Here is a 132,672-nt window from a genome sequence, read left to right as displayed (position 1 = left end):
ACGTACGTTCACAATTTCATGCGGTAATTAAAGTTACGAAATTACAACCCGATCAGATCAGATTGAAACTCACCAGTGTGACGAGCAAAGCGTTCAACGTAGCGATGACGCAAGCTACCGATAGATCGTGAAACAATTGGATTATCAGCACCAGTTCGAAAACCGGCGAACTGTCGATGTCAAAGGGAAATTCCATTTTAATGGGTAACTCGCGAGCTGAAGCCTCTTTGTTCCTCTTGTTGATCATCGATCGCAGTATCGGTCCTCCGATCGTGTAAAAGAACACAGCCAGCGCGTTCGTTGTGATCATTACGTTCGAGCACTGGCGCGAAAAATCGGCGTGTCTCGTCATTGTGATCGCATCCGAACTGATTGCAATTCCGTCGCACCAATCCTTATCCATCATATCCAGAATAACGTACAACTTGCTACAGAGAACGATTTTTTACGTTTACGATCAAATAAACACGAACAGACGCACTTCTCTTTTATCCGCGGGAGTGTCTTACCGACGATTGAACCAGAGATTGATCAGCTTGAGAAACGACAGACTGTAGCCCAACGTGATGCTCAAACCGTCTATGGTGTCGGAGAGATCGCTGATATTGAAGTGCGTCAAAATATACGAATATTGAAAATATTGCATTATCGCCACAGACGCGATGTAAGTCCACCAGTTGACGTTCGCGTATACGCCGCAACGCGGCCATATTCCGATAAAACGTAAACCCATTTCGACCGACTCGCTAATGGTGGTCGTGCGCTCAGCCGTTGCGTCTTTGTTTAACTTCAACATTATTTTCTCTCAAAACGTCGCGGACGTCTATCATTCCCGTTAGATTTCATCGACGTAATATCCGAAGTGCGCAAGACAACAAAGAGCGCAAAGACAGTAGTGAGCCGATCAATGATAATTATACGCGCGTGGAAATTGCGAAAAAAAAACCACTTACTGTGAATTACAGCGTTCAAAGATAATTGAGATGTGTGAAATAAGCGTCGAGTTTTTTTTCCGGATGGGAAAAAAGTGAATTTTTTGCTTATATAATTCGTCGCGAAATTATTTGTGCTTTTAAAAACAAAATACAGTGTAAAGACGAGTAAACGCATTCGTAGAAGAGCGAACAATGAGATGTAAAAAGTGAATCCTCGAGAAGTAAAAAATGAACGGAACACTGCAAATGGACGATATGCCGCACGATAGATCTTCAAAATCCGTAAACTTATATTTGAGATATTTTTATTATGTAAATATACTTAACTAAATATGTTTGTAAATATGTTTACTTGAGAAAGAAAGAGAAAGAAAAATTTTAGATAAGAGATTTAAAAGTAGATGTTAAATTACTTTTTTTTATCAAAATACACGCATGCAAATATATCGATCGTGAAAATCTAAAATTGTTTATTATGACTGCGGAAAGTAACTTCTTACATCGTCTACATCTAGCTATATGATTTGCGTAATCGTCGATTATAGATCTTGAATCGATAGATAGATCCTAACGAATCAATATATGCGTATAAATAAACTGGACACGAAGATTCGTCTCTAATACATCGCATGCAGTACCGATATATACGAAACAGATGCTTTTACGATCTAAAACAATATTAAATAATGCGATAAAATAAAATAAAAAAATTAGAAAGTGAATATATAAATTATATCGCTCGCGGATGTCAAAGTTCAATTAAATATTCGCATAAATAGTTTTCTGTTCTATTTCTATTATGTAACTTGTCGTAAAGATAATCTTAAAAAATGTATTGTATAACAAATTAAATCGATAAGTCTAGTAAATAATTTCCTTAGTAACAAAAACAAACTCTCAACAGTTAAATCTTACGCTCGTAAATCTTTCTAGCGACAGATCCATGATTTTTCCAGCTGTGATAGTGAGCCGCCTTTGTGATCTCAATATTATAAACAGGATGAGCTTGCTCTCGCTCGGTGTGAAGTTGTACCAGATGGACTCGTACGCCGTGTCGCCGATCTCTTTGCTCTGGAGAAGTTGTATTGTCAACGTGAGACAAACAAGAACAACTGGAGTCATTAAACTTTTGTACTTGATGAAAGCGGCAATAGTTTGAATGTATAGTTTAACATTGAAATATATATTATATATACAGAAGACAGCATACAAAAAGAGAGAATGAAATTTTCCTGTTTTTTTTTTTGTTTTTTTTTTTTCATTTTGAAATAAAAACGCTTTCTAACACACACATATAATTCTCGTTAAAGATGTATTGCAATATATTCACATACATAAAAAAAGGATTTCTCTTTTTTCAAAAAAGAGAGAAGATAACTTTTTATTTTAGACAGGTGTGCGTTTTCCATGATGAAAAAGTGATTGCCGTTATCTAAAATTATCGAATAAAATATAACCGAATAAATAATATATAACCGAATTCCGTGAAAAGAATTCGTAGATTACGTTTCTACACAATATCAATCAAGCTTAAGAATTAAATTTAATTAATTTCAAAAATTTCTTTTTAATTGTGCGTTCCGACCTTGGCACTGAGATATTCCCCGCAAAAGCAAGGGATAAAGGCTTCCGCCAATGCGTTCACGTAAAACACCACAGCCTTCATCAACATCGAGCTATCGATCGCATCGACATCTTGCGTCGCGCTAATCGACTGCAATATCGAACAAAGATATAGATCGTGTCTTCGAGTTTTTTGTTTTACTGTTTGTTTGTTTGTTTTGTTTTTTTTTCTAGAGAATATAATTATACTCACTGTCACGATCATGTATCCTAAACAACAAGTTACCAGCGTGCTAGTTACAAATTGGATCAAAGCGATGTAACAAAAAATGTTTTCAATTTTGCTCGAGAATATGATGATCTTCTGATGTTTGCCGATCATATGCTTTATGATGATCAGATGTCGATTATGCTCGTTCGAACAAATTTCCTTCAGTGTGTCGCACAAAATGTCTATCTGACCGCTCGTATGAAGAACCTGAAAACAACATACAAGTTTATCTTCTAGAAAAAAAAAAATGTAACGACACATGCAATAACTTGATAATTTTTTTGTATAAAAAATAATTAGAGATGAAACAAAGAAGGCTCTTGTCTTTTTTTTACCGCTGAAAAAAAAGAGAAAAAGCACTCGAAGTTTATCTTCGATAACGAATCTCCAGTGTGTTCTCAATCCCAATTGTGTGCGCGCAAAGTATATTGTTGACACAAATAAAACCAATCTGTTTCAATGCGTCACACAACAACTTCGCACTACAAAATTTCACTTGAGATTATGTACAAGAGACGGCCTAAAAAAAAAACACTAATAGAATATCTTTGCAGATTTTGCCACTTACTAACGTGATAATGAGCGAGTTTAATATCCCAGTTACGACGGAAGCTGTCAGCAAATGAAAAAATTCCAGACACGTGACGAGCTCGTACAGCGGCGACTCGTTGCACTCGAACGGAAGTTGCATCTTCAACACGAACTCGCGAGTGGACGTCTCGCTCACGTCGACATTGTGATCGTCGACGTGAAAAGTCACGCCAATGCCGTAAAGAATTACCGCCACCGAATGAAATCCGATCATCACGTTGAGAAAACGCCGTGACAAATTGGCTTTGCTCGTTATGATGCGCACGTTGCTGATCGCAGTTTCTTTCCAATCGCTAGCCATCGCAGCTAGGACATCGTAAAATATACTACGGCAGTTTATTTTCATGTGCAAGCGTACGTGTACTTACGCGAGATCACTGCCAGTTGGAAGATGGAAACAGATGTGTCAAAATTATCATTTCTTTTTATAAGAAAGAAAGATTGATCTTTTTATTGCATATTCGGGAATAAGTTCCACTTATATCAATTTTTTATAGAGTTATTTTTACACAGAGAGTTATATAATTTTTTTTAGAGTTATATAATTTTATTTACGTACACAAACGTGTTATCATTGCGATAACATATAATCTCAGTTTCCAACTTCGCGACTAAATTACACTGATTACATATGCGCTATCTTACCGACTATTTAACCATAAAATAATCAATTTTATTAACATCATAGTGTACTCGATGGTGACACTCAAAGCGTCCAGCAAATACGACAGATCGTCATTTTCGAAGTGAAGAACGATCCACCAGTACTGGAAAGTTTGTACGATGCCTATGGTCACTATCCAGGTACTTCGAAACAACACCGCGTACGACGCGTCCGGCCAAATACCGGCAATTCGAAGACCAATTTGCATCGGAAGAGCCAAACCTCTCGAAAAAGTCATTTTAGAACATATTAGCGACGCGCGATTCGCGATTTATGAGAAAAAAACAAAAAAACAAGTAAAAATTGCGCGAAAATTTAACCGAAAATTTGACGGTTCAATTGTCGCATTTGGCGAAACTTGTTACGACTTTGTTAACGTAGCGAAGCTAGAAATTACAGCGTCGATAGATTGCGCACAATTCTAAAACAACTCTATAGCAGCGAGTTGATCATGCGAGGGTCGACTACTACTTAAAAACGCGACCCTAGCAAGATAATCACCGATCAATTGACGGCGACCGTAAGAACAAAACTTTTGTTCTACACAATATAATCAAAGTTGTCAGCAACGGAGAGATAATTGCACGAACGATTACAGAGGTATACAATTACGTTATTTTAATGTAAAAACTGTTGACGATAGGATAGATTAGTCGCTTGAAAAAAAATGTAAACGTTAGCTCTCTTCTATAGAATAACTTGAAAAAACTTGGAATTATGAGGTGAAATATGAGACAGAGAAAAAGAATCATGCGCTTCTACGTACGTACGTACAGTGCAATTGTAACACGCGCAACGTATACTATCGGTAAAATAATATCGTGAAAAAAGTAAGAGTTCCATACACATAAAAAATATGTATAAATGGAGATACAAGAATCAAATACAATATTACATTAAAATAAAGCGATACAGTTTACAGTGATATACAATATGTACTCAAGAGAGTACTCGGAGCGAGAGGCAAACTCCGCGTTGGACTTCTAGCTGTTACGCTGGCCGGAAAGTGGCGCCCTCTAGTCGTCTCAGAAAGAGAAAGACAAACGTATACACATAATATAACACAAAATAATCACAATATAACACAATTTAATGAATATATAATGAGGTTATAGAAAGAAATTGTATAAGTAAAAAAAAATTCATGCTTATTTTTGACAATCAAAAGAGTAAGTAGCGAGAAATCTTAGCACAATTTATTTATTTTTGTAAAAGCATTTTCGACTTGGTGCAGTAAATACGAGACTAGAGCAAACCTATGAAACGTCGGTTTACGGGTCTCTATAATCGGTATCCAGTATCCTTCTTAACTTTATCAATAAGATATTAATACATCGTGTGCAAAACAGATACATATGACGCGGAGGCTTTTAAAATCTGAAAAACAATTGTGTAATTATGTTACAGCATAAACGTGGAAGAATGAAAAATACTGTACAGTGAACCCTTGTTTATCCGGATCTCTTTTATCCGGAACAATTTGAGGCCCAACCTCTATTATACAGACCGATAGTTCGTATTGTAGGAATCGACAGTCCGTATAATAGAGGTTGGGCCTCGGTTATCCGAACTATCTTGTCCCCCGATCGGTTCCGGATAAACGATCCGGTTTCACTCTATAGAGTGAACGTGTACGAGAGAGAGTGACCGCTTATACGTGTCAGTGAATACATCCCCATCACGTAACAAAAAGTCGGGCCCAACCCTCTTTTATGATGTCGACCGGCCTGATTTTTTAATAGAGAGTCTCTATCCGGCTTTGTCTTTTTTAATGCGTACTTTCCTTCAAGCGATTAGAGGATTACATATTGAAAGGAAAATAAATTTGCTGTTTTTTTTTCGCGTATGTTGGTATTGCGACAACTCCCGAATCATCGACACGTAAGCGGCACTGTGATTTCCAAAACGTTTCCACAAAATCTTATCGTTGATAAAAATCTTACATTCGTGAATTCTTCCAATGACAAGTTTATGAACTTCCCCGCGGTAATCGTCAGCTGTTTTTGCGATCTCATTATCAGAAACAACAGAAATCGGCAATCTCGAGGTTTGAGGACGTACCAAACCGATTCGTATGCCGCGTCACCGATTGTTTTACTCTGAAAATATAATACAAATAAAAGCATTAAAAGCACAAAGAAAAACGTCGCGACTTACTAATTCACTCAAGTATATATCAGCTTAATTTTCTAATATCAGCAATCTCTAATAAGTTTTTAACAGTTTCAGCACGGAAGAGGAACACGTTTCTGATGAATTATTTTTCGGATGCTTACTTTATTGCTAAGATATTCGCCAACAAAACAGAAGATAAACGCCTCCAGGATAATAGAAATGTAGAAAAAAGTTGTCCTTATTAACATCTTGACGCTTTCATCTGTACCTAACGACTGTAAATCGAAAAATCAGTTATAGAAAAACTGTCGACGCGACTATATTTATGGAGGTGAAAGTCTCAGTTTGCAAAGAGAAAACCCCATCGTTCTAACTTCACACAGCTGACCAATCTCCCCGCTACACATTTAACAAGGCCCAACAGTAAGTACTTCTATAGCATAAGGGTGGGAGTAACAAAACGCAGAGAAAATATTTCTTTGTTTTTTAATTGCAGAACGTACTCACAGTTACTATGAGGAAACCGATGCAGCATATGATCATCGTGTTCGACAGAAATTGCATCAGCGCGATGTGGGTGAATAGACGCTCGATGTTGTTCGAAAAAGCAATAATTTTATGATGCTTGGTAATTAAAGATTTTACAACGGCAGCGGATAAATCATTGTCAGGATCCTTGAGACAGATTTCTCGCAATTGTTGATGTATAATATCTATTTGCCCGCCGATATGTAATATCTAAAAGTTACACAACTTCCACAAGTCGAACTTTACTACAAGTCGAAACTTCACTAAAGCGAAATCTCCGGGACCGCGAATGTAACCGATAATTTGAAATTCTTCTTTCGATATACACTTTTCGGTTCAGCGCATTTGAAACATATCATTGTCTATTTGCGCATGTGTGATCGAACGGTGAGTGTTCAGTAACGAGAAGTCGAAATGAGAGAAGAGAAAGAATTCACCTTAGTGAGGGAAAATTTATTTCACTTTAGTGAAGTTCGATTGTAACTTGTTTGCGATATTTATTTTCCGATCTCGCCTACTCTCGGTTTACTATTCGTGCAAGTGTTCACACAGGATTATATTATTGCCAAAGAGTAGAGGAAGGAGAGAGAGAGTAAGATCAGCGGTCACAACGCGGTCCCGACTCATTAACCCTTTCGCTCCGGCGCGCCTGTGACAAAATGTGAACGGAACGCGTCGATGACAAATTGACACACGGAGTATCCACAACAATTGCGTTTTTGGTTTTAAACTTGTGAAATAAAAAATACAGTTTTTACACAATTATGAGCATATTGTTCATAATTTGAAGACGTTGAGAGATGAATACAATTGGAGCGAAAGGATCAAAGCGTTTGACTTATAAATATAACATAAATATCTTTAAAAACTATAAAACGATATATCTGTGCATATATATATATACCATATATATACTATATTTTACGTAACGCATGTGTGCTGCTGAAAAAGAAGAGAATAGATGGCTAGATTTTACTGTCACGTCACATGAGGCTCTTGCGCGAAACGACCGGAAAAGAAATTGCTTCACAAAATATAGTGACGATATTGTGAAGCATTAAAAATTATATTGACGTATAAATCATAGGAAAGTAACATGAAAAAAACGGAAGTGCACTTCTTCTCTTATAAAAGAGAGAATAAATATTCGAGCGATAATTTTCTAAATAAAGAACGATTGATTTTCAGTTTCTGAATAAAATTAAAAAATATATATATATATATGCGATTTGAGAGAGAGATTACACACAACAAAGCAATATGTAAAATTCACAAACTTACCAAAGTCACAATTAACGCGTCGAGCATACCTATGGTCGAGGCGGCCGCCATTAAGTGAACGAATTGCGCGAAAACCACGGTTTCGTAAATCGGCGAGTTGCAAAATACAAACGGGAATTCCATTTTGATGAGCAATTCTCGGCAATCGTCGCCGATCTGCTTTCGAAAATCGATCGTCACGGTAGTGTAAAGTAACACCGCCGTCGAGTAAACACCGATAATGAATTTTGAGCAACGATGCGAGAGAATCGCTTTGTCGATCATGGCGGGCATGTCGGAATATTCGCGCCAGTCTTCAGACATCGCCGTCAGAATATCGTTGAATATTCTGGAATACGGAACACACTTTGCAACGCTTCGCAAAACCGATTTGCGTTTCTATACGCGTTAAATTGCGCGCACACATAACAATATAACAATGGTATCAATTCGTAAGCAAATTCGATATAAGCAAATACGGTTGTGAGAGATAGATTTTAAAATTATAATTAAAAAAATTACAGAAAATGTATATACACATACCGATTATTGAGCCACAGAATAATCAGCTTGAAGAAGAGTAAGTTGTACGGCAATGTGCAGCTCAAACCGTCTATCAGATTCTGCAGCTCGTTGACGCTCAAGTGAATCAAAATATAGTGATACTGGAAGATCAAGCCTGTTCCCATCACTATCGTCCACATCAGTCTGAAGAAAACAGACGAATTTGGCCATATCCCCGTGAAACGAAGACCGATTTCGATCGGTCGACAGACGGTACTCGACGTTATCATATAAGTGAGTTGATTCGGTCGACGAGTCGAAGCAGGAAGTTGGACGAGAAGAAGCTTCCTATAACCGCGAAGGGTAAGCCTCGAGATGTTAGCGCGGAAATCGGAGATGCAGCCCCACTTTGACGATCGTCGACCAATCGCGAATGTCAGACGTGTGTTTTCGTCATGTGCTTAGAAATGCACGAAGTAAGTTGCGAACGATCGAAGAATGATTGCAGGCTTTTCGAGCCCAAGAATCGACAAGAATGGTATTTACTGTTTTCCGCAACAAGAAAAGTGCTTGTCGTCGATGATACCGAGAGTGATTTACTTTAAAAATGCAAGAAAATAGGGAAAAGTTATACAGTTAGGCGATGCAAGGGAAGAGCGAAAAAATGTCGGAGTAATGATCGAAGAAAGGATGATGACCGTCGTTGAAAGAAAGTTTTTCGAACAAGAATAGTGGTGAGGCTTCACGAAAGATTGGTAATGCAAGAAAGAGCTCTCGAGCTTCACGGAAAATACATAAGTGCGTGTAATAGTATTATAATAATATTTCAGTTACACAGAAATATGGTAATGTATTTGTAATTGCATACTGTGTTTATGTGTACATACAATATGCAGTTTCTCTCTTTCTCTTTCTCTCTTGAAGCGAGAAAATTTTAATAAATAAATTATGTAGTGCAAAAACTACACAATAGAGTATAGAATATGTTTTGTTAACAAACATGGGGTCTCCAACGCGTTGTTAATCCTCTAAACAATGTCCAAGTTAAAGGTTGAAAAGCGCCTAGATGTAGGCAACTTACCGCACACAAGGGCACAGTGGACTGCTTACTTTCGAGGCGTTTTTATCCTTTTAACTAGGTTTATTGAGAAAAAAATTTATATTTGAAAGATTTTGACAGAAAAAAAAACGCGCGAGTTTCACTGTGGTAGTCATCGATCGAAATTATTCATTGTGCAGAAGTGGTATGTTAGAAGAGAAAGAAACTACACGATGGCGCGCACACTATGATTTCAGGTTTGCCGAAGAAAAAGATATCGAAATACACAAGTTTTACGTGGTCTTTCACGTCAAGCGTCTCATTGGGGATACAATTGACAGTTATTTGCCTTAAAAATGCAGAATACAATGTGTTTGAGCTCACGTATCAAACGCAAGACGAGAGAATATGTTGAGTGTTCTCGATGTAACCAGTGCGCAAGACAATATGACGTAGCGTTTCGCGTATGACACGCGACTTACCAAACAGTGCAAAATATATTCTTGACGTGGTTTGATATCCAGTGTTGTACGTGATGTGTGTTTAAAGAAACAAATCCTGTGCATTAATATTAATTAATTAATAATAATGTTAATGTATATATTAATTAGTGTCATATTAATAGTAGTGTGTCTGGTTATAATTACATTTCTGTGTTATATAGTGTTATATAGTGTAAATAAATATTAGTTCTATATTAGTTATATTTCTATATTAATATAAGACAGTGTTCTTTGTTGAGGCATTTACTTCGTAAAACAAATAATAATAATTAAACAATATGTTTATAACAGTTTTACGGTATCACTCGTTTCAATACATAGCATGCAGCACCGACATGTAAGACGCAGAAGTCTTGAGAATCTACGAAAAAAAAGGAAAATATATAAATTATTTTGTTACTTAGTTCCCAAAATAAAATCACTTTGTGATAAATAAATAAAAGTCACGAATATATCTCTCTTTCTCTCTCTCTCTTACGCCTGTAAAACTTTCTAAGGATAAATCCATGAATTTTCCAATTGTGATCGACAACTGCCTCTGAGATTTTACTAGTAACAATAACAAAAGTCTACTCTCGGTAGGTTCCAATTCATACCAAAGTGAATCGTACGCTGCCTGAGTTATGGACTTGCTCTGAAATAAAAGTTTTTACATAAAAATCTTCTTCTCGTTCTCTCTCTCTCTCTCTCTCTCTCTTACCTTTGAATTTAAATATTCTCCGGTGAAACAAATTACAAATGCTTCCAGGTTCACAACGGCGTAATAAGGGATGACTTTCACCAGCACGACATTCCCTTCGTCGGTACCAAGTAACTACGATTTAAGAGAGTTCTTTGAATAAACTGCGAAATGTCGCGATCGAGGATGTGGATGCGCATCGTATTACTCACAGTTACAATCACGAATCCGAGGAAGCAAATAACAGCTGTGTTTGAAAAAAATTGCACCAGAGCCATGTAGCAAAATACATCTTCGACACTGTCGGCGAAAGCGATGATCCTCTGATGTCTGTTGACAACAGCTCTCAGCGCGACTATGCGCGACAAGTCGCGTTTGTCCGCGACCGCTGGAATTTCCATTAACTCGTAACACATTATGTCGATTTGGCCGGCAATGTGGAGTATCTAAAAGTGACGATCCAGAATTGTCCTGAAGGCAACGTTATAAGCGGCTGCAAAAATGGTTAAGATGCTATCTATAACGTGAGAATATATATGTAGAAAAGAAGTGAAACGGTGTAGTGTTAATATTTTTTTTTTGTTTTTTTGTTTGCTCTCCGAGTTAGGAAAACCAACTTACTAACGTTACAATGAGAGCGTTTAACATTCCCGCCAAGAGCGCGCACGTGAATTGCAGAAGAAATTGCACGATCTGAACAATTTCGAAAAGCGGCGACGCGTTGTACTCGAACGGCAGTTCCATTCTGACAATAAGTTGCCTTCCCGTCTCGACAGACAGTTCCGCACTTCTCTGGGACAAGATACCGCTCGTCCAGAAAAAAACTAAACATCCTGTGTACACACCGATGGTATATTTTGAAAACCGACGAGACAAAACCGCTTTGTTCGTCATCATCCGCGTCTTCAAAGCGGTCGTGCATTCGTCCCAATCCTCGACCATTGTTGTCAACATGTTGTAAAAAATACTGAACAATAATGTATGTATGTAGATTATTATTAATATACGTCTATAATTTTTTTACAAATTATGTACAACACGTGTTGGAAATTAAAAAGAATTTTCAAACAAGTTTGTTCAATCGAAATTTTATCAGCCGTTAAATGTGTGTGAACGTTGGAGGTACGAAGTACGAAGCTATTCATAATGTTAAGATAATCTGTCCGCGTTTATCCAAAGTGTTTACACTGATCTTACCGGCCGTTTATCCAAAGAATACTCATTTTCAGAAACAACAGACTGTTCGACAAGCACAGACTCATCGAATTCATGAGATCTTCCAGAGTGTCGGAACCAATATGAGTGAAGAGGTACCAGTATTGAAACAGTTGCGAGGTAACCATCGTCATCGTCCAAGCGACGCGTTGCAGAAATTTACACGAGGAATCTGGCCAAACGCCTATTAGCCGCAAAGTGAGCACCATCGGACCGCCGATGGTGCTCGCGAGTATCATTCTCATCTCTCTGAGTTTTTTTTTCGATTGATTTCGACAATTGTTACAATCACGTAAAACAGAATCTCCGATGTGATTTGCAGTTCCGTCACGTTTTTCTCGGAAAAGAAGAAGTTCGGACGTTTTCTGATTAAAAACGATCGGCCATAAGTGCACGCGTACACTTCGGATACTGATGTGTTGGCGCTTAGAATCCTTACGGTTCAGCTGTGAACGCCATGATGCTATAGATTACCATAAAAAAAAAAAAGCTTCCACGAGAGCCAGTTGATCTCGAAGTGAATAAAGCGTTGCGAAACGACTACCGTCCGACTGCAATTACCGTCTGAAGAGTATTATACAAAATGCGCACGTAAATGTGTAATGACCACTTGAATCTATCGGAAAAAGGGATTGTGAGAGGGAAAAAAGGTAGACTGATTGCGCGTAATTCGACGAATTTTACGTTGTTCGCCATACGATCTACCGATATACCGACGAGACGTTTGTTTTAAAAATGCACAGCTACCTACAATCTATCAAATCGCTCGCTGTGAACTCCGATAATTATTTTTAAAAAAAAATTGAAGATATCGTTTAAAGATAATGGAACATAATAGCGAGTTTATTTTTAATTAGAACGTGCACGGGGATACCAGCTGCGTATGATGAAAGATTCGCGTAGAAAAGAGAGAAATATCAAAATATTCGAGTGGTATAATACATATATTCACTTTATATTACGCTGTAACTCAATATTACGTTTAATTCAAATATTATATTTACTGAGTATGCATTTCTCGTCGGGATTATTTAAACAAAATATGAATATTTCATTCATTTTCTTCCTAAATAGATGTAAGTGTATTCTCGTCCGTGTTTACCAGTAATATACACGTAACTGCGAATAAATCATTTTTGGGAAGAATCTTTTTCGTTCTCATTTTAAACTTGCTACGGTAAAAACAAATATTGCCGCGTTTATATGAATTTACGCGAGAGAGAGAGAGAGAGAGAAGTTCAGATTGGCTTTCACCGTGAAGTACAGGAGAACACGCAACAATTTTACAACGTACATGTGGCAATAGCAGCAGTTGAGTATTTTTTTTTTTATTTATATGACAAAGAAACGTATCTACTTATATAATAATTGTACACACGTGTACGGATATACGTCTCATATAAATTTGCTTTTAAAGAAGTGTAAAAATATTTACTTTCACAAGTAAATTGCAAACTGTAAATGTTATTCAATCATCATTCGCGAACGGTCTCATAGGAAATCTTGGTAACTGCAGACGCAAAGTTGCGAACAAACAAATACAAAATAATGCGGGCCGTAAAAATTTATGTACGCTTTGGGATGTGGATTTCAGTAGAAAAACAGAGAGTTCTGAAATGAAATGTAAAAATTACAGTTTCAAAGTTGGGATATATTAAACCAGAAATTTTCAACCTTTTTGACATATTCGCATGAAAACTTTATAAAAAAATTTTATAATAACTCTTCATATATATTTCAGTCACAGAATTAATGTTAAATAATTTATGTTATATATTCATCCGATCAAAAGAGAGATTCATGTGATACAAAAAAGCTGCTGTCTCTAATTAACAAGGTTTCTGAAAAACAATTTTTATAACAAACAAAACTTGAAAAATTATTTCTTTATCATATCAAGGAAGGCTAAAAGTTTAATTAGCATAGAAAAAGGGATAATATGAAAAAAAAGATAGTCGCTGCAATAAATCGTGTACATATGTGTATGTAATGTGTACATATATATACTTTAATTTTCTCACATACAAAAATATATATATATATATAAATTGATATATAATATAATAATATACATATTTTTATAAATTTTATTAAAAAGTATCAACAAATGGTAATGTTGTATAAACATTTTAAAATTATTTTTCTTTGCGCGGCTGTAAGAAAATGTTTTACATGAGATATGTATATATACATATGTATGTATATACATATATATATGCATACGTATATGTACGCATTGCGCAAAGAAACAGATAGTAAACAAGTTTTGAGCGATGAATAATATTACACATTCGAACATTTTCAATTCGAATTAGATGATCTACTTTACATGCCGTCATAAGCAGGTCCGCCGCCACCCTCGGGCACGACCCAATTAATATTTTGACTCGGATCTTTAATATCACATGTTTTACAGTGAATGCAATTCTGCGCGTTGATTTGTAATCTTTCACCGTCTCCGCTTTCCAGTGGCACGAATTCGTAAACACCTGTAAGTTTATTTTACGTACACGTTATGTAAGATTAGGATTGATTAATTCCGTAAATGCGATATTTTGGTAAAGATTTTAGACGCGCGAACATCCTCATCAGAAGGGAGCAGAAGGAAAATTATAAGTCCGGAGAAATATAAAAAGGAAAATATGAAAAACATAAGAACGAAAACAATACACTAAAATAAAGATTTCCAAACAATAGTGGAAAAATTAATGTATACGTAGTTATTTACTTAAAAACACTTTCATTTCGAGACACACAAGCTTCTAATTTGATTTTTTAACTCTCGTACTCATTATCCGAGAAAAAAATGTATCACTTATACATTACTAATGTGTACGTAATTACTTCAAAAAACATTTTTATATAACAGTTTCCTCAAAAAAAGTATATAATTAAAAGTTCAAAAATAATTACAGTTACCGTGCGTGCACACACAAATGTAAAAAGGTTAATTTTTCGCAAACTGAAAACTTCGGAACAAAGGTTAACAAAGGATAAATGGCAGCGAGGTTGTTGGCCGGAGCTAGGTGTAGAGCTCTGTTCGATTTCGGGGATTGAGCTTGGTCCGGGGTTGTCTAGCCAAGCGGGGGTTGTCCGGGTGGCTCAGGTTCAAGGACACAACGGTCGATAAACCCCCGACAGAAGACTGGAAAAGAGGAGAGGGAGGAGATACAGCTCGAGAGAGGGCGGAAGAGGAAGAAGTCGAATTGCTAGCAGACTGCGGAAATTTATCCCGAACGAAATAGATTGCTTCGTGAAAATATTCTTAATAAGCATTCCGAACAATCCCGCGTTAAATTTTCATCAAAAAATAATTGCAGTAAATATACGAATAGTCAAAAAAAAGTTTATAAAACGTAAATATTAAAATGTAAATAAATAATTTGATGTAAAACATATGCAAGATATATCTCAAACATTGCAATGCATATATGTGATATCCATTCGCTGTTTACAGAGAAATTTATATTTAAGCTAATTGATTGTAATGTTAATGTTTTATTATTATAAAATTAAATTCATAATTGTACTTCAATTCTCGTTCATAGAAAACAATTTGATAAACTTTTATAATTTAACTTTGGTAACATATAAGAGTTACACAGTAGAAATTTCTTAAAAATTATTATAGAAAAAAAAATTAAACTTTAGAAAGAAAATCTAACGTTTTGTAATAAAAAGATTCATGAAAACTTACCAAACGATGTTGACAGACTATAAATTACTAAAATGTGTAATCATGCAATAAACATAAACTGACTCACCAGCAGGACAGAATCGTCCTTCAGGACCAGCAAATTCAGCTAAATTTTTCTTTACTGGAACGGTATCGTCCGTCAAAGTTAAATGGGGTGGTTGATCAGCTTCATGATTTGTACCAGTTAAAGCCACTGATGACAAAAGATCGAAAGATACTTCATTGTCCGGTTTGGGGTAGTCTATAGGTGTTGACTCAGATGCGAGTTTCAGTTTCTTATAATCGGGACCTGTGAACACAGGATATAAGGTTTTCTATTATGTTTAAAATATTTTTCAGAAAATCCTTTTAAGATGTTCTTTCAGAAATACGTCCTCTTACCTCCGTGGGAGAGAGTCCATGGTTCTTTGCCTTTCAGTAACATTGAGAATCCGGAATAAATCAAACCACCATAGAGTCCCAGAGAAGTATGAAAACTGGGCCTTATATTTCGTACAGCCTTCAGTTCTTTGTAAACCCAGCTATTTTTTATTTTATCTGTGTACGACTTTGGTTCTAAACCTTTTGTCGGTGAAGTGTTATTTTCGGCATCTACAATCGCTTCAATAACGCTTTCTGCAGCCAGCATGCCACTTTTCATAGCGTTGTGAGTACCTTTAATTTTAGGTACATTTAAAAAGCCTGCGGTGCATCCAACAAGGCAACCTCCAGGAAATTGCAGTTTGGGAATACATTGAAATCCACCTTCTACTAATGCTCTAGCGCCATAGGCTATTCTACGATTACAGACGTAACAAATATCAAGAGCATGAAAGTTTCAAGCAAGACAATAGCAATATGTAGTCTTGGTAATTATTTACAATCTATTGTCTTTGCAATATGCTCTTGACAACATATATTTAAGTCAAAATAATTGGCGCTGTATTCGTTAATGTAAATTAATGTAATTTATAAATAAATATTTGTGTATGCTTGGCTTACATTAAAAATAAATATATAAAGATCCCCAACATCCTTACAATTAGATATAAATTTTATTTTAATATAAATTTATAATTCGTATATTTAAAATTACTAACCGTTTCCCTCCTTCAAAAGTTTGTCTAATACTGGGATGTTGTTTAAATCTCTGAAATTCTTTGAACGGAGATAAATATGGATTGCTATAATCTAATCCAATAACAAACCCTACAGCAACCGAAGGTGTTTCTTCGTTCAAATGATATAAAAATGAACCTCCATAGGTATTTCTATTAAGAGGCCAACCAACTGTATGTTCAACTGCTCCAGGTCTATGTTTACTTGGCTCTATCTCCCAAACCTTTAGAATATGTTTCATATACATACACATTTTTTAATGTTTGTGCAAATTCAGTGGTAATTACCTCTTTTAATCCAATCGCATATGTTTGGGGCTCACAATCTTTTCTAAGATTTAATTTCTTTGATAACTGTTTTGTTAAATGTCCGTGGCAGCCTTCTGCAAATATAGTACATTTTGCATGAAGTTCCATGCCTCGTTCAAACATATCTTTTGGCGAGCCATCTTTAGCAATACCAACATCATTTGTGGCCACTCCTTTCACAGATCCATCCTCATGATAGAGGACTTCTGCTGCTGCATAACCAGGATATATCTCAACACCAGCAGCTTCTGCTTGTAGGCCCAGCCAGGCCACAACGTGTCCCAATCTATACAGAAATGTACACAAATAAATAAATTGTTATAATTACTTGACATTTATTTATAATCTTCAAACTTAATTTTAGATTTACCTCACTATAAAATTTCCATGGTTATACATTGGCATTCCTTTAAAGATAGGTATATTTATTCTTTCCTGTTTTGTCAAAAATGCAAATTTGTCTTCTGTAACTGGAGTATTTAGTGGTGCACCTAGTTCCTTCCAATTTGGAAACAGTTCATTTAAGGCAATCGGATCCAAGCAAGCACCACTAAGAATATGTCCACCAATTGTAGATGCCTTTTCAACAACAGTCACTCTGAGTTCTTTGCCATGTTTCTCTGCCAATCTACGAGCTTGAATAGCTGCGGATAATCCAGCTGGACCACCTCCCACAATAAGAATATCGGTTTCGTCGACGAACCTTTCCATATTTATATCTAATGCATAAAAAAAATACATATATGTATGTAATAAAAATATATATATGTTGTAAATATTATTAACTCTTGTACTTTGATATCTATTTGTATAAATAAGAGAAGAAAAAATTACCTTTCCATCGTGGATCTGTCTCCCTTGGAATTACTGTATAGTGAGTTGTGATTTGAGGGTATTTGGCATCTGAATAAGCTCTTTGAAAAATTCTCTGTAGCTTTTGCACTGTTAAGAAGTAAAATCTTAAAGTTAGTTTTAAAAAAATATTTTATTGTACGTACTTATTATTTTTATATTTTTTGCACTTAAAAATATACCAACATTCTCTCTTGTATAAATCATTTCAATAGAAATAAGTACAGAAGATCAAAGGAGATATATGTCACAGGGGGCAAAGTACAACAGAGTTTATATTATTAACCTATCACATAAAGCTTAATTTTGTGCTCAAAGTCTATTTATTGGCTGCTAAACACATTAAATATATATATATATTATTAAAAAAAATAAGTTTATATTCTTGCAATTATATAATTATTGATATTTATCAAAAACAAAATACAATCTCACAACTACACAATAAATGAAATAAAAAATTTATATATATTGTCTTTTTTAACATTGTTATTTACTTATATTTAAAGCTGTTACTTTGATAATATATATCATCACTTTTTATTAAAAAACAATATGATGTCACATAAAGCTAATTCCAATACACTGTTTAATTAACTTTATAAAAAAAAAATGTGACAGAAGATTAAAAAAAAAAAAGAGAAAAGAAGAAAAATGCACAGGCAAGAGAAAAATATTAATAAAAAGTTGACACTTACATTTTGTACCAGACGCACCAAACACAACAGAAGCCATAATTGCACACAGGCAACACACAACTGCTGATTAGTGTTTGTGTGACAGCATGTGACGGTAAACATTCACTTATGAGCAGATTCAGTAAATGCCCAGGCTAATTTGCGAGCTGCTGGAAAGAGACAGAACACAAAAACACAAGTTATCTCTCTCTCATCTCGTGTCATTCTTCAGTCACTAGCAGCTGCCGGCGACTGATCAGTCCACTTTACCGACACACGATCATCGATCACCGATCTAGAACAAAATTTATTGTTTGCAAAATGACCGTATGGTGCGAGTATATGTTGCGCAGCGTTGAGGTCTTTGTTGTGTCACATTCAGATGCAGCAGCACCTGACGAACACTGCGATGGTACATCATGTTTAACGTGCTATGTGAACATTATCGTGCCAATGCTGTGTAAGTAGGTGTGCCCTGCTCGCAGGGTGCCAACAAATAAATTTTTTTTTTCGACTCTATGTCACAACCGTAAGTACGCCGTGATAACGACAATTTGTTGGCGTAAAAGAGTTTGGCAGCTTCGGACATAACGCTCAACATATGACAAGCGTTTCACGGCGTGCTCGTGTGATTGCTTACTTATATCTGATAGTAGCACATTACATAGTATATTCACCTATATGGGTGTATTAGTTGCATCAGCGATGACAGATATATACACATATACGTTGTTTATAGTCTCGGAGGATAAGTTTATTAATACGGAAGACTCATGAAGTGTGAAACTCTCTCGGAGGAGCGAGAAATTCAGATCGTCCAGGTGAGGAATCACATACAGAGGATCACGAGGAGAAGATCTCGCGATCCAGAAGCTGTCTAGAGCACCGCTAGGGTAAGGGAGCAAGGAACCTCTTGGGGCGGCCAGGTCTGATGCGATCACGTGATCCATGTGTTTACCAAGATGGTGAATGTCCGCCGTGCGCCACACACCGCTCTGACGTTATCTGTCTGTGCTACGAGCGAGTGGCCGCGCGGCGCTTAAATGTCTGAATAGTCGCGCCATCAGCTGTGCTCCTTCAAGTGCATGGTACGCGGCTCAACGACGACGTAATTTCTCCAATACGCCGCGGAACGTGCCGTAGAATCGCGTCCCGGACGAGTCGATCCCGTCGTTCGTGCGTCGTCCCCGTTTGTTTCTGGCGTCTCCTCACCTAGCGTTTTCTTCGTTGTGCGGAACACACAGAGGACGAGCGAAAGTTGGAAAGTGGACGGCGCCACGCATTGCGCTACTGTGCACGGCGTGTCGTCGCGTTTTTAGTGTCGCGTAACGGGAGAATATTTTTTTGGTTCTGGAATATATTTTTGTGGACGCGTGTGATATCACCAGGAGATGCCACGACTCGACACGACGACGGCGACGACGACGACGACGGCGGCGGCGACGGCGGTGGTCACGGTACGATGATCATCTCGTCGCGCGCGAATCCATTGCAGTCTCCGCGCAACGGTATTCTTGCAAGTCTCCGTATCTCACGATGTCGTTCATACGTCTCGTTACATCGAGTTTATCTCTCGATTGCTTATTGTCTACACTGTAAAATTACTGCAGGATCTCTGTTTTCTTATATTGCACTGCTCAGGAAATATCCCAAAACTCTCAAAGGCCTAATTCCATTTGCCGATAATGTTGAGTTTCAAGACTACAAGGTATATCACTCTCTTTACAATGATTGTTTTGATTGTGCAAGATAATGTTAATCATGTAGATAATTTAACTCTGTTCGCTCTCTTTGTTTCTTTGTCTGTTTTATTTGTCTCTTTACTCTTTAATAGCAGATGATTTCCACTTATAGATTAGTGCAAATAAAAAGCACTTTATCAAGGAACATCTAAATGTCAAGAGGTATCCTTGCATAGCACACAGTGCTACGGCCAGGTGTTCTTAAACATGGCCACGTATCAAGTTGACTACCAGTGGTTAGTGCATGTTTTCTTCTTTTTTAATTATGATGTTTTATCAATTGTTATTGTTTGTCACACTTTATTGCAGGGCTTATTCCATCATGGATTCGTCAAGAATATCCACTTTTTTAATATCAATTCTACTGATAGTTTATGGTAGTTTTCGATCTTTAAATATGGAGCAAGAAGCAAGGGAAAGGGAAAAAGAAAAGGAACGTAGTAATTTATTGACTGGGATTACAAGTAACAGTATCGCTGGCACTGCGGACGGCGCTAACGGAGGAAGAATTCAAACATTAGATACGATGCATGCTCTCTGTCTACCTCTTGGTGCTTCCATTTCTCTACTTATCATGTTTTTCTTTTTTGACAGTATGCAGATGCTTCTTGCAATCTGTACAGCCAGTAAGTTTAATGCGAATAAGTTCAGATGAAATATTTTACACTTCTGGTGTAAGATATATCGTAATTTTTTTTTTTTTTTTTTTTGGTGATGTAAAGAATATATTTTATTAACTAACAAAACTTTGTTTGCAGTTATAGCTACAGTTGCATTGGCGTTTCTTTTATTGCCTATGTGTCAGTATATCATTAGACCATGCTCTGATGGTAATAAAATATCTTTTGGCGTTTGCGGGAGATTTACGGGTGCGGAATTGCTCTCATTTTCGCTCAGTGTGAGTATAGTATGCATCTGGGTCTTGACTGGACATTGGCTGCTGATGGATGCGATGGGTATGGGTTTGTGTGTGGCATTTATCGCATTTGTTCGACTACCTAGTCTCAAGGTATCCACGTTATTATTAACTGGACTGCTGATTTACGATGTCTTCTGGGTTTTCTTTTCATCTTATATATTCAGCACAAACGTAATGGTTAAGGTGAGTGTTACCAATTTCTTGTGTCTAAATAAGATATAAGTTAAGGTGGTATATATATTCACTTTTCGGTGGTGTCGCCTCGAAAGCGACAAAAGTAATCCAATTTTCAAAGTTAAAAATATTCTTTAACGACATATATCTCCTTAATAAGAAATATATTATGAGTGTATGTGTGTGAGAGATTAATATTTATATGTGATATCTTTTTTAAATAAATTTACGATGTTCTTATATGTCATATCTTTCTTGCAATAGATATGCGTTAAAGATAAAAGTAAATCAAATTGCACTATGTATCTGTATATTTATAATAAGTTGATACACATATAACAATTGCATTTTATGACCTGGTTTTGTTATTTCTCACACAGGTAGCAACTAGGCCTGCAGATAATCCAGTAAGTCTCGTGGCTAGGAGATTACACTTAGGTGGTGTGGCGAGAGCTGCGCCAAAATTACCTTTACCAGGTAAACTGGTTTTCCCATCGATGCATCAAGCGGGACACTTCTCGATGCTGGGCCTCGGCGACGTTGTTATGCCGGGCCTCTTACTCTGTTTCGTCCTACGATACGATGCATACAAAAAGACTCAGCTGTTGCCTGGCGGCTGCGAAACTGGAGTACCACCGCCACGTCACTTTAGCCGACTTAGTTATTTTCATTGCTCTCTGATTGGTTATTTTCTTGGTCTACTTACCGCCACTGTAAGCTCTGAGGTGTTCAAAGCTGCGCAGCCTGCCTTATTGTACCTTGTGCCCTTCACTTTGTTGCCATTGCTTACGATGGCATATTTAAAGGTATCTTTATTTTTATTTTCTTTCTTCTTCTCTTTCTCTTCTATTTTTTCTTATATTTTACTAGACATTTCTTCAATTAGATTTTTCTCCTTTCATGTAAAATAACAGATAGTTGAAATATTTATGTGTGTAGCTAAATAGTTGTGTGAGCTAAGTGTATTCAATTATTTTCAGGGAGATTTACGTAGAATGTGGAGTGAACCATTCATATCTCATCAACCTTCTAAACATATGGACGTTTGACAAGAATCATGGATACTCGTACATCATGCTTGTGTTAAAGGCAAAATTCTTGTCTGTGCATGAAATTCATTATGTAACTTTGTATTCTTATGTTCATTGACTGTCATTTATAATGTAAGTAACGTTTTCTATATACATACTCTACATATGTGAAACGCGCGCAATATATCCGCATTCTTTTTATTAAAAGTCAATAACGACCATATAGAAGACAATTCCCATCTATAAGGAGCAATGCAATTATTTGAAGTGTAAGTGTAAAAACTGAGAATTAAAACTGCATAAATAATTTAAATGTAATATAATGTCACGAATGTAATGTTAGCGCTGCAATCAACTTTTTACCGAGATTATAGAAAAAAAAAAAAAACAATGAATTCTTAAAGAAATATTCTAGGAATGCCAAACGACACGTATATTATTGGCATTCTTTCTGTGTCTTAACTTGATGTTGAATATATGAATAAACATTACGCACAGTAGATAATTTAATCGATATATATATATATATGTACATGCATACGTACATGTATATATGTTATATATACAGTTTATACATTTATGTGTGTGTGTGTATATATATATAATGTGTACGGTACTACCTGGATATTAGCAAAAATTGTATTTCGAAAAAATTAATGTCTTGACAAAAGCAATAAATTATCCCGATCGGGAGAAAGGATAAAAGAAGAACAATTAGAGCGCGATCTGTCAATTTTTATAGCTGACTCTTTTGTAGCAGGCATAAACTTTTGTTATGAACTTTTGTTGTTATGAACAAAATTCAAGCGAATATGAAGCGCAAGTGTGCATTCGTGAAATAGCATTTGCGCTTCGTGGCGTTCTATGTTTGTTTTTCTTATCAGATCCGAAACAAAGATAATATAATGCTTCGACATATCTAGTGCATACGTTGTTGACCGCAGCCTATATTCAGGAACAATTTACTTGCTAATATCCAGATAATATTGTATAAATATGTACATATATATTTCGCGCTACCAAGTATAATATAGCTAACGACTATGCAACCTGGTGGTTTTAATTTAACGAAAAATAGTCTTTCATTTTTAACATAAAAATTATCATAACTAATCGTTACGGATATATAATTTACCTCTTTTTATCAGTTATATAAAAAAACAAAATATAATAAACTCTAAATATTATTCCTGTGAAATTTAGTTATAAACGCCTTGTTAAAAAAATGTTACTTTTTTTTTTTCACTCATCCGATCGGAATCGAATTATGACTATGTAGCTACGAGTAGGACAATATGTACACTATTCAAACATTTGGATAAGAACATTGCAGTATTACACAAATTCAGTGCATGTAGGTTGCGATTTCGTTTTTCAAGATTTCACTTTCAGTATTAAAAATCTATGATACAGATAACGTGAATTATAGATTTTCAGCAAATACTGACAGTGGATTTTGAGATACAGCTTCAATATCGAATAAAATAGTAGGACTGAACGTTGTACACTGAACGATACACTAAGATTCCTCGATAATCCCACAGCCATTTTGGATTTTAACGTCTTCTAACGTCAAAATCCACGATGAGAAAATGATCAAGGACTTAGTGTCTCTTCAGGGAAGAAGACTTTCCTCTTTACTGCGTGAAGAGAAAAGTTTTAACTTCTCTTACGAGAGACGTTAATGTATAATATCACAACTTATATATTAAAAATTTTATATACTTGAGAGCACGCAAATTTTCGAGTTACAGTAACCGATGGCACGCTTTCTAATATTGTGGTTTTTTGCTGCTTGTTAAAACAAATCTTTTATAGAAAAATAGTTTATTTATTTTCGACATATTAGTAGAACGTTAAAACTGTATTGTTAAAAATAATTACAAAGGGGTTGTTCATATAGATAAAAATGCTTTTTAAATAAACTCTTGCTATGGATAGGCTGTAAAGACTTTATATGTTTATTTAAGAACAAGACTGAAAATAATATGTATAAAAGCCAATTTATTAAAACCAGTGTTATATGAAAGATAAACAATTTGTTTTATCATTTTCTTGAATCAACTTATAACAGTGTATTGCATATTAAAATAACATGTATTCTAAAATATATATACATATATACATAAAATGTAGCGAGAGAGAGAGAGAGAGAGAGAGAGAGAGAGAGAGAAAAGAGAGAAAGTATTGTTGTCTCTAAGAAAAATAAAACAATAATATTTCGTATTTTATAAAATTGTGTAAAATATTAATTTAGTAATTATGATTGTATAAAACATTTATACAAATTTTTGAAAGTAATCGTATCTTTTAAACTAATTTAATCTGTACAGAATTCTTATTTTAATTAATTCTTACTCTTTAAACAATTTTAATTCCATCACAAAAAGAGATTCTCTACGAAGAAAAAGCGTTATTAACTAACATATATACCGTCATCTTTAATGCTTTAACTTTTTTTTTTTTTTCATTTATCTACCTGTCCATAGCGTCAGCAATCTGTTCTTCGTCATTATCATTATGTATTTGAAAAAATCAGTTTTTTTACATATTTTATATAGATAATATTTTTATGTAATAAAACAAAGAGAAAAAAGGAGAATTAGAAAATACATCTCGATTACTTCCATTATTCAGTCACAAAAAAATTTCGGAGAGATGTGTTTGTGAAATTTTTATTTATTTTAAATACATATTTATCTATAATTTATATATTGTTAGAAAATGTTTATAGTAGTTCGGATTAGCGAGTTTGCACTTTGTGATTTTTTTAACAATTTAAATGACTTTTTAATATTATATAAACGTTTTTATACTTCTGTTATACATAGTTTGAAGATGTTTCCAATGCACTATGTACGTGTACATATATGAATACTTGAAATAAGAGAGGGAGAAAATTTATTATGGAATTTTCGTTATATATCTCTCTATAAAGAGATTCTGATTATCGAGTGAATAACCGAATGAAATGTACCTATGTATTTAGAATATGATATGTAGAACGTATCTCAAAGAATATTGTTTATGATTTTTATAATAGGTGTGTGCGTGCGCGTGCGTGCACGCTCGTGGAGTGTGTGTGCGCACTACATACTTTATAAGACGTACTTGTTATTAAAAAGTAGTTTACATTTTTTACTTTTCTTTACGCTTTAATTGATGTTTTCGTACGACAAAAAAAAAGAGTTAAGAAACATTTATATTGAAATAATTATGTATTATAAAATAACTTAGTTTATGGTAAAAATGGGAGATACATTTATTAGTATGGTTTCATTTTATTTTATTTTTTTTTTTTTTATCATATAAGTAACGAAATGATTTATTGATCACATCTTGAAGTCTGAAAAATGAATTGTTTTTTATGAATTATTATTTATTACAGTAGAATATTACAAAAGCACTGAATATGCTCCGTATATAAATTTCAAGAAATGTATATAAAATGGGTGCTCCCTTTGGTTTTTCCACAAACTAAGTGACAAAAGAAAACTAGTACTATATATATATATATATACATATATATATATATATATTAGTGATATGACGTATATGTATGATAAAATGATCAAGGAACAGGTATAAATAAAAACACTGAATATATTACATAGATAATACATTAAGAGCACTTGCTTATACTGTTGCAATTCTTGACTTGCATGTGTACACACACAGTTATGTACATTTTTATATATATAATAAAAACCCAATCATTTCGATTTGGTTTGGTTGGAATAGTAAAATTATTGATAACAAATTTATGCGTTCTTTTTTTAAACCATTTTTATCAACAATATACTGTTGCTTGCGAAATATTTCAACATTACTACTAAAGCTCTTTAAACCTGAGTATTAACTTGTACTTTTTACATTCGCTTTTGATAGAAAATACATAGGTATTATAGTTTCTTATGTGTTTATATATTCTAAGAGTTTAAACACACTTATACACTTGTATGTGTGTGTATATATATATATATATATATGTATTCTTTTATTTAGATTAATTAGATTAATTATTTATTGTTACACAAAAGTTGTAAGACAAATTTAAACGCTGGTTTGTCCTATCGTCACATTATCCAAGTTCCTCTTTATACTCTCCAAATCCTTCATATCTGAAACCGCACTCTCACATTTGTAAACTACCAAAGAGTGATAAAAGTGAACGGCAAAAGCGACAAATACTATGAGCACGGGAATGACTATCACAGTGCTGGCAGTGGCGGCAGTAAAGGAGTAATCCCAGAATTTTACCCAGCAAAGAATGGCCACTTCTACCAGAAAAAGAAACAGTCCTAATATTGTGGAAAACGCCCAAGCCAGCTCGATAAAACCGCGCATTCTCTCGTGCGGCGATTCCGTTATAAGTCGCGAGACCTGAAGCTTACTTATGGCTTCGATATTGGGTAAGAGATACGTGCTTATCATAAGCGCGAAGATATGCACTGATACCAAGAAAGTAGTGCAGACTGCGAACATTACGAAGAGCCACTCCGGTACCGCTGTCGGTTCATTGATTTGCAATTCCACCATTGCTACCTAGAAAAAACGATGAGAGATAAAAAATAATTGATTTGGAATTTTTAAATTAGTAAAATTATCATAAACATAATTTAATAAAAAATATAAACGTTATTTATAACAAAAAATATTATAAACGATTTTATGCGTGCGCGCGCGCGCGTGCAGCGTGCACATCTACGTGTGTATAAAGTTATATCTGTCGGATATTTACAAAGGTATTATTAATAAGAAGTACATAAAACGAATTGAAGAAAGTGATATCTCTCTCTCTCTTTCTCTTCGTTTCTTTTCCTCTCTCTTTCTCTCTCTCTCTTTATATCTTCTACTTTATATAACTATAGATGTGCGCACAGATTACATAGAATTGTCGTCGACGTCAATTTAACTATTTTCAGGAAACGTTGTGTAATCATATACACAACCCGCTCTGAGTTCGATTTCCAGGAAAATAAATCCATTTAAATGATTTTCAAGAAATTATAAATCATGAATATAAATGAATGAAGAAATGTGTATAAATTATAAGCAAATATAATCACGTTCTCGCGCACAAGTGGTAACACGTTACTTTTCGTATTGTACAACAAGTAAGAGGCTGTTTACTAGTTTTTCTAGTCCAAGCTGTTAAATTAGTGTATTTTGACAAAATCAATTTGAAAAATCTAACGTTGACGAAATACACGTAAAAAGTTATGTAAATATTTACCATTGCAAATCCACTAAGAAGCTCGGATGTGGTCGCGGTTGCTTTCAACTTGGCCCTGCTCATGTGAAGTCTTCTCCACGAGAGACTTTCCGGTCCGTCTTGTCGGTCAACGTGTGAGGACGGCGTCGGTGGCGGATTTTGTGAACTCGGACATGTGCAGCAACACGTGTACGACATCCCATTGCCTAGGATGTGGCTGTTCGAATTGGAATACGGGAGTATATTTGGCGGTCTCATGTCCAGAGACATGTATCGGTTATTGTTGTATCTATTTCTCGGCGACAGGATCAATTCGCTCTGAATCGGATACAACGTGTTTCTGGAACTGTGCGTGGACAGACTTGACTCGCTCATTTGATAAAACGGTTTCGTTGGCGAATACGCGAGGGACATCGGTCTGGGCCTTTGCGTACCGTGAGAGAACTTCCACGACAATTGCGAGAAGTCGCTTTGCGTTGATTTGTTGAATTTGACGCATCCTTTTGAATCGTCTCTCATGTCGCTGAGCATGGTGTTGGCGTTCAATTTTCCTTGCGCTACGGCAGCTTGATTATTTTCATGTTGCAGGTCATCAACGAGAGCGCTCATCTTGAACCAAGTTCGGTCGGTGTGCGACTATACTGTTTGCGCAGAAGATTTCACGTTTATTCGCACAAAAATTCGTGCATCTCATTCATCGTTAGACATGTCGTGAATCTCATCACGAGAGAGAGTGTTCATCACAAGCGTAGTTTAATTCATCAAAAAATATTCAAAATGTGCAGGTATGTCAAGGTGCATTACATCATGTATACAATTAACTCGTTCTGCTGTAAGATTTCCGCGTGTGGCGGTCGTGTAATCATTCGTTTTATATAAATTAATTGCAGCTAGATACACACACACACACACACACATACACAACACACGCGCGCGTAACACAATTGTTAAACAAGATTTATTATAGGTACCTCGGAATTATATGTGCGTATGTGTGTGTCATATAACTGAGAATGTTATAAGACAGACGACGTGGCACAATAAGATGCACACAACGCAGTGCATTATTTTTCCTCGGAACGGTGCTTAAATAAGTGTCGGCAAACGCGGCATATGATAAAACGTGCGTTTTCTACGTATACGTGCACGCGCTCTTAAAAAAAAAAAGACTCCACGCAAATATATACGTATGTAAACCGCAAGTGTTCGATGCGCGTTTGAGCTCCGACTGAAGACTGGACTGAAGGATTGTGTCTAGTCAAGGTACCATCGTGACGTTATCGTCTGAATCATAACAATAGTATGATATTAATTACCTTCAAGTCATACCTGCTACATAATAACCGATTATGTGGACTCTCGCGTATACTTATAGAACACAAATGTATAACGACCCAACCTGCACATTACAGTGTCTCACTTAGAGACACCAAACAGTAGACGTGATTAGATGTTGCGATGATAATTATTTTCTTTTTTTTTTTTTTTTTTACTAACGATATTTATTTTTACTTGATGCAATCAACAGCGAAAAGAATGTTTTCGACGAACAAACAATGCTTTTCAACGTGAAACTGATAAATGTCAATCGCCGCGTATTGTTTACGGTAAAAGATAAAATATATCTTCACAAGATTCTTATCTCGAATTTTTTTCTAACTTAACTCGATGCTGGAATTTTTTTGTTCTTTTGTTTTTACAGCACCCACAATATCGTAGCGATCGCTAAATTGCTTTACGAGCACGTTGAAATATTGACGAAGAAAATCCTCTCCTAAGAATCTTCTTCGTAAACATACGGTGCGATACGTATAATGGTATTATTATTTATGAACTCTGGTCTGCGTTCTGACAGAGCCGGAATTAATTGCTTTTGTGCGCCACGTACATTTCGTTGTATACCGTGTGTTCACCGTGCGTAATCGTTAGCTGCGAATGCGCGGGATTAGGCATATAAACGTTCGTGTGACTATACATATAAGACATTTCATCTTACTTGGATTTTTTTTTTTGCGAGACAGGGAAATACCGGGCTCTTGAAGCTGAATGTAACTGGCCGCTATAACCTTTGGTCTCGGTTAATTTTACATTCAAGCAACGTCAAACAATTCCATTGATACGTTCGCGCCTTTATTTGTAAACGCAAGGATATTTCGATGGCTCATCACGTTCAACAGGTTTGCATAGCAATGTGATTTAGAGGAAGATAAAAGCACGTGTCTTTAAATTAATTTTAAAATATACAAGAGATTTGCGTTCGCCTGATAAGATATTTGCTAACTACAAGTTTTAATTTTATTTTTTACAAAGTTTTTTTTTCAATAAGACAGCGATAAAGAGAGATTTTTCGATTCTTCGTCTCGCACGCATTTTTTTAATAACCGAAATATTTTTGCACGTAACTTTAGCATTCCTTATAAACAACATGTGTGTGTGTGTGTGTGCTTTTTTTTTATAAACCATCGCCATTACTCATCACGTTCCGTGTTTTAATTAAAATTCACGCAAAATTGATACGACCACATTTGATAAATATCATGGCGTGATATATCACTTAAATACTTTGTGTTTTAAATACTGACAATCAGTTATCATCAGTATTTTAAATACTTTTTGCCTACTGACAGTCTGCATACTATGTGTTGTGTGCGTACATACATGTATACATAAAAATTTAAAAGTTAAAATACCTTTTTACAACCTTTATATTAGCAAAGAAAGATATATAGATAAATAGACTTTCACTATATTTCTTTATATTAGCAGTAGATTTATCTATGTTATGTAATAACAGTCTTTTATATAGAATAATTTTTTATGTATACATGTATGTACGCACACAACACATAATATGCAGAATATTTCAATAAATCGGTGAATAAAACTGTTGAAAAAATCGAAGAATAACAACTTATGTAATCTCTGCATGTATGTCCTCACATGTATAGAAAAGTTACGTGGCTTCTTGCGTGACAAAATGCTGACAAAATCTTGCAACAAACACGAGACAAGATTGTATCCGTTGCACGAGAATTATGGAATTAAATTTTCTATATGTATTATATATATATATATATATATATATATATATATAAACTATATAACTACAAGTTTATATAAAATTATATACGTATATTTTGTTTTTTCTTAACAAAATATAATCATCACACTTTAACACATCTCGCATATATACAAATAATTTTTTATTATATAAAAAGAGATTATACACATATATAACAGATGTACAAATATTATTATGTAGAAAGAGAAAGCATTGTTCTTTAATAATCGAGTTGAGAAAACTTAAAACTTATTGATAAAAATTATTTAGTTTTAATAGCGTTTCTCCTATAACGTATAAAAGTTAAAAAAATATTTCTACAAAAATAAAAACTTGCCGTAAAATACAAATAATGCGCGCATAGCGCGCGCACTGTACGTGTCTAGTTTACTGAAAATAAACTGAAAAAAAAATGTGTTTGAATAAGACGAGTCCACAGATCACTCTTTTCAAAGCAAACTGCAATTTTTCATTTTAATAATGTAAAATGCCAATTCACGTCTATCACATTTACAATATGAAAGCACAGGATTTATCTTATCGTATTCGTGGATAAATATTTATTCTATTTGTTCGCTTGGTTCGTTCAGTGATCTCGGTAAATATACAATATTTTCGTTTGTTAGAGAATACAGTATTGAAGATGGTAATTTACAATATGGTGAATAAACAACACACAGAATGCATTTTGTAAGAGATTAAGGTATTAAACTATTTTCTTATTTTAGTTATGTATCTTTTATGTGTACATGTATGTATAGAGGATTACGATTTATATGTAGGAAAGTGTATAATATCGTTATCATGTTACCTTGGTTGCTATCAAATTTCTTACAATATCCCTGAAAAAATTGACATTGCTGCAGGCATGCCAATGACACACGTGATCAGTCCATGATATACTTATATACCAGTTGTCTTGCATTGTAAAGAGAAAAACTGAAGTACGCATATTCATGAGCATTGCGTAAAAAATGTACAAAATTATTAAAATCCTAAATTTGAAATATACAATAACACAGAAGAACATTTTATTTTTACAAATTAATTATAAATCTTCATAGAAATTTCCTTCAGAACGCACTAACGAAGAGATTTCTCATTTCTAGAAACAGTGCTACTGGAAATCCATATTGATCATAACTAAGATTTGTAAAATTGCAATTTTTTTTCTATACAACCAGTCTTATGATTGTTCAAATAATCTACGTAAACTCGCATTAAATTATTGTAAATTTTATACGTGCCACACAATCTGTTCTCTTCTGGAATCTCTTCTGAGGAGAGTAATGTTTAAATCTGATGATAGTAGAAGGGTGATCATTTTATATAGAAGAGAGAAAGAAAGAGACACTTTCTTTACTTTATATAATCAAATATTATAAATTATATATTTTAATATTCTCTAATATCATATTATTGCGAAAAATAAATATTAAGAATTTATATTACAGTCTCATTCAAATGTTATTTCCAAATATTAGAAATACAGTCAACATACTTAACACATAAATATATGTAATGTACAAAAGAATTTTCTTATTTGTTTTAAAAAGAAAATTATATATAATAAATATATATATAGTAGAACGTCTTTATTCTTGTCGAGCGTTCTCTCTATTCTTACGCTCTCCTTACAATTAGTGGCAATAAGGAATGACAAAATTATAGAGAAAATTTTGTCAAGGATATACAGAGAGCAAGAATATGAAGAACAAGAATAGAGAAGTTCGACTGTGTGTGTGTGTGTTTATGTGTATACGTACATGTGGTTGTGTAGAGAGATGTAGAAATTAGATCATTTTTAAAAATATGTTGATTCTTTCTTTCCTCATGATTTTGTTTGAACGCGATCAGAAAATTAAACAAAAAGTTCTCCTATGTTGTATCTTAAAAGTATAATGTACAAAAAATGAAAAAATATTTTATGTGCCGGTTTGACGTTAGTGTTCTTTTTTTGTGCTGTTTAAACTGCCATTTACATTACGTTTCGTTTTCCGGAAGCAAACAATATACTGTACATAGTGGCAAATATTTTTTCCTGCACTTGCTAAATTGCAAAGTATCAAAGACGGCGATTCAAATTCATTAGGAACGATACCATCGACAGACGACTCAAAAAAACTAAATAACGGAAACCAGATTCTAGTTCTGATGGAATCGCGCTGCATCAGAGCTTGATTATTAGCTAATGTGTGATAATAAAGAAATAATCGCGAAGTTATATAAAACGCCACGAAAACGTCGATAGAATAATGTTCGTGCGCTGCCAGGATGAAAAAAATACCAAACATATTAAGCATCCATGTGAATGTATGTAAAAAATATAAATGTCTTGGAGTATCTGTAACAAAGAAAGATATTCCATATTGTGTAAATTAATTTGCCTCCTTGCCAAACAAAATATTAACAAGTATTACTTACATTCTGTAATGAAGAAATTAAGCATTGTTAGTGCTACCGTATGCCCGCTAAACATATAATCTCCGCAAGTTCTGACACCTTGAATGGACATGCCAGCACCTCGCCAGATAACATAAGCCATTGCTATTTTATTATATAGCTCGACATATGCGGAACTATATGAGAAAAATTTACATACGTACAAATGTGTATGCAGTGAAAAAGATGTACTATGTCATATGTTACTAATTAATATGTTACCTTGACCAGTCTTCGTCTGGAACTTTTCGTGGTTGACATTGCAAATGTGCACCTGGTACCGATAATGAAGTAATAAGCATTGTAACACATCTTAGCAGGAAGACCGTACCTGATAGTGCAAAAAATCTCCGTAGCAAAATAAATCTGTCACAATAAATTATTTAATTATCAAACTATTCACACACAGTATAATAAATTGTTAAGTTTATATATATTACCTATATTTGTGAAATATAAGCACAACTATCCATATAGCAAAAAGCAAAGTTCCAGTTACTTCACACATATCAAATGCCCAGGGAATATGAGGTACATTATCTAAAAATATGTCCGGCAATGGAGGATACTTCTTCATATCAGGTACTCTATCGTGAACAATAACCATCACAAAGGCAGTAATCCACGTGACAATAAACAAATATGCGAGGCTAATCAATCCCTTCCAAATTTCAGGTGGTAAATGAGAAGCATGCCCATCTTCTGATATAGAAGCTGAATAAAACTCGTGTTCTATAGATGTTTCATTATTTGTACCAGTACTAGGCATCTAAAAAAATAAAAAAATATTAAATTATTTTGATGTCAACTAAATTACTTGAGATTATTTCAATTGTACCTCATGTTTACTTTGATGACTATAAAAATTTGGCGATGAAAATAAATCCACATATCCCAAGTCAAACAAAACAGCAATGTTATCTCTCTGCAACTGTTTTATGGAAAGATATAATTTTTTTATAGCACCAAGTTTTTTTATGTTTAGAATGTTAGCTTTGAGATCTTCTTCCTTTAACGTTAAAAGCACTTTTCCATCAATTTCATGAAAGAAAAATAAATCTGCATATTCTTCGTGACCATTTTCTATGAGCCATGTTTGCACATCAGAGCATGTCCATTCTAAAATGTTTTTTAAAGGCATGCTGTTATTGAAAGTATAATTTATCCTGTAAACAAAAAAAAGAAATTTAAAATATATCGCTTTTTAACAAAAAGCATATTTTACACGTAATAGCAAACTAGTGCGGTAAATAGATAAACTACTCATATTATAATCAACATTATTTTCCTTTCAAAGAACAACAAAATCATTAAATAAATAAAAATAAGAACAGACTCCACAAATAAAACAAAGTAGAAAGAGATATCTTGTGTGACAATGTCACACAATATAATGTATATACACTTTGTATAAATTTAGATAAAAACTACGAAGAGCGATGCAAATTTAACCTCGATAAGAATAACATATCCAACCTGAAAAATGACCGTGTGCCGAAATCGTCGTAAAACTTCTATGAGACCATCTCCGTGCGTTCGTAATTATTACCATACTACAATTGTTGTTTTTATCAAAGTTAACAATCATACGTCGGCAGTATTTGTGTAAGATGTCATTTGTCAAGGCAGTAGGAGCACAAACATCTGTAGCTGTGTTTCAAAATTAACTGTCATTACTGCAAATTTATAACACATGTGACGTGAACTATAGCTTTTCAGTATTTATACAAACGCAGCGCTACAAATGCTGCGAAGCATCGTTCTATTTTTATTCTTTCGTTGAACGTTGACAAAGACAGAATGTTGCTTCGAAGCGTTTCTAGCGTTACGTTGACCGCAGCCGTAAACCGATCTTTCAATTAGAAAAACAAAGAGATGCCATTCCATCGCATCCACTTCGGTGGGTACACGAGCTACGTACTTTGGTTCGAGTCCATGTTACACAACCACTTTTCAATAACTTCCAATAAGTCGCTATTGATAAGTTTCTTGAGGGAAATGATAACTTTATATTCATTGGTCTTCCTCTTACACGATTTTTGTTTCACGCGTGTGAAACAATGTTAGCAACATAAGCGAGAACACACCTTTAACAACTGACGGTTCTCGGAGCGATACTTATTTTTTTTTTCTGTTGGGTTTTTTCGTTTTACGCAAAAACTCGTCGAATAAGCACAAAGATTTGAGGTGAGGAAACGTTGGAGTAAACAATCATCATTTTTAGTTTTTTTTTTAGAACAATTAATTATTCTCTATTTGCAACATCCAAATTTTTCATATCTCAACGAAGTCTCGCGTTGCAGTCGAATCGAGTCGCGTAAGTCATTCTCGATCTTTGCGCTCAATACTTTCTCCACCAAGTAGCGCATTGCCGCATCTGAAAAAATTTTTTGTACAGTGTCAAAATACTCAATTATCGTAAAATTATCTGTTTCAAAATTTGCGGACAAACAATTTTAATATAAAATTTTACAAACGGATGCGTTTGCTCACCGACATTGGTATTGTTCTTCGCTGAAGTCGCGTACCAAGCGTCTATCTTATTTTCCTTGCAAAACTTGAAGATCTGTTCGTTTATTACGGCGACCGATATATCGCATTTGTTTGCCAGCAGCACGACCGGAATATTCGAACCGTCCGGAAGCGTAACCTTCTCTCGGAGGTCGTTCAACCACTTCTTCATCGACTGGAAGGTCGCCGTGCGTGAAATATCGAACACGAGAGCTGCCGCTACCCTAATGCGAATTACATCAAGAAACCAGTCGATGGATCGATGAATAAAAAAATATTTAATTATTTAAAACAATGTATTGTATGTATAAAACGTCATATTTACGCATATTTATAATAAACTCTTGTCATGTATCCGAATCTCTCGTGGCCGGCAATATCCCTGAAAGTGTTCAAAGTTCATTAACTCTTTTAATAAAAATCTTCAAACATTTGTGGAGATATATTTGAGGTATATTTAATAATAATAGAAAACTCTTGAGAACATTAAAGTTTTGAGTAAAAAAAATACATATATATTCATATTACCATAGCTGCAAGTTAACTTTAGTGTGCGGATCCCAATCAAGCGTTTTTGTCGCAAAATCGGCGCCTATAGTAATCTTGTAATTCGAGGAGAACTTTCCTAAAAAAGATAAGAATGTTTGCTGACGCCAGGGGATCTTTTTCGGATTAGTGACAGCTGCAGAACTGACGATGTGACGTGTGTAAATACATATTCAAAGCGGACAAATCGGCTTATGTCACACTCCTCCGTTGTAAAATACGTCGTACGCCTTTACGCGATGCGATTGTCATTTGACTTTTTTTTTTGTTTAAATTCTTTTACTTCTTCCACACGGTTGAAATTTATATTAAATACTCACACAAGTGTGAAAACCAGTGACAGAGAATATTTTCGCAAAATAATTTACGATTGTTGTGAGACGGAGAAAAATTCTCTAATTACCTTCTGTGTACCTTCTGACCAACGCAGTTTTACCTGAAAAACAAAAATATTTCATGCGATATGTGTACACACAAAGAGAAGGAGAACAGAAAATATATAAAGCGCTTATAAATGTGAATATTTTTAACACTTTTGCGGTTATAAAAAATTTTCTTCTTTATAAACATTTTTTTGAGAATGATTTTCCGATTTGAACTATATAGTGTCATTTTATACCGACGTGAACATTTCAATCTACTTAATTCGTTTTCAAAAAGAGCGATTTGACGTTCTTGTCAATCATTTTGCAAATTTAATATTTTGAATCGGTTGTTTTTTTGTCATTTTCCAACAAAAGCTAATCGACCGAATTATGAGGTATTCTCGCGCACAAAACAACGCGTTCACGCGCGTGACTGGAAACAAACGCTGAGAATCGCCAATCGGTAATTTGTTCTCGTAGAAAAGCAAAAAAATGATTGATTGATCGCGTCTGTCTCTGATCGCGCGTTAACGCGTGCTATTATGTTAGGCGAGGTCAGTTTTAAGAATCAATTCAATTAATTAAAACGACGCCGACTGCACGAGACTTACCGACGCCATAATCGCCAATAATGAGAAATTTGAAAAGATGTTCCTTGTGACTGACGTTGGATAAAATGATATCCGAGTCTCTCCTAAATCTTCGCGAACTCATAATCGTCGACGTTCGATTTGCGGTGTTGTGTGGCATCGGCGCGATTTTACTACTCACTTTACAACATGTGCAAATACTTTGCAAACCAGCAAAGTCTCTCTCTCTCGCCGGCGATATAAACGTGATAAACTAAAAAAGACGTTAAGAAGACGGAGTGACCCTAGGTCGATGGCCACTGTTCTTCCCCTACTCTTGACAGCGTGTTTTCTTATCTGTGATTAGCCAATCTCTCTAAGACATATTACATTGTCACTGTAAGCACACACTTTTTTTTTCTTCATGTGTACGTTTTTATTTTAATGTCGCGCTTTTTTCATAACGTATCGCTCTTGTCTTTTTTATATGATAAGCTAAAGTCTCTTCACACATTTTTTTCGGTACGTAATATTTTGCGACCGCTCTTTTGATTTGCTTGTCTACGATAATTAAATATCTCTGATAATTCTGCGTGTATATATATATATATATATATATATATATATACCGGTACGAGTTGAATCGCTCTCGGAGCGACTAACTTCGGTAAATCAAGCAATGTGATTGGTCGATTTGCCAAATTGACCGATCAGGAGATGAGCAATTCAACTCGTATCGGTCGAAAATATTATTAATAAATATTATTAAAGTATTTTTTTTTTTTTTTTTGTAAAATATTTGAAGTGTCTGTACAGCGGAGTTTCTTACTTCTTAAGTTGTCAGAGTTTTATAGTCGCGGGGGCACTTTTCAAGTTTTCCCGCTCTTTGGCAAGGAGGATCTTGCGCGAAAATTACAAGCAACGTACACCTGTGACTACACATGTACTTTTGGATCTGCAACAGATATGAAAACAGGCCAATCGCAAATAGCAAGATACAAAGCGATGGTTCTTTCTTATGCGCACGCAGTCGTTGGACAAGTAGTAGTTTTAGATCGCGGCCGTGTCCACAATGTTGAACCGCGTTGGTCAGTTCTCGGCGAATCAACTTATATCCCTATTTCCTTCTGGAATCTGGATCGCATGGGAGCGTGTCACGGAGATTGGACAATTCTTTGATTTCAAAATCGCGACTGGTCGACGCTCGCGTGCGATCTTCAGCGCGAAAGAAGCACGGGAGCGCCGCGCACAGGCGTTGTCGCGCAAGCAAGCGTTCTTGTCGAAAAATGACCAAGGAATTTTCAGAACCGACCAATTGCGATTCGACAATTCCGGACATTTCGCAAACCAGACGAGCGTTGCGGATCCGACCTTACGCCTCTGTCGTATTCTCTTTTAGATTATGGTAACTTACGGCCGTCCAAAGGCCGTCGTCTCATTTCACTTTGTGTCACCGGTAAGGATGGTCGTGAGTTTTAAGTAACGGACTTGATCGCTTATGTTCCTCGTTAATTTAATTAGCTTTCGTGTCTCAACGAGTTACATTACGCTTATTTCTCGTAACCGACGTTATAATGTTTCAGGCAAATCACCGTTAAACTGGCTACGTAATACACGTTTATTACTTGGCCGGATTTATTTATTACGGTAGAGTAAGTAGCGATTTCTAACTGTCCTGACATCTCTCCTAGGTATCCGTGTCAAAGAAGTGTGCTATCCTTCTCCGGGTCTCTCGTAAACGTTTAATTGTTATTCCGTTTTTCGCTGACCCCGCTATCTTTACTTTACGTGCCTGTGTCGAATTTCAATGAGCGGTCACTCCTTTTTTTTTTTTTTTTTATCTTTTTTCTTTTTTCTCATTGTTTTTTCGATATCACGATGTACAGATGTTACCTCTCGTCGAGTAGAGGTTAGCTCGTGACGTGTCAAGTTAAAACTCCATTCCATATGGTGGACATTATTTTAGCCACTAGTCATTAACATGCTTGTGCACGTAACGCGCATTTGTTCCTTGCGGTTCATTAGTAAATTTTTATTCAACTTTTACAATTCTCAGTTACAAAAGCTCCAAAGCTGATGATTTCCTTTGTGACCAAAAATAAATCGCACAAAAATGACTAAAGTTGTGAAATTGCAAAGATATTAAAAAAAATTCATGTATATATTGTTAAGAAAAAAGAATTTATCTTTTTTGTATTTTGTTAAAATTTATTATTATGATTTTATTACGAACAAAAATTTAGAAAGATGTAATATTTTTTGTAAAGATAAAAACTTTAATAAAATCTAAAGTTAAATGTTTTATAATTTGTGTATAATTTTCAATTTTCGTTTTCTTATATAACATAATTCTTACATGTACAAAGTGTTTTTTAAAAATCATTTTTAATGCTCTAAAATATAGATAAGTGTATGTGTGTGTATGTATGTAAATTATTTTTGTAATATTTTATATTTTGATCATATTTGTGCCGCAAAGTCTTCAAAACTTATAGGATAAATATTATTATTATTTAATAATCCCAAAAATTGCATTTGTTCATGTATTTGCTTTACATACTTTTGTATAGCATTAATATTGTATTGCTATTAGAGAAAGAAAGTGAGAGAAAAAGAAAGAGAAAGAAAGAAAGAGTAGATGTTTTTTATCATTGTTATTAATATAATAACCAGATAAGATACTTCCTTCATTTATATTATAGTGCTACTGTAAAGACTTGGCACGAAACAGGACAATCCCAAAATGCAGCAGCAGTCAGTAATGGAAGAAGGATTGGCCTATGAGCCACCTACTTATGATGAAACATTTCCTGTCCTACCTGAATCATCCAGTTCCAACTCAGGACAGTTAAACATATTTTCTATAAACAACAGTTTACAACTTGGACGCATAACTATTACACAGGTAAAAAAAAGTTCAGAAAAAATTATAAACTTATTATAGAAGTTTTTTAATCAAAGAAACAGAATTAGTTGAGACGGAACTTTTGAGGCTGTCATTTGCCAAAACAATATTTTACTTTTTTATTTTGTATAGATGTTCCGCGTACCAGGAGAGGAGCGAAAATTCGATCACAGTGATAAATTTGGCGAACGTGAATCGATTCGTACTTGTAAAACTATTATGAAAGAAACAAACACTATTATTGAAATTGCATCATCCAAGGACCAGTCTTTAACGTTTCTTATAACTGGAAAGCAAAATCAGGTTTTGGAAGCAAAACGACGTATTTTAACAACATTTCAAACTCAGGTATACATGTAAATTTAAAAAGTTTGTAATTTCACGTATCTTGCTTATTTTTTTCTGATATGGAATATTTTTCGTATGTTATTATTTTTTTTACTTGATTCGCATTCTAAAATATGAATTGGCTTTTATAGGCAAGCAAACAGATTAGCATACCTAAAGATCATCATCGTTGGATTCTTGGAAAGCAGGGACAGAGACTAAAGGATCTAGAGCAGAAAACTGCTACAAAGATTAACGTTCCTGGTATGCAGGACCAGTCAGACATAATAACAATTACTGGGACAAAAGAAGGCATAGAAAAAGCTGAACATGAAATTAGAGTTATCTCTGATGAACAGGTAATTCTTGAGCGAAATTAAGTCAATAAATCTGTATCATTTCTATTTCTATTTGTAATTTGAGATGCCAGTGATGTTTTATCATAAATATTACAGTCTCGAAAAGCGTTTGAGAGGATAAGTGTGCCAAAAATATACCATCCATTCATATATGGTGCACATAACGAAAATCTCAATGCTATGATGGCCGAAACTGGTGCTCGCATTAATATTCCTCCCGCATCGGTACAGCAAGATGAGATAACTATAGCTGGTGAGAAGGAAGGAGTCTTAGCTGCTAAGCAAAAGATCGAGAGTATCTACAAGGACATGGTAGATTAATAAAAATACAGTTTTTACATAATTTTTTCGATTTTATAATATCGGCATATATGATACATAAAATTTTAATCTAGGAAAAAAGATGTACCACGGTGTCCGTTGAGGTTCCCAAGTCCCAACACAAATATGTAATTGGACCTCGTGGTAGTACCATAGCAGAGATATTACAGACAACTGGAGTGAGTGTAGAAATGCCCGCTTCTGATTCGGCAACTGGTACTATAACTCTTAGAGGACCTCAAGAAAAGCTTGGACAGGGTAAAATACAATGTTTAAATATTGTTTAATAAAAAATTAAATATTTGTTTATAGGAAAAGTTAGGTTTATTCTTATATGTATTTATTTACATATATGTGTATGTTTTATACAGCACTTAACAAAGTGTATGAAAAGGCAAACAGTGTTCGTACTGCCGTGGTAGAAGCTCCGGTTTGGATACATAAATACATCATTGGACGCAAGGGTGTAAATATCAAGAAAATTACTCAAGAAATGCCGAAAGTGAACGTAGAATTTACGGGGAAAGAGGACAAGATTAAAATAGAAGGTCCACCTGAGGAAGTAGAGAAAGCGCAGAATGAACTACAAATGATGGCTAACGATCTCATAGCTAAGCTCACTTTTACAGAATTGAATGTTGATCCAAGATTTTACAAGCATATCATTGGAAAAAATGGTTGCAACGGTAAGTTAATGACTTATTTCATATCTTTTAGTATCATTTTGGGTCTCAGACTATAGAAAATCATAAGAATAACTTTTTTTTTTTATTATTCAAGTGAATCGTGTAAAAGAAGGAACTGGAGTCGTGATTAGTATCTCTGAAAATGATGGAAATAACGTTATTCGTATTGAAGGCAACCTTGCTGGTGTACTGAAAGCTCAAACTGTACGTGATTTACATTATTCTTAAACGACAGTAGTCTTTAAATACATAGATAGAAAAATATTAATGTTTACATTTTTTTTATGAACATAATGCAGGAACTTGTAGAAATGGTAAAGAAACTCGAGAACGAAAAGGAAAAGGACGTGATTATAGATCACAGATATTATCGCAACATAATTGGTAATAAAGGAGATAATATCAAAGAAATTAGAGATAAATTCAATCAAGTACAAATTACTATACCTGGACCAGGTAAGCAATATATAAACTTATTTTGTTTATTTTAATGTGTTGCAGTTTTTAGTATGTATTAAATAAATCTTTGTAATTTAAGGTGAAAAAGGAGATATAGTGAAGATAAGAGGACCCAAAGAGGATGTTGATAAGTGCCATAAGCATCTAATGAAACTGGTGAAAGAATTGAACGAAAGCAATTATGTATTGGAAGTACCAATTTTTAAGCAATTTCATAAGTTTGTTATTGGAAAAGGCGGTGTCAATATACGCAAGGTTTGCATCAAGATTTATTTGTGTATACTTCATATGTGTGTTTGCATATATCTATTACATATACATTTTATATGCAATATACATTTGTGTGAATATTATGATGTAGATCAGAGAAGAAACACAAACAAAAATTGATTTGCCTGCTGAAGGTGAAAAAAGCGATGTTATAACCATCACCGGGAAGAAAGAAAATGTAGAAAAAGCTAAAGAAATGATACAGAAGATTCAAAATGAATTGGTAATTGTTGATACATACATATGGCAATAAAAGTTTAGTAGATATGTAAAATATCTATACATATATATAAATACTTTCTCCAGGCTAATATCGTTACCGAGGAGATCACTATTCCACCCAAGTTTTACAACTCTCTCATTGGTACTGGAGGTAAACTAATACATTCTATCATGGAAGATTGCGGAGGTGTTACGATCAAGTTTCCTACAGCTGAAAGTAAAAGTGATAAGGTAAAAATACGAAAAAAAGACATGGAAAGATCTACGATTGCAATCGAACTTTCTATCGATCGGTTATATTGCAATTTATATATATATATATATATATATGTATATAGGTCAGCATCAGAGGTCCAAAAGATGATGTAGAGAAAGCGAAAGCACAACTGTTAGAATTAAGCAATGAAAAGCAATTGTCCAGTTATTCAGCCGAGGTGCGTGCCAAAGTTCAACATCACAAATTCCTCATTGGGAAAAATGGTGCCAACATCAAGAAGGTAGTGAATCCACGATATATTGTGAATGTTAATCATCAGATATTTACAAGTATATGATGTCTATCTATTTTTTTGTTTGTTATAGATAAGAGAATCAACAGGTGCACGTATTGTATTTCCGACAGAAGACGATCAAGACAAAGAAGTGATTACGATTATGGGCAAGAAGGAAGCGGTTGAGAAAGCTAAAGCTGAATTGGAGGCCACGATTAAGGAAATTGTACAAAGATGGATCTTTTTATATGCAATGTAGATAATTGAATGTGTAGTAGTTAGTTAATGAACGAAATTTCCTCTTGATGTGCTTTTAGGATAACATAATTGAAGGCGAAATTCGCATTGATTCAAAGCATCATCGACATTTTGTGGCGCGAAGAGGTGGTGTGCTACATAAAATCGCTGACGAATGTGGAGGTGTGCAAATTTCGTTCCCTCGAGCGGGTAATGACAGCGATCGCGTTATCCTGAAGGGCTCGCACGAATGCATAGAAGCTGCGAAACAACGAATGCGAGAAATTGTTCAAGAACTGGTAAGTGCGAATAATGAATGAAATGCGAAAAAAACCAAACACGTATAATATTGTTACGACGTTAAAAACTTTATCGCTATCTTTCCGATTCTAGGAATCTATGGTGACGATAGAATGCGTGATACCTCAAAAACACCATCGCACCGTAATGGGTGCGAAAGGTCGCAAAGTGCAAAGTATAACAGCCGAATATGATGTGCAAATCAAATTTCCTGATCGCGACGTATACGGTTAGTACATCGATTTTTGTTCTCGATTTCTCTTTTGCGTACCCTCAATTCAATACAAGGATGTTGATGTCATTGTTTTGTGACATTGTTGACAGATGAACAAAAAATGCAAGTGAACGGCGAAAATGGAGAAGCTGTGGAGACTGTTTCAGCTTGCGATATAATTCGCATTACCGGACAACCAGACAACGTTCTTGCCGCTAAGCAAGCTTTACTCGATCTCGTGCCTATTACAATTCAAGTTAGTTCATATTTTTATGCCAAACATTTTATATAAAATTTATAAAATCAAAAATCTTTGAGATAAAAGTATTGTTTTTCTTATTCTCACGTTAGGTAGACGTACCATTTGATTTCCATCGTTCCATTATTGGACAGAAAGGTAAAGATGTACGGGAATTAATGAATACATATGATGTACACATCATGCTCTCACCTGCCGAGGAAAAACTAGATTATATCAAAGTACGTAAATCAGGAAAAGGATTATTTGTGGCTCTTATATGTATATATTTTTTGGTTGTTTGTTTTATGCAGTTTTTGGCTTGACTTTCAGATTTCTGGAACGCCGTCGTGTGTTCAAAGTGCCAAGGAAGCTATCCTTGAAAAATGTGAAACGTTGAAGGCTGAACGGGAGGACCGAGCGTTAAAATCCTTTGAGCTGAAGGTAAATTTATCATATAATTAATATTCCAAGTTAAATATAGTTATAACGAGAGAAAAGAGCGATTGTGTTTTGTATTGTTATATGAAATAAAATTGTTAAATTCATAAAATAGTTTATGTAAAACAAAATATATTGAACGTGTGTTTGATAGCTTGAAGTTGATCCTGAGTATCATCCGAAAATAATTGGGCGAAAAGGAGCTGTAATTAGTAAAATACGTAGCGATCACGATGTACAAATTAATTTTCCGCGTAAGGGCGATCCCGAGGAACATATTATCACAATTACAGGATATGAACAGAATGCGTATAGCGCACGGGACGATATTATGAAAATTGTTAACGAATTAGTAAGTAAAAACTTTACATGACGTACAAAAGTATTCTATAAATGTGTGGTATTATTACATTTATTAGAATATTTTTTATTACTTTCTCCTGTACATATATGTGTTTTTTCTTTTTTTTCTACTTTAGAACGGTTTGACGAAAGAGGAAGTGCATATAAACGCTGCTGTACATTCGCGTTTAATCGGCGCGAAAGGTAGAAACATCCGCAAAATAATGGACGAATTTAAAGTCGACATCAAGTTCCCGAGGAAAACTGACGCTGATCCGAATATCGTAACGATTATCGGAGCAGAGGATAACGTAGCTGATGCAAAGGATCGCTTGTTGAATCTAGAAGAGGAATATGTAAGTATAATGTGTCAAAATATTTGTATAAGTAGAAGCAATGGTTTTAACATGAACAGCACAAACATGATATTTATATGACGTTGCAGATGCAAGATGTAATAGAGAACGAATATCGCGATAGTTTGCGTTCACCTCAACGCGATGACAGTAACAGTGCCGGTGGCAATGAGAACGATACTGGCTTTATCGTGAAGGGAGGACCGTGGGAACAACAACAGCAGCAGCCTCAAACCGCACCGAACACAGCCAGCGTGGAAGAATTTCCTCAGTTCGCTGGCTATTCCCACGTACCCGTTACTAATCCGGATGGTCCTTGGGGAATTAAGCGTTAAACCTATAAATTTTCTTCGGGAAAAAGTGATGGAACATGTAAAAATGATTAGGTAACTCTTATCTCTACAAACAATTATATAAACCGGTATCAAACGACGCTACATACAATACACACGCGCGCGCGCATGTACACACAGACACACGCACACGCACGCACTGGTGTGGATGGGTCCTTATTCCATTACTGACGTTGCTGCATATGAGAGACCTGGCCATTCTATTGGATTCTGACAATGGTTTAATACACACACACATCTCGTTCGCAATGTTATTATTATAATTCACGATATGGATGTTCTATGTATCTGTAACTGTAATGCATATTGCTCTTGAGTCACGTCGTTCAGTTTACGTAGACAATGCGCACACAGCGCACCGTTTAACTATCCGTTAATCTCGTTTCTAAAGAGATGCTTTTCAGATACAGATATATTGTACTTAAGACTGTAGTAGCTTTGTGGGAAATAATCGGATCAGCATTCTGCAGAAAAAAAAAAAAAAACTTCCGAGTTCCGCGAGGATTGTTTGTGTAAAACACATTAATTGTGTCTCTGTATTGTAAAAGAAATTCTCTATGGCAAAAACAAAATCTATCCGTAAATATTAAATTAAATTTCTTTCTGCAGAATCTGACCAATTTGTACATTGTATCATATTACTTTTCACAAGTAATGCTACATACTGCGCATAAACTGCAACTGATCATTTGCAGTTTTTATTGGTCTTAGCATAATAATTTGTTAATTTATTTATAGGTTTTTTTGTACATATCGCATTTTCTCGTTGCGTTGTGTCACTTGAGAGGGAAGTAATAATCTAATTGTACATCATGACACACACATTGTTGAAACTTTTATTATAAAGTCTTCATCAAAATCAAAAACAGAAGAAAAACAAACGTGAACAAAACGTAGTTTTCTAAAGAAAATTTTGTCCCTTGAAAATTCACACTCTTTATTCTTTTTGTTATATTAATTAGTTACTACGTACACTAATTCACACTTCTGGTCTCTGACATTTCAATTGATATGTACGACGTATACGAGAAATCGATTCATGAAAACGCAAATTTATCAATGACAGATATTATCTTAACCACAGGTGTGCAATCGAGATTTACACTATTTTTAGTCTTTACAAACATTATTGTGCATCTTCAAGGAATTATTTAGAAAACCTTGATCGCGTAAGCCATTAAAGACTCATAGAGATGTACGTAAAAAAAAATCATCATTGCTGCAGACAGTGTCTGAATCTAATCTCGATGTTCTAAAAAGTAAGAACGCGACATACAAATTCCTTTCAATAGCCGGTTTTATTTATTAATTCTACTTTACTATTTCGTGCATCGTTTGATGTCCAAATCATTGTATTCTACTATTTATGAAGTCAACTAGCTAAGAAAAGATATTCAGTTCAAGTGCCTTGTCTATTTTCTTCAAGACAGCTCATTTCAATTGTTGAAAGAATGTGTGAAAAAATATAGTAGATTATACATATAGAAATATAAATACTCTCTCTGTGTGCGTGTGTTGTATTTATACGAAATGTCTAAAAAAAAAAGAAAAAATCAAATTTTCTTTCGTTAATTAAACAAATTATATTTTAAACTGGTCGAAGAATCTATATCTATCGAGATTTATCTGATAATTCTAAAACATTGTGAATGAAAAATAAGAGAAAATCGAACATAAATCTTAGGTGTGCAAAAAAAGAAAATTATATTCTGAACATTCAAAGTTTATTTATTCGTATAAAAACGTGAAATATATTTAGTTATTACGAATAAATTTCTTTTCACAATTTTTAATTGGAATAAACTCCAAATCTTTAACGAAGAATACTTTTATGTATTTGATCCAGTCGAGATGATGCACGTATAAAACAAGAGATAAATAAATTGTGAACAACATAATTTGTGATTGCTCTACAGAGTAAAATACCGGAGATCTCTTTATTTTTTACGCGCGTTATATTTTGAACTATCTATTTGACCATTTGCACTTTTTTCTCCTTAAGTAAATTGTATTAATATTAATTTTTTTGCGCATTATTAAGATCTGTGTTTGGTTCTCTTTGGCCTTATTGTTCACTTACAAAAAATCTGTATATATGTATACATGTGTGTATGTGATGCGCGTGTATACATGTAAACATTTATATATGAATACTGATTCTATACATGTATGTTATGTGTGTGTGAGAGAGAATGAGTAGATGTGTGTGTGTGTGTGTGATAGAGAAAGAGAGAGGGAGGGAGGAAGGAAAAAGAAATGAATAAGAAATACTACGAGTATAATGAGATACACTCTATCTTATGAATGAAAAATAATAGAATTATCATGTATACAAATATTCACTTATATATTTTTTAGATTTACAGTAATTTTTATAAACCTACTTAGCGACCTATATGTCATCTCCAATACATGGTAAATATAAGAAAGCCAGGAGTAGTAAATTTTAATATACTTGGTTTTGGCTAAGAATTTGATATAGATGCTATGCATGAATATACTTTTTTAATGAGTTATTATATATATATATAAAATATATATGTGCATATATATGTATATATATATACATATACATATATATATATACATATATGCATGTATATGAAACAAAATATTCTCTGTATACATAAGTAAATAATGTTATAACACATGGATTCTATTGTAACAACAATATATTACATTCATAGATCTATTTATTAATTTCTCATGTATGTATTATTTTTTCCTATCCTTCTCAATGTTAAACAAAACTTTCAGACCTTTCTCGCTGGACATTCAGTTTTTACTGAATTTATATTATAGTGCTCGCCAAGCTTGGGAAAATGAGAACTAGCTTCAGACCGACATTAAACATAATAGAAGGTTGCTCTTTTTTTAACAATAATTATTTATATACATTAGAGACACACATACAAAAGATAAGTTAAAAATACATTTTTAGTGATATTACGGTTTCTATAAGAGAGTGTATGTATGTACACACTATTATCATATTTAAGAAAGAGAGCGTATTTTTTTTTTTAAACTTGAGTATAATGTACTAAAATGTTACGAGGTTTTTACAACAGAGTTCAACATACTGCAATCTCTTGATCCAACTTGGTTTTTTTTTTTTTGAATAAACGACATTGCTTTCAGTGAGTCAAATTGATGTGACTTAAGTTATGTGGAACTCTGCTGTATCAATAAAAGTTGTATTCTCAATACTGCGCAACTGTTTCACGAATCCATCATTAGGTCTAATACAACTTCTTGCCGCCTTTACTTTATCATAAGCCTCGTCGTACGACAATTTTGTAACAATCATCAAATAAGCGATCACGATTGCAGGAGACCGAGAAACGCCAGCATTGCAATGCACAAGAATATTTTCTTTACGATTCGCGTGTATAATCATAATGCAATTCTTTAATGACGCGAGTAAATTCGATTCTGGTAGGTCCAACAAGTCGCAGGTGTGATATTGAATATTGTCAAATTTTTCAGACACGTTAACACCTATGCTTAAAATATGCTTTATTTCGTATTTCTTTAATATGTCATTGCAAACCACTGGATCCTGAGAACTGAGATACAATCCCGGTGCTACATTAGCAACCTGCAAATCAGGATTTTCGTCTACTACGAATGGCAAGGTTTTTCCCAGGTTTCTTATTTGACCACATTCGATTTCGCACTTATTGCCAAGTGTATCCGTTATCACTGTTTTGCATGATTTTAATAACGCCTTCTTTTTCACAATAAAATCTTGCAAATTCATTGTGCAAAGTTTAATAATTAGTTTTCGAATATGTTTAAAGTATATCAAATAGGTACGAGATTTTCTGTAGAAGGAACATATTTATATTATATTTTATGCTATTATATATAATATATGTGATAAAATAAAATATCACTTTTTAACTATTTTTGCACACAACGTAACAATTTTGTATAAAACAAAATCTTTCTCTTAAAAAATTTATTGTAATAAAAAGTCTGGTGTTTATTCAATCAAACTGTATTTAGTGTTTCTGCTTTATTGAATACGGTTCTTGCTCATGCTCTTCCACTATGGTACAACGTTTTAACTCATCTGGATCATATTCCACATTCAATAGATGTAAGCCATTAGATGGTACAGGTACAACACGGGGATTCCAGTTATAATGTGAAGGAACTTGTAGCATTACAGTGATATCTTTCTCTGTTATTTTTCCTAATCCTAATGTAATCAGAGCACCAACCATTCGTCTGACCTGTAACGTGTGAGTAGCATTTACAGCATTTTTACATAAAAACGCATTGTGTTTCATCAAATACTAATAATCAGACATTTATACCTGATTATACAAAAATCCTCTTGCCTTGCATGCAAAATGCCAATATGTAAACCTTTCAGACAACGGATCAAAGGGCATTAGAGGCTGTGCTTCTTCTAAAGTAAAAGTATTTAAACAACGAACATAAGTAATTTTATAATCGGGTTTTGAAAGTTTTGAAAACGTAGTAAAATCTTTCGTTCCCAGAAACAATTGTGTGCCACGTTTTGCCCTGTCTATATCAAAATCACTCGTTCTTAAAAAACAAAAAAAAGCAACATACGCATTATATATTACATAATAAAGAAAAATATTATTATATCATTAGATCTAGTTTTCTGTATACCTTAACTGGTAAGTGTGTGTTGTTTCTGCAAGTGGTCTTCGTTGTTCTCCAGATACTTTAGGTATCATAAATCTATAAATATATGTTCGAGACTTACAGGAAAATCTTGCATGAAAATTTTCTGTGACAGGTATGCAATCTAGCAACCTATACAAAACAAGAGTTTATTGAACGCATCTCATACATTACGTATCACAGCTTATTATTAAAAAGTGTATAGACACATTTTAGAATTATCAATTACCTAATAGTATGGTTACATTTAGCAAAGTAACGATTAACATATTGTTTTATGCTTGATATATTGTAAATACTATCATATTTATTGTTAAGTTCTACGTGACCGGTGTTGCACAAAGCATGAACCCCAGCATCTGTTCTGCAATAGATATTTTTTTAATTATACATACGTACACATATAATTTAGTTGTATCTCGAGTTTTTAATAAAATTATGCGACGTATTTATGCGAAATAAAAATTCTGAGAAAAAATTAATAGCGTTGCTAATCAGGCAACACAATCGATTTGCCAAATTGACGTCATTAATCGCTCATGAAGTGATTTGATCCACTCAAAAACGCTATAAAATTGCAACTTGGATAGTTTTATATCATCTTTAGCGTGAATCTTATTCTATCCCTACTCCGGACTTATTAACATACAGTTTTTTATGGCACATTTAATATGCCACTCAACTCCGAGTTGTTATTTCAGCACAAAACTTACAAGTTTTTTTTTTTTTTTTGAAGACTCCGAGCCATCAAAGATGAAGCGATGAAGTGCGAAGTACCTTTCTTTGTATTTCTATTGCATTAATACATCAATCCTGACCCAGGCTAATGATTCTATGATCAATCTTAGTACAAGATTCACGGTCCGAGTTCTAATTCGCGTGAATTGTTTCGACAATTTGGAACGGTCGGTTTATTAGGAATAATAATGGTCAGCTGAATACAAACCGTTTAAATATTACCGTCAGGTAAAAGAAACTACCTGCTGGAAAGAACCACAGCTGGCTCGTTCAAACTCTTTGGGACAATAGTTGATAAAGCAGTTTCTAAAGCACCTTGGATAGAATCTGTATCATGTACAAAATATGCACCAACTTGCTTCTGCAAACCCCTTTACAAAAAATCAATAATGTTAATTTTATACAACAAAAGAGAAACAAAACTTAAGTCATAAAAATGTAATTGCAAGCGACTGAAAAGATACGTATGGTTATGTTATAATAAAAAAATGTTTTCATGTTATACCTGTACTGCGTACCAATGTACGAAAATCTGAGAAAATATCGTACCATAATTGTATTCTATATTTAGAAACAAATTTGACCGTTTTCAGTTATTAATTACAGCAACTATAAACCAGCAGTCGCACACTCAGTGATGGGAGATGCCAGAAAAAAATCATCTGTTCGCGGTAACTGTGGTAGTGTGTGCGCGCACGCGAGAAGTGAATCATTTAAAGTCGGAGGAACACAAGAAAAAAAACTTGAGTAGCCAGTAAGCAAATTGACCAATCGCAGGCGAGTATTCTCGTTCTTTCTTCTAGGACTGTAGAAGTTTGTGATGGACACTTTGCAAAAAACCGTTTCTTTTCAGATTTGATTATCTTGATAACGTAAGGAGGTTGATAAAGATCAAATAATGATCAAATGCACTGTCATATTATATAAACAAATGTATTATAAACAATTCAAATATATTCGTGGATATAAATCTTGATTATTAATAATAATTTAAATATCACTTATAATATTTCACCTAAAAACTAAAAGAGATAAACAATTACAATGTAAAGAATATAATAAAACGATAAAATATAATTACATATACAGTATATGAATGATACACACATTATACGTGTACAAGCGGGCAACGAGAGTGTCTTTGAAACCTATTCCATCTCTTTTTCAAAACAAAATAATCTTTTTTCTCTAACAAGATACACATACACTTTTTAATAATCATTAATTTTAATCACAAATATATTTTATTACGATCAACTTATATTCTATAATAGGCAAAATAACTTATGTTATTACACTGTCAAAGCTTTGTCTCATACAAAGTATAAAACAGTACGATTTTATTATATCGGATGCTTTTTTTTTTTTTTATTAATATGAGTTTTTTTTGTATTATGAATTTTATTACGTCGAGAATATTAGCATTGATTTTATATAAATGTTCGTCATGGCATAACATAAATGTAAGCGCGCGCGTTATATCTACACAGTTTGTTAGCAACTTTCGAAAATGTCTGTTCTTCGATTTTTTCCAAATTTTATTCATAGGACTTCTATTCTATACATTCGTACCTTCTGGCAACTGTTTGTTCGATACGTATCCAATCGTAGCGCAGCTTTTTGTAGCATAAAATATTCTAAGACGACACAATAGCTTTTGAGTTGCCAAAATCCTTTTAAAATTGCTATTCAGCAGAAAGCTCTCTTTTATATATAAATTAGGAAAAATCGGAACACGAACATTTTTGGAAGAACAGCTTATACATACATACATATATATATATATATATGTGTGTGTGTATATATGTATGTATGTGTATGTGTGTATGTTTGTGTGTGTATTGCACAAAGTAGAATGAATTTCACATTTATAGTCGAATTTAACAAAGAAAAACATAAAAATCGAAGACATTGCGCTATTTCTCTCTCATATACCAACTTTCTTTTCGCATTAATTTATTTAAATTATTTCAAAGCGTACAGTAATAATCATACTTCCTTTTCCTTAATAAAACACCGAAGACCCGTAAGTAGTTTACAGAAAGACGCTGCTATTATAAACAAAAAAAAATAAAATGTCATAAAATATACTTGTTACATATATTTGTTACATATTACAAAATGTTATTAAATAATAAGCACAAACAAAATCTACATCATCTCTTTTTTCGATACTTGTTATTTATATCACACAGAATTTTACATAATTTAATATTTTAATATATATTTATTTAGTTTTTTTGTAAATATATTTTTATATTTATGAATATTAAGTTTTAGAAGATAAATTACATGTACACATTCATACATACATACACGCACACGCACACACACACGCACGCATGCACACACGCGCGCGCGCATGCATGTCCGTAATTACTATCACACTTTTGTCAAGTTTGCGTCTTTAACACTGTGTGTGTTATATTACTTGAGCGACCAAATTAAGTGATTATTACTGTTTCGACATTATGGTATGTATTAGAACATCTTCACTTCAAAATGATCTTAGAAATCTACTGTTAAGAGATGTAACAGGAGTTGCGAAACATCATGAAAAATTAAACATAGCGTAATGAAGTTTTTTGATATTAGTGAATACAACGCCAAATAAATTAAATTATGCGAGAAAGTTATTAAAATTGATAAGTGTTAATGCAAATAATACAGTTCAACAATTGAGTTAATGTATAAGTAAAATAGAAAAATTCTCTCTTGTTGATTAAACTTATTAAATTTTGATTACAATATATGTATGTGTTACTTATATATTAGAATACATGATAATTTTTAATAAACAGACTGCAAAACTTATTTGTGCGATTTTCAATCATACAATAGATATCAAGTCTTTGCGACACTCACTTAATCGCTGTTTTTATATAAACATCAGTGATTCTATTGGAATCTCTGCAGTTTCATGAGAAGAAATCACTTATGGTTAGTATTTATTTACGCTTGTGGTAATATTGGCGCGCTACTCTTTTATATATATATATATATTTACTGTACAAATATTACCTTTTTAAACGAATCTTAATAGTATCATAAAAAGATTACGACGTGATGAAGAAATCTTAAATAAATTAGTGCAGTATGCGGGCGCATAATGACAATGATGAATGAGACCTTATTGGAATAATACTTAACTGTATATTTCCTGCTGAAATGAGTGCATGTTGACGATAATGTAACAGACGCAGTTTCTCTGTAATACTAAGTGAGACCAGTCTCGTTTAGGAAGAGGAATCTTTTCTTCTTTTATGTGTTATTACGTTATCAAGCGTGTCCTCGGTTCTAATTCGTTTATGATGTCTCTGATTCTCAAATTCTAAAAATGTAACAATATATGTAAAAATGTTAGAATGTATTTTGAAACACTTTAAAAAGTATATAAAAGTGTCTACTGCTATTGTCTAAACTTTTAATGATAGAATAAAATTTGTTGGTGGTTCTTGATCAACTTAATCTTTCAGATTAAGTGACTCATCATCCACTTCATAATTCACTAATATATATCAATAATACAAAAAATATCTAAGTTGAACAGTCAATTGATATGTCAATTAAAAGCTCCCAATAGCAATAGATCACTATTATTTTCATGTGTAAAACAGTTTTTACGTTTTAGCTTTGCCATACGTGAACGTGTTAGACGTGGAGTAATCTGAGAAGTTGACAGAGGTGAATTGAGAGATTCATTAATTTTTCTTAACCGTGCGATTTCTTCCATCGCGGGTGTCATCCATTTTGGTTTGAGCTCGTTACTGAGAGACAAACAAAATCATTATGTATTAATACAAATATAATCTGGTATAATACATACACATGTTAACAATGATCATTACGTGTATGTCTGAGTGTAGCATTATAATTAAATAAATATTTATCAAGTTTAAATACTCACTCTGATGATTTTTGTGTTGATTTCTGTTTACAAGAACTTGATTGTCTTTCCCTCATTCTACTTAGCACATTTAACATTGCGTAAGTCGGCAAAGACGGTGATTGTGGAGATTGTGAGGAAGGTGGTGTGAGAGGTGGTGTGAGAGGTGAAAGTGGTGACTGAATACTGATTTTCGCAAGTTTGTCCGGATGCAATGCTAACACTTTTTCCCAATTAAAGTCGTTTTTTTCTGGATCTTTGGGCTGCGTGTTTCGTGTTATTCGTATCTGAAACATATATATAGCATAATAAATAGACAAATCACACGTATGGCTGTGAAACCTTGTCTCCAGCTATTATTAATTCGCTAAAAAGTTAATTAAATGAACTTTACCTCGCCATTTACAGGTCTACAAGGTTTTCTTTCTCTCAGATATGGACGTTCAAAAAATACAGAGTTTGTGAGATTTTCATTAGACTCTTTTATGTCGCAAAAATATTTAGAATTATTATCATTATGATTACCACCATATAGAAACAAATTCCGTAAATAGGAATAATTGGGCTTTGATTCAAATTTCAAGTCAGTAACATATTTCATATATTTCATAATTGCAGCTGCAAAAAAAATATGTATATATAAACATTATATAATATACATATATACACAAAACTACATAAGATCGTCATATTGAACTTTATTAACCTTATTTATTAATCTTATCGTACACTTTTTCTGTGTGACTTTACCTGGTGGTCTTTTTTGGCGAGAAAAACATGTTTCCATAAATAAGGATAAATTTGATAAAAAGAATTCTTTTTGTTGATGAACCTCTTCTGGATTTATGGGTATATTTATTTCATTACTATCCTTTTCCCAAGGTAATTTTCCACACAACCATTGTATAATGTTATATCCTAAAGTTTCTAAATCTCCTCTTCTTGAATGTGCTATAAAATATTTTATTTAATAAAAGTACAATAATAAAAGCATGAGAAAGAGAGTTGATGTGGTTTAATAATAATAATGATTGCTAGAATTTTAATTCCTCGTGTGTGTGTGTGTTACACACACAAATGTATGGTTTTTATTTATTTATAATATCGACATACTTCCATGGTGACCGTCCCGCGAGGTAAATTCTAAAGTGCCTTCATGAGCTCGTCTCTCGTCGTGCATAAATGGTTTGTGTTCACCGGATCTTGTGCGAAAACGATACGCCAGTCCATAATCTACTAAATATGCTTCGAATTTTTCCTTTCCTACCTCATTTCCTTGTGACAATAAGATGTTCGACCCTTTAACATCCGCATGAGCATATCCGTGACTATGAATATATTCTAATGCATCCAACTAAAAAAAAGAAAGATGTATAAGTTTTTAACACTTTTTCAATTCGCTGCGTACTTCATATAGCTTTAATTTATAGTTTCGTAAAATTATACCATCTGTACAGCCAATGAGTTAACAAGTTTTGTTGGTAATGTTTTCCTATTTGACAGAAAAAATTTTCCAATATCTATACCATATCGTGGTATTACAAGAAATCTATATCGTTGACCTTTATAAACATGAGATCCTGATCCTTGATATATAGGAACACCAATTCTTCTTTTTCCCTGAGACACACACCAACTTTCGACTGTAAAATAATATCAAATATATTTACTTGACTTAATAATTTAATAAACCTGTCTTTTTTCCTTTTTTTTCAATATACAAATTAAATTTGTAAAGTAAAATATTAGAAGATTAATATATCAATTATTTATATACTTACTCATATGTTTGCATGCTACTCTTACATAAAAGTTTCTTTCGACAAATAATGGCCCGTTATTGTGAGGTTCAATTTTTATGACATATTTGGCATCTTGCCTAACTGGTGAAGTAATATCATTAGACGCTAAAAAAAAATTTTATTTTTCATTTTATTTAGTACATAAATATTTAAAATAAACATTATATATATTATATTATTTAAAATATATCTTGTCAGATAAATCTCTCTTATCACTTAAAAACTAAGCAAATAAAAAAATCTATTTACCTAAATATATGTCTCCAAAACCACCATATCCAATAGGATTTCCGAGTATCCATTTATTTTGTGTAATATCTGTCAAGATTTCTCCTGCTGGCAGTGGTTCTGGTAACTTGCAACCTGCAGCTGCTACTCTTTTCACAGATACATCTTCCAGTCGTCTTGGTGGCATTCTATTGTGCTCTTAAAATTATCCACACATATAATAATTTTATTATTAGTCTCAACATAAATTAGTTTTGTAATTTTTGTGATATCGAAGAAGGATCATTGTTCATTATTTATTATACAGAATCTGAGGATATTATTAAAATTGTCAGAAAGGAAAATGTAAATCTTTGATTTGAAGGACAATATATCAACATGTCGATACACATACGTAATACAATTGTGACCCAAAAATAAACAACTTCACTAGTTTTACAGAGTTTATATTTGTACCGCAAAAATCTTATACAAATATATATTAATTTATATTACAAGATAAAGAATCTCTACACATATATATATATGTACATAGCAAAACTGTTTAGATATAAGTATAAAATAGAGTAACACTTTTCTCCACATACAACATATATATATATATGATTAAAGAATTAAAATTCTTCAACTTTCTTAATCATATTGTACGTAAACTAAGCAAAAGATATAATAGTATATAAAATAAGATCAAGAAATAATAACATATTTTCATGTACTCATGCAAATACGTATGTACGTGCACGCGTTCCTCACACACACACCACCCACACACGGAGAGTGACTATAAATCACATAACTATATAATCTAAAATAATTGCATGTATGTACTTATTTTAAATAACTCTTAATACATCACCTGTGATCAACCCACACTCTCATACTCTTTTTTTCTCTCCCTCTCTTTCTCTCTCTCCTTCTATAACGTTTGATGTCAATAACACCGGCCTTAAACCTTGTACATGATTAACAATACATACAATATACTTACACGATGTGCACGCAAAGCTTCTGTCGAATAAAGGCCAATCACGTTTTTACTTAACACAAGAAAATTATATTAAGCGCTCACGTGAACCATAAATAAAAACGGATTCCAAATCTGCGTTAACGTTTTCTAGATCCTAGATATACAGATATATGTATATTTTTTGCAAGGTTAGTCGCGAACGGAAGGCATGTATGAATATACGCGCGTATGCGCGCATGCGCGTGTAACGACATTCCCATGTTACCCGTGGATCTATTCTTTTTCGACTGCACTTCCCAACAAAATGCGTTACATATTTGAATTTTGTATATGTGATCAAACTCTGACGAGAGATAATAGCCTCTAGGTTTGGTTTGGTGCATATGTGGCTCAAAGGACCGACTCAAGATAGTCCATACGCCATTCTAAGCTTGAATAGTGATTTTCTTGGTATGTTCACCGTAAACGGTTGAATGGTTGATTTCTCCAACTGGAGTAACAAAGTACCCCAGAGAACTGCGCAGATCTAGGGTCTTTAAAAACTACCAGATACGGAGCACACGCTCCGGAGCAATACTAGCGACNAGAAGTACGTACTTACTTGTAATAAGTGCGTGTAAAAGCAGTAAGAAAGGAAAATACTTGCAAAAGCGCAACTAAAAGGCTGTGAAGGACGGGATGCAGGAAGCACGATGTGTCGCATGCGCAGTCTCAGAGTCGAATCCATAATAGCCTCTAGAGACAGAACGTCAATGAGTGGGTAGAAGCGGTAACCAATTAATACTGCTTTTACATAAGAGCAAATGCTGATTGGCTACCGCGTTGTTTTTATCATATACGTAATCACGTTCTGTCTGCGGAGCCCATAGGCTGCTTTTACATGGAACGTAAAATTTGCCAGAGGAGTGCGCTATGGATAAGTTCCACTTGCCGTTCGCAACGCTCATGGAATTATTTTAGGGTTTGTTTTTCGTCGAAAGTTAAACAAAGACAGGTAACGTCGCGAACAGCAAGTGGAACTTATCCATACTTAAGCTGTGTGCGCATCCCCTCCAATGCTACCGCAAGCTACCAAAGCATAGAATTTGGCATCTCTGGTTCTCTCCTTTGATCTCGGGCCGCTGGCGAAGGCCGAAGGAGAACAGTGCGCGATAGTAGAAGCAGCCAGAAAAGAAATTTCTGAGAAATATTTCCCTTGGAGCCGCACGATATGGTGCACTTCTCTGTTGCGTAAGCGTACCTTGCGTTCGAAGCCAATCAAATTGTCTCAGCTGTCATACGCAATAATGCTGAGACGATTTGATTGGCTAACGCAAGGTTACGCAAGTTACGCTTCATGTAAAAGCAGCCTTTGCCTTTACAAGGGCCAACCCCAACTACAGTTGTAGCGCGACTTTGTGCAACTAGAAGGAACAGATCTATATATGTGGCGTATGGACTAACCGTTATAGGTCCAAGAGCCACAAGCGCACCAAACCAAACCAACAGATCTATACATAGTTGCTGTGTTCCAAATTTCATTGTCAATACTGAACATCTACAATAAACGTCACGTAAACTGTAGGTTGTTAGCAGAATGAATTTTGAATACAGAATTAAAATAACTCACTAGCTGCTATCAGCTGCTTTATTAACATCGACCGTACACATATAATTTTATAACATACATTTGTTAAATTTAAGTATAAACTTCGCAAAGAAAAGATGAGACCACCAATAGTGAGAAAACAACAAGCAGCAAAGCTGGAAAAATTGGTATCCAAATTGAGATACAATATCAAACCACCTCGGAAGTTAAAAAATCCAGAAGGTCCAGTAGGTCGTATTCGGAAAATTCAGAAAACTCTGACAGCGTTGATTAAATACGAACGACTTGAGTTAAATTACGGAAAAGCTGACGAAACCAGAGGATATGTTGATCAGGTACGTTTGTTGTTATTGTTTGTGAAGTTTTTTAAAGTGTGTAAACAATTATCTTTCGCAACAGAGATACAAACGTATCATACAAACGTACATTAGTTCTTAATGAATTTTAAAAGAAAAAACACTGCAATTATATTCGATTGTCTCTCCCGCGATAATATACAGTCAAACATTTACTTGACATATCTGGTAAAATTCTTGAACCAGAGCATTTAATTTTGCAGTTGATTTTTGAAGCAATTCGCCATGGACCTACACACAAAGAGACAATGGATATGGCCAACTTTTGGATACTAGAAAAACAATATGTACATAAACTGTTCAAAGTTCTTGTACCAAGATATCAAAATTATAGTACTTCTTTCACCAGACTTTTGAAGGCGCCAAATCTGTATCCCATGGGTCATTATCAATTTGAAAGGTCAATTTTAGAACTCAAAGGTAGGATGTGCAAACGATATTTTTTTAAGAAGCCGTGCAAATAAGTTGTTTTTTTTATGATTGTTATTTTTCAGGTAACGTTTATCCGAGTTTATGCCTAAGTAATCCATATAAACACAATTTACTTCACAACGTGCTACTTGCTGCAGCAATGAAAGAATACCGAATAGAAAAATATAAAGAAATTGCAGATAATATAAAGCAGTAAATAAAAAAAAAGTAGCAGATAAGCAGTTTTTTTGTTGTTTTGTTAACAATTTTATTAGTGAAAAACAAAATAGACGCATAAAATTTTATATTTCCGGTAGATAAATTTTTCTCCTCACTTTTTGTGGATAAATGAATCTAATGGATAATGTTCTCTGAATTCTTCTAAATGTTTTTCCATTAAATTTACTTGTTTCCTGCAATGTGTAAAATTATATCGAAATGATTGAAAGCGATGCCAATTTTGTAATTTCAGTATTTTCAAGTTTAAATACCTAACGTGATCAGGAATTTCTTTGTAGACGTCTGTAAATAATTCCTTCCAGTGTGGTTTTAATTTCTTTTCTGCCTCCGCAAGAACACGAAGAATCTCCTTTCTAGTAGAATTTAATAACTCTTGTTCTCTCTCTTGACACCATACGCCAAGAGACTCTAAGTAATCGCGGAACCTTGCGAGTGGCGCATAAGTGCTCCATTGAGCGATTTCTTCGGTTGATCGATAAACCGTAGAATCATCCGACGTACTGTGATGCCCGAGTCTATGAATTTTTACAATGTACGTTTAATTTTACATTAAAAAAAAAGTTTTACTTCGAGAAAATGTGTACAGTAAGAGAGAGAGAAAGAGAAATTGTTTAATATAAAAGTTGCTAAGAAAACAATCGATGCAGCAATATATATATATGTACAACATATACATTTGTTTGTTCACCTATAAGTCATGGCTTCTATTAAAACAGGCTTCTGTTGCTTTATGCAAAAATCTCTGGCACTTTTTGTTGCGTAGTACATCGCGAGTACGTCATTACCGTCTACTCTAATCGTATCAATTCCATAAGCCGGTCCTTTTGCTGCAATACCATCCCCTTTAAACTGTTCGACAGCCGATGTCGAGATAGCATATCCGTTGTTTCGACTAGAGATCAGAAGATTTTGTGATCGTGTACATTTACTTTTTTACACAGTTCATTTCTCATCTAATTACGCCAGAAAACAAAATTATACATCTGTCAAAAGTTATTAAAAAATTACCAGAAAAAAATGACAGGACATGATAGAGTAGCTGCGAAATTAAACGCCGCGTGAGCATCACCTTCGCTCGCCGCACCTTCGCCGAAATAACAAGCTACACACGCGTCTTTTTTGTCCAATTTTAAGGCGTAGGCAGCCCCCACAGCTGTAAAGAATTTTTTCTATCTATTTCTTTTTTGGAAAAGAGGAGAGTCGAATAATTAAAGCATTAAAATTAGATAAGCTGTCAATTAAATCTTAAACAAAATATAAAATCTAAATAAATAACAATGAAAAAAAAAATCTAAATAAAACACATTATACCTTGTGGCAATTGAGTCGTTAATGGGGATGATATAGTTACAAAATTAAATTCTTTGGAGCCATAGTGTACCGGCATTTGTCTGCCTTTACCGTCGTCCTCGCAGTTGCCGTAGCATTGATTCATAAACTTTATTAAAGGATATCCACGGTGCAATAACACACCTGTTGTCGCGTGATATGTAACATTTTAAACATGATAAAATAGCAAACGAATAATTTATAATGCGTTATTTTTTTTCTATATTTCAAAATTCACTGCCAGCACTGAAAATCCTAATTTCATTTTATTTCACATTTTCATAGATTTTTCAGTATTGATAGTGAATTATTTTTAAACACAAGATTTATATAACGTACCGGTTTCGCGATACTGCGCGTAAACCGTGTCTTCTGGCGTTAAAGCTGCGGCAGAACCGATCTGCACAGCCTCTTCGCCTGTATTTGTCATGTAAAATGAAATGCGGCCTTGCCTGTGCGATTCGTACATGATCTTGTCCATTATGCTTATAGTAACCATATCGCGATACATGTTCAGTAGATACGCATTGTCAAGCTGCGACACAAAAGAGAAAGAGAGATTTTTCAGTCTCCTTATACAATTTTATTTTGGAACATACGCTTGTCTCACTTTTCTTCGTGATCTCGAGAATGTTATATTTTTGAAGTTGTTAAGCAACATATACCACAATTAAAACTTAAATTACTACAACGAAAAGTAAATTACATCTCAAAAATTGAATGAATTTCTGTTGATTGATTTAATTTATATATGCATTTATATACTTATATTAATTTTTAATTGTAGTATATAGTCATGAACCTTTTTGTCATCGGGCAATTTAACATTTCCTGAAGATTCGAAAATCCTATATATCGGAATGGATCCATAATTGTCCTTGTTGACAAATTGAATATCATTGGTGAAAATACTGTTGATTCCCAGAAATTGTGGCTTGTCTACCGCAGTACCGTATTTTTTAATCTAAAATAATATGTATATATAATAAAATATGTACATATAATAAAATGTACATATAATAAAATAGAGATAAGCACAAATGTTTTCACGCATAAACATGTCGTACAATTTTAAGAGCGCACGTATACCTCAAAAGTATATATTTCAATGAGGATGTAATATAAATAAGAATAAACAACTATATCTGCAATAAAATACGTTATTTATTAATGCTATATATGGCAATACCTGCAATAGAACGCGTTGAAGATGCGTAAGTTTTCGAAGTAAATTGCTCGCGATCATCGCGCACGAATTAGTCAATTTTCTTCTATAGTGTCTTGTTTTTACTGTGCATCATTTTTACTGTACACACATAGAAACTGATAAGACATTCAAAATGTGTGCGTGGTAAAAGGTCAATAGTGCGTACGTGCATGGGTGTATTGGAGAGCGTATATGTACGTGTGTGTTGTCACAGTGCATGAAATGAAGAATAGAACTTGAGTTGCGTTACAAATACTTTGAAGCTATTTATCATAATTCCTCATTAAATATAGAGTGCGTTCGCTGCTCACACACTTTGAGCGTCAGTCTATCTTTATATTGAAAAAAGAGATGATATGGTTCGAGAAGCATCTACATTAAGTTTATTTGGATATATTATCCTTGTGTATTAGATAGCCGGTCCCCGAGTCTTGACATATATGCAAATTAGTGCTTGATAATTTTTTTTTTTTTTATAGCAACGCGCGCAAGAGTGCATCAAACTTAATATTTCTTTCTCACAATCTCACTTTTCTTAAAATATAATTTTCTAAATACAAAATTAATAAATACATTGTTTTGTTAGATAAAAAAATTTTCATATATTTATTATTCACGTATTTAATCACGTATTATCTGTTCAGTACTTTTCTCTTTTTTTTTGGCATTCAGAAAATTTATAAATAAACTGCAAAGATTGAAAGACACTACACTATTATGCTTTTTATTTGTTTTCTCGCAAAAGTATAACAGAAAATATATGACAACAAATGCGCAATAACACTAACTTTTTCTCTCTCGCTCTTTTACCTTGTTTGCGGGACGATTGTGTGTAAGTAAATTCTATTTTATATTCGCACAATATATAAACAAAATGCCAGCGTTTTTGTGTAAATCAAAATGCCAGTACCGTTATTTCTGCGTTTTGACATAAGAATAATATGTCGCACATCATAGCATGTTGATTCTCGATAAAAATGACTAGGAGGAACGGATGATGAATATAAAGACAAAAAAAAACTGAAAATTTAGAAGACCGATGCGAGACAAAACACATCTTTGTTATTAACAACACGAAGAGATCGATATTTTGGCTTGTATTAATCTTCTAAATATTTTTTAGTCATTATTTTTCTAATCTTTAATGGTTTTACATTAAAGACAGGAATAAAGTAGACCAACGTTACTCATTGAAAGAGTAGAATTTAAATTATTACTTTTTTTTATCACATATGTGTGTGTGTGTGTGTTACACATGCTTGATTTCATACATCTTCCACTCGATAAAAATTGTTTACATTCGTGGTTTTTGTAAAAACTCGACAAGTTTTGTTAATTAATTAAGTGGGAAACTCAAATTCATGATTTTGCTAATTTAGATATTTCTATATATACGCGCTTGTGTGTGTGTGTGTGTGTTTTACATAACTTTTTATGTAAATTTGTTGTGTGATTTTTTTTATCGCTGAACAGGAGGTGCCATTGGAAGACCAGATGGATTAGCACCTCCTGAAAAAGCTGTATTCGGTCCTAATAAAACTTGTTTTCTCTGTGTACGTTGTAAGTCTTCCATTTGAGCACGTTCCATTTCAAAAATAATTGGTGCAAACAGAATAACAGATGAACTGAAGAATAGCCATGTGGCTGTACGTGAAAATGCATATAGACCTGTAAAAAATTGTACATACATATATATATATATATTTACAAAAATATGTCAATTGTTGTTTCTATATTTAAGATCTTGTCATGTACATTTTGGAAAAAAATAGAAGCATCTTAATAGTAGACAATAAAAGTTATAAGACTAGTTTAGTTTAGTTTTATCATCTCTGATTGATTTAATTATTCTGTCAAAAACAAATGTAATACCTTTAGTACATTTGTATAAACCGACTCCAAAATTATATCCAAAGTTGCGTACTGGTTCGGGAAACATTTCTGTCAGTCCTAACAATCTCTCAGCTAAGCTTTCATCCTGAATATAAAAGATTCTTTATTAGCTGATTAAAAACCTATTAATAGTTACTTCTTTATTTTTTTTATAAAAGCTATTCGAGTTCAAGAGACATTTTATGTGAGATCACATATCATATTAATTCTACTCTTGTAACCGATCAAAGAAATATGTGTTTACAATACATAAATAATTCTTTTTTATTCACACATTTTTGAACATCTATTATAAACCCATTGTTATTGATAATAATAGAATAATTTTCTTTGCTCGCTTAACCATGTTGCTAGATATGACTGTTTTGCAAATAATCGATTTTTTCTCAATATAAAAAATCCTCATACCTCCTCGTCGTCGTCCTCATCGTCGGGAAGCAGTGTCTTCACCTCCGGAGAATGCACGTCGCTGCTACCCATGCCGCTGTCGACTTGCTGATCCAGTTCCTCAACTGAAGCCATATATTATATATAATACAAGAGTGAACGTAAAAGTCCTTATACTACTCGCCACGTGGGTTTCAGAAGTTTAATTGAGTTTAATGAACAAACGCAATCGCGAATTTCGTTCACGGTGCTTCAAGTATCGAGAAGCGCCAGCACTACCGCTTCGTAGCTATAGAGCAGAACAAGAGATGTGTGTTGCAGATAACACACACACCGGTACAACGCGATTCAAGTTTCGGAGTGAAACGCGCGTAATACAAAATTCATTGGAATAAAAAAAATGTACGAATTCTTGTTACCTTCTGAAGTTCTCCGCACAGTTGCCCAGGTTGCCATTCTTCACCTTTTTTCGCACAACAGGACAATGAGATAATTACGGTCGAATCTTATTTCTTATTTTGAATTGTCATCACTGGTCATCGCTCTATTTTGTCACAAAATCCCTATATCGTCACGTCGTTGGTCTCGTCGGTGACATTTACCAGAAAAATAGCAGAACTATAGACCACGTGTATAGGTATTTCAGATCCGTACATTTTTAACAAATCAAAGAGAGACACCAGTTTTACGCAAGTAAGTACGCAATAGTTCTACAGTTTTCGATATGTTTTAGAAAAGAGTTTTTTGAACACTTGTTTTTGCAACTTTGAACTTACGGAGCTTGATTATAATTGCAGATTGACCAATGAGTGAGCAAGCGCGCTTCGATCTGATTGGCTGATCTGTAACTGTCAAACGTAATTGCAATCAAGCTTGCAACCCGTAACGTAACGCGGGTTTAAAGCTCCTGTGTCAAACGAATTAGGATTGAGATTAGATTGGAATTTGATTGATTAGGACAAAGTCCAGTATAAATTTGAGATCAGCTTTCTCATGAAGGTAAGAATAGTTAAAAGGACGATTTGGACGTTGCGAGTGTCTAATGGAACGCATTACTCAAATTGATGTCTGGCACAGACATATGATATTCGGTGATAATCCAGATATAATGTAATTCTGTCGTGATGTTCGTCGATTTTTTGATCGGTGTGTGCTCGACGAAGGTGCGATAATTGAAAGAAAGGCAAAGGTCGAGTGTCGCATCGCCGCATGGCGCAAGTTGAGATTGTACAACGAGATATATTAGCCTAAACATTGAATGGATGCGGCGTGTCCCTGCTGCAATACCGATATTTGGAACTTTGGTTACGTATTTCGGTGGTCGTCGTCGTCGTCGTCGGCTTGCAGTGATCATCCGGCGCAATGGCAAACACCGGGGTGTTGCCTTTCGTGCGAGGCGTGGATTTGAGCTGCAATGATTTTGGTGTAAGTAATAATACTTTGTTCTCCCGACGAGGTTAACTTTCTGAACACAGGAACAAAAGATGTTCTACAATATTCAGTTAAACATATCCTTGCTTCTGTTTACCAGTTTTTGGTACTTCTGATATTGTTTTCTATCAAAATTTCATAGTTTTTGATGTATCAAAAATAGATCTCTTTTATCATACAATAGATTTTCAAATAGCCGGATGATAAGAGTTTATTTGCTGAGTAATACTTTTCAGATAAAGTTGAGAGTCTTCAAATAGTAGGTACATATAAAGACTGTTTTTTTTTATATGATGTTCTAGGATGGCAAATTTCCTGAATCCATGCGTCTTATGACTGGAATACAATGGCTAAAATTGGACAAAACAAATTTAACAGAGATTCCAGAAGAGATGGGCAAGTTGTTGAAATTGGTAAAGTATTATGAAACTGTATCATTTATATACACACACATTTTTACAAGATCTTTATAATTTATTTACAAACACTCTTAAGTTTGAACATTTTTTGTGATATGTAAATGATTGGCATCTCATCACATTTACTAATACAATTTAATTTTTTCTATCAGGAACATCTGTCACTTGTGAAAAACAAGTTGGAACGTTTGTATGGAGAATTGACAGAATTAGGATGTCTCAGAACATTGAATATAAGACACAACAATATCAAATCTAGTGGTATCCCAGCAGAATTGTTTCACTTAGAAGAATTGACGACGCTAGATTTAAGTCACAACAATTTGAAGGAGGTACCTGAAGGCCTAGAGAGAGCACGTTCTTTGCTCAATCTTAATTTAAGCCATAATAAGTATGTATCAGCTGCTAAATACGAATTTATAATTTATAAATTTTTTATTATATATCTTGTCATATTGTAGAAAATGGATTGAGAAAGTGTTTTTTATGTTTCATTTTTGTTTCAGTATCGAGACTATACCAAATACGTTGTTTATTCATTTGACAGATTTATTATTCTTAGACCTTAGTCACAACAAGCTAGAAACAGTGCCACCGCAAACCCGACGTTTGGCTAACTTGCAGACTTTAAATCTGAATCATAATCCTCTAGGTCACTTTCAATTAAGGTAATTTAAAAGCTTATCGTGTTAATTATAAAAAAAACTTCTGTTTTTTTTTTTTACCAGAGAAAGAGAAAGAACGAAGGAAAGAATTTAGCTTTCTAGCTTAAATTATTTAATTACATTTCAGACAACTGCCATCGTTGATGAACTTAACGACTTTACAAATGCGGGATACACAACGAACATTGAACAATATACCTTCTAGTCTAGAAACTCTAACCAATTTGCAAGAGCTTGATTTGTCGTTGAACAATTTACCCCGAGTGCCTGACGCACTTTATTCTTTATCGAATTTGCGTCGTTTAAATCTCAGCGACAACCAGATAACTGAATTATCAATAGCAATTGGTAAATTATATTGTTACAATTGTTTTTATTTGAGTAATTTAGAGATTTTTATCTGTGTAAGCAGAGAGAATAAACAAAAAGAGATTTATCTTCTAGAATTGTGGACAAAATTGGAGACTCTAAATGTGTCGCGAAACAAATTAAGCGCAATACCGGCATCGTTGTGCAAGATTTTTACATTAAGAAGATTGTATTTAAATGACAACGAATTGGATTTTGAGGGTATACCTTCTGGAATCGGAAAATTGTCATCGTTACAAGTATTTTCCGCCGCCAACAATCATTTAGAAATGATACCAGAAGGACTTTGCAGGTGAGAACCTTTTTATGATCCGTTCTCTGATGTCTTTTTTATTTTTTTTTTTTCATATATAAACTTATATTTGATTTAAAATAGTAAACTGTGAAAACACTGATTATTGTAGATGTGGCGCACTAAAGCAATTAATATTAACGTCTAATCGATTGATTACCGTACCAGACGCCATTCATCTTCTTACTGATCTAGAACAATTGGATTTACGGGATAATCCGAATTTAGTGATGCCACCAAAACCAATGGAAGTGCAGAGGGGATCGGGCATAGAATTTTACAATATCGATTTCTCGTTACAACATCAATTGCGTCTTGCTGGCGCTAATGTACCAGTTCCAGTTCAAACTGCTAGTATGCATCATTACTATTAAATGTCACATTAAAAATATGCAAAGATTCGATATATTTGATGTAAAAAACATTTTATGCATTTAATTGCAGATAGTAAAGATCCTATAGCGCGTAAAATGAGATTGAGAAGAAGAAGAGATCAGGAAGAGGCTGATCAAGATCAGGCTAAGATACTTAAAGTACGTTATTGGTGTTTTTTACTTTCACATTTGCAACAAATTTAGAATTCAGAGAAATAGGCTGATCACAGACAATGAACACAGAACGTTCAGTTCTGATAAACGGTTATTGTAATATATTTACTTTCAGGGGATGAAAGACATAGCGAAGGACAAGAACAAAGATAAGGAAATCGAGGATTCAAAGGCAGAATCTTTAAAGTAAGTAGAGTTTTGGAAAAGTTTCTAGTGTTATATGTGTAAAAATCATACTGATTTTTTTCTTTGACTGTTCAGACCCAAGCGTTGGGACGAAGCTTTGGAAAAGCCACCGCTGGATTATTCCGAATTTTTCGACGAGGATGCCGGTCAAATTCCTGGTTTATCGATATGGGAAATAGAAAATTTTCTGCCAAACGAGATTGAAGAAGTGGCGCACGGCAAATTTTACGAGGGCGATTGTTACATTATTTTAAAGACTGGGATAGACGAAGGTGGAGCGTTGACCTGGGCGATCTATTTCTGGATTGGAGAAAAAGCAACAGTACGTATTTTCAAATTCGTACAATAGAAAGAGATTGACATTTAAATGCTGTAAAATTATATCACACATAGATATAATTTATATATATGTGTAGATTAAAAAACTATTAATTTTACTCTTACTTGTGATTGCAGTTAGACAAGAGAGCATGTGCTGCGATTCATGCTGTAAACTTGAGAAACTACTTAGGCGCACAATGTCGAACAATCAGAGAGGAACAGGGAGACGAATCGGATGAGTTTCTACTGCTATTTGATTCGGGTATTACTTATATCGAGGGCGGTCGCACATCATCTGGTTTTTTCACGGTCGAAGATACGGTAAGTGCCTACGTTTTAATGTCTTTTTGTACAATTTTATATTGAAACACGTGTTTTAAGAGAAAAATTTAAATAACACATGTTAACATTTCTTTTTTTCTCCAGCCAGCTATTACTCGGTTGTACAGAGTGCACGCAGCGGGAGCATCTATACATTTGGAGCCGGTTCCAGTTTGTGTCGATTCTCTGGATCCTGATTATGTGTTTGTACTCGACACGGGCAATAAGATATTTATGTGGTATGGAAAGAAGGCAAAAAGCACGCTGAAATCAAAAGCGCGACTGATGGCGGAGAAAATTAATAAGAACGAACGAAAAAATAAAGCGGAAATTATCACGGAAGTTATGAATTCCGAATCGGAAGATTTTCTATTGCATTTAGGTGTGGAGGAAGACGAGATGAAAAATTTGCAAATTAAAGTACGTCTTTCTTATAATTTCTAGCTAATAATTTTCTCAAATATAAAGTTTTGAAATTACATTTATGCAATTTGTCTAGTTTTTCTATATAAATATTATATGTAACAATATATACGTAATAATTATTTCTTCAACTTAAAATAACAATATCACATAATTCTTTCTTTTGATGGCCAGGAACACGTGGATCCGAATTTCGTGCCTCTTGTGCCCAGATTGTATCAGGTTCAACTCGGAATGGGATATCTAGAACTACCGCAAGTCGAGGTTCCTCATGGAAAATTAACAAATACCTTGTTAAATAATCGTAACGTGTACATATTAGATTGTTATTTGGATGTATATGTTTGGTAAGTATAAAAGAGAGAAAGAATACAATTAAATTATTTTAAAATACATTTTTTACTAACTATTCACATGTAAATATAGGTTTGGTAAAAAGTCGACGAGATTAGTACGTGCCGCCGCTGTAAAACTGTCTCAAGAATTATTTAACATGATCGAAAGACCAGAATACGCGATGGTAACGAGATTGCAAGAGGGAACTGAATCTCAGGTACACGAAGAACATACACCTATATGTATTTTTTTCTTTATTTCGAATTATGAGATTTCTTTTTATCAAACTAAAACTTGTTTTATATTATTATGCAGATCTTCAAATCAAAATTTACCGGTTGGGACGAAGTGATTGCAGTAGATTTCACTAGAACGGCTGAGTCGGTCGCTAAAACCGGAGCAGATCTTACTAAATGGGCTAAACAACAGGAAACAAAAGTGTGTAGAAAAATTTTAAATTTTTACTATAAATATTTTCTTTCTGTGTTAAATACAAGCTACTTGTTTTTTTTTTTAGGCGGACTTGGCTGCTTTATTTATGCCGCGACAACCGTTGATGTCAGCCGCGGAGGCGCATCAACTCATGACGGAATGGAACGATGATCTAGAAGGAATGGAAGCATTGGTGTTGGAGGGAAAAAAATTCGTACGTCTTCCAGAGGAAGAGTTAGGGCATTTCTACAGTGCGGATTGTTACGTTTTCTTATGTCGGTACTGGATGGTGTGTATATCGTTAATATTTACGATGAGATGCGAAAGTATAATTTACAGACTCTAAGTAATCGTTTGACTTTTAATTAAATCAGCCGTTGGACATAACGGAGAACGAAGATGGTGACGATCAATATGAAGACGATTATCAATGTACAGTATACTTTTGGCAAGGCAGAGATGCTGGAAATATGGGATGGCTGACATTTACATTTAGGTGAAGACTGTGTATATACATTTATATATATATCGATAGAAGATAAATAATGTTTAAATTATTTATTACTTCTTTCTCTGTGTTCCAGTTTGCAAAAGAAATTTAAATCGTTGTTTGGCGAAAATTTGGAAGTTGTGAGGACGCATCAACAACAAGAAAATTTAAAGTTTATGAGCTACTTCAAACGGAAATTCATTATTCATCAGGGAAAACGCAAACAACCGAAGACTGCGGGTAGCAATAAAGTGGAGTTCTATCATTTACGAAGTAACGGCAGTGCCTTATGTACTCGACTTATTCAGATACCGGCAGATTCGACGTTGTTAAATTCTGCTTTTTGGTGCGACATATGCTACTAAATACGTATGATTCCATTGTGTTTGTAATGTGTCAACCTCATCTTCTTCTTTTGTTTGTAGTTATCTTTTAAATGTGCCATTCAACAATTCCGATGAAGGAACTGGAATTGTTTACGCGTGGATCGGATCAAAATCTGATCCTGAAGATGCTCGTTTGATCGGAGAAATCGCAGAAGAAATGTTCAATAACGTGAGTTGCAAATCTCTTTTATGTTTATTTTCAACTATTTTTGTGATTGAAGAATAAATTAGTTTTTTTATTTATCATAAGTTTGTACTCGATAAATATTGGATAATATATTATGTAACAGCCATGGATAAGCCTGCAAGTATTAAACGAAGGCGAAGAACCAGACAATTTCTTCTGGGTCGCGCTCGGAGGGAAGAAACCGTACGATACGGATGCGGATTTTATGAATTACACGAGGTTATTCAGATGTTCCAACGAGAAGGGCTATTTTACGATCAGTGAAAAGTGCACCGATTTTTGTCAAGTAAATTTTCAACCTAAATTCGTTCAATTTTTTTTTTTTTTTTATTACCGAACGATATGACATGATACCGAACTTTCTAGGACGACTTGGCTGATGATGATATAATGATTCTTGATAACGGAGAACAAGTGTTCCTCTGGCTAGGCACTCGTTGTTCGGAAGTTGAAATCAAACTGGCGTACAAATCGGCTCAAGTGAGCTTAATTTATTACGTTTTGTGTGAAAACCAAGAATGTCGAATATATTAACAGATTAATTATGTAAATATATATATATATATTTTTTTTAGGTATATATTCAACACTTGCGCGTGAAGCAACCCGAGAAACTCCGTAAGTTATTTTTAACTGCCAAAGGTAAGGAATCCAGAAGATTCACGAAATGCTTTCATGGCTGGGGTTCGCACAAAAGACCGCCACAGTAAGATCGAGTCGATTCTTTCTTTTCACTACGCTTATCCCGTTTGAAATAATAATTTTATACGTAAAAAAAAAAAAGCAAAATATAATCACATAAACTCAACAGTTTTAGTATGTTCACAAATTTATCTCGTGATCTTTTTTTTTTTCACCTAAACTTCACGTACCAATCACAAAAACAAAAGTCAATTTTAATATAATCAATATGTATGTTTTTTTTTTACTATATTGATCTAATCACGCTGCAAAAGAATGTTACAATTGCTCATAAGATAACAATGAATTTATATTAAGTCCACATTCTTGTTTGCTTCTTTGCTTTTGATTCGCTAAAAATATTGTTTTCTCTTACACATATTTAAAAATGTATATATCAATCTCTGCTTAAAGGGCGTGCGTGTAATTTATCCACATTATCAATATGGCACTTTTATATTTTATTTTTTTAATTTAATTTTTTAAGAACAATTTAACGTGTCGAGTTTTGATCTCGGAAAACTTTTTTTTATCTCGTTTTCCAAAAGTTTAAATAAAAATTGAAACAAGTTTTTTTTTAACATTGTATCAAGAATTCAACTAATTCTCTGTGATGCTATCTTCTTTTGCTTTACGTAAAAAAAAAGATTGTCTTTTTCGATCGTTCAGTCATGTTTTTTTTTTTTTTTCACGGTAAAAGTTATTTCTTTATATATATACACATTTTCTATATTTATAAACTCTTGTGTATAAACTATTAGGTTACATAATGCGTTTGGTTTTTGCAGTTTTATGTTTTCCGTAAATATGTGTGTACATGAGTGTGTGTGGTTATATATATTTTTTAAAAACTGTTGAAGAAATATATATATGTATAAGATATACATCGATATTGTGATATCAATTTTTATTGTTGAATAACACAAAAGAAGCTCTTTTATAGAAATATTGTTTTTTCCGTGTGAAAAGGATAGATAAAATTGCATAGTTTTAAAGAGATTAAAAGAGAGAATTTTTAAAGAAATTTTAGATCTACGATATCCTTTTTAGTAATCAAAATGTCAATTCTAAAACTGAGTTATTAAAAATAGCATTTTAAAATTTGTGAATATTAAGCAAAGACTGAAAAGAGATACACGTAACTATAAATCATATGTACATCTGTGACTTTATTATATATATATGGCCCTATTTCCCCTATTATATAAATGCTATGTGTATATATATAAATGCTTTTACATATATATATGTATGATTTATATGTACATATATAAAAGCATTTTTTGTATCACTCAAACTGTATTTAACACAAATTAATTTATTTATTTATATAATATATATATAGATTTAGAAATACATAATTTTGTAAAAGCTCTATCTAACACACTTCCAACAATTGTATAAATAAATATTTCTATGATAATATATATATATTCTTTCTTTCTCTTTTAGGCATATATGTGTGCGTGTACATATATATATATATATATTTTGTATATGTATATACATATATACATATTACATAAATAAGATACTTAAATTCAATAAGAGATTCTTTTTCTCCTGTTTCTTGACTAAATGCTGCATTTTAAATCACTGACATAAGTTAGTTACATGTTGAGTCTGAAAAAGAGTCATATATATCAGTGAGATTCTAATATACACGCAAATAAAACTTATTAGAGCTTTGTCATTAAGAAGCTTTTTGACAACTTGTCAAGAAGAACTGGTTTCTGATAAACACAGATTACTTTACAAATTACTGTCTCTTGAGATTTTATCATTCACATATAAAATTATTTGAAAAGTATATAATTAAAATACACACAAAATTTACCTTTAGGATTAAGTTATACATCTAATAGCTGGACACTTTGAACAATCAACAAGATAAAATACTGATTTCTCTACTAATCGTCGTCATCGTCATCGTCGTCATCGGAGGGAACAAAGAGATCGTTTTCCTCGAGGAAGTTGGCCACGTTTTTACTGATCGTTGCACCAACTAGAAGGCCGAATACAACGCTGCTGACAACACCCAGGAAACTGAATGGTGTTCTCTTTGGCTCAGGCAAGATCGCCCCGGACGGCGTGGTTATTGGCGATCGACAAAATGACTTAGACATTCCATTTGTTTCTTTCAGAACAGATTTGCCGCGAAACAAAGTTATCACCCGATGTAACATCATTCTTTTTCTATCGGGTTTATTTTCGGTGACAGCTAATCGCGCGTCTCTCCCGGAATCCCGCGAGCTGGGTTAGGTTGGGTAAGATTTAAAGCGCACGTTGGCAACATGTTTCGGGTCTGTTTCCACGATGCTCTTCAAATCGGCTCGAACAACTGAGACAAATCGTATTGGTGTTTATTAATTCAATTGACCAATGCCAGATTTGCGATAAGTGCTCATTGGAGATGTGTTCCAATGCTCATTTGCTGTCTTCAAATTTTTACATCAAATCAACCAAATAACAACAGTAGATACTTACTACGTTTTGAATAAGAATCATGTTTTATTTGATAGGACTAGGATTAAGCGATGTAAAGGATATCACTGTAAAAGGACTTGAAATTATCAAGAAATGCAACCGCGTGTATCTAGAGTCCTACACTTCTATTTTGACAGTACAACAAGAAGCTATGGTTTGTATTCTGTGAATTTAACAAACACATGCAAAAATTAAGTTTTGCATAATGAAGCATTTTTCAAATAAAATCTATATACATAATAACATTTGATGTTTATTAAATATCTTCTATTGTGTTTCAATACATTAGGAGGAGTTCTATGGACGGTCTTTGATTCCAGCTGACCGCGAGTTAGTGGAGAGTAATGCAGATGAAATATTGCCACAGAAAGAAGATGAGGATGTTGCATTTTTAGTTGTAGGAGATCCTTTTGGTGCCACAACACATACAGATTTAGTTCTACGTGCAAAAGAAAAAAATATACAGGTGCAAAAAAGAAAGAGAAACAGAAATTTTTGTTAATATAATACATAATACATTTTTAAGGGTAATGTTAATATTTAAAATATTTAATATTTAAAAAATTATCTAAAAAGAAATATATTACATTGTTAAGTAGGTCAAAGTTGTGCATAACTCATCAATCTTAACTGCAGTTGGTTGCTGTGGTTTGCAACTCTATTCCTATGGAGAAACTGTTTCAATTCCATATTGGACCGATAGTTGGAAGCCTGACAGCTTTTACGAAAAGATAGCTTCTAACAGACAAAGAGGATTGCACACGTTATGTCTCCTAGATATTAAAGTTAAAGAGCCTATCTTGGAGAGTATTATGAAGAAGAAAAAAGAATATATGCCTCCTAGATTTATGAGTGTTAACGAGGCAGCTAATCAATTGATAGAGATACTGAACAATAAAATTGAAGAAGATCGGAAAAGCTTAGGTGTGTAGCAAAATAAAAATTTCATTAAACACATAAGAGAGAAACAATAGATATAAAATATGCACTTCTATATGTAATACGCATTTTTTTTGTAGCATTTACACATGAAAGTTTGGCGGTTGGTCTAGCACGAGTAGGCAGCGAGGATCAAAAAATTATTGCTTGTTCGTTACAGGATATGACGCGTGTCGATTTAGGACCTCCGCTGCATTGTCTTGTCATACCATCTGTTAAACTGCATCCCCTTGAGATCGATTATTTAATACAATACGCTCTCGATGAGAATTACTTTAAACAAATGACACAATAAATTGCACAATAATTAGGAAAACAAAATAAAGAATATAACGAACTTGTTTTTTATGTTTTTATTTAACTCTGCAAAATAAGTTTTATTTTCGATCTATTTTAAGAAAACCCCTTTAAAGCTTGATTTTAATAATAAAATGTGTGTATATATATGTATATATATGTATATATGTATATATACATACGTGTGTGTATACGTGTAATTTTTAGGTCGCGCTACTTAACATAATAGTAGTCGTTCATTTTGTTTTTCTAGAAGAAAGTGTTTACATGTATATATACATGTATATGATATCTTGTGTGTGTGTGTGTGTGTGTGTGTGTACACACACGAAAGAAAAGTACTTTAACTTCGATTCATATAAAATTTGCAAGAGCAATATTTATGTATAAGAGAAAGCGAACATATTAAATATTCAATAATCTAATTTATATATGTACCTGGCGACACCAATTACAAATAAACTGCTTTGTTTTTACGTTGTTGCTACGAGAGAAAAACCTAACTACCGCGTACAGTCACATCACATCGAATACCATTATTATTCTGTCTGGCTCACTTCCAGATTTTTTTCTAGCACGAACATATATATACATATATATTTTACATATATATATACGTGTATATTTTTTTGATTATGTATACGTATATAAGAATATAAGTCACGTGTCGCACGTCACGGCCAACAAATCAATGGGCCGACATCGACCATCGCGCTAACAAAGCTGGGTGATTCAGTTGTGCCACACGGGGGTGCATTCGCTCGGTGGTAGCAACCACATAGATAATCCCCTTGCTTTTTGTCTTCAAGCAGGTACAGTTTCTATAATATAAAATAGCGATCTTTATAAATTAATATTTCGAGATGTATAATTTTAAATTTTATTGCATTTGATACGTATGTATTGTTTGCGCGCGAGCACAGTTGTGATAAAAACAATGCACATGTGATAGCAATGTACGCACATGCTTACAAATTACACAAGTTTTCTCTCTCGATAATTCTAATTTTTTTTTTTTATCTCACATATTTAGAAAATTCGCAAATGCTCTTTAACATTGGAGGGATCACGGAACTATTCATATTTTTGAAGAAGGAAGATTTTTGTTCCCCGATGCATCGACGTGATACATTAGAGTGTATAAAAAAAAAAGATAGTACTATGTGTACATATAGATAAAGAATATATTGAAAATAGCACTGTGAGAGAGAGGAGATAGGTTCAAAGCAAAGTGGCTTGGCACAATGTTGAGTCCTACGCCAATCGATCGGCCGAGCCTGCATCCTGGCACGTACCTCATCGCGCCGCGAGTGCCTCACGGACTCGCAGCCGTTGTCGAAGGACTCACCAGAGAAGTTCTGCGACATCGTCCCGAAGACATATACGTCTTTGCGGCTCATCACTTCGAGAAACTGTTGAAGCTACGCGAGCAGTATTACGCTGAAGAGTACAACGATCGCGAATTCGATCGCGAGTTTAGCCGTGACTTCAATTTGAGTCCCACCAAAGAGACCGAGGATACGAAAAAAGTTTCTCACAGCGATTGGTCCCTGAAGAAAGAGATCGGGAGTCTGGAGAAACGCGGAAATAAATACGCCGACGCGGAAGAGACTACGGAAGATGGTTTTACCGATCGAGAAAATCGAAAAACTTCGACAAGTTCAAAAGTTTCTTCGAGAGAGACGAAGAGAACCTCGAAGAGATCGAAGAATAACGAGACGTCGGATGCTCGCGCGGCGCGAATCATCTCGCAGATGTCCGCTGCGAAGAGTATTCAAACCAAGGATATCAAGCAGGAACTCAGGAAGAACAAATTAAGTGGCGAGAAGACAAAGATCACGGATAACACCGAGAAAGGAATTAAAGGAGAGAGACGGGGAAACAGAACGAAGGTGGTAAAAGCGGATAAGGTATCCGAGGAGGAAACTGAACGTTCCACAACGATTACAAGTTCGAGCAAAACTTCCACGAGAAGACCCTTGAAGAAGGTGCGACGAATTGAAACTGAATCCGAGACCGAAACAGAGCGTGAGATCAACAAAACTAGACTTGAAAACGGACACTCTAAATCAATTGCGAAGAATGACAGAAAAGCGAAAGAAAAGCGGATCTCGTCCGAACATTCGTGCGAGAGAAAAATATCGTCGCGAGCAATCAGCATGGATCGCATTCGAGCGTACGTGTTGCGCAAGTTCGCGAGCACGGCGAGTTTGGAAGTTCTCCGATCGCCCACGTATGTGGAACAAGTTCAGGAAGTGATCGATCGAGCGGCGCCGATCATCAAGGAAAAACTGGAGGAGATCAGGAGACCCCGAGGAAAGCGTTCGAGATCGGTTGATCTCGCTTGGAACGAGGAATCTCTTCGTCAGTACGCTCGGGACGAGAAAAGACGGGGCGATCGCGAAAAAGAGAAAAACAAACGAGGAAAGAGCGAAAACGGACTCGAGCGAAGAGAAGACGTCGCGAATAACGAGGAAAATTGTTTTGCGAGAAAAGAGAGCATTTCGAGTGCGGAGACAGAGGAGAAAAAAATCCGAACACGCAGCGTGGGATCGGGCAAGAAATCGAGAAGACGCGAGAGTGGCGACTTCGGGGTCGTCGATCAAGTCGACAACAACTCGAGGCACAGCGATCACAAATCAGACAACGTTTCGCCCAATGTTTCGTGCGACACTCTTGAAGCGAGACTTACCGTCACGCAGAACATTCTGGAAGACATCTCGAAGACAACGTCCGAGCTAAGCGGCGCTCGCAAGATCGAATCTTCCGGAAGTGCGCCGTCACCGGAATTAGAAATCTCCGATGCGAATATCGTTTCCTTGCCGATTGTGAGACCGCCATCCTCTAAAAATTCCAGAAACGCCAGCAAAACCGATTCGGACAATTTGACGTTGCCGCCGATATCTCCGGAGGTGCCGAAGTCGACGAAAAAGAAGGACGAGTTGTCGCTGCCGATTCTACCGGCGGCGACCAATGGAAATCATTCCAAGAAATCGCAAGAGGATGATTCCAAGGACGTCGAGGAAGCCTCGACAATGCGCGATATTACGAGCGACATGGAAGACGAAGGTGTTAATGTTAAAAAAGACCTAAATGATGATCGTCACGACGTGACAATGTCAGACGTAAGAATTACGAACGAGGAGAAACGAGAAGAGGAAGACGAAGTTCTTCTTCGAGAAGATATTTCGGAAACTCTCGCCGAGAAACAAGGAAGTTTCGAGGAATTGGAAAAATTGATAGAACTAGAAGGTGACAGGTTGGAGGAAAACTTCAAAGACAGTTTGAACGTCACGCCGGAAGTGGACGTGCCCCCTAGACCGGATTCGTTGGAGTCACCGGAGATGGAAAAGTTGCGGGATGACGATGCGGATATCGCGCAGAATAAAACGTTTGACGGATTGAAGGACAAATTGATCGAGATCGAGATGGCGGAGAGAAATGTCGAAAAAGCTCTAGCTGGCCAATCAACTGCTACGCGTGAAACCGATGAGTCGAGCAAGGAAGAAGAAACGACGAAGAAGGACGATGTTAAGGACGAGAACAAAGAATCGATGCGTGAAACAGAACAAGCGAAGGAAGAAGAAACGGAGACGTCGACCAACGAAATGGATAAGGTGGAAAACTTGACAAATAGAATGGAAGAAGCGATCAAGCAAGCCGAGAAATCGGCCAAACTTGCAGAAGAGGTAAATGACGTAGAAGAAGCGGAAGTGCTTCGTGATCGGGAGTCCGTAAATCCGGAGTCACCAAGCGGAGACGGTCAGATGATTGCCGATGTGATTACGGGCGAAACGGACGATGGCAACTCGACGACTTCACAAAACAAACCTGAAAATGAGACAAATGAATCTTCTGGAACTGCAATGTCTGAAAATCCTACCGACGAAGCTTCGACCATAAATCTTTCGAACGGGAGTAATACCGGCAAGAAGAAAGAACGAAAGAAACGCGAAGCTGGAAAGAAGTCGCCAGCTACAACGGCGCTCTCTTTGGACATACCCTTCGCTTACGTTCTCAGCGAAGGTTCGCCCTGCGAGATTCCCGAGTCTGTGACAACTGTGATTATTCCGGACAGACGGTATTCCTCTCCCGTAATCGCGGAAGAAGACGACAATCAGCAGAAGGAACATTCACTTGTTCTTTCTGACGTCGAAAATAAAACACAGGATCAAGAGGAATTAGACGCAAACCTGTTTGGCGAGTATATTCCAGCTGAACCCAGCGTTTCATCCGTGGATATCGAATTCGCGCAAGATCTGACAGGAATGAAACCCAATCAGGACATAGTAATTCTTCATCAAGACTTGGACAAAATCAAGGAGGAAGGTGAGGAAGAGGAGAAGGAGGACGTTGACGAAAAAGAAATGACGAATTCTCCAAAGGAGGAAGACGACGATGAAGCGGTTACGCGAAATGAGGAAGCGACGAAGATGGAAAACATCGCGGAGCGCGAAGAGAACGAAGACATCGGCACGAAGACAATTCCCGAGCAGAAGGATACTGAAGAAGCGTCATCTGACATTCCTGAGGATCAATCTTTGCCTGATATCATGCAATTTGTGACCGATACCGATTTGATAAATGAAGAACGAACGGACACCGTGGCGGAATCGAAGAGCACGCCAGAGAACTCGTCGGAAGAAAGTGGAAGCACGCGAGACACCCGCACGTCGAGCGAAGTGAAGGAAGGTCTTGCAAGCACTCGATCGGCCGAGACTCCGAGCTTACCTATTCCACTGGTGCCTGAACTGAATCTGGACTCTCTTCAGGACAACACCGTGTCATCTTTCAAAATCTCGGCGAGCGAAACGAAAGAAGACAATGGCAGTCCGAGAGAGAGCGACGCTACCTCTTTGATCGAGCCTTTGACCTCGGACGAGAGACTGATGAATCGACTGGCCTTGACCGAACACGACGAAGAAGTCGAAGAAGAGGTCACGGGAAGGGACTTGCGGTCGGAACTTCCGGAAGCTGATCAATTATACCGGGCGGAACACGCGGAATACGTGTGGCTGGAGAAAGATTCTATGTCTTCAGAAACCATTTTGGAGGACGAAGCCAAATCTCAGGAGGACAGTACCGGTTTGAAAACTCTACCCGAAGACGTTGTACATGTCGGCCCGCTTTTGCGAGGGGACGAGAATGACGAAGAGTTGAATAGCGAGGAAGAAATTGCGAGGGAATTAATAGGATCATTGGATGAAGAAATACTTCGTGCTGATGAATTCAATTCAAAACCTGAAGATAGCGGAGAATTGGAGAAAAGTGATTTAAGCGCGAACGAAAAATCTAATCAACCACCGTCGGAATTTGTACAATCAGTGTCGGCTGACGAACCGAAGAAGATAGAACATGAAGTTTCTTCAGAAACAATGAAAACAGATGAAGATGTTGCGAGAGGAGGTGAAGAACTCAGCGTGTTGACAAGCCACGCGACGGACATTAGCGATGATAAAGACATTCCAATTACGAACAAAGAACACGAAGAATCTGAATTGGAAGTGAAAGAAAAAGAAACCGAACAGGTCGCGCCTTTGGCACAATTTGAACCAGATGAATTATTAGAAGAAAATGATAAAGGTGACAAAATTACAATCGAAGATGTGCCTGACATTGATAACTTGATCGATAATCGGGAAAAATCTGAGGACGGGCAAACGAGCATTGAAGAGATAGCAGATACTAGTGAGATTACGAGTAAAAATGATGAAGAACTAAATAAAAATCAAGAAGAAAATGAACAAGAAAAGTTGCAAGATCAGGAAAACAGTATGCAAGAAGAATTACAAGTTGACGAAGAACGTGAGCGGGAAAATGTAAAACTCCACGAAGAGGATGACGAAGAGAAATTAAAATTGCAGGAAGAAATCGCAAACGAAGAAAAGTTGCAAGATCGGGAGAACAGTATGCAAGAAAAATCACAAGTTGACGAAGAACGTGAGCAGGAAAATGTAAAACTNCANGAAGAGGATGACGAAGAGAAATTAAAATTGCAGGAAGAAATCGCAAACGAAGAAAAGTTGCAAGATCAGGANAANANTATGCAAGAAGAATTACAAGTTGACGAAGAACGTGAGCNGGAAAATGTAAAACTNCANGAAGAGGATGACGAAGAGAAATTAAAATTGCAGGAAGAAATCGCAAACGAAGAAAAGTTGCAAGATCAGGAGAATAATATGCAAGAAGAATTACAAGTTGACAAAGACCGTGAGCGGGAAAATGTAAAACTCCACGAAGAAGAGGATGATGAAGAGAAATTAAAATTGCAGGAAGAAATCGCAAACGGAGAAAAGTTGCAAGATCGGGAGAACAGTATGCAGGAAGAATTACAAGTTGACGAAGAACATGAGCGGGAAAATGTAAAACTCCACGAAGAGGATGACGAAGAGAAATTAATAAAATCGCAGGAAGAAATCGGAAACGAAGAGGAAATGGCAGAAGTAACAGAATCAAGAAAAGACTCGACGAACGAATCGATCAAAGACGGTGAGGAACACGAGATTAAACAAATTAGTCGCGACGAATGTGTCACTGAGAAAAAAGAGGAAGACGTCGAAGACAAAACGGACGAGAAAGTAACTAACACACTTCCGGGGGAAGTAGAAATTGTTCACGGACCAATTACAAGCGCAATAACGGAAGAATCGGTGGAAGATCCTCACGATGGACATTGGACTATGAGAACTAAATCGTCTACTGTGGAAACAACGATCGAAACTGACGGCCCTAACACGAGCGCAGACGAGAACATGAAAGCTGTTGACGATGAGCCAGAAATTACCGAATCTCTTTCTCAAAAGAAAGACGACTTCTACTCGGCAGTTGTAAAAATCCAAGCTTGTGAGTAAATACTTCGATGAAATTGTATGACATGAATTGTGTGACAGTTCAGTTATGCCGCAAATAACCGATCCGGTCTGGTTTCTTATCTCGTATTATACGTTGAATTAACATTACGAAAAAAAAAAAAAATCAAAAGGTAATAACGAGAAACAGAGAGTTCAAACGAGAGTTCGAGCGGATGTAAATAGTATCGCAACGTGCATTAATTTTAATCGAGATCAAAAAAGGTGGAATCTTATTTCAAGGGAACTGTGACACAACTTTTAACATGTAATAATGAATAAATCAATGCAATAATCTGTTTATATTACACAAAGGTGTTCGAGGATTTTTAGCGCGCCGCCAGAAGCGGAAGGATCTCGAATCAGAACTACTTTCAACGCAGAAAACAATTACGGTAAATATATTAAAATATAAAGTGTGTTAATTAATTTTAATTTTAACTTTACAGAGATCTGATATTCTGATGCGAGATAAATATGTACGTATATATAATAATGTATATTTTTAATGGGAGGATATACGTTTTTCTTCGCGTCTTTCTTTACGGAGCCCGACTAAAACACGATATTTCGCGTACGGCCAGTTTTACCGGAAGCGCGTTACGCAAAAGAGGAAAAGATGGGTCACTGTTAAGCGTCAGTGCTTTCACGATTGCAACACACGGTTTTGGCAGTGACAAGCTTGGCTCAGAGATATAGATCTGAGCGTTGACTATAGATATAAGCGCTTAAAATAATTGCTTCCTGAATCAACGTTGACGTGTTTTTTTTTTTTTTTTTTATTAAATATTGTTTTTGTTCTATTTTTCCTCAAACTCTCTCAATTTGCATTTAAAAAAAACCTAATTGTTTGAAACAATTGTTAGAATTACTTTTCCCTTTAACGCGCGCGCACAATAATTAAGTAATTAAAAAGTTCAAAAATACTTTTCCGACAAATAGTAAGAAAATACATAAATTATTTAGTTTTTAACGTAAAATCAAATTGAAAAAAAATCGAGACGCAATTACCGTTTTGATACGGCACAGGATTCTTCGAATTTGCAAGAAGGCAAATCCGGGAGACGTCTCCGACGAGAGATAGCTCTGCGAAACACCACTCTATCGTTGGAGAACGCTTTCGCCACGGGTCGACTTCAACATACTGGCGAGTTTCACGATTCCGTGCCGTTACCGTTGTTCGATATAACGAACAGTGAAACTAGTTCAATACAATCGAACGAATCTTCGATCAAAGAAGTTGAAGAGGATACAGAAGAAGCCAAACAATCCAGCACCGATCAAAGTAGCGATTGCGTAAACGCGTAAGTAGTTCAAAGAATCTAATGAAATTTGTGTTAAAATGTTAAGACCCATCAACACAGACATTGTTTTATCTTCGTATCTTACATGTAAACATCTTTTGTTACTTAACGCATAGTCATGAGTTCGAGCAAGGCGAGAATTTTCAAAAGAACAAAGACTTCGCTGATTATCCCTTTCCGATCATGATGCAGCTACTGACGGACGCGTCCCGCCGCTTCACCGTCAGCCAGAATTCTCACTCCGACTTCAATGCTAACGTCGGAGGAACGAAAATGATGGAACCGACCGTGGACATCGTGATGCTGGGCTATCCGAGAAACGAAGATAACCAGTACCTGAACTTCATAACTAGCGTTGAGGATTTAGGTTCCAATATGAATTCCTTATCTCAGGAAGATGCGGCAAAATACACGAAGGACGCCGGGGACGATCATCCCTCGATGACTTCCGGCGAGGGAAGTATCAGAGAACCCCTGGCTATTCCAGGCGCGCGTCAGGGTGTCGTGATCGAGGAAGTGACTAGTTTGGAAGCTGAAGTTCCATCGGAATCGACGAAATCATCGACCGTACCGAAGACCACCTCGTTGGATACAAATAGCTCAGTTCCCCTGGAGGAATGTGAAGTCAAAGACGAGAAGAGCGAATCAAAGACGGCGTCGAAGGTCTTAGACGCGAGTACGGATCGAAAATCTTCAGACGATGGGGTTGAAAGACAAACTTCCGACTCTAAGAGTCAAGAAGAAAAAGATCAAGTCGATTTAAATAGCGAGGATGGTGATAAAAAGTCTGACAAGATTGTTTGCGGCAACAATCATGAAAGCGTAGATGAAGAGAAGAACGAGGAGAAGTAAACTGTGGAAAATTTGCGAAATGAAATTGCGAAAAAAAGCGAGAAGAATTGCGATCTTTGTGATCGACACATGGTTCCTTCAATTATAGTCGTTGTTTGTGTGCGCACTGTGTAGAGACAATTATTATCGTAATTTCACACACCGTTCATCTTTTTATTTTATTATAAATTTTATAAGAGAAACAGATGCTAACGATAACTTTTAGGATTTAGAGTGCCTTATTTGTTACTCAATTGTAGAGAAAAGCGAATAAACAACGACGAACAAACTATCTCTCAGGAATAATCTTAAAAAATACACGCTACATGTTCTTCAGTTAGGTTTACACTCTGATAACAAATACGTATTAGAAAATTCAACAATCTCTTAGATTTGCGATTTTACTTTACACAACAAGAGCGAACGTATTCTTCCTGCTTTTGTAATACAACATACATAGTTCGAAGATGTGCAAAAGTAGCAAATAAATTGCATATACATAGGATGTATGACAATTGTAGTTGTTTTTGTCTGTTCCTAACGAGAGAGTAATCTCGCAAATTAAATCTTAATGATAAGAAACGGCCGCGAATTGAACCGACGATGTTTTGCATTTCAATCAATCATCAAAACGAAATGCAAGCGAACTCGGATGAGGACCTTGGTACATATTTTTAGTGCCCGCCTGTGATTGAAAGAGAGGAAGAGAGAGAAAGAGAGAGAAAGAGAGAAAGAGAACGAGAGAAACGATGATGGCGATCAGTATCGCAGCCGAGCGTTCGGTGAGCGGGGATTCAAGGTAAGAGTACGACGTCGTGGTGACGTCATCGAGCGTCGCGACGACGCCGTCGTCGCCGCGGTCACTCGACGCGATTCGCGCGCGAGTATCATCGCGACAGGTCGCGGCACTGTCCGCTCTCTCTCTCTTCTGACCACAGTGATCAGCGTTGAGTTATATTGATAGCCGCGTCAACGTTATCATCGTTGCTGTGAGAAGCAGTCACGCTTGCCGATAGTTACGAGCTGATAGATACCGCAGCTTTGTCACGTATACCTTCGATATATCCTGAGGTGAGCAAGGTCAGCAAACACGAGCACAATGTTGCGAAGACAGAAAAAAAGAAGATGAATTTTTTCAATAATCATGTCAAAGAATTTTTTAATTTTTCGGACTGATTTCTAAATACTCTGAATTTTGCAATTTATACCTTGGCTTAATTAGATCTCTTCTCGTTTGGGCGGCGTGTGTTCTTTGATTTCTTTGATTTGTCACAATTTTAATATTAAAAATAATCGAGAAAAAATTTTACACAATCAAAAACTGGAATATTTTGTGAAAATAAAAAATTGTAATTAATTGCGATTGAAAATGTTTGAAAATTTATGATTTTTTCTGATAATATAAAAAAAAAAACGTTGAAGAGTGACGTGTGTAAAGCGGGAGAGTTAGCTTAAACTCTTAGATCGCGCGATTGAACAAACAGACTGGCGGACGACGTGATACGCGGACGATCGTTATCGATATCCGAGCCGGGTTGATCGCGCGTATCGTTTGCGCGAGTATATTTTCGTAATGATGAGCATGCGAGGAGTTATGTGCGAATATGCGTTCGAGAGATCAAACGGCGGACGCAAACAAATTGGAATGTTCTTGGCCGCACTCGCGCGCCGCGGACTTTCGTCGCACTCTCGCGACCATCAATCATCAATCAGCGTATATTGGCCTCAGGGTGACGAATTTACTGTGACGCGCATGTCGACCGCGCTCTCACGAGACCGAAATTGATGCTATGCCCGGGCGATGTATTACACACTATGCGAGCTTTCAAATATAAACTATGTTGCAAGTAGAAGAATAAATATCCAAGCGCACAAATTTCAAGAGTAAGTAAACTTGTACATATATACATTTTTTCTCATCACAAATCTTATCTCGCACATTCGATTTGAAGAGACAAACTTCGGTGTACTTTATATAAATCTGTGTGTGTTTGACAAAGTGTGCATATTTTTTTTATTTCTCCTTCGTTAACAAAAAATCAAGTAAAAATTTAAACAGTAATGAGAATTGAAAAAAATTTGCATTATTTTTTCGTTTCCTTTCGATGTGTTGTAAAAAAAAAGAAAAATCTACACACACACACACACACACGCACATCTTGATGACAGTTTTGCTTCATTTATAAGCACGCGAAGGCCGTGTGCCGCACGGCTATCGGACAGCCGCTGTTTCACTCTCTGCCAAGTTTGTACGAAATTAACTATTCTCACAGACGAGGATGGAATAAGACGCAAGGCGATCGACAATTCGGAAAGCGGAGCTCTCGTTCTTCCTCATAGTGTGTGTTTATCATATATCGCAGGACGCATGCGCGATAAATCCATCCTCATCGCGTTTGTAGATGAAACAAACGGGTGCGTTGTGTCCGCGTGCCTTTTTGTCGCGCATCCGTTGTTGTACACGTCAGTTTTTCATCTCGCTTCTAGCGAAAAGCACGCGCGATAAGAAGAAGATCCTCCTAGGCGATCGGAAGCGGAGCGAAAGTCGTGTCTTCGAGGATACTCCGAGTCGAGAAGACAGTCGGTGTCGATAATCTGAAACGGGCGAACTTTTGAAATCTCTCGTTTTCTGGAACCGGAATCAATTCTCTCCGGAAAGATTCCGGAGAAAAAAAAGATCGATCTTAAAATCGATCGAACCTCTGCGTTTATTTATTCACTGTGATCTATTCACATTCAAATTGATTGTTCTTCGGTCGAGGAGAAATTATATCGGAAGTGGTTTTATTCGCGAAGAGAATCTTCGCAGACAAAAAAAAACAACTGCTCTTTCTACTTCTCCGGTTTCCGATATTTATAGACGATCGAAAGTATCTCCCGAGTGTGTCTCCTATTTCCGACGATGGACTCATAAATAATCGACCGATTATCCTGTTCGCAAGAAGAAGATTATCGCGTTTCCATTCGGCAATAAATCTTCCCCCCCCCCAAAAAAATATATAAAATTTCCATCTTTTTTTTTTTTCATATTTTTCTCGAGAAACTCGCGAGGTGTATTCGGATTTCGATAAATTTTGCCAGAAACATCGATATTTATTGTTTCCGTTTTTGGAATCGATCTCTGTAAATAAACGAAAGTATAATCCACGGCTTTGGGAAACGATATAAAGCAACCTTGAAGGATACATCGGAATCTCTTCGGAAGTTAACGCGAAACACATATAATCTCCGAGAAGAATCTCGGACGGCTTCTAAGATTAGATCCGGAGAGATATAAGGATCTTCGCTTTTGATCGCTTCGGAACTTTGTTCATGTCGCAGAGACCGAAGGAGAATATCGACGTGATGAAGGCCAACACTGCGGCGACGAAGATCCAGGCCAACTTCCGCGGGTATCGTGTGCGCAAGCAGCTGAAGGAATCCCAGCGTCACCAGCGTTCGCAGGACCAGCAGCAAGATCGGCAGCAGCAACAGCAGCAACAGGACCCGTCGAAGGAACATCTTCTGAAGAGACAGAACACTCGAGAGGCGCTCGAGGAGAAATCCGCGACGAAGATCCAGGCGGGCATTCGCGGCTTTCTGGTGCGGAAGCGGCAGCAGGCCGTTCAGGCCGCGGCGACTCGAATCCAGGCTGGTTTCCGCGGCTTCAGAACGCGGAAGTTGCTGAAACAGAACGGCCAGTAGTCACATCGTTGATCTGCTGCATCACTTTGCTTCTCCCGGAGCGCGCGCAAGAGGTACTTCTTGTTTGTGATCGCGCTGACGTTTTTTTAAATTTAGAGTACCGGATGTGACTTGTGTCGCTACGTTGAGTGTAGAAGATGCGAGAGAATTCCTCCATCGATCTGCTCTATTTTGTTTTTCTACGATCTAACCTTATGACTGACCGCTTCATAAATTGCAGGCGTATTCTTTTTTTGATTAATTTATCGTCTTTTTTTAGAATTTATTATGTTTTTAGAATGTTTATTTAGAATGTTTTTTTTTGCAGTCTCCACTAATTGTCGCTAATTAGTCTCGTTGCCTCTCTCAAGTCTCTAATGTCTTTTTTTTTGTTTCGACTTTGACTGATCAAAGATCATTCTGAACTCGGTTTGTATATATACAGCACGATATTTGTATAAAACAAAAACAAAAGCGTAATTTTCATCGTCCACAGGCGCCCGTGTATTTGAGAAACAAATAACAACGATGATCAACAATGATCGTCAATAACGATCGTGTTGCGTGCCAATATTAATCGTCGCGCTCATTAACTGCAGAAGAAAAATATAAACAGCTGCAACGCATATGGTGGCAACACACACGTATTGATCACGCGAATGTTCGAGCGCTAAGACTTTTACAAACGGTTTAAATATAACATCAAGCTCTCTCGCTCTAACATCTCGAGCCCTTGACCCTTAAATTCTTGAACATCGAATTCTCTGGCACGCGTCTCGGCCTTCTCTGTATATTTATTCTCATACGATACGTCTTGTTTGTTTTTCAGCATTTTGCGGATTTCGCGTTTGATGGAGGAACTTCTTCGAGATTTGGGATTTGAAGATGCCAAGGAAAACAAAGAATTTTAATTGAGAAAACCACCACACGTTGATTCGTAATACCAAACAAGCGAACGTACTTCTGAAACACTCCGTATGTGTTTGTGGATATTCTCTCTCTCTCTCTCTCACTTTGTTATTAATGACTTCGAAAATCATTTCCAAAAAACAAAAGTAATCGATTGTAATATTTAATATAATTAATAATGAAACGTTGTCGTGTGTTGTGTAGAACGTAGTCGTATAATATTGTCACACACATCTTTCTTTGAATATTCTTTTGGTGTAAACTGTTTTTTTTTTTTTTTTTTTTACGCGCGCGCATAATATGTGATAAAACTACAACAATGCGTGTGTAAGAGCGCGAACAAAAGTTGATGTCGACGATATATTTGTATCATAATTTTTCGTATCTTCTATGCGAATCTTGTTGACAAATATTTGTATAAACGATTAACACACACGTATATAGAGATGTACATATTCAACGTATATTTTTTGTCATATTGTAATGTATTCTCTCTATCTTACTTTCTCTCTGTGACTAATAAATCTTTACATCTTTCATAATAATTTAATAAATAATAAAAATACACATAAAGTTTCTCGCGCAACATGTATATCTTGAGAAGCAATTAATCCCGAAAGAGAGGAAGCGGCAAGTCTTATATATCAATGAACGCACGTGTGAATGCAGCCAATTTTTTTATTTTGTTGTCCGTTACACAGGATGACGTTTGACAGACATTTACGGTCTCCGCAAGAAAATCGAAAGTTATGTACATAAAGTACTCTCGTCTCACAATTTCAAGTCTCTATAAGTGACTAGTCTACACAAAACTTCCTATGTTAGGTAGCAATTGGATACTTTTTTTTATTTAAATAACGTATCGATTTGTGTTGTTGTTTCTTTTTTCTTTGAAAGAAAAAGAAAAAGAAAAACCGCGCGATAAAAGTTCGGAATCGTGAAATCGAATTCCGAAAAGTTATGTAGCGTTTTTTCTTTTTTTTTTGATCGAAGTGATTAATGACGATTTACTTTGTTAAATCAAATAGTGTATATGTATATATATATATATATATATACACATATATATAGTCGACTTACGAAATTGACGTCATTACTCGCTCCGGGAGCAATTCAACTCATATATCAATTGTGAAAACGTTAATTAATAGCTACCATCGTAAAAACAATTACACATGCTCATTTCACGCGTTCTTAATAAACGTTGTATTAATACATTAATATATTAATTTGACATATTAATATATTAATAAATCATCCGTTATTTAACATATGATGTTTATACATTTTCAAGATATTCATAAAAAGTAAAACATATACATCCGGATTAAATATTACAATAAATATTTACGTATATAAAAAACTTAGAAGATGTTTTTTTTTAAATAAATAATTAATTGTGTTTGGAGAGAGTCAGTTTAAATCAAAGTTCTTTTTGTCTCTCTCTCTCTCTCTCTTTTTTTTAGTGAATCTTTGAAGTTTATACTTTTTTGTTTTTGCTGCTGCTTTTTTCACAGTTTTATCACTCAGTTTTTTTTTCATTCTACATATTCTATCCCGTCGTCTCGTATGTAAGCACTCTCGGTTTTCCGCGGAAACTCTACGATGGATTCGAACGAAACGCGGAGTTGTTCGGGAACATCGCGAGGAATCCAGTCGTCGCGCGCGCATTCCGCGAGAGAGACGCGATTCATCACAGCCAAGAATCATGCGCGATGATTCATTCGAGTATCTCATGAGATCAAGCTAGCCGGCAACGCGCGCTCGCTCGCGCGTACATGTCCGCGCGAAAACGCGGAGTTTTTTTTTCATTGAGTGTGTTGCGCATTTGTAAATGACAGAATATTATAACACAGTAATGAAAAAATCACAGAAAATGCCATTAAACAGCGGACAGCGGCAGCGTCTGTCTCTCTCATATAGTAGAGAACGAGAAACCAGCTCCGAAGAATTGGACTTTAAGACTATCACAATCGCAGATATCTAGTTTCGATTAATTACAATGTGAAATGCAATAAATAATTCGGAAAATCGTTAACCTAGAGATCCGCTTTTCTCTTTTTTTTTTCTCTCTCTCTCTCTCTTTCTCTCATTTCACATTCGCTTCTCGCACTCGTTGTCTCTCATCCATCCGTTGTCTTTTTCGTTTATCCGGGGGGCGAGGGGAGGGGGGGGGTGATGATGCGCGATCTGTTTACTTGGCGACTCTCTCGAAGGGAAATCCGTCAAGAGATGGCTCGAGATGGCTTCGTGATTCCAAATGCGGCAGGCAAGGATTCTCAAAGCACGTGAGCGAGTCCAGACTGCAACCGGAGCATCGGTTGCAACTGCATCTCAATCCCTCACCGCACACGCCCCAAGTCTCGCTCGGACCGCCGCAGATTTGACCGGGGCCCTGTATAAAAAAAATCGGCGTCGATAAAACGAGCGGATAAATTAGACAATTATTTGATTAATTTTTAATTTTTCTTGAAACCGCAATAAATTCACATGTTTAACTTAAACATTGCGATTTTTTTCGAACAATCGTGCAGCGTTCGACTCACCCGTCGGCATTCCCGAATACCGCAGAGAGTTGATATTGTATAACCAAACTCGCATTTATCACATTCGTTCCCGCATCCCAGACACAGCGGTCTCACATCCTGTCGTCGAAGTAAGGGATGACACTTGCCGACACTACCAACACACAACGTTGAAATCTCATTAATCATTGTGTGACAAAAGAGTAGTTTTTATTTTATTAAAACGTCTCTGACGTTTTTGTAATGCTCACAAGAAGATTGCGGTCAGAAGAGTGAACGCGTAAAAGACCTGGATGTTGAGCATGATGATGATTCGTCGATCTGTAACAAATATGAGAGACAAAATGCTTTGACTGACTATATTTTCTCAGAGATCTTCTTCTCTCTAATAAAATTACACACGAGAATCTCAGCGCAGCTATAAAAAGTTGCATGAACTCTCCGACATGTGTTTTTATCAATGCCGTTTTGCTTTGAGCGTGTTTGTATAAATTTTGCGCTGTCGCGGAGCCGGCCTTGCGTTCTCAATTGATTAGCTCAATTAACAAATGTCGTCGCGGTTCGCATCAAATTTCGATGTAAATTTAATTTTACGCAGCGAGAAATACTTTATTTACAAAAGATACGAACAACAAGAATAAAAAAATTAAGCGTTTCCTTAAAGATAAGAATTTATTTGTGGTTTTTTCACCGATAATCTCGATCATTTGTTTTTTTCTCGCTCAAATTTTTCTCGCTCAATGTCAATGACTGCGACGACGCGAAACAGATTATTTTTCCATTTACCGAGTTTGTTTTTTTTTTTTTGTTTTTTTTTTTTAGTCACTCAGCTCCTCGGCTTCACAGTCTTGATCATCGCGCGAAGCGTAGTAGCACAGTTCGATCGCTACGGAGATCTGGAAATATATATATCGAACATCTCCCATCGATATCGTTGCACCGTAAACGCGACTTCTCATCGCCGGTAACGCCACGCACGTGCCGCTACGCGGTGTTACGCGGCAGCGGCGAGCACGCACAAAAAAGGTGTGACAATAATAGATCTCTCGGAATGAAAGCGTCAGAATATAAAAGTTTTTTTTTTGATACTTTGTGTAAAAAACATAAAACCTTTGTATCTTACGCAAAAAAATAATCGCACAAAATGTATTTTAACAACAGCACGCGTGTGTATATTTGAAAGAAATATAATTACGTTCAAGTGTGCGAAATCAATGAGTTGTTCCATCCACCGAAAGAACGTATACGCATCGGACGAGAAGATAAATAATTTAATTACGAAGGTTTAGATATAGTTTAATTCAGAGATTTTGTTCTCGGAGCACAAAAACACACGAGATTCTTCTAACGCGAAATCACTTCAGCGTTTAACTTCGGGACACTTGCGTAACATAGCGCTCACGATTCGATTATATAGCGGGATAAAGGAATCAACATAAATGTTTTATCATTCAAGTTTTTCGGTTCCGGAAAAAAAATCAAATGTTTTTCTAATTAATTTATCTCTTCTAATTTGTGCGCGTATATATATATAATATTTTCCACTTTGCGGAAAGAAGAGAGAAAAGTCGTATCGTTCTCCGCTGATTAATCGAAATCGGTTAATTGGCGGTGATGATGACGAGTTTGTATAGAGATTTTGATGATGCTGACGGTGTCCGGCGCGTTGATGATTTGGAAGCGCCGCGGAAAAGCGTCCCGCGTCGGCGACTCGTCTCGCGAATTAAACGGACAAAACTGATGTCCTACATCACGCCATGAGGATCCCCACTCTGTGTGTGAGAAGAAACGCCAGCTTAAGCCGTCCAACCTCAGCGGGGACAAAGACTGTGTACCGGCGCAAACCGGCGTTTTATCGATATATTATTACATAAAGGGCACACCGAACCCGAGATGCGGTGTTTAAAAACTTCTTCTTCCTCTTCTATCTTAGGAAACAACAATTATACATGTACACGTCTGCTCTCCGTCTCTCCTTTCCGTTTCCCGGAATATCGCGGAGAGATATTGTGATGTTTAGAATCATTTGAAAAATGAGGGAAACCAAAGTTCAAGATTTGCGCGGAAAAATAGCGGAACGCGCCGCTAGCATGATATTCGACACGGAGGAAAGTTCTACGGAGACTGGCGCGCTAAAGAGGAAAATTTCCTCTGTGTTTTCGTACGACTGAAAAGGAGATAAGAAACTTTTTTTTTTTTTCTAATTTTAAGATAAATTTGTTGATGGGTCGTGGTATAAATAGCGACAAAATATGTACGTGGCTGATTTCTGTTTTTTTTTTTTTTTTTTTCGTATTGTTTTTGTAAACAGTTTGTTTATCGCGCTGATTTGTCTCGTTTTTCATATTATTTTTTGTGGAAGAATTGCAACTCGAGCTTTTCGATAATGTTGCGAACTCGTAAATAAAATCGTATATTCACACTGATCGCGGCTTCTAATTGTTACACTCGCTAGAATTCATTATCGCGAATACGGCGATTAAATAATGCGGCGCTAAGCAAAAGTGACGTTTTTTTCTTTTTCTTGTAAGTTTGCCGAGACACGTTGTATTGTTTCTCGAAATACAAATAACAATCGGCTTCTTGTTGCTTTTCTGTCTGATTGTGCTAATAATAAACACAAACATTTTTCGCGCGCAGCCGTATGATCCACTTTCGTTGTCGAACAAGGCCTTCTTTCTTCCCTCGCTCAAGTCTTAAACACATCCGTTCATAAACAAGGAAACCGTGGAAAGGCTGACTCAGTATTGATACTCCGCGAATCTCGCGGCCTCCTTTTCATTTTCCTTCGTATGCGCGCGCGCGTGTAGTAATGGACCAATGAAAAAAATTTATCTCCCATCGCTGCGAGAGCTATCTTGCCACTCTCTCTCTCTCTCTCTCTCTCTCTCTCTCTCTCTCTCTCTCTCTCTCTCTCTCTCTCTCTCTCTCTCTCTCTCTCTCTCTCTCTCTCTGTTTTCCTTTGCTCTATTCGAATCCGCCGGTTCTATTATTTCCAGCCATTGTTATGTTCTTATCTACACGCATGTCGGTTTTCTCTTTTCCTTTCGAGAGGAGACTTGCTTCGGAACACAATAATCTCAAGTGCCACATAAATGCACCGCCGTGAGACTTTGGTCTCGAAAAATCACGACAATTGATGATGTAACGACTTGATTCGAACCTTCTAATCACAATCTAATCCTATAATTATCTTATTTTTTCTCTCACACACACAGATGCAAACGTACGATCGCTGTATCTTGAATAATCACGCGTGTTGTATAATTATGTTCCTCACGCGCTTTACGAATTGTGTCAGTTTAGTTGTTCTAATCGCTCTCGCACTGGCGCCATCGAGTCCGGCGGGTCTCGTAATTGGCATATTGTTTGTTGCAAAAATTTGCAAAACAATAAGATGATAAAATGCAGATGTAAGACTGGGCAAAACTAAGGCCGCAGTTGTTGCACTTGTTGTGCTTACAAACGCCAAGTTCTGTCAAGTGACAGAAAGTAACAAAAATAATATAAAATTGATAAACACGTAATAAACAAACTGTTGTAATAACCATCGTAAAGTAATAATGTAATAATAAAAATAATGTGTGTTGCAACTACAAAAAAACACATCTCCCAGTGGCGCCATTCCTTTTCACTTTATAACTGCAGCCTGGCAGAGCGAAAATTTGATTGTGCAAATTTCGATTGCGCTCATTTTAACAGCCGATGACCTTGATTTTTTTTTTTTTTACGAAAAAAGGCGGACGTGAGACGTATAGAAATTGTTTTTTTTTTTTTTCGCGACAAGATGATATTACTTGCGGAGATGCTACATTTTCTCACCGCGCGAGTCGTTGCGTCGAACCGCGCAAATCCTTTCCGAACTCGCCGCGAGACGGCATAAAATTAGCCATCCAGAAGACGGCGACCGGCCGATTCTCTCTTTCTCTCTCTCTGTCTTTTACTTTCCCACTCCCGATGAGTAAAAACACATGTATCGCGCGAGAATGGGGTCAATAACACGCGAAACACGCGTCTTTTGTAATGGAAAGACTTGATTTTGAAACTTTAGTTGCAGTTGAGATATGATTTACAGTGCGCGCAATAAAGAGAAAGAAGACTTGATANAAAAAAATACTTGTAAAAAAAAAAGAAAAGAAAACAAGTCGTGATAGATATTTTTATAGTTGCCAGAAAACGCTGAAAACAATTCCGTCACATTTTGTGTGCGCGAATCTTCGCAATCTTCGTGTTAAATAAATAAGAATCAAAACACACACGTATACGTGTGCATTACGTCCTACGGATCTTCGACGGGAGATTTTGTTGGGAATCCCGGCGCAATACACAATATAGGTGGCAAATGTTAAAATGCAGGTTTATTTTCGTGATATCGCGTACCGAAATTAGTCTCATGTGAAAATCTCGCGTAATCGTACCACGCGATCATCGCGTTTTACCAGGTATTGACCAGAATCATCGACTATAATCGTACCTCCCTCCTACGACTGTGTGAGAAGAAGTATGATGAGTCGTGCGCGCGAAGAAACAACAAATTCTCGGCGCGCGAAATTATATTTTTGCACAAATAACCAACCGTATTTCGAAATAAATTTGCAATTGCACTTTTGCCTTTTTTTTTTTTTTTTTTTTTTAGATCAAAACGAACCTTTCTTGCGACTGTTTTCTGATAACGGAAAAAAATTGACTGACGCTTAAAACATCTAGTTTTGCGCAAATTGTGACGGCGACTTTAAAAGCCAGTGAAATATGACGAGTTTTCTAGATCGAGTTTTAGGGAAATTCGATTGTCTTCGTAAATTCGACCTGGCTAAATAAAACGTAAAGTACACGAATAATAAGAAAACGACGACGAGATTCTGTGAATCAGGTGCATTTATATATATATCTTCAGAAACAGAACAGAAACTGTCGAATCACGATTCCGATAGTTGGCAATAGTAAAAGCCGAAAACATGAATGGTCTCATAGAGCTACGTGTTTTCTCCGCATCATGTAATCATCCCACACGCGTATCATACACACCGACATACGAAACTTCGCGACGTTTGGGACGTCGCGGAAGATGCATCTATATAGCGAGAGGAAGCGCAACCAACGTCGCGCCCCAACTTTGGCTAAGAATAACCGAAGAGATTTGCGTTGCTCGACGCGATGCCAAAAATTCTCTCTCCGTCTCGATCTCCCTCGTTCTCTTCTTCATCCCGTTGTCTTTATTCTCCCCTACATTCTTGAATTTCTTTTTATTCTTTCCTCTTTTTTTGTTCTATTTCACGTTGTTTGTGTCGAGTGTCTCTTCTCTCTTCGGGTGCTTTCTCGTTCTATCCCTCCCCCCTCGTTTCTTCTTTTTCCATCTTTCTTGCTCTTCTCTCTCTATGTGACATGTAACATACGTTTGCTGCACGCACACACGTCGCACACCCTGTCTCTCGTAGCTTCGCTGGTACAAAGACCGACCCGAACGGTCAGTATCGCACCAGTTAGCATCCGTTTTAGACGTGTGCAGTCAAACAAACGGCAAAGCGACCAAAGTTCGTTCCGTAGTGATTGTCGACATAAAGTCGAGAGGTCCCGAAGAGACGCATCCTCTCTAAAGTGAATTCCAATACATAACATCCGATTTCAATATCTGATTCTAATATCGAAAGAGCTGCAAGATAGAAAGAGAGAAAGAGAGAAAGAGAGAACGAAAGAGAGGGTTTTTTCTTCCAGTAAACTCCACCTTCTTTAATTGTTTTTGTGTAAGGAGTAAGCACGATCTTTTCGTCATTGTTTAAGAGTGAGTAATCTTTTGTATTATTGGCTCATTAACTAAAACTTGACAGATATTTTTATTATATATATGTATGTATATAGCAACACAATTAATTTCTATTTTTTAATATAATTCGAATATCTTTGACATCGCGAATTGCAAGTGTTATATTACGAAATATCACATCACCCGACTACATTCGAACTTGCGATTGCACATTTAGAAACTTCCATCGCATCATGTGTTTTGAGCTAAAAGCGGTATCTGATATTCTGCGTCTTATTTACCTCATACATAGAGATCGTTTTAAACGTTATTCATAAACAACGTCGCGCGTTTGGCGCTAAATATGCTGTAATCCGCGCACGTAATCAAAGATCGATTTTTATATATATATCTCTATTTACGTATATTTATTTTTCACACATGAAGTGAAACGCAAAAACTAAATTTTAAAAAGTTTTTTTCCTTAACCATATTGTCCCGGTTATTTTTTTCAATTACAAATTTGTAGCACAAAGTAAAAAGTGTCACGTATATAAAATTTAAGATTAAAAAAAAATCAAGATTTTAAAAAATCACAAAAAAAAACACAAAAATGTGATCAAGTCCATCTTATAAAATTAAAAAACCTACAAGAGTGCTTTTAGTTTTTTTTTTTATTACAAAAAATTTGAACGTAATTTGCAATTCACATGACTTTTATCCGACAAATATAGCCACGTGTATATCGACTATCCGGGACCGATGTTTTCATTGCGCCCCACTTTTGTTTCCGAAGTTTCACAAATTAAATTATTTTATAAGCAAACATGTTTACCGTGTTGTGATATCATGTGTAAAATCGCCTCGTTTTTCGACCGCATCGAAACGCACTGTTGTTAATCGCAAAACAGAATTCTCGAAATTTGCGCCAAACATGTTTCCGCACAGTTTTCATTGGCCAACGTATATATTGTATTTATATGTATATATATATATATATATATATATATACGTTACCATCAAATGACGTTAGTTTTCCTGACGTGTGAGAAGATATCATGACGTGTGTTTTTTCGTCCAAACAACTTTAATTTAAGACATTTCTAAAATCGATTTGTTTTCACTAGACGCAAGAAGAAAAAGAAGAAGCGCAGATGCAGAAGAGACTTAGAAACAGATCTTGAATATCTCTCTTGCCAAAAATCTTCGCGCGAGATGATGACGAAAAGAAAAATTTTGTCGGAATAAAAGTTGCTAGATGAACACAGCGGGAGAAATTTGCCGAATCTATTGAATCTTTTTATCAACAAAACATTTTGTTATAAAAAAAACAATTCGGTAGGCCCGGCAAGTTCTTTCCGCTGTCTGTGTAAAACAGCAAAAACTCTTTTTTTCCGCGAACGATCACTGAGTGTCACGCTGATCAATTTAATCTCAGTGTAATTTGTTTTCTGTAGTCTCACAACTCGTTAAACAATTAGCGAAATTTATCAGCTCGCGATTGCGCCAATTAACGTTTGCCAATTGGAACTAACGTTGGACAAATTTGTCGGCGATTATGTTAGATTCGATATAGTTTGTTTATTTTGCTCTAGTTACCTGTGTAATTGACAAATTTCTATTAAAAAAAAAAAATAAATCCGTAACACGGTCTGATTTCAGAGGTTCAATCATAATGGGCATGATAGCGCGCGTGAGACGCCGAGTCCGCGCGAACTCGCTAACGGTCGACAAGGAGAAGACGGCGCAAAGTGTCTGCCTTCTGAGCGCGATACTTCTTTTGCCTTATTGTCCACGTGGTCCATTGCCGCTTTTGCCATCGCCCGCGCCAGTCTTGTATTCGGCGTTGGTGCTTCCGGTGGTACTAAGCGCGAATTACAGGTATCCCGTACCGACTCTCAAGACTCTCGGCGAAGCGGTCAAAAGTACGTACATTTTTCTCTAATTATACTACCATCAAAGAAATCTGAGAAATAATGCTTTAAATTCAAATAGTTTTTTTTTTTTTACAAATTCTAACGATTCGATGTTGTATTTTGTTTATGCGACCGTTCTAGAGATAAACGTTTCCCCCGTTTTTCTCGATTCAGAATGTTGATTTTTTATCGATAGAAGAATTACAGATCGAAGTTCAAAACAGATAACGCGAACGAACACACAATTAGTAGAAAATCCAAAGAAAAATTTTCCAAGAAAAAACGCAAAGATATCGCGTTCGAACAGACTTCACGTTGACACAAGGTCAATTACTTACGTGTAGGGAAAAGTCTCAATATTTAATTAATTAAATAAATAATAATTAATTAAATTAATTAATATTAATTAAGTTTACTATATATTCATAAATATTTATTTTATTTTTAAATAAACCAAATTTCAAATAAAGAAGACCCTACACTGTGTCGCGCTATATGTACCGTTTTCAGATTAATTTAATTAATTAATGTGAAAAACGATAAAATTAAATAACAAGCTCAGTATTAAATCACAGTAATAAATCTGAAGTTGTTATATGTGTCCAACTTGACGTTATTCTTGAAATTGGCAAATTGCTGAAGGGGACCAAGTAAAAATTTTACCGTGATATATTGAATTCACATGTTGCGCCTTAATTTGTTGACAGATATTTGATATTTTATAAAAAAAAACCAACTACTAATTAAAACGTGCTGAAATTCAAGATCCTTGTAATTATTTTAATTATTGTTCGAACTCTCTTCCGTGGAAAGTTCAACCGGAAGTGGCAACGCCATTAGTTTAAAATACCACGCTCAGCAGTGCGGAGTTGCACGACGCGATTATTATTTTTCTAATCCCGTGTGAAGTAGCGAGAAAAGAATTACATATTCTCGCAGATCTCGCGGTTCTATTGTTCATACTCACTCTCTTGATCTCTTGAGATCCTCTTCTTGACTGACGTACGGTGTTTCGTCTCTCTAATTCGCGATGATCCTTTTCGCGTTGACGTCGAGTCGCTCAATGCACGGCAGAAGACCGGACGGGTTAGGTTTTATAGGTAGCAGAAGCCCTCCTGACTGATGTTCCCCGAACACGAGGGGGGTGGCATTCTCCGGTTGCCATGTGAAATCTTACGAATCCCACGTAGAGACACCGTTGCCCTTCTACCACCTCCTCCGGCACCTGTCCTTGTCTCGTCCTGCAGCCATGTCGTCGACTGGTGACTCGTCCTGACTGACGTCCATTAATATGCAAATTTCTTCTCTCGCCGGACTCTCTCTCCCGGAGCTTGTTACTAAAAATGACGTCTATCATTCATCGAAGCCACGTCGATTACGTTATACTCAATTAACGGTTGCCCGGAGGAGTGAGCTGTTCCTATCTCCGTCTCTCGCGCTTACGCTTATCAGCTGTGACCAAGAAGCACGCGATTATTAACGTAAAGCACGCCCCGTCAGATTATTCAGCAACCTGTCATTCCGCGATAAAACCCTCAATGCAGGGTCGGTCGCTCGTCGTTCTTTAGTCGGGTCCACCTTCGGAAAATCACTCACAACGAGTATCGCTCGCTCTCCTCTCCGCTTTGCTCTCTTTCGTTTTCGCCGTGAGTGAACGATGACGATGTCAGAAAGAAGAACAAGGAAGAGAGAAAATGTTCGCAACGAACGCACATCAATGTGTGTTCTTGTGAAGTAATAATAATAACGTCGAGAGAGATGTCGCGTGTCTGCGCGTTTCTTTTTGCTCGAGCGTCAACGGTGATAATCTTCTCTGATAATTACGAGGACGTCGCGGTGGTTATATACGTGTTTTTGTTAGAAGAAGCCGATGAAGAAGAGTTGCAGGAGGTAACTTTGTGCTTTTTCCCTTCGAGTCAAGCGCCTTTATACTTCGAATATGATTATAATTGGTTAAATGATAAATGAATGTTTAACATGAATTGTACACAATCTTCGTTCTTTAGATATATAATTATCTGCGAATGTATAAATATAGCTCGTAACATTTTTTTACAAAGTCGAACGAGGCCAATGTAAAAATTATAATTGTTCTTCGGTTATTTACTTCGATTAATCGTCGCAATACATCGCGCGCGCGCGCGCGTCAATTTCTCTCGGGATTGTAATTCGATATAAAATAACAATTTTGTATTAATTTGTTATAAAAATTAACTTGATGCTATTGTAATATTTTCTAGAAAATTTATAATTTACATTTAAGAAATTTCTTTCACTTACGTTACAATTACGTGACTTTGAAGATATAAATTATTTTTTTTTGCACACTTTCATACCTTCTCGAAATTCGATACGCAATTTCGAATCATAATTACAATCTTTTTTTAATTTTAGCAAATAAAATGAGAAATTTCTGACTCAATATTGAGTTGTATCTCACGTTGTAAACTTTGATTAGAAATATTCTAAGAGAGCGCGAAAAAAAGTAAATGAAAAAAAAAAAAAAAAGACCTTTTAATTTACATACAATGTTATTGTTACAAAGATGGAGCTAAGAAAGCCTGGCATCCTTTGAACCGCTTTCTGAGACGGGTGTACTCGCCGGTGGACCGCGCGGAAAATCTCTTTCTCAAGATGCGCAATTTCTCCATCATGGCGAATCAAGTGGTATTTCTCATACTGGCCGACAAGGTTCTTCTGCCGCAGCAAAAGCTAACTTGCTTGTACACGCTTATGTTTTACAACGTGATAGCCTATTGCGTGAGTTACATCAAAGAGCTGATTCAAAAAGAAGACTGGTCGCCTTACGTCACTCTGACCGAGCGATCCAAGATCAAGCATCTCGCGATGTCGGCGACCAAAATCGTGCTCGAGTGGACCAAGGCGGTGACTTTCGTCGTCACGTTGACCTTCATGCTTCTTGTATTCGGATTGGAGCAAGGCCTCGATCACTACAAGTGAGTAATAATATATCGGTAATTTTTTTTCGAATCCTCTTGATCTCTCTACAGAATAAAAAAAATATCTGTACATTTTTTTCTTCTTTATTATTTTGTTTATTATAATTCTATTTTCTCTCTCGCAGGCCTTCTTTGATATACACGATAGTCACGTGGACCTACTACTCGGCAACGGAAAAGGTCTTCGTGGAGATGTTCCCGACGATATTAGGCTTCTTTCAGTTCGAAGCGTTGGAGAACATCGAGAATCTTTACGCGCCGGTGATACTTCGCTGCTTCACAATCGCTATGTCGGCGATGTTCAGCATTCTGCTGTTACCCACGGCTTCCTGGAGGTTTCTCATTGTCGCCACATATCTGAACGTGTATCTGCGATGGAAAGAAATGATGCAGAATTCGGGAGCGATGTTGCGACGGGAGCGCGAAGTGCTGAATCGTTACCGAAAGGCAACCATTGAAGAAATCGAGAAGTTCGACGACGTATGCGCGGTGTGTTTGTGCGGCATGAAGAAGGCCAGAGTGACACCCTGTCATCATCTCTTCCACGCGGATTGCCTGCGGCAATGTCTCAAGTCCAGCGACAGTTGTCCCATGTGCAAGCGCGAGCTCAAATTCGACTAAACGCGCGCGAGCACGCGCGCGACGCGATAAAATATATAAATATGATTTTTTGAGAAAATATGTGTACGCACACATGCAATTCTTAAAATCATATTCAGAGAAACTTATATTCGCGATATTATTCTCGAACCACGCTCGGACCTAAAGAAAGAAAAAAAAAATGATCTTGAATGCTCGAGACGACGTCTGTCCAAGAGATTTAAGACGTTTTCTTGTACGTTTGAATGTTGGAGATTTACGACGTCGTTCGTCTCCAAGATTTATGACGTCTCCTCGCGCGTGTCTCTAGAAGATCTAAAAAAAATTTTACCATTTCTCTCTCTTTTTTTTTTTTTAGACACTTTTCTATATTGTTCGGAACCCAGTAAGGAGAAGGAAGAAAAGAGAAATTTGCGCGACATTATTATGTAAAAATGGCAATAATATTTGTGTGGAATGTGTGCATGTTCCTTTTTAGATATACATTACTGTGATATATATAGATCAGCCCAGCATCGTGTTAGTTTAAGAGCACATCAAACACTTCTTTATCACATCGGTCAATTATTGGCTGAACTGAACGTAATTTATATAATTTATATGTTACATTCATGTAACCGGGTCGAAGTAAAAAAATACGCTTACTTTGTATTACAAACTTTTCGTTAGCACGTAACGTTGAACAAAAAAATAACTGTGTTGTTTATACATAATTTACAAAATGACTCTTTCTGTTTTTTTCGCGTGTATTATTATTCTATCTCACGTCTGTTCTTAGAAATTTTGAACAGGTCGTAATTTCTATCTTTTTATTTTGTTATGTCACCGACATACGTAGTACGTCTATGGTTACGTTGTATTCAGTATTAATAAAAATTATGTATATCTATGAATTTGAATGTAAAAATGTCATATCTGTCTATATACATATATATATGTATATATGTATATATAGTTTTCCAAAACAAAGATAGGAAAGATTTTACAGGATAATTCTTTCTTTTCCTTATATTAAAACGTTTACATAATTACTTTATCGCTTTCTATGTGTCTATTCTATTAAATTTACAAACATTGTTAATTGTACAGATTCACACTTTTGTGAAAAATGTGAAAATACATGCTTTATTTGTACAAATTTTTCATCGGAATCAAATATTCTTAATATTCTTCTCCTTCGTACCTCCGAGTTGTATTTATATATTCTCCATCGGGACTGTCATAATTTTCTATCGGCGGCGTTCTGAGCGGACCTTTGGCAATATGTGGTAAAAGTCCCGAGTCCACCTAAAATCAAATTTTATAAAAATTTAAATTATATTATAAATCACACAGTGTCAAAAATGAAGAACACAATTATTTTTATTTTGTCAATGAGAAATGATTAATACAAGTGATCAATTACTTGTATGGCTTCCTGATATAAATCTTCAGATACTGCTCTAAGTTCGTCAAGTGCCTTTTGTTGAGAATACATCATGGAATCTATCGCTCGAATATCACCTAAACGCTGCTGAGTTTTATACTTGGTCCACTCCTTAAGCAATAAAACTCTAGATTCCTCTTCTTCTTTTGACAACGGTGAAACCTTTCGCAATCTTTGCCTAAAATAAGTTATTTATTTCAACTAATAATGGTAAAAACGATATATACAATTTCGACATATAAATTAATAATTTGTTTTAAAAATTATAAATAAATATTCGAATAATATATAAAATATATATTACTCCTTTTCTTCAATTAACTTAGATGGGACTTCCATCTCATCAACTGATTTTAACTGTTTACTTTGTTTTTGCAATCTACGGATTTGCTTCTCCAGTTTCTTTTTTCTTTTTTCTTCTCGTGCTCTGATAATTGCAGGATCTATTTTCTTTTTTCTCTTCAATGGTTCTGCTCTGTGTGCGAGACATTGAAAAATTTAATAAATATATACATAACTGTAAACCAAGACACACATGGTAATACAATTTTGTTTCTAACAACATACAAAAGAGCACTGCTGATTCTGAAGTACAGGGGACTGGTGCATGTCGATATATTTCGCACGCCAGTTATATTACGTAAAGATAATCTAAAAAAAAAATATGATATTAAACAAATTAAGTCAATATATTGTGATTATAATACGAATTAAACTTAAGTACGTCAAAAATAACAACTTAGGTTATGGCAAACGATATAAAACTGATCGTTTTCTCCAATTACTTGAAACAACATATAAATAGCTCTTACGTGAATAAAATTATAAAAATGTAACACTTACCGTGAAAACACAGGTAATAAATTAGAAACACTCATCTTCGTCGGATAGAACTTCTAGCTCTTTGCACTCACGCCCGTTTCTATCGTCAGCGATTACACTTAATCCGACCGATTGTACCAATGGAATTGATCAATCACAAGCGAGCGTTGTACAAAACGCTTGAACGTTTTCACCAATGCCGCGTCCTATTTGCGAGAGCCAATAGGTCCGTATCTCACGATCCAAATTGACCACACGCTTGTGTCAGCCAATCCGATCGTTCGTTCTGTCGTTTATACACGTGCGTGTCACGTGTTGCCTAGCAACGGTTTGACACTACTTTGACGTGCAATTTATCGAAAACATGTGCACACGTTGACACGGCTCGAAATAATTTAAATAATTTCACAATGACGGACGAAGTGCGACCTGAAGTAATAAAAAAAACGCAGGATTTGTTGGGAAAATATTTTAAAAAACCACCGTTGACCGAAAAATTGCTTCGAAAACCCCCATTCCGTTTTCTGCACGATATAATAACGGCTGTAACGTATCGATTATATATTTAATATTTTTTTCGTTTTTTTACTAATAAAACAATTTATAAACAATACATGTACGTGTAAATAATTTTAGGTTATTAAAGAGACAGGTTTCTTGGAAGGATTGTTCACGGAGGAGGAATTGATTTCGGATAATATAAAAAATAAAGAAGCAAAGCTTGCCTTCTTGACGAAACTGATCGATGTTATGAGTAATAATATTTAATTTTAAGTTACGTCTATCAGACGTACACATGTAAATTATAAAAATGTAAATACAATTATGTGTTTCAGAATTAATTTCAAGCGCTAATTTAACTGTTCGGGCAAGTAAAATTATCTCTGGTCAAGAACCGACTAAGACAAATGAATTGCTACAAGCTATTGGAAAAGCTCTCGATAAGAAAGTAAGTACATTTTGTTGTTTAAGTAAATTTAATAAACTAAATTAATACTAATAAATTTGTGTCATTTATCTCAGGTCAGCAGTGCGGAAGCAATTGAGCATTATAAGAAGAGCTTGGAAAAGAAAACGAAAGTAGGATCAAAATCAAAATCCACGAAGAAAGAGGAAGTTGCGAAGACAGCGACACATCAGGTCTCACAAGCAAGAAAGTCATCGGAAAGAGACAAGATCTCAGCAGAGAGAAAGAAGAGATCATCTAGCACGGGGAAAGCAGCTTCGAACGAAAAAAAACGTAATGACAAAACTGACGAACACGCAAAAAAAAAAGAAATTAACAAAAAGGAAGAAACTTCGAAGAATGTTGAAACAATAGATATCCCACCAGCTGAGGTAAAGAGTTTTGGTCTTTTTTTTATTTTTTTAGTCACCACTTACTAAAAAAAAATGATAAACAACAAAAAACAAACCAAACTGTGTTAATGTATTTTTAGCCAGTTGAGGATAAGATTTCGACCTCAGGGCAAAGAAAAAAATCGTCTTCGTCTGCTAAATCAGAACAAAATGCGATTGCAAGCGAATCAACAAAGGAGAAACACAGAAACTCTTCCAGTAAAGCGAGACACTCAGCGCAATCGAGTGGCTCGAAGGAGAAATTAGCAAACTTACGTTCGGAAACTGCGTCTTTTAACGACGAGGAGAAAAATAAATCAGCAACAGATAATAAAGAAACTAAGGAAAGCGGAATATCGGAAGAAGAGCAAGCGCGGGAAAATAATGTTGAGAAAAGCGATCAGCCGGTGTCAGAATCTCAAGCCGAAACTAGCGAAACAACGTAATGAACGTTCAGCTAAAAATCAACTTTCCGCTAATATTTACTTATGATACGGAAATAATTTATATTGTTGTATTTTATATTTCAGCATTTTGCAATCAAACGCAAGACCTAAAACTTCTCTGAGACCGCCAAGCGCTCGACCTATCAGTGCCAGACCCGCAGCTCCTAGAATGAGAGCTAAGATCGACATGATTGTCAATGAGGAGATACAGTAAGAAATGGCGACTCGCTTGAAACGATTATATGGCATTTTCGATATAACTGTGATGTGTAATTTTAGAACTCCGGTGGGAAATATCAGCGTTATTGTGGAAAATCCTGATTTAAAGGATGACGACGATGCTGAAGATATGGTGGTGATGGAAGCTAAAGGGAATAGTGGTGATTTTTTGGAGAACGGAGATTACAAGATAGACAATCAGCTGATGCAAGAACACGGACACCTTGTGGCGCAAATCTTGGAAACTCAAAGGGAATTGGTTAACACCGATAATGTCGATGTTCTGCCGAAAAAAGTAGATATTGTAAGAATTAACACATATATTGCACTTATCGTTTCTTTCACGTATACACAAACCAGCGAGGATATTGCTGCAATGTTGAGCAAGTGCATAATTGATCAATTTAATCAATGCGCTCTAATATGTATAGGCATGGGAATCAGGTTCGAAACGGGATCGAGAAGCAGCGGCTAGGGAAATTGACAAGCTACGCGGAACAATACAGTCGTTAACGCGTACAACTAATCCTTTAGGAAAATTGTTGGATTATGTACAGGTGTTAAATTATTTTATATATAAATGCTTGAAACAATTAAAATATTATATAATCAACAGTTTTTAACGAAATATTTGCATTATTAGGAAGATGTAGAAATGATGCAAAAAGAAATATTGGACTGGAGAAGTCAGTATCGTCAGTTGACTGAAGAACTGGAAGTGGAAGAAAGGTATTTTATACGTGCGCTTATAATAAAACTTTGCAATAAACAAATTTTATCAATACTTCACACAATCTAGTAATTAATTTATATATTAATATCTTTTCGCGCAGAGAAACACAAGAAATGATAGAGCCTATGAAAGAGACACTAAAAGAGATTGACAGCAATATAAAGATTGAGTTGGATAAGATAGGTCAAGTAAAAGCGCAAATAACGAAAAATGATCAAAAGCTACGGCGTTTGCTCAGTGGTAATATGTAACATATCGCTGTATCGTGTTAGCGGATTGTATAGTTTTCTAGTCTTGAAAATGAGTTAAAAATAGAGCTAGAACTATAGAATTGTAAATTAATTCTTTTTTTTACAAATGTACATATCATATATATGTATATAGCGTGAAGTTTCATATATAAATATAAAAATTTATATTATGTAGTAAATAAAATACTTTTATTTATCTGTATATATAATTACATACATCTCTCTTTCTATCCCTCACTCTTCAATGTTTTTTATATATAAGTATATATAAGATATTGAAATGTGTCAAATTGTTTTTTCTTATAAGTACTGAGTATACCAAAAAAATTATTAATTGTACTAATTCCAACAGAAAGATATTTAATTACCTTATTAAAAAAAAAAATTGGTTTTTCTAGATAAACGTATATTGCAAAAATTATTTAGTTTTAAATCACGTTAAAGAAATTTCATTTTTAATAGTAAGTATTATTTATTTACTTACAGATTTAATCTGTTTTGTTATATTTCATTAAATTTCATATTTATTCTGCAACTCGACGATCTCTTCCGTGGATATCTTTTCAGTCGTTTTGCAATATGTCAAAATAAGTTTCAAATCTAGAAATAATTAAAAAGACTTGTGTCACACAAAACTTATATGTAACCATCAAAAATAAATATACACCAATATACAAACCTTGCTTTTCTGCATTGCTAAGAAACATAATTAATGCGCGAAATCTCTTAATATTGCTGAGATTTTTCAAATACGAAAATACTGATTGTTGGCGTTCCATGAACTCTTTTAGCGTTTTTAAGATACTGCTAAAAATATCACTTTCCATTGAATCTTGAAATATGTTTGGTAAACTATCAGGTGATATTTGCTAAAAAAAAAAATTATTTGTTAAACTAAAATTATTTGTTTAAACTCTCGAATAAGTTTTGTTTACGATTAATTTTTTCTTTGAGTATATACTTCACAATTTATAAATGTAATAAAATTGTTACCTACTTTCAAGTATTTATATCGAACGTCTGATGTAGTACATTTTTTCCAATTTACTAAAAATTGTACTGCGGTTTTCGGAACGGGAGGAATTTCTATATCATTTTCAGCATAATTTTCTTCTAGTGTATTTTGTGAAATTGTCTCCTTTTTATTGTTTGCACTATTGTCAGAACGTGTATTTGTCAATTCTGCCTTTACAGTTGTGTAATTGAGTTTTTCATCTTTTTCTTTAAAAGGTTTACTCAGGTCAGCTTCTTGTACGAGTATCCTCTTTAATGGTTCCTAAATAAAAATAAATTTATGTTAGAAAAAAACAATATCACAAAACATATTAATGTGAATTTACCTTGGAACGTAAGTGAGGAAGTTTCTGAATAGCTTCTACAATTTCAACGTTATCTTTTTCCGGCAGCCAATCTGGAATGCGTTTATCTTTTTTTGATTCTGTTGTACTTGTAATTGTTTTGCTCGTAGTTTCACTTATAATTGGTACACTTGGTGGTTTTGCAGCTTCTACATTTATACTATTTTTTCTATTTTTATCTTCCTTCGTGTCGCTTACTTTTCTATTTAATTTTACATCACCCAACATTTTTTCGGCGATTCTTTTCTCCAGTGAAATATTTTTATCAATATCTTCTCTAATTATGGTTGGCTAAAACAAATAAAATTGTGAGTATATATATATATATATGTATGCACACACAAACTGATTTAATAAATTAATAAAAAATGCTTACTTGTAAATGTTCAAGATGCTTATCAATTTGTCTGAGCATGACCTTTGCTTCTTTATCAGACGGTTGCAATATCAACAGTTTTTGTACATCTTCTTTTGCTTCCTTATATTGCTTCAATTCCATCCTAGCTACTGCTCGTCTATGATAAGCTTTCACATAATTATCGTCTAATTGTATTGCAGATGAGCAATCTGCTTCTGCACTATATAAACTATAAAATATAACACATAATTACATAAATTTTAAAACCTTTGTAGAGTTTGGTATATTCTTAAACATGTGAAACACACACATACTTATTTAGCTTTAAATGACAAAGAGCACGATTGGCATAGAAAACAGCATCATAAGGAAAAATTTTTATTGCCTCATTATACGAAGCAAGCGCTTTAGACCAATTTTTCTGTTGAACAAAAATGTTTCCTTCTTCTTTGTGTGTTGTTGCTCTGCTATGATTTTTTTCCAATTCTTCTTTGGATAACATAGGTTCTTCAGCAGAATCGTCAGATTCTTCATTCTTATCTACTTCCTCGCAAGCTTTTTCCTTTGACACAATATAAAATATTAAGTTGACACGAGAATTGTGGAAGATTGGCAAACCAAAATATCTAGAATTTGTGTAATTGAAATATTATAATACAAATGCTACTCACAACATCAAATTTATCCCATGCTGAATAATCAAATGATCTTATTTTCTTAGAATTATCAGTTGTTTTCTTTGTTGTTGTTTTGTTATCATTTACTGTAGATGTTTTTCGAATTTTACTTCTAACAGGAGGTAAACTATGCTGTAACATATATTTGTACTTACAAAATTAAAATGTCATGAACAATAAATCTATAATTTTAGAGAATCTAACATTTTTATAAACACGTTGCCATGTAATTTATTGTAATAATTGCTTTTGCATCTACAAATGTTAAATGTTTCTTTCAAATACCTGCTCATCATGTTCGTTTATCAATTCTCGCTCTTTCCGTTTCATTTCTTCTTCCCAATTTTTCAAATCCAGAAACTCACTGTGCAAATCCTCTGAATTATTTCTTACCTGCTTTTGTAGCAATATAGACTGGTCAAGTTCCATCATTAAAAACTTATTTACAAAAGTTTTTTGGAATTGTGCGTTTACATGTGAAAGAAGATTCGGCCAGTTAAAAAAAAAAACTGTAACCTCTTTCAAGAGTTTATGAACTTTTTAGTGCAAAATCACACATGCAGAGTGCAGATCAAAAACAAGCGAAACAGAAAAGCGTTTTAATGGTGGGAGATTATCCAGTCACAAATAGTGTAAAGCCCCTTGCACAATGGAAGGAATAGCGATAGCGATAGAAATAACACAGTTTTTAACACAGAATTCCAACTCGTCGGAAATTTTATCGCTATTGCTTATTCCGATTTTCTGATCTGCATTGATACATGTGTAGTTTTGTATGTTAGATTCCGCTGTTCCTACCTTTATTTTTAAATATAAATTCTTTAAAACTTTTGTTATTTCTATCGCTATCGCTATTCCGTCCATTGTGCAAGAGGCTTAAAACTTTTGTTATTTCTATCGCTATCGCTATTCCGTCTATTGTGCAAGAGGCTTAAATCGTGATTAGTTAGGTTTGGTTTGGTGCTCTTTTTGGCTCAGTGGACCTATAAAGCTAGTCCATACGCCATTCTATGTCTTTTTGATAACAGGTTTAAAACCGTGGATTGGGTTCCTAACGCCAAGCCACGGGCTGTGTTCAGTTAAGCAAGATGGAACGAACTAATGGAGGAAATGCAGGAAATACAGGAATTGGAACTAATGAAACTAAAGGGTCGTCTACAATGGAGAGTTGTAGGCCGTAACAGTAAGAAATTGACAAATCACAATCGATTATTCTTCTGTACTTTATCTGTGATTGGTCAATTTCTTACTATTACGGCCTACAACTCTCCATTGTAGACGACCCTTTAGTTTCATTAGTTCCAATTCCTGTATTTCCTGCATTTCCTCCATTAGTTCGTTCCATCTTGCTTAACTGAACACAGCCACGGAGTTGTATATATTTGTTTAAATTAAAGATAATAATAAAGAAAGTGGTATAAAAAACACCGACAATTCTCCAAAAATATTCACAGCGTAACTACGCACATACGGCTGGCTTCGTGATTAGTTAGGTTTGGTTTGGTGCAAAATTGGCTCAGTGGACCGAATTAAGTTAGTCCATACGCCATTCTAGGAAGCCATTCTAGGAACTTCTGACTGCATTTCGTGATTAGTTAATTCTGCTAAACATAGACGTATAATATATAGACTGCGCGTTTGGCTGAAAAGATGTCTTCAACGTTGAGAGAGACAACATACTTTGAATAGTAACTCTTTCTCTGTCTATCATTTCCCCCAATACTTCGCTAGACAAAGATGAGGCTACTATTCAACACCAGCTGTCTCCCTCAACGTTGAAGACATTTTCTTACCATGGCAAAGGTAGGGAACGCGCAGTCTATATATTATATGTCTATGCTGCTAAATGATCTCGATTTAAATTATCTCCATGTCGGATACATATCGCGAACCGGACCAGTAGCGGACGATCCGTTCCACTCCGATTTTCGGGCCGGAGGCCGGAGTTTGCTCGCGGCAAAGTTATAAAAGTGTAACTTGAAAATATACTTTTCAATATTGACCAACAAACAAATCAGTCAATTACGCGATGTCAGATGGTAAATAATATTTTTAGCACATAGTAATATTTATTTTGATACAAATAACATAAGAGAAACGCGCATAAGAGAAGAGTATATGCAATACATATTTTGTTACACATATGTGATTTATTTTTTTTTAATATGAATTTTGCATTCACAGAAGAAGTGATACGCCGTCGACTGCTCATAGACGGAGATGGAACGGGAGATGATCGTAGAATCAATATGCTGTTAAAATCGTTCACAAAGTGGACCAACGGTTCTGATGTGGACAACACGTTGCACGAGAGAATGTTGTCACAGTTGGCACAGTGCGAATTTGCGCAGAAAAAATCTCGATTGGTGTCAAACATGAGTCAAGAAGAGCTACAAAGCTATGAAGAACTATCCAAGGAAATTGAAGTGCAAATAGAGAAAGCCAAGGAAGATATAGAGAAAACTAAGATTGAACTGCAAGATGCTAAGCGTGTGAGAAAAAATAGGATAGAATATGACGTATTAGCTAAAGTTATCAGTGAACAACCAGATCGTTTGGAAACCGATATGAAGCTTGCCACATTGAGACAAGAATTAGACAGTTTAAAGGTAACATTGTCGCATATCTACACATTCTATTCTCTATTGTCTATTGGATTTGTTCAGAACATTGTTCATTTTTGTGTCACACATAGGAAAAGTCAGAACAGTTGGAGAACAAGTTAGAAATGCGCCGGAAGCAATTTCATGTTTTGATATCATCTATTCATTCCTTACAAGGAATGTTAGACGAGTGCGATGAGGAAGTAATGGATATAAGTCTCGAGAATAACACAGACACAAATGGGTAACAGTCATGAAAAGATGTTTCTTTGAGATGTTTTTTCATACAAAAAGGAATGAATAATGCAGAATAAAAGGTAACATTTTTTCACACAATCTTATAACTCTTTCTTTCAAGTAATGTACACATGTGTTAAAAGATTTTTAACTTTAATTTGCTAGTTTTTGGTACGTGTCTAATAGTCAAGGATAATCTGACATCGCGTTTTATCGTTTGCCCTTCTACAAATTTGTTCGCACACATATGCAAATTTTTTATCGTAGATTCTGTTACATCATCCACATCTCTTTCTGCTATGGAGTGCAAATAGTTGTGATATAAATCCTTTTGCAAGACTAATAGGCTTCTAGGTTCTAGTAACAAACTAAATTCGAATTTAGATTGTTGTTGCTGCAAAAATAATATGTTTATAATAATATTGTTACATTATTGTATTATTGCAAAAACATTCCTATGTTTTTTATTATAATTGCAGTGTCTACCTCAGTGGAGTCAAGTTTTTTATAAAAATCAAGAAATGTGTGAGAACCGCAACTTATAGTAGTTACAACAGGATAAAAGAGCGGGCCATCTGAATGTGCCTAGGAAAATTGCGTTATTATACATATGTACATTTTTATATATTTTTTTTCTCTCTCTTTCTCTCTCTCTTGCTATTGATATTAAGTATATATAATTATATTTTATAAAGAAAATAAACTTTTTGTCTTCAACATACCATTATTCCTTGTCCAGGTAAATATTCATTAATTAAAACATGATTGGGTAACACTCCAGTTTCAAAGGCATTCAAAGCTTTAACTTTATCAATATATTTTTGTAGCCACTGAAATGTCAATTTTTAATTAAAAATATATATATATATATTGATTTGTAAAATTCTAATAAATTTCTTATCCCAGCTACCCACAGTAGGAATTTCTTCTGCTATCATCCCTTTGGGATGGGGTATACCACCCCAATTTTGCAATCTGCGGTGACTCAGTTGTGTCCATTTTGGTTGCGGTACATTATTTACGTGCTTTATAATCTGCTTTTCTTCTTCTTCAGTAATAAAATTCGGTATGTAACACGCGGTATCAGGTATCTGTGATTTTATATATATATATATATATATATGCAAATCTCTTAAAAAATATAACCTCTCTAGAAATAACGTGAGAATCATTTTAATGAGAATAAACCTGTGAAACAACTGCGTTGTGCAACAACAAGGACTGTCCCTCGGTCATTATAATAATTGTAATATGTCAATCTAACAATTTTACAACTTGATAAATGTCGATGACACTTGTAAATCTCTTGTGACCATTTGTAAACATCGTATGACAGCGGGAAGACGTGCGTGTTACGTGCGCGTGCGTAGAATTAAAGAAATATTTTATATGAATTGAGAAAATTAAAGTAAACAACCTCAATATCAATAAACGTATCTCAGTCGGTCTCGTGAGTATACGTGATCGTAAATATCTTTTTTTTTTTTTAAGTGTCATAGGATAATGACAAATTATAGATTTCTATACAAAACGGACATCAGAACGTTGCGGTAAGAAAATATCGTCATAGCTACACACGTCAATTTATATTTAACACAAAATCGCAAAGGTACTTTCATTGTAATAATACACTAAAAGAGTGTTGTCTATATATATTTTATATAATAATCACAATATATAATTGTTTTGTTTAGGTAGTGCTGTACGTTGATCAATAGCGTATTTGCATAAAATCGATTAATGACCTAAACCAACATCCCTTATTACGTGCGTATGAGTCTTTACAAGAAAAATATTTGTGCTGAAAAATCTGTTTCTGAGGTAAATTGAACATAAATAATCAAATGATATTAAGGGAAAATTTTGTATTTAAATGAGGTTTAATTTTTTAAGTAAATCATTTATCTTATTTTCTAAAATATTTGTAAGAGAGAACTATTTATATATGAATTTATTCAAAAAAAAGAAAAAAAATACTATATTCAAATCATAGATATACTTTAGTATAATAATCAGTATTTTCAGGCACACAATACCAAAGGCACACATGACTGAATTGATAATGAAGAACCAAATGGCTGATAACAATATTGAAATAATCCATCAGGTATAATTATAATAATAAATACATACACATGTATATCTAACTAAAGATATCTTTTTTTTGTTAACAAGATTTGTATGTGATTTTTTTCAGTTTCTTTTGGATCATAATTTTGAGAACACTGCTAAGGCTTTGATACAAGAAGCTTTAAAAAAGAATTATCAGAATCTCGAATTAAAAACTATAACAGATCCCTGTGATAAATTAATGCTGTACTACAATACCGGGAATTATTCAGAATTTTTTCAGGTACATGTAATAAAATGAAATTTATTAATTTAAAATTGCTTTTCTATATTATATAGTATTTAATTTTATATATTTTTATCTATAGTATAATATTTAATTTTTCAGTTATGGAAGAACTTATTTTCTGATAGCATCAAACAATGTGAAGAATATAAGAAGTTGACATTTTATTTACATGTACATTTTGCTATACTGCCACAACGTACATTGCATTCTAACGGATGTGATAATAAAGAGTTTGTAGAAAAATGCAAGGAGGTAACTTTATTTTATCTCGAATAAATTAACCTTTTTTTTATACTATATTTTAAGTACGTAAAATAATCTGAAAACAAAATTTATTAGAGTCTAAACTTATTATCAATAATCAACAGAATATAATTGAAATTGAGAAAAATATAAATAACAGTATGAAACAATTGCAAGATTATTTGCTTGGAGACGGTAAGGAATTGGAACATGACACTGAGTTGCAACCTTTTTATGCGTTACCATTTGTAAAAGATCTTCATAAAGATACGTTTTTTTCTACAATATTGGAACAGTTTTGGCTGGATGAATTATCAAAAAAGTTAAATTTATTTATTACAAATCACAGACAAGTAAGGAAAAATAATGTAACAATTCAAAAGTTCTACTTGCACACACCTACATTCAAGCACTTTGTATTCCTAAAAATGTAATTCTTAAAAAAATTATTATGAAACTTACAGGATGTGATTGAGCCAAACAATGTCAAATCTAATGAAGAGCAATCGCAAGACGCGATTCAATCTCCAAATATCTCGTCAAAAACACAAGATACGGAATCACATGTTACACAAAATAAAGTTACAAAAAATAATACATCGATTGTGCCAAACGACAGAGATATACCCATCAATAAGATACCTTTTTTAGAAGATTATGACGATGAGCAATATAATTTGTTTCGTAGGACAAGTCGTAATCTAAAATCGAAGTAAGTACATGAAAAAAATACCCTCTTTTCTCATCAGATACTTAAAAAAAAAAAAAAAGATGAAAACAATTTATTTATTATTTACAGATGCACGCAAACGCACATCACCGGAGACCAAATTACGATTAACGGTTCGAAAGCTGGTACATCGAATGTAACAGAAGAAAGATTGATTCAATGTAATCAAGACTTGGCATTGACCAAGTCTCATTTATTCATTATTCGCACAAGTTATGAGAAGCTAAAAGTGAGATTTCACAAACTACACGCGGACTATCACAAATTGATAGACGTTGCTGGAGAATTAACCGTAGCGTTGGAGAATTCAGTGAAAGGACAAGCTGTTGACATACAACGAACGCTCGAAATATGCATGAAAATATTCCCGGACTTGTTTAATCAAAATATAAGAGAGTCTTACGTAAGCAAAGTATATTTTTTACATTACTACATACGCAAAGTTACCTTTTTCAATACGTTTTTTTTTTATAAAAAATATAAATTATTATATAACTCCATTTTGAACAAAAAATGTTTCACTTGCGTGAAAACGCAAATTTACTTTTGTATACGTTTCGCTTTGATTAACAGCCATCCTTATTGCAACTCGGTTATAATGACGTAAAAACAATTGCAATGTCTAAACTTGACATAACAGCAGTACCGGTGTCTCCGAAATTATTGGATTACAAAAAAATCAAATTGCATCTACTCAATGGGGATGTGAAGACAAAGCTATTGCTATTACAAGCATTACGTTGGGTAACTACGAAAATAATTACGTGACACAAAAAGCAGTAGAGTATTGATTATTTTACTTTTTAAAAACAACATTTTTCGCAGAAAATAACGCTCGCGCAGTTGACGGAACAGGAGGAGGTTTTGCACGAGTATATAAATCATGATTTGTTGGGGTTTCACGGACAGATCGCCAGCAACACTGGCAAGCCAATCTTGCCATGTTTGTTAACCACGGGAGAAGCGTACGCCAGACATCTTTTGCAACAATTCACCGCTCGATTGTTAAACACACTGGCATCTTTCAGATGCGGACGAGATTACTTGTCAATTGGATCGACCATCGTAAATATGGTATGATTTTGCGTCGCTTATATCAAACTCACAAGCAAGTGTTTTTATTTATAATTGTATAATTTTGTTTCAAAAAGCTGTGAAACTATCAGACTATACATATAATTTGGATGATTATCAATATATTTTCAGATCTTTACTTGTCTCGACAATAATCATGGTGACGGAATAGATTCTTTCGCGTGCGACATGATGGTGGCGATGTTACAGAAACTGTCTTTACGTAGACAGCAACGTATATACATGATAGAAAGCGGACTGCTAGAATGGCTGATCCATCATTTGCACGATAATTGTCACGTTATTAGTTTGTACAGATTAGAATATGCCACAGCGCTTCTGATGAATCTGTCATTACATCGATTAGCACAGGCTAGAGCGTCCAAAATATCGTCTTTACTCGTTTCCACTTTGCTTGTTCTTCTCTCGTTAGATCACACGTCTGTGAGTATTGCGTGCGTGTTTAATAAAGATATATATGTATATACACAGAAGAGATACAAAAATGTACATGCAATTTGTTTCTAAATCAACGCAACGATTTTGTTTACCAGTCTTTGCCGTATATCAACGGAGCACTGAGCAATTTTTTGTGCAATCCTGTGATCAACGAGGAAGCGAGAAAAGTGAAACACTCGGATATATCGGACTATCTCGGTGGCAATCATAAAACTATAGAATTACGGTAATTTCTTAAAACGATATATGTATATTCTTGTCTTTTATATTTCTCTTTAACGATAATAATATAATTCTGATGTGCGCGACAGGAAGCATCTGGATAATATACTGAGAATACAGAAGCGTGAAAATATTAATACGCCACAAAATGACGAGACCGGTGACGATGATAATGTAAGTGCCGATGTGACTTCGCGGGTACATGAACACGACTTTGAACATGAATTTCTCGTAGGCAGAATTGGATGTACTGGAACATGAATTAGATGAAAATGATCCACTGCAAAATTATGTCGGTGAACTCAACGGAGAGACGTTACTTGCGGTGTGTTATAGTCTTTCTTCGAAGGTTTCTCGGAGCGCTTTAACAACTGATACGACAACTGATACGACTCTACAACAAAAATCAGCGTTGAATTCTACTGATTTTTACGGCAACCAACACGACAATTATCTTTATAACAAACATTCGTCAAATGCTACAATAAGGTATTTATAGAATTTTTACAGAAAACATCTCTAAAAATGTTATCTCCGTTTTTTTTTTTTTCACGTAAGAAAACTGATCATGTTTCTACATGTGTGACAACTAATAATAACAATAACAAATAATTTATTTGAAGTACCGCGAAAGGATTCAACCGAATCGAATCTTCATTACTAAAGTGTGAAAGTCGATTGTATGAAAAGCAGAACAAAAATTCATTAAAAACTGTAGCTTGGACAGGCACGGTGAAACAATCTTTGACTGAGCAAAAATTTTTTAACGATATGATTTACTTGTATGACAGTCGAACTTCCAAGTGTGTTATTAATTCAATCAAAATTAATTAAATCGGAAACTGTCATAAAAAAAAATAAATAACCAAAAAACATTAAATTAAAATTTATAATACAATATTAATTTGTACAGAAATAGTAGCGAAAGAGCACTGACATCGTCTACGACTCTTATCTCTGCTCACGAGAACAGCCAAACAGGTACGTACTTCATATTTGTAATTAAATAAGATATGAATAATTCAAAAAAGATTATTGCCCCAATGAATATGCCGATTTTGGAAAAAAAAAGCTTAAAAGCTTAAAGCTTAAAAGTAACAAAGTCTTAGCATCCATAAATAGTTTGTATTTATAATCGTGATTCAGACCAACAATGTTCTCGATTGTTTCAAGCTTCTCAGATTGAATCGCGACTATGAATACAGATCTAAGAGATAAGTTTAAGTAAATAAGTAACATTCAGTGAAAGCTCTTTGTGACTTTCCCTGCACGTGCAAAAACTTAGAAAAATTGGAACGCGTAAACGAAAGTGTGGAAATAAATATTAATGAGTTAGAAGGTACACTCTGCGATTACAGGAGAGCTACTTAGAAAATATTTTGTTAAAAAAATAGTAATTTTAAATATGAAAAATGGTTTCACATTCAGACGTAAAAAGAAGTGATTAGAGAAATATAAGAAAAACTTTTAATTCTTTGTTACTGTTAATTTTAACACAATAATTGTGTGTACGCTTAACTTGTTACAGAAGTGGAGAAATTCAGCAGCATAGCATCGTTGTGAGTAACACTTAATTTTGTGCATTTACACCGTGCACTTTTCTCACAGCTTTTTGGAGATATTTATTTATAACGAGGCGAAGCACGCGTAATTTTTATATTGTTTAAATTATAACACATGTTGTCTATACATACATGATTTATATATATTTTTATACTGAGAGAATTTTATGATGTTGCGTGAATAAATTTGTATATTTGTTGCTTGTGTTATATAATGTGTTTCTGCTTTTTTCGTCCTGATTGTTATAAATACACACACACATATATATATATCTATAAATAAAAAACAACATTGTGTGTTTGTAGGAATTATAATAGCAATAATAAAGTTAAGGACTCTTCGTGGAAAGACAATCCAGAGCTCGCTAACGAAGAAGACGCATTCTTGTCCAAGCCTAGGATATCGAGAACACCTCCGTGAACATTGCATCAAAAAGTTTAAATAAAAAATGCGAGAAAAAACATTTATACGATTTATACGATGTTAAAACTCTTGTAGGATGTCTATTAACAACAGGTGAAATATTATCAGTTATATACATTTTTCAGGACGGAAAAAAAGAGAGAGAGAGAGACTATTTCAATTATTTCAATTATTACTTATATAAAAAGTGAACAATATTTTTATCCTAAGTAAAATACATTTGAAAAACAATTCTTAATCGAAAATACAAAATAAATAAATATACGTATATACAAATCACTCACATATGAAAATCTGCCATACTTTTAAATACAAATAAACGACGCGCACATTTATAATGAATAAATCGACCTTTGCACGAGCATAGGTACGCCGCTGTTTCTATACCGTCTGGTCAAAGTGCTACTGTCATCGTAACCATTGCCACCAGCGTTGTAACCGTCAAAAGTCGGCGATGCGGGATACCCGGTCACGAGACCGCCACTCTTACTCCTGTAACCACTGGAGTAAAGCGGCTCGTCGTTGTAAACGTGACCTCCATCGTAACCAGGTCTGTTGTTTTTAATTATGAGTACTTTACCGGTGCTCTTGCCGTACGAAGAAGGAGCGTAATAATCGTCGCGATCCCTCGACAAGTAATAGGTCATGCCGCTATTTGGAGCGTGGCGAGTAAGGTACTTGCTGTAACCGTAATACTTGTTCGGTTTTCCCGACGAGATATATACACCGGGTGTTTTCGAAACGTAATTGCTCGGTCTCGACGCGTACGACGGAATGTCGTGATTGTAACTCGCGTGTCCGGCGACGTTACCTACGTTGCCCGTGTTTCCTCGCGTGTACCGCGTCTCTGACGGTGTCGGATAGACATTGCCGTACTTGCCGCCGCTTTTCAAGCCGTACGGGCCGTCTCTCTGCTTTCCGAACGAGTGTTCGCCGGCTAGATTGTCCGGCAAGTACGAAGAATAAACATGATCGTTTTCGGAATAGCTCGAAACGTCAGTAGAATCGTGATATCCCTGTAAACTTTCGCTGTCGACGGAGCCTTTGTGATAATTTTTCAACGTGGTCGGTCTCGAGTATCCCGCGGAATAAGGTATTCTTTTACTATTGACGCTTGTGCTACCAGTCGCGTACTGATTACCGAAATCGGAATCTTTGTAAATTGAAGAATCGCTCGGATACGGTTTGAAACCCGAGTCTCCGTTATTGTTCGAATATCCTCTGAACGACGTGGGTGTCGCTCGAGTTGACAAAATGTAAGAGTCGCTATTGGAATTTTCGTAGGTATTGGAGTATCCCGCGTACTCACTTTCGTGATTGTTATTACTCGAGGAATATCCGCTATAACTGTCACCTTCTATATTACCCTGATTGTCAACTGGATTAATCAACGAACTTTGGCCACCGACGTAGTTTGACACCTCGTGATTGCCTCCGGCGTAAAAGTGTCCGCCGTTCTGGTAACTGTCTTTAGATCCTAAGTATCCATTATTAGTACCGGTGTTACTGTAATCGTACCCATTGCTATCTCCGGTATAAGAATGGCCTACAACAATAATGTTTAACGAGTGCCGCTTTGAGAAATTGATCAAAAATTTAGAAAAATATATAAATGTTGTTTGAAAAAAAGTGTAATAAATATCAATAAATTCGTACGTAGCCTTACGGAGAATCGTATAAAAATCGTACAAATCAGACCGTTTAAAAAAAATTTTAATTTTGTGAAAATTTTACGGTAGCCTGATCCCTTGACTTAATTATAGACGTAAGTTTTTGAGAATTAACGTAATGTGTGATAGGATTTGTTCATACGTACTGTTAAGAGGCGATTCTGCGTTCACAATAATCGCACAACAAACTATCACTGCGCCCTAAAAAAAAAAACAAATTATTATTTCGTGAGAAATTAAGGAATATCTTGCAGAAAAAAGTAAAACATAAAGAATATTTTTTTACATCGGTTTATTGTATACAAATCTTGTTCAAAAAAAAAAAAATGTTAGAATCTTTAAATCTATGCACTTTTTTTACTTCCTGTGATACATACACACTGATAATTTATAATAACAACATGTGTGTGTTTGTTTGCACTTACCAGCAGCATGGCGATTCTCGTTCCGACTAACTTGTCGCAACACTAATATAAAATATATGTATATATATAGATCTTCGTGTTGTCTGTCCAAAATGAAACTGCACAGTGGCTGGCAAAAGCGCGATTTTCTGTTTTATACCCATAGCAAAACCCACCTCCCTCGTTTCACGAAAAGGTAAAAGCGATCTCGGCGCGCACATACTGATGCGACATTGGTCGGGACACGGCCATACGGAGTAGAGAGAAACGAGTCAACCTGATTTAGCTCTTCACTTTTACAGGGAAAGCAATGGGTTATCTCTATACGAGTACTATATACAGTCAACTGCAACGAGAAACACGATGGTTAATACTGACCTACCTATCTAACAAGAATCCTACCTACCTATCTGCCTCTATCTAAACAGAAGCTCTAAGAAATACATTTTTTTTAGACAAAACATCTTTCTATTCCAATAGTCTATAATCGGTCTATCTATAATAATGGTCTATAATCACGTATTATTATAGTTTTTACATCATATCGTGATCATATGCGCACAAGTGCGGACAACACACGGTTTAAAAAGATCATGAGCCGATCAGACTACTAATCATCTGCTTAATTATGCTTAATTATGTTTAAAGCATAACAATAAAAGTCAATCTGTATTGAATGCTTGTTGACTATTGATCTTTATAGAACGAGACGCCAATATATATAGCGCGACGAGGTTGTTAGTTAGTTTTCACTTTGCCAAGTATGTGCGAACAAGTTGTAGCACAAAAGGTGTAAAACTTGCCCCAAAAATAGGACTAATGAAGTTTTATCTTCTTTTTTTTTCTTTAATTTGTTTTTACTTAATAGCTCAACAAGGACTTTTTTTTAAGTAAAACACGCGACACGCACACACGGGGTTTGAACGTTTTCACGAAAATTACATGTGTTCGCAAACGTGTAATTTTACAAAATCCGAGATAAACATCATTGAGATTCGTGACCGATCTTAGGATATTTTTTTATCTGCATTTTGCATACACGAACTGAGACTTCTTGCTGAATAACAATGTTTCTCCACAGGAAAAAGAAAGTTTTTCGACGTCCCCTTGCTTAAGTATAACAAATCTAACGTGAGAATTTTTATACTTCTCCCCGTTTGCACAACATTTGCCGCACAAGAAAGCGTCGGCATCTCAACCCACTAACGTCTAAACGTTCTCTCTTATTGTTATATATTCATAATAGAACGAATACATATTAATTATATTTATTAAAATCCTCTCTGCACTCAAACGTGATTACAATACACCAAGCAAAAGAGGACGGTAAAGAACAATTTTTTAGTCATTTTAATATTTTCGTTATTTTATTAAAAAAAAAAAAAAAAAAAAAAAAAACAATTGTACCCTAGAAAAAGTGTATTAAAGGTAATCTCGGTGAGGTAATTCGCGTGCACATGCACAATTGCCGGATGTGTGTGTCCGCGGTCGGCAATTTTCAAAGTTCGTGCATCTTCGCTCTTCGAAAGTTCGCAAACGAAGCAGAGAAAATTACAATTCCTTGCCAATTGTTCGCGGAAATCGAAATAGTATTTATCTCGATCGTACATCTATCGATCTAATCGACGTTTATAGATTTGCGCTCGTCTCTGTCCTTTTTTCCCAATGCTTTCTACTTTCCACGCACGCGCGCGCACACGCGCATGCATTCATTCAAGCGCGCACTGATTCTGAAGTTAATCAGATGTATTTCAATAAGCACGACAATGACCCTCGGTAGCAAGAAAATGTCTCAATGTCTCTGTGTCGCATGTGAGTTCATCGCGTAGCACGCGAACAGCGTAAAAAAAAGTATTTTTTGCGAAGTATTTTTTGAGCAATTCTTTCGTATCATTTTCGAAAAGTGATCAGATCGCATGCTCCGTGCGCACGTAGTTTTTAATCGATTTAATTTTTTGACGCAAAAAAAAAAAAAACAATTTTTACGCGTAATATTGAAATTAAGATATATTACTGAAACTACGTTAAAAATAATAACATAAAGTTCAAATAATATAATAATAAAATATATATACAGCCTCTTACTTCAATTTCTTGATGATTAAGATTAATTAATAATTTAAAAATATTTTTTGTTTTGTTTAATATGAGTATTTTGTGTGTGCGTGTGTGTATTACACAGTAGTTTACAGAAAGTAAAATCAGAATGGAAAGTCTCGGATATAATTCTAATTCTAGTCGTGCAACTCACTCTAACGCCAATGATCAAGATATATAAAATCTCGATCTATAAGAAATCGAAGAGAGAGAACTGTGTGTGATTGTGACAGGGATTCTTCCAATTTGTGGTATCTATACCAAATAATGAGAATATTAAATATTAAATATAATATTAAATATTTAATTTAACGTAATCACGTTATTTTTTTCACAAGACACGAATTTTCGACGTGCGATAAATCATGAGTTTTTTTAATAATTAATAGACTTTTTTCAAAAATGTTAATTAGAGAGAAGAAGACTGAAAGCAGTCACGGACTGCATTTGAAAAAGTTTTCTTAAGTAAGTATTTGTAATTGCAAACTAGGTATATATTGTTCGAAAAATCAAATTCTCCTCTCGTGCTGCCACTTTCGCGGCGCTTTGAAGTCAAATTCTCGATCGATCGTATTCGAAACGCTTCCGAGCATTTGAAATGAGATCCTGATCGCGCGCGGTTACAACGGATTTTCTAACCTTGAATCTACTCATTGTGAAAATGATTTTTCGTTCGAAAGCGTGTCCGAGCGACACTTTTGCGATACTCGAAATTTTCACACATGAACGCGAGCATTTTTTAAATCACGACTTACGAGATAAAAATCGATTACTAATAAAATTTTACCTGATTTTCTTACATGTAGCTAATTTATGCTCGTCGCACAAATACATGTAAATTGTAAATACATTCCGATGTTCACTGTCAGCGTCACGAATCTATAGTTCACGTCACATTTACCGTAGATTTTCAATACTGACGGTAAATATCGAAACGTGATCAATGTCGCGCACGTTAAAGAGATTGGAAAGTGTAAACACGCATTCGAATGTGTTATATGTAACCTCTAATTTTACTCCACATTTCACAGCGTTCAAGTAATCAATCATTGATGATAGTGCTGTGATAGGGAATTCAACGAATAATTAGATGAGATTTTATTAACGTGAGTGTTTCCTTGTTTAAGTGGTCGAGATAATGAGATAATTACTCGCCGGAGACCGGGACGTATGATGGATGATAAATATCAGACGAACGCGAACGATGTATACATGTACCTAATATGAATCATTTATTATTTATCTATTTTGAAACTAATTCATCTATTTTGGAAATATTTCGCTTTGGTTTTTAGAAAAAATGAATCCGTGTAAGTTTATATTTCTGTAAATTTATTTCTTTTTTCTGTTGTGAAACACACAAATGTCTTCTAATAGAAAAAAAGTGAGAGATAATAGCTGGTTTTTAATTATTTCAATTAAAAAAAAGAAAGTATATGTGTTTTACTTCCTCTCGGTATTTAAATCTCATTAAAATTGCATTCCAGTTAAAATCTCCACAGTGGACAGTCTTGACTATTGTTACATACCTATCACAAGAAGCAATATTAGCATAGGCATTAAAGCTAGTCATGATGCAAGAATTGCCTTACGAACACACCTTGGCAATGATTCTAATTTCTATGAAGTAAGTTTTTTATCCTTTTGGTCTCTATAATTAAAAGAATGTAAAAAAAAAACTCATTTAATTTTTTCTCTTTAGATCATTATTGGAGGATGGGGAAATACTTTATCGGCAATAAGAAGGAATAATACAGAACCAGATGTGGCAGAAGCAAGAACTTGTAACATATTGAAAGCTGATGAAATATGTAACTTTTTTATACAGTAAGAATATTATACAAAAATTATACATAATTTATATAATTTTTGCACTCTACAACTATTTCTTTCTTTAATTCCTTGGTTTCTCTTTTCAGATGGTTTTGCGATGGATGGTTATGTGTCGGTCGGGAAGATAATTTGGAAACATTGATGTCCTACAAAGACAAAAATCCGTTTGTTATAAATTATATAGGTGTTAGTACTGCTTGGGGTGCTACTGGAGAATGGCTAATTGATGGTATATATCATGTATCTTTTCCACAGAACTTGCTTTAGTCTCTTTAAAGATTGGCTCCATTTTTACGATAGATCATATTTTTATAATATGACTAAATAAATATAAAGTTGCATTAATTACATTTACTTTCAATGCATTGTGTAATCAATTACCAATTTGCATGAAAAAAAAAAACAATTATAATAAGTAAATTTCCAAAAATTTTCATGATTTACTCTTAACAGATCGTGTTTCTTTTACGGCACTAGCCATCCGGCAACAACTCGTCGACACATCTCATTACTGGGTAGATTTTGACGAAACGTTGGGATTACCTCGGAATGTGGTAGTGGTTTCGGAAGACGGTCTATATATTGGTCGTACACGTCATAGTAACAGTATAATACCAGGTGGTGTTCGTGATAATGTTTTAACGCTCGCCTGGTGTGGTAACGTGCATGAGAAGCGAAACTTCCAGGTGCTATGTGGCAAGGAAGTCGGTTGGGTAAAATCCTGGGAGGGTACCGTGCCTCTGCACGCACTGCCAGCTGGTGAAACTGAGGAGGGTTGTGCTTTGTTCATCGGCCGGGTATTAGATGAGGGCGTTTGGCATGTTGGCAAGATACAACCCAATCATCAGGTATGCTACGTAGTGCTGAACGGTGATGAAGTGTCCTATCTAGAATATGATACGTTGGTAATATATGATGACTACGGGGGCGAATATATAGGGAGATAAGACGACAGAAGTTGTGAAAAAAATAATGAGAGAACATAGATATTTATATTTTTTCATGAGACATCCGTAATAAAATATTTCCTGTATTGTTTTCTCATATTGATTGGATGAAAACGTAGTCTCAAAAAGATAGTTCAGGTTATGTGCATTCACGTAATTCCGTGTGATTATATAATATTGAAGGTAATATATTGAAACTATAGCTTAATATCAATTATATATAGTATTATTACAATAACGATAATTTGTGTGGAGACACATGTGTCATATATACCTCTTGTTTTACATAAATTGTGTGACGCACTATATACTCAGGGTTTGTCGACAATTATTCCGCAAAGAAATGGCCAATTTAGGAAGAGTATGTAAAAAAAAAAAAACGAGATACTAATATTTTATCTACAGCATTGTGATATAGGATGATGACGAGTCGAACTCGAAAAAGCATATGTACCAAAAGAATACTTATATGTTTAATATAGCGGTTTTCAGCGATATTTTACATCCTGATAGCAAAATCTGTCGTAAACAGACAATTGTCTAAAAAAAAAGAAACAACAATTTTTGCATGCAAGTTGCTGCTAAGCATTACGTATAATTGTTGCCAATCTGCCGACGTAGTAATATTTTCTAGGCAAAAGATGTGTCTGCATTGCAAATGCTTTTTTTTGAAGCATTCGCGATTCCTTTTCTTAATCAGTTGTACAGTGTATAAATGTTAAAAACTTGCAAAGTGGAAATGGACTGTTAGAAATTAAATGAGCAAATGCTTTGCACAACCTTCTCTAGAACAATCATTATTAATTAAAAGTATTGTTATAGAAAGAGAGAGAGCACAGCTTTACTTCTCTATTTTTATTGTTGTTGACTAAAGACAAAGAAAGACATAATTGTATTACGTAATAAATGTAACTGATAGTGTTACAAAACGCTATATAAATGTCTGTAAAGCTGTAATAAATTAGTATAAATTATGTACATTGTAGATATAAAAGAAACGAATGTTTGCTTTTTAGATTTTAAATTTTCACACAAAAGTTTCTGTTTTTTAAATTTGTTTTTTAAGACAAATTTACAAAATATCTAGATATTTCTCTTGTTTTTTGTAGTTGAACAAAATTATAAAAACGTGAATATAATAGTTTTATACAATTTAAACTTCTCCAATGTTAGAAAATAAGAAAAACGATAGATTCTACAATAGATAAAAAACGTAACAAATTGGCTTTTCATATTAAAATGAGATCACAATTGCATTTTGCGTAATGAAAAAGAAAGACATATTCTAGTATACAATAGGGTAAGCAAAAAAGAAGAAAATATTCAAAGAAACAAAGCAGTTTTGGTTCTAACAATATATAAGAGAAGTACTTATGTAATAGTTGTATGACGTATATAGATATAGATTTTAACTTTCTTATTTTTTAAAATAAGAATGAGAAAGAAAAATGCCTGGAGTGTTCCGCTCGTCTGTTTAGTGATCGACCTAGAGAGAAAAACGATAAAACAGTAGATTGACTTAAACTCTGGGCGACAATAACAGAACGGTTAAGCCGTTTTGCGACAAGACCGGTCGAGAAAAACACTTGTGTTTATACACGAAATAGCTTCTTGAAATAGGAAACTATGCGAGAAATTTGTTTTGTATTATTTGTAAATATACATTATGCATACACATAATGTTATATTTTGTTATTACATTAATATTATACAATAATGCAAATATTAAAGTTGTTTATGATGTTTTCTCAATATATTGTATGTGTATAATACAATATATTTTTTAATTTTTTACACCGTATAGAAATAAAATTATGTCTACAAAGAAAATAACAGTATTAAATAAAATATAAATTAACAATGCAAATGCTCAGATGTGTAGATGAGATGTTGATGATTTTTTGAAAAAATAAAGTTCGGAACATTATTTATTCGTCTTGTATATATATTTTTTAAAGTAACATTTTCATATATCTCCTCTTCACATCCTCAATCCTACGTAACTCGACGCAAACGTTCAAACTTATTTAACAAAAATGAGTTTTCGCGATCTATTAGTTGTTCGATAATTTGTTTAGAATTTAGACAAAGTGTTCATTTACCCATAAACTGAAAAATACATACAACGACTATTATAGTTACCGAGTCGAACGTTCTAATGCGCTGATTTTCTATATAAATCAGATAAAGTTAATTCACATATCAAACCGCCTTGATAGATATGTATCTCATGTTCAAATTGGTTGTAGAAAATGTAAAACACTGTATGTACACTGTGTGTGTTAACCGACCTATATTTCAACATTTCGCTGTGTACACGTGCACGCATGTTACATGTTGCTTTAAGGTGAATATAACTCAATGTAACTTTGTAGCACGTAACAAGGTAAATTGGGGTCGGTGCTTAACGTTTTGCGGGCTATTTTTTTTTTCTTTTTTTCTAGCGAATTTCACGCAGAGAAACATATTTCCACGCGCCTACTTGCACGGCGTACTCTTCGCAAACACACATTTGACGTACGCACAATGCTAACGTGTCCTTCGTTTCTGTGACGTTCTCGACACTTTGTTCTCCAAATGATCTCGTCAAAGACGGGACTGTAGAAAGAGTTGACACGTGAAATCTAGTACGAGCGAACGAAACGTGCTTCACTCATCGGCAATGACGGACGTATTGGAGGCGTAGCGCGATTTACAACCCTCTTCTCTGAGTGGGAGCGCGTTGCTTCCGTGTATAAGACACGGTAAATGAGGACCTGTCGTTGATTACATCGCAGCCTGCCGAGTTGCAAGTAAGTCTTCAAAAACAACTTGGAAATTTTGTGCTAAACGTAGCACAATTAAAAAGAACAATAATACTCGCGTTTTAAATGAGATAGATTTTAATTTGTTGCGAAATCTGTTGTTTTGAATAATTAAAACTTATTTTACCGATTTTCTCTGAAACTTCTTTTTAGAAGCGCTTGAGCATGCGCGGCAACTCGCTGTATCTGCTCCTGTTGCTCTTCATCGTGGCGAGAGCTTACTTAAAATCTTGCAAATATTGGTGCAAAATGGACAATCATCGGTACTACTGTTGCCAGAGTGGAAAAAACGATTTCTGGTCGGAACACAGCTGGCACTCGTTTTTCTTTCCCTGGTTTTGGTTCGGCATCGGTGAACACCACCACGTTCACGAGCATCCGTGGCACGAGATGACATGGAAGAAACCGAAGGAGCACTGTCCACCCATGAGACCGCACTGTCCCAGAACTTACGACTGGTACAAGCCGCCCAAATTCTGCAACAGCGATCACGAGTGTGACAAATGCGAGAAGTGCTGTTACGACGTGTGTTTGGATCATAAAACGTGCAAAGAAGCGGAGTAAGAGGTATTTGAAGTCAACTACAGTAAAGTTCCCCGCGACTTTTAAGTCGAAAATTTGATGTATATTGAAAGATATTTCCCTTTTTTTTTTTTTTTTTTAGTTTATAATACACAATTATGTAAAAAACGGCTTAACAGAATAAAAAATTAATTAAATCGGACCAAAGAGCTGGCAATTCAACGGATGATGATTATTGTATTTTAAATGTATTTAAAATACAACATTTAAATACATTTAAAATGTATTTTAAATACAACAACCGTCACCCGTTGAATTACCGACTCTTTAGTCCGATCAATTATGTTTTAGTTTATAACATTACCACAAATATGCAAACATTCTTATTATTTTTTGCGTTTTACTTTTAAAAATATCACACAAATAAAAAAATCATAATTACATGTTAAATATCTTCTTTTACAGCAAATTGGAAAAATTTCTCACTTATCCATTGATATGAAGTGAGGACTTTTTGAAACAAGAATATGAAAAAGCTGCCGGCAATGTTTTTTTCGATTCGCACACGTTGCGATGGTTGCGTTTCTTTAATTGACTTAGCGAGTAACAAAATTGTCGAATACTTACAATATTGCAAGGTAAAAAGCGGAGGAAGAATGTGAAAAAGACACACAACAAGTTTAAAAAATGTAGAACCGAAAGCTTATTCGACCGTTTGCTAATTTCCGTGGGATTGCCGATAATTGAGGAGTCTGCTTAGCGCCGTGGGTTAATAAGTTTTGAACCGAGTCGTAACTTATCAATTACGGACCCGGCGACGAGTTCCTTAATTAGCGTACAAGCTAATGGCGCATTACGCATACTTCGCAACGGTATATATACACGGTCGGGGTAAGAGAATAATTGGAGTATCAGGTTGCGTCCCGCGTGGATCAAAAGTCGCACACGTCGTGTGAATTCCGGGAAAAATGCGCACGCAGGCAAGGGATAGATTATTTTTTTCCCACTCGCAAACTGCGAATGAATAGTTTTAAACACATTTTTAACGCACGTTGCGTC

General features: G+C 35.1%; 29 protein-coding genes across 46 annotated transcripts in view; 12 read left to right on the top strand and 17 right to left on the bottom strand.

The window, feature by feature from the left end:
* LOC109857335 overlaps positions 1-8,083 on the bottom strand; it is a 9,162-nt gene extending 1,079 nt beyond the window's left edge. Inside the window, exons 1-12 of the mRNA XM_020433519.1 lie at positions 7,949-8,083; positions 6,647-6,877; positions 6,301-6,414; positions 5,968-6,123; positions 5,358-5,401; positions 4,006-4,248; positions 3,338-3,686; positions 2,752-2,976; positions 2,521-2,649; positions 1,851-2,006; positions 510-763; positions 74-428 (exon numbers count right to left, since the gene is read on the bottom strand). Coding sequence (XP_020289108.1) covers positions 74-428; positions 510-763; positions 1,851-2,006; positions 2,521-2,649; positions 2,752-2,976; positions 3,338-3,686; positions 4,006-4,248; positions 5,358-5,401; positions 5,968-6,123; positions 6,301-6,414; positions 6,647-6,877; positions 7,949-8,071 — 2,379 coding nt within the window. The 5' untranslated portion in view covers positions 8,072-8,083. The remainder of the gene's footprint in view (positions 1-73; positions 429-509; positions 764-1,850; positions 2,007-2,520; positions 2,650-2,751; positions 2,977-3,337; positions 3,687-4,005; positions 4,249-5,357; positions 5,402-5,967; positions 6,124-6,300; positions 6,415-6,646; positions 6,878-7,948) is intronic.
* Positions 8,084-10,208: 2,125 nt separating this feature from the next.
* Positions 10,209-12,290, bottom strand: LOC109857300 (odorant receptor 4-like). The gene is made up of 6 exons (XM_020433471.1): positions 11,850-12,290; positions 11,274-11,619; positions 10,865-11,098; positions 10,674-10,787; positions 10,452-10,607; positions 10,209-10,334 (listed from the first exon to the last, which is right to left on the bottom strand). The coding sequence occupies exons 1-6, from the start codon at positions 12,110-12,112 to the stop codon at positions 10,284-10,286; spliced, it is 1,164 nt and encodes a 387-aa protein (XP_020289060.1). The 5' UTR covers positions 12,113-12,290; the 3' UTR covers positions 10,209-10,283.
* A 1,726-nt stretch (positions 12,291-14,016) lies between these two features.
* On the bottom strand, positions 14,017-18,609 carry LOC109857304 (electron transfer flavoprotein-ubiquinone oxidoreductase, mitochondrial). The gene is made up of 8 exons (XM_020433476.1): positions 18,521-18,609; positions 17,805-17,912; positions 17,341-17,689; positions 16,950-17,256; positions 16,644-16,885; positions 15,946-16,340; positions 15,632-15,853; positions 14,017-14,356 (listed from the first exon to the last, which is right to left on the bottom strand). The coding sequence occupies exons 1-8, from the start codon at positions 18,555-18,557 to the stop codon at positions 14,193-14,195; spliced, it is 1,824 nt and encodes a 607-aa protein (XP_020289065.1). The 5' UTR covers positions 18,558-18,609; the 3' UTR covers positions 14,017-14,192.
* A 1,505-nt stretch (positions 18,610-20,114) lies between these two features.
* Positions 20,115-24,521, top strand: LOC109857305 (signal peptide peptidase-like 3). Its single transcript, XM_020433477.1, has 6 exons — positions 20,115-20,207; positions 20,354-20,477; positions 20,551-20,867; positions 21,000-21,343; positions 21,715-22,140; positions 22,315-24,521. Exons 2-6 carry the CDS (start codon positions 20,449-20,451, stop codon positions 22,381-22,383), a joined length of 1,185 nt encoding a protein of 394 aa, XP_020289066.1. The 5' UTR covers positions 20,115-20,207; positions 20,354-20,448; the 3' UTR covers positions 22,384-24,521.
* Positions 24,522-24,716: 195 nt separating this feature from the next.
* LOC109857326 (calcium release-activated calcium channel protein 1-like) lies at positions 24,717-29,194 on the bottom strand. 2 transcript variants are annotated; one of them, XM_020433509.1, is made up of 3 exons: positions 28,897-29,194; positions 27,602-28,410; positions 24,717-26,910 (listed from the first exon to the last, which is right to left on the bottom strand). In XM_020433509.1, exons 2-3 carry the CDS (start codon positions 28,187-28,189, stop codon positions 26,419-26,421), a joined length of 1,080 nt encoding a protein of 359 aa, XP_020289098.1. In that variant the 5' UTR covers positions 28,190-28,410; positions 28,897-29,194; the 3' UTR covers positions 24,717-26,418. The 2 variants fall into 2 exon arrangements, with proteins under 2 accessions (XP_020289098.1, XP_020289099.1); XM_020433510.1 differs by lacking the exon at positions 28,897-29,194 and adding an exon at positions 28,552-28,889.
* A 1,640-nt stretch (positions 29,195-30,834) lies between these two features.
* LOC109857346 (sphingomyelin synthase-related 1-like) lies at positions 30,835-35,257 on the bottom strand. Of its 2 annotated transcripts, XM_020433534.1 has the most exons (7): positions 35,171-35,257; positions 34,560-34,733; positions 33,922-34,202; positions 33,524-33,852; positions 33,306-33,449; positions 33,066-33,220; positions 30,835-32,985 (listed from the first exon to the last, which is right to left on the bottom strand). In XM_020433534.1, exons 2-7 carry the CDS (start codon positions 34,669-34,671, stop codon positions 32,585-32,587), a joined length of 1,422 nt encoding a protein of 473 aa, XP_020289123.1. In that variant the 5' UTR covers positions 34,672-34,733; positions 35,171-35,257; the 3' UTR covers positions 30,835-32,584. The 2 variants fall into 2 exon arrangements, with proteins under 2 accessions (XP_020289123.1, XP_020289124.1); XM_020433535.1 differs by lacking the exon at positions 35,171-35,257 and having other exon boundaries at positions 33,922-34,249; positions 34,560-34,651.
* Positions 35,258-35,326: 69 nt separating this feature from the next.
* On the bottom strand, positions 35,327-37,980 carry LOC109857348 (ras-related protein Rab-38-like). The gene is made up of 7 exons (XM_020433537.1): positions 37,904-37,980; positions 37,117-37,635; positions 36,544-36,576; positions 36,123-36,219; positions 35,920-35,976; positions 35,577-35,818; positions 35,327-35,460 (listed from the first exon to the last, which is right to left on the bottom strand). Exons 2-7 carry the CDS (start codon positions 37,253-37,255, stop codon positions 35,336-35,338), a joined length of 693 nt encoding a protein of 230 aa, XP_020289126.1. The 5' UTR covers positions 37,256-37,635; positions 37,904-37,980; the 3' UTR covers positions 35,327-35,335.
* A 531-nt stretch (positions 37,981-38,511) lies between these two features.
* Positions 38,512-46,191, top strand: LOC109857345 (vigilin). 3 transcript variants are annotated; one of them, XM_020433532.1, is made up of 23 exons: positions 38,512-38,530; positions 38,658-38,726; positions 39,777-39,979; positions 40,112-40,327; positions 40,459-40,665; positions 40,762-40,977; positions 41,061-41,244; positions 41,358-41,672; positions 41,767-41,876; positions 41,972-42,128; positions 42,211-42,386; positions 42,493-42,624; positions 42,708-42,854; positions 42,962-43,120; positions 43,206-43,340; positions 43,432-43,650; positions 43,745-43,880; positions 43,976-44,121; positions 44,217-44,345; positions 44,437-44,547; positions 44,699-44,896; positions 45,024-45,242; positions 45,332-46,191. In XM_020433532.1, the coding sequence occupies exons 3-23, from the start codon at positions 39,818-39,820 to the stop codon at positions 45,575-45,577; spliced, it is 3,720 nt and encodes a 1,239-aa protein (XP_020289121.1). In that variant the 5' UTR covers positions 38,512-38,530; positions 38,658-38,726; positions 39,777-39,817; the 3' UTR covers positions 45,578-46,191. The 3 variants fall into 3 exon arrangements, with proteins under 3 accessions (XP_020289121.1, XP_020289119.1, XP_020289122.1); XM_020433530.1 differs by lacking the exon at positions 38,512-38,530 and having other exon boundaries at positions 38,537-38,726; XM_020433533.1 differs by lacking the exons at positions 38,512-38,530; positions 38,658-38,726 and adding an exon at positions 39,080-39,098.
* A 980-nt stretch (positions 46,192-47,171) lies between these two features.
* Positions 47,172-49,507, bottom strand: LOC109857349 (dual specificity protein phosphatase 19). Its single transcript, XM_020433538.1, has one exon. It carries the CDS (start codon positions 49,353-49,355, stop codon positions 48,753-48,755), a length of 603 nt encoding a protein of 200 aa, XP_020289127.1. The 5' UTR covers positions 49,356-49,507; the 3' UTR covers positions 47,172-48,752.
* A 91-nt stretch (positions 49,508-49,598) lies between these two features.
* Positions 49,599-51,714, bottom strand: LOC109857347 (tRNA pseudouridine synthase A). Its single transcript, XM_020433536.1, has 6 exons — positions 51,501-51,714; positions 51,238-51,366; positions 50,487-50,621; positions 50,243-50,389; positions 49,918-50,152; positions 49,599-49,833 (listed from the first exon to the last, which is right to left on the bottom strand). Exons 1-6 carry the CDS (start codon positions 51,545-51,547, stop codon positions 49,600-49,602), a joined length of 927 nt encoding a protein of 308 aa, XP_020289125.1. The 5' UTR covers positions 51,548-51,714; the 3' UTR covers position 49,599.
* A 627-nt stretch (positions 51,715-52,341) lies between these two features.
* Positions 52,342-58,212, bottom strand: LOC109857321 (serine/threonine-protein kinase VRK1-like). 4 transcript variants are annotated; one of them, XM_020433501.1, is made up of 11 exons: positions 57,900-58,212; positions 57,768-57,827; positions 56,933-57,109; positions 56,663-56,788; positions 56,328-56,524; positions 55,995-56,235; positions 55,632-55,832; positions 55,276-55,499; positions 54,903-55,168; positions 54,620-54,762; positions 53,199-54,326 (listed from the first exon to the last, which is right to left on the bottom strand). In XM_020433501.1, the coding sequence occupies exons 3-11, from the start codon at positions 57,096-57,098 to the stop codon at positions 54,232-54,234; spliced, it is 1,659 nt and encodes a 552-aa protein (XP_020289090.1). In that variant the 5' UTR covers positions 57,099-57,109; positions 57,768-57,827; positions 57,900-58,212; the 3' UTR covers positions 53,199-54,231. The 4 variants fall into 4 exon arrangements, 3 of the variants coding, with proteins under 3 accessions (XP_020289090.1, XP_020289089.1, XP_020289088.1); XR_002250484.1 differs by lacking the exons at positions 57,768-57,827; positions 57,900-58,212 and adding an exon at positions 52,342-53,046 and having other exon boundaries at positions 54,146-54,326; positions 56,933-57,220; XM_020433500.1 differs by having other exon boundaries at positions 56,933-57,827.
* Positions 58,213-59,327: 1,115 nt separating this feature from the next.
* On the top strand, positions 59,328-60,472 carry LOC109857308 (39S ribosomal protein L17, mitochondrial). Of its 2 annotated transcripts, XM_020433485.1 has the most exons (4): positions 59,328-59,438; positions 59,562-59,801; positions 60,026-60,242; positions 60,317-60,472. In XM_020433485.1, the coding sequence occupies exons 2-4, from the start codon at positions 59,583-59,585 to the stop codon at positions 60,448-60,450; spliced, it is 570 nt and encodes a 189-aa protein (XP_020289074.1). In that variant the 5' UTR covers positions 59,328-59,438; positions 59,562-59,582; the 3' UTR covers positions 60,451-60,472. The 2 variants fall into 2 exon arrangements, with proteins under 2 accessions (XP_020289074.1, XP_020289071.1); XM_020433482.1 differs by lacking the exon at positions 59,328-59,438 and having other exon boundaries at positions 59,460-59,801.
* Positions 60,473-60,488: 16 nt separating this feature from the next.
* On the bottom strand, positions 60,489-63,550 carry LOC109857306 (2-oxoisovalerate dehydrogenase subunit alpha, mitochondrial). Of its 2 annotated transcripts, XM_020433479.1 has the most exons (8): positions 62,992-63,550; positions 62,605-62,766; positions 62,142-62,337; positions 61,785-61,946; positions 61,482-61,626; positions 61,162-61,365; positions 60,725-60,988; positions 60,489-60,646 (listed from the first exon to the last, which is right to left on the bottom strand). In XM_020433479.1, the coding sequence occupies exons 1-8, from the start codon at positions 63,046-63,048 to the stop codon at positions 60,565-60,567; spliced, it is 1,272 nt and encodes a 423-aa protein (XP_020289068.1). In that variant the 5' UTR covers positions 63,049-63,550; the 3' UTR covers positions 60,489-60,564. The 2 variants fall into 2 exon arrangements, with proteins under 2 accessions (XP_020289068.1, XP_020289067.1); XM_020433478.1 differs by having other exon boundaries at positions 60,489-60,988.
* Positions 63,551-63,706: 156 nt separating this feature from the next.
* On the bottom strand, positions 63,707-65,835 carry LOC109857307 (mitochondrial import receptor subunit TOM22 homolog). 2 transcript variants are annotated; one of them, XM_020433480.1, is made up of 4 exons: positions 65,709-65,835; positions 65,311-65,414; positions 64,882-64,987; positions 63,707-64,677 (listed from the first exon to the last, which is right to left on the bottom strand). In XM_020433480.1, the coding sequence occupies exons 1-4, from the start codon at positions 65,743-65,745 to the stop codon at positions 64,469-64,471; spliced, it is 456 nt and encodes a 151-aa protein (XP_020289069.1). In that variant the 5' UTR covers positions 65,746-65,835; the 3' UTR covers positions 63,707-64,468. The 2 variants fall into 2 exon arrangements, with proteins under 2 accessions (XP_020289069.1, XP_020289070.1); XM_020433481.1 differs by lacking the exon at positions 65,709-65,835 and having other exon boundaries at positions 65,311-65,595.
* A 349-nt stretch (positions 65,836-66,184) lies between these two features.
* On the top strand, positions 66,185-73,655 carry LOC109857301 (protein flightless-1). Its single transcript, XM_020433472.1, has 22 exons — positions 66,185-66,714; positions 67,023-67,133; positions 67,292-67,530; positions 67,646-67,807; positions 67,932-68,152; positions 68,249-68,465; positions 68,578-68,819; positions 68,910-68,998; positions 69,129-69,199; positions 69,275-69,521; positions 69,656-69,841; positions 69,947-70,261; positions 70,439-70,611; positions 70,691-70,817; positions 70,916-71,038; positions 71,118-71,321; positions 71,407-71,528; positions 71,617-71,868; positions 71,948-72,077; positions 72,199-72,381; positions 72,462-72,575; positions 72,671-73,655. Exons 1-22 carry the CDS (start codon positions 66,652-66,654, stop codon positions 72,803-72,805), a joined length of 3,726 nt encoding a protein of 1,241 aa, XP_020289061.1. The 5' UTR covers positions 66,185-66,651; the 3' UTR covers positions 72,806-73,655.
* Positions 73,656-73,658: 3 nt separating this feature from the next.
* On the bottom strand, positions 73,659-75,032 carry LOC109857303 (essential MCU regulator, mitochondrial). Its single transcript, XM_020433475.1, has 2 exons — positions 74,614-75,032; positions 73,659-74,399 (listed from the first exon to the last, which is right to left on the bottom strand). The coding sequence occupies exon 1, from the start codon at positions 74,963-74,965 to the stop codon at positions 74,687-74,689; it is 279 nt and encodes a 92-aa protein (XP_020289064.1). The 5' UTR covers positions 74,966-75,032; the 3' UTR covers positions 73,659-74,399; positions 74,614-74,686.
* A 93-nt stretch (positions 75,033-75,125) lies between these two features.
* LOC109857302 (diphthine methyl ester synthase) lies at positions 75,126-76,543 on the top strand. Its single transcript, XM_020433473.1, has 4 exons — positions 75,126-75,417; positions 75,553-75,729; positions 75,863-76,187; positions 76,283-76,543. Exons 1-4 carry the CDS (start codon positions 75,283-75,285, stop codon positions 76,495-76,497), a joined length of 852 nt encoding a protein of 283 aa, XP_020289062.1. The 5' UTR covers positions 75,126-75,282; the 3' UTR covers positions 76,498-76,543.
* Positions 76,544-77,244: 701 nt separating this feature from the next.
* Positions 77,245-85,943, top strand: LOC109857334 (putative leucine-rich repeat-containing protein DDB_G0290503). The gene is made up of 5 exons (XM_020433518.1): positions 77,245-77,311; positions 77,533-83,342; positions 83,663-83,742; positions 84,377-84,651; positions 84,768-85,943. Exons 2-5 carry the CDS (start codon positions 77,744-77,746, stop codon positions 85,501-85,503), a joined length of 6,690 nt encoding a protein of 2,229 aa, XP_020289107.1. The 5' UTR covers positions 77,245-77,311; positions 77,533-77,743; the 3' UTR covers positions 85,504-85,943.
* A 2,851-nt stretch (positions 85,944-88,794) lies between these two features.
* On the top strand, positions 88,795-89,166 carry LOC109857333 (neuromodulin). Its single transcript, XM_020433517.1, has one exon. It carries the CDS (start codon positions 88,795-88,797, stop codon positions 89,164-89,166), a length of 372 nt encoding a protein of 123 aa, XP_020289106.1.
* A 3,082-nt stretch (positions 89,167-92,248) lies between these two features.
* LOC109857332 (neuroparsin-A-like) lies at positions 92,249-92,883 on the bottom strand. Its single transcript, XM_020433516.1, has 3 exons — positions 92,831-92,883; positions 92,601-92,733; positions 92,249-92,449 (listed from the first exon to the last, which is right to left on the bottom strand). Exons 1-3 carry the CDS (start codon positions 92,881-92,883, stop codon positions 92,249-92,251), a joined length of 387 nt encoding a protein of 128 aa, XP_020289105.1.
* A 5,098-nt stretch (positions 92,884-97,981) lies between these two features.
* Positions 97,982-104,049, top strand: LOC109857296. Its single transcript, XM_020433468.1, has 4 exons — positions 97,982-98,358; positions 99,982-100,244; positions 102,781-103,192; positions 103,321-104,049. The coding sequence occupies exons 2-4, from the start codon at positions 99,995-99,997 to the stop codon at positions 103,814-103,816; spliced, it is 1,158 nt and encodes a 385-aa protein (XP_020289057.1). The 5' UTR covers positions 97,982-98,358; positions 99,982-99,994; the 3' UTR covers positions 103,817-104,049.
* Positions 104,050-104,138: 89 nt separating this feature from the next.
* Positions 104,139-106,156, bottom strand: LOC109857297 (39S ribosomal protein L40, mitochondrial). The gene is made up of 5 exons (XM_020433469.1): positions 106,065-106,156; positions 105,789-105,872; positions 105,526-105,696; positions 105,201-105,399; positions 104,139-105,082 (listed from the first exon to the last, which is right to left on the bottom strand). Exons 1-5 carry the CDS (start codon positions 106,097-106,099, stop codon positions 104,957-104,959), a joined length of 615 nt encoding a protein of 204 aa, XP_020289058.1. The 5' UTR covers positions 106,100-106,156; the 3' UTR covers positions 104,139-104,956.
* A 228-nt stretch (positions 106,157-106,384) lies between these two features.
* On the top strand, positions 106,385-109,156 carry LOC109857312 (TRAF3-interacting protein 1). The gene is made up of 10 exons (XM_020433489.1): positions 106,385-106,588; positions 106,680-106,797; positions 106,880-106,992; positions 107,067-107,381; positions 107,483-107,823; positions 107,912-108,037; positions 108,107-108,350; positions 108,478-108,603; positions 108,690-108,775; positions 108,880-109,156. Exons 1-10 carry the CDS (start codon positions 106,454-106,456, stop codon positions 109,028-109,030), a joined length of 1,755 nt encoding a protein of 584 aa, XP_020289078.1. The 5' UTR covers positions 106,385-106,453; the 3' UTR covers positions 109,031-109,156.
* A 327-nt stretch (positions 109,157-109,483) lies between these two features.
* Positions 109,484-112,008, bottom strand: LOC109857309 (RNA polymerase II-associated protein 3-like). The gene is made up of 8 exons (XM_020433486.1): positions 111,709-112,008; positions 111,418-111,555; positions 111,061-111,308; positions 110,765-110,975; positions 110,371-110,679; positions 110,028-110,306; positions 109,710-109,899; positions 109,484-109,630 (listed from the first exon to the last, which is right to left on the bottom strand). The coding sequence occupies exons 1-8, from the start codon at positions 111,853-111,855 to the stop codon at positions 109,542-109,544; spliced, it is 1,611 nt and encodes a 536-aa protein (XP_020289075.1). The 5' UTR covers positions 111,856-112,008; the 3' UTR covers positions 109,484-109,541.
* A 1,202-nt stretch (positions 112,009-113,210) lies between these two features.
* LOC109857325 (THO complex subunit 7 homolog) lies at positions 113,211-114,830 on the top strand. The gene is made up of 4 exons (XM_020433508.1): positions 113,211-113,462; positions 113,608-114,032; positions 114,119-114,343; positions 114,743-114,830. Exons 1-3 carry the CDS (start codon positions 113,453-113,455, stop codon positions 114,272-114,274), a joined length of 591 nt encoding a protein of 196 aa, XP_020289097.1. The 5' UTR covers positions 113,211-113,452; the 3' UTR covers positions 114,275-114,343; positions 114,743-114,830.
* Positions 114,350-115,841, bottom strand: LOC109857324 (alpha-ketoglutarate-dependent dioxygenase alkB homolog 6). The gene is made up of 5 exons (XM_020433507.1): positions 115,452-115,841; positions 115,178-115,354; positions 114,986-115,093; positions 114,750-114,848; positions 114,350-114,657 (listed from the first exon to the last, which is right to left on the bottom strand). Exons 1-5 carry the CDS (start codon positions 115,497-115,499, stop codon positions 114,400-114,402), a joined length of 690 nt encoding a protein of 229 aa, XP_020289096.1. The 5' UTR covers positions 115,500-115,841; the 3' UTR covers positions 114,350-114,399.
* LOC109857323 (lisH domain-containing protein ARMC9-like) lies at positions 115,725-121,503 on the top strand. 4 transcript variants are annotated; one of them, XM_020433504.1, is made up of 18 exons: positions 115,725-115,813; positions 115,958-116,084; positions 116,289-116,370; positions 116,461-116,616; positions 116,722-116,874; positions 116,991-117,218; positions 117,330-117,577; positions 117,665-117,998; positions 118,169-118,339; positions 118,421-118,669; positions 118,802-119,113; positions 119,224-119,354; positions 119,440-119,524; positions 119,586-119,839; positions 119,974-120,153; positions 120,264-120,331; positions 120,879-120,909; positions 121,219-121,503. In XM_020433504.1, the coding sequence occupies exons 3-18, from the start codon at positions 116,311-116,313 to the stop codon at positions 121,331-121,333; spliced, it is 2,775 nt and encodes a 924-aa protein (XP_020289093.1). In that variant the 5' UTR covers positions 115,725-115,813; positions 115,958-116,084; positions 116,289-116,310; the 3' UTR covers positions 121,334-121,503. The 4 variants fall into 4 exon arrangements, with proteins under 4 accessions (XP_020289093.1, XP_020289091.1, XP_020289095.1 ...); XM_020433502.1 differs by lacking the exon at positions 115,725-115,813 and adding an exon at positions 115,817-115,872; XM_020433506.1 differs by lacking the exons at positions 115,725-115,813; positions 116,991-117,218 and adding an exon at positions 115,817-115,872.
* Positions 121,504-121,546: 43 nt separating this feature from the next.
* LOC109857351 (probable serine/threonine-protein kinase clkA) lies at positions 121,547-126,352 on the bottom strand. The gene is made up of 4 exons (XM_020433542.1): positions 126,295-126,352; positions 123,432-123,756; positions 123,153-123,207; positions 121,547-122,882 (listed from the first exon to the last, which is right to left on the bottom strand). The coding sequence occupies exons 2-4, from the start codon at positions 123,438-123,440 to the stop codon at positions 121,669-121,671; spliced, it is 1,278 nt and encodes a 425-aa protein (XP_020289131.1). The 5' UTR covers positions 123,441-123,756; positions 126,295-126,352; the 3' UTR covers positions 121,547-121,668.
* On the top strand, positions 121,827-128,562 carry LOC109857352 (C3 and PZP-like alpha-2-macroglobulin domain-containing protein 8). Of its 5 annotated transcripts, none has more exons than XM_020433545.1 (6): positions 121,827-121,886; positions 126,635-126,721; positions 126,995-127,134; positions 127,210-127,334; positions 127,427-127,569; positions 127,794-128,562. In XM_020433545.1, exons 2-6 carry the CDS (start codon positions 126,685-126,687, stop codon positions 128,285-128,287), a joined length of 939 nt encoding a protein of 312 aa, XP_020289134.1. In that variant the 5' UTR covers positions 121,827-121,886; positions 126,635-126,684; the 3' UTR covers positions 128,288-128,562. The 5 variants fall into 5 exon arrangements, with proteins under 5 accessions (XP_020289134.1, XP_020289135.1, XP_020289133.1 ...); XM_020433546.1 differs by lacking the exon at positions 121,827-121,886 and adding an exon at positions 126,005-126,341; XM_020433544.1 differs by lacking the exon at positions 121,827-121,886 and adding an exon at positions 126,342-126,429.
* The last annotated feature ends 4,110 nt before the right edge of the window (positions 128,563-132,672 follow it).

The sequence above is a fragment of the Pseudomyrmex gracilis genome, unplaced genomic scaffold (assembly GCF_002006095.1).
Source record: "Pseudomyrmex gracilis isolate BER0280 unplaced genomic scaffold, ASM200609v1 scaffold_155, whole genome shotgun sequence".
In the NCBI taxonomy this organism is placed as follows: domain Eukaryota; kingdom Metazoa; phylum Arthropoda; class Insecta; order Hymenoptera; family Formicidae; genus Pseudomyrmex; species Pseudomyrmex gracilis.
This window is presented reverse-complemented; position numbering and strand designations above follow the sequence as displayed.

Bases quoted from the DNA above. Each gene is read 5' to 3' on its own strand.
- LOC109857300 (XM_020433471.1), bottom strand. From the start codon at position 12,112: ATGAGAATGATACTCGCGAGCACCATCGGCGGTCCGATGGTGCTCACT. The intron at 10,788-10,864 runs GTGAGTAATACG...CTTAAATCGTAG, and splicing joins TCGGATTCGTGATTGTAACT to TTACTTGGTACCGACGAAGG. The intron at 10,608-10,673 runs GTAAGAGAGAGA...CTTTTATTTCAG, and splicing joins GAGAATATTTAAATTCAAAG to AGCAAGTCCATAACTCAGGC.
- LOC109857304 (XM_020433476.1), bottom strand. From the start codon at position 18,557: ATGGCTTCTGTTGTGTTTGGTGCGTCTGGTACAAAAT. The intron at 17,913-18,520 runs GTAAGTGTCAAC...ACTTCTTAACAG, and splicing joins TGGTGCGTCTGGTACAAAAT to TGCAAAAGCTACAGAGAATT. The intron at 16,886-16,949 runs GTAATTACCACT...CATATTCTAAAG, and splicing joins ATGCGATTGGATTAAAAGAG to GTTTGGGAGATAGAGCCAAG.
- LOC109857305 (XM_020433477.1), top strand. From the start codon at position 20,449: ATGGCCACGTATCAAGTTGACTACCAGTG. The intron at 21,344-21,714 runs GTGAGTGTTACC...TTTCTCACACAG, and splicing joins GCACAAACGTAATGGTTAAG to GTAGCAACTAGGCCTGCAGA. The intron at 22,141-22,314 runs GTATCTTTATTT...AATTATTTTCAG, and splicing joins TTACGATGGCATATTTAAAG to GGAGATTTACGTAGAATGTG.
- LOC109857326 (XM_020433509.1), bottom strand. From the start codon at position 28,189: ATGAGCGCTCTCGTTGATGACCTGCAACATGAAAATAATCAAGCTGCC. The intron at 26,911-27,601 runs GTAAATATTTAC...CGTTTTTTCTAG, and splicing joins TTCTTAGTGGATTTGCAATG to GTAGCAATGGTGGAATTGCA.
- LOC109857346 (XM_020433534.1), bottom strand. From the start codon at position 34,671: ATGATTGTTAACTTTGATAAAAACAACAATTGTAGTATGGTAATAATT. The intron at 33,853-33,921 runs GTACAATTGAAA...TTATTTTTTTAG, and splicing joins GTCATCAAAGTAAACATGAG to ATGCCTAGTACTGGTACAAA. The intron at 33,221-33,305 runs GTAACATATTAA...TTTCTCATATAG, and splicing joins CCAGACGAAGACTGGTCAAG to TTCCGCATATGTCGAGCTAT.
- LOC109857348 (XM_020433537.1), bottom strand. From the start codon at position 37,255: ATGCCACACAACACCGCAAATCGAACGTCGACGATTATGAGTTCGCGA. The intron at 35,977-36,122 runs GTAATATGAATA...GAACACTTTCAG, and splicing joins AAAGTTAACTTGCAGCTATG to GGATATTGCCGGCCACGAGA. The intron at 35,461-35,576 runs GTGAGCAAACGC...AAATTTTTTCAG, and splicing joins GAAGAACAATACCAATGTCG to ATGCGGCAATGCGCTACTTG.
- LOC109857345 (XM_020433532.1), top strand. From the start codon at position 39,818: ATGCAGCAGCAGTCAGTAATGGAAGAAGGATTGGCCTATGAGCCACCT. The intron at 39,980-40,111 runs GTAAAAAAAAGT...TATTTTGTATAG, and splicing joins GACGCATAACTATTACACAG to ATGTTCCGCGTACCAGGAGA. The intron at 44,548-44,698 runs GTAAATTTATCA...TGTGTTTGATAG, and splicing joins TAAAATCCTTTGAGCTGAAG to CTTGAAGTTGATCCTGAGTA.
- LOC109857349 (XM_020433538.1), bottom strand. From the start codon at position 49,355: ATGAATTTGCAAGATTTTATTGTGAAAAAGAAGGCGTTATTAAAATCA.
- LOC109857347 (XM_020433536.1), bottom strand. From the start codon at position 51,547: ATGGTACGATATTTTCTCAGATTTTCGTACATTGGTACGCAGTACAG. The intron at 50,390-50,486 runs GTAATTGATAAT...TGTTTTGTATAG, and splicing joins AAATGTAACCATACTATTAG to GTTGCTAGATTGCATACCTG. The intron at 50,153-50,242 runs GTATACAGAAAA...TTGTTTTTTAAG, and splicing joins ACACACACTTACCAGTTAAG to AACGAGTGATTTTGATATAG.
- LOC109857321 (XM_020433500.1), bottom strand. From the start codon at position 57,098: ATGCCACCAAGACGACTGGAAGATGTATCTGTGAAAAGAGTAGCAGCT. The intron at 54,763-54,902 runs GTGAGTATTTAA...TTTGTCTCTCAG, and splicing joins TCAACACAAAAATCATCAGA to TAACGAGCTCAAACCAAAAT. The intron at 54,327-54,619 runs GTAAAAACTGTT...TTACATTTTTAG, and splicing joins ACGTATGGCAAAGCTAAAAC to AATTTGAGAATCAGAGACAT.
- LOC109857308 (XM_020433485.1), top strand. From the start codon at position 59,583: ATGAGACCACCAATAGTGAGAAAACAACAAGCAGCAAAGCTGGAAAAA. The intron at 59,802-60,025 runs GTACGTTTGTTG...TTAATTTTGCAG, and splicing joins CCAGAGGATATGTTGATCAG to TTGATTTTTGAAGCAATTCG. The intron at 60,243-60,316 runs GTAGGATGTGCA...GTTATTTTTCAG, and splicing joins GTCAATTTTAGAACTCAAAG to GTAACGTTTATCCGAGTTTA.
- LOC109857306 (XM_020433478.1), bottom strand. From the start codon at position 63,048: ATGATCGCGAGCAATTTACTTCGAAAACTTACGCATCTTCAACGCGTT. The intron at 62,338-62,604 runs GTTCATGACTAT...TTTGTGTCGCAG, and splicing joins AATTGCCCGATGACAAAAAG to CTTGACAATGCGTATCTACT. The intron at 61,366-61,481 runs GTAATTTTTTAA...TCTGATCTCTAG, and splicing joins TGTCCTGTCATTTTTTTCTG to TCGAAACAACGGATATGCTA.
- LOC109857307 (XM_020433480.1), bottom strand. From the start codon at position 65,745: ATGGCAACCTGGGCAACTGTGCGGAGAACTTCAGAAG. The intron at 65,415-65,708 runs GTAACAAGAATT...ATATGGCTTCAG, and splicing joins TGTGCGGAGAACTTCAGAAG to TTGAGGAACTGGATCAGCAA. The intron at 64,988-65,310 runs GTATGAGGATTT...TTTTATATTCAG, and splicing joins ATGAGGACGACGACGAGGAG to GATGAAAGCTTAGCTGAGAG.
- LOC109857301 (XM_020433472.1), top strand. From the start codon at position 66,652: ATGGCAAACACCGGGGTGTTGCCTTTCGTGCGAGGCGTGGATTTGAGC. The intron at 68,153-68,248 runs GTAAATTATATT...TTTATCTTCTAG, and splicing joins TGAATTATCAATAGCAATTG to AATTGTGGACAAAATTGGAG. The intron at 68,466-68,577 runs GTGAGAACCTTT...TGATTATTGTAG, and splicing joins ATACCAGAAGGACTTTGCAG to ATGTGGCGCACTAAAGCAAT.
- LOC109857303 (XM_020433475.1), bottom strand. From the start codon at position 74,965: ATGATGTTACATCGGGTGATAACTTTGTTTCGCGGCAAATCTGTTCTG.
- LOC109857302 (XM_020433473.1), top strand. From the start codon at position 75,283: ATGTTTTATTTGATAGGACTAGGATTAAGCGATGTAAAGGATATCACT. The intron at 75,418-75,552 runs GTTTGTATTCTG...TCAATACATTAG, and splicing joins CAGTACAACAAGAAGCTATG to GAGGAGTTCTATGGACGGTC. The intron at 76,188-76,282 runs GTGTGTAGCAAA...TTTTTTTTGTAG, and splicing joins AGAAGATCGGAAAAGCTTAG to CATTTACACATGAAAGTTTG.
- LOC109857333 (XM_020433517.1), top strand. From the start codon at position 88,795: ATGTCGCAGAGACCGAAGGAGAATATCGACGTGATGAAGGCCAACACT.
- LOC109857332 (XM_020433516.1), bottom strand. From the start codon at position 92,883: ATGCTCAACATCCAGGTCTTTTACGCGTTCACTCTTCTGACCGCAATC. The intron at 92,734-92,830 runs GTGAGCATTACA...GTGTGTTGGTAG, and splicing joins CTTCTGACCGCAATCTTCTT to TGTCGGCAAGTGTCATCCCT. The intron at 92,450-92,600 runs GTGAGTCGAACG...TTTTTTATACAG, and splicing joins GTATTCGGGAATGCCGACGG to GGCCCCGGTCAAATCTGCGG.
- LOC109857296 (XM_020433468.1), top strand. From the start codon at position 99,995: ATGGGCATGATAGCGCGCGTGAGACGCCGAGTCCGCGCGAACTCGCTA. The intron at 100,245-102,780 runs GTACGTACATTT...ATTGTTACAAAG, and splicing joins TCTCGGCGAAGCGGTCAAAA to ATGGAGCTAAGAAAGCCTGG. The intron at 103,193-103,320 runs GTGAGTAATAAT...TCTCTCTCGCAG, and splicing joins CAAGGCCTCGATCACTACAA to GCCTTCTTTGATATACACGA.
- LOC109857297 (XM_020433469.1), bottom strand. From the start codon at position 106,099: ATGAGTGTTTCTAATTTATTACCTGTGTTTTCACG. The intron at 105,400-105,525 runs GTAATATATATT...AACTTATTTTAG, and splicing joins AAGTTAATTGAAGAAAAGGA to GCAAAGATTGCGAAAGGTTT. The intron at 105,083-105,200 runs GTAATTGATCAC...ATTTGATTTTAG, and splicing joins TATATCAGGAAGCCATACAA to GTGGACTCGGGACTTTTACC.
- LOC109857312 (XM_020433489.1), top strand. From the start codon at position 106,454: ATGACGGACGAAGTGCGACCTGAAGTAATAAAAAAAACGCAGGATTTG. The intron at 108,351-108,477 runs GTAAGAATTAAC...TAATATGTATAG, and splicing joins TGCCGAAAAAAGTAGATATT to GCATGGGAATCAGGTTCGAA. The intron at 108,604-108,689 runs GTGTTAAATTAT...TTGCATTATTAG, and splicing joins AATTGTTGGATTATGTACAG to GAAGATGTAGAAATGATGCA.
- LOC109857309 (XM_020433486.1), bottom strand. From the start codon at position 111,855: ATGATGGAACTTGACCAGTCTATATTGCTACAAAAGCAGGTAAGAAAT. The intron at 110,976-111,060 runs GTATGTGTGTGT...TATATTTTATAG, and splicing joins TGTCATTTAAAGCTAAATAA to TTTATATAGTGCAGAAGCAG. The intron at 110,680-110,764 runs GTAAGCATTTTT...TATTTGTTTTAG, and splicing joins AGCATCTTGAACATTTACAA to CCAACCATAATTAGAGAAGA.
- LOC109857325 (XM_020433508.1), top strand. The intron at 114,033-114,118 runs GTAACATTGTCG...TGTCACACATAG, and splicing joins AAGAATTAGACAGTTTAAAG to GAAAAGTCAGAACAGTTGGA.
- LOC109857324 (XM_020433507.1), bottom strand. From the start codon at position 115,499: ATGACCGAGGGACAGTCCTTGTTGTTGCACAACGCAGTTGTTTCACAG. The intron at 114,849-114,985 runs GTATGTTGAAGA...CAATTTTCCTAG, and splicing joins TACCTGGACAAGGAATAATG to GCACATTCAGATGGCCCGCT. The intron at 114,658-114,749 runs GTAGACACTGCA...TTATTTTTGCAG, and splicing joins AAAAACTTGACTCCACTGAG to CAACAACAATCTAAATTCGA.
- LOC109857323 (XM_020433504.1), top strand. From the start codon at position 116,311: ATGACTGAATTGATAATGAAGAACCAAATGGCTGATAACAATATTGAA. The intron at 116,371-116,460 runs GTATAATTATAA...GATTTTTTTCAG, and splicing joins ATATTGAAATAATCCATCAG to TTTCTTTTGGATCATAATTT. The intron at 120,154-120,263 runs GTGTGTTATTAA...TAATTTGTACAG, and splicing joins TATGACAGTCGAACTTCCAA to AAATAGTAGCGAAAGAGCAC.
- LOC109857351 (XM_020433542.1), bottom strand. The intron at 122,883-123,152 runs GTACGTATGAAC...TTATTGTTGTAG, and splicing joins CGCAGAATCGCCTCTTAACA to GCCATTCTTATACCGGAGAT.
- LOC109857352 (XM_020433545.1), top strand. From the start codon at position 126,685: ATGATAAATATCAGACGAACGCGAACGATGTATACAT. The intron at 126,722-126,994 runs GTACCTAATATG...ATTGCATTCCAG, and splicing joins AACGCGAACGATGTATACAT to TTAAAATCTCCACAGTGGAC. The intron at 127,570-127,793 runs GTATATATCATG...TACTCTTAACAG, and splicing joins TGGAGAATGGCTAATTGATG to ATCGTGTTTCTTTTACGGCA.